Genomic DNA, 144,179 nt, shown 5'->3' with positions numbered 1-144,179 from the left:
TCCGCCCCCGGTGTAAAACCTGTCCCATGCACCCTCCCACCGCCACCTACTCCAGTCCTGTCACCCCGGAAAGTGTACATGATCAAAGGCAGAGCCACATGTGAAATCACCCACTTGATTTACCACCTGACCTGCTGATACTGTGAAGCTTTCTATGTGGGAATGACCAGCAACAAACTGTCCATTCTCATGAATGGATACAGGCAGACAGTTTTTGTTGCTAATGAGGATCACCCTGTGACTAAACATGCCATGGTGCATGGTCAGCACATCTTGGCACAGTGTTACACAGTCCAGGTTATCTGGATACTTCCCACTAACACCAACCTATCAGAACTCCAGAGATGGGAACTTGCTCTTCAATATATGCTCTCTTCCTGTTACCCACCAGGCCTCAACCTCTGCTAATTCCAACTTGCCACCACTCATACCTCACCTGTCATGCAACAACATCTTTGCCTCTGTACTTCTGCCTCAACTGACACCTCTGCCCAAACTCTTTGCCTTTACATATGTCTGCTTGTTTCTGTATATGTGCAGATAGGTGTGTGTGTGTGTGTGTGTGTGTGTGTGTGTGTGTGTGTGTGTGTGTGTGTGTGTGTGTGTGTGTGTGTGTGTGTGTGTGTGTGCGTGCGTGTGTGCGAGTGTATACCTGTCCTTTTTTCCCCAAAGGTAAGTCTTTCCACTCCCGGGATTGGAATGACTCCTTACCCTCTCCCTTAAAACCCACATCCTTTCGTCTTTTTCTCTCCTTCCCTCTTTCCCGATGAAGCAATCGTGGGTTGTGAAAGCTTGAATTTTGTGTGTGTGTTTGTGTCTCTATCAACATACCAACGCATTTGTTTGGTAAGTTACATCATCTTTGTTTTTAGATATATTTATTGTACTTTACTTTATTTCTATCCAAGATATTATTAGCAAATTTATGGACTGATTTCATTTTGTTAGTTCCTTGTCTGATATCTGATATTTTCTAACTTTCCTATAAACATTTAAGCAGCTTCTTACATATGGTTCCATAACTGTAGTTTGATTTTGCTGCTGTTGTAAGTTTCCTACAAATTTACAGTTTTTTTTTCTTGCATTCTGCCCTTCCATGTTAACTTTCATTTTCTTCACTGGGAATGGAACATCAAAGCAACATTTATGGCTACAGTTGAGTTATGTGCTTTGTTGAAATTATCACGGGACTTATTTTCTCAAATTACTTGATGTAGAATGCAATTAAAAAATCAGTTATTGTCTTCATTAATAACTCTTGTTGTCATATAGCTGTGATTTATTCTAATGTTGTTTTTAAGTGTAAATTTAGGTGCCTTGTGATCTGAAAAATCAGTATTTTCCACCTCATTGTCATTATCATATGTCCTTTTGCTGGTAAATATCTGGGCATTGCAGCTTCACTTCGTGTAATGAACCACATTGTTATCAGCAGAGTAAATAACAATGAAGATGGATCCTTCCCAACTGTAGTTTTTTTCTCCCCCCCCCCCCCCCCCCCCCATATCCTCCCTGCATCCCGCCCCCCTATCCACTATACCAAAAATTATTATTATTATTATTACTTTCTTTTCTCAGACGTTATGTCTGGTCAAAAATGGAAAGTGATACAGACTTTGATCAAGCGTGACCTCCTTTTAACTGTACAGTATATGTTATATTGCATTTAGGAACTTTCGGGTAATTGAACATGTATCAATAATTACGGATTTCTGTAGTTGTATATATAAGTTTGGATGTAGCTGTATTGCATTGATGTACTGGTGGATACTGTGTGGTATGACTCCTGTAGTTGATAGTATAATTGGTATAATGTCAACTTTATCCTGATGCCACATGTCCCTGACTTCTTCAGCCAGTTGGATGTTTTTTTCAATTTTTTCTCCTGTTTTCTTTTGTGTATTTGTTGTATTGGGTACGGATATTTCGATTAGTTGTATCAATTTATTCTTTTTATTGGTGAGTATGATGTCAGGTTTGTTATGCGGTGTTGTTTTATCTGTTATAATGGTTCTGTTCCAGTATAATTTGTGTTCATCATTCTCCAGTGCATTTTGTGTTGCTTACTTGTATGTGGTAACGTGTTGTTTTATAAGTTTATGTTGTAAGGCAAGCTGTTGATGTATTATTTTTGCTACATTGTCATGTCTTCTGGGGTATTCTGTATTTGCTAGTATTGTACATCTGCTTGTGATGTGATCTACTGTTTCTATTTGTTGTTTGCAAAGTCTGCATTTATCTGTTGTGGTATTGGGGTCTTTAATAATATGCTTGCTGTAATGTCTGGTTTTTATTGTTTGATCCTGAATTGCAATCATGAGTCCTTCCGTCTCACTGTATATATTGCCTTTTCTTAACCATATGTTGGATGCATCTTGATTGCTGTGTGGCTGTGTTAGATGATATGGGTGCTTGCCATGCAGTGTTTTCTTTTTCAAATTTACTTTCTTCGTATCTGTTGATGTTATGTGATCTAAAGGGTTGTAGAAATGGTTATGAAATTGTAGTGGTGTAGCCGATGTATTTATATGAGTGATTGCTTTGTGTATTTTGCTAGTTTCTGCTCGTTCTAGAAAGAATTTTCTTAAATTGTCTACCTGTCCATAATGTAGGTTTTTTATGTCGATAAATCGCCTTCCTCCTTCCTTTCTTCTTAATGTGAATCTTTCTGTTGCTGAATATATGTGATGTATTCTATATTTGTGGCATTGTGATAATGTAAGTGTATTGAGTGCTTCTAGGTCATTGTTACTCCATTTCACTACTCCAAATGAGTAGGTCAATATTGGTGTAGCATAAGTATTTATAGCTTTTGTCTTGTTTCTTGCTGTCAATTCTGTTTTCAATATTTTTGTTAGTCTTTGTCTATATTTTTCTTTTAGTTCTTCTTTAATATTTGTATTATTATTACTATTTTTGTCTGTATCCTAGATATTTATAGGCATCTGTTTTTTCCATTGATTCTATGCAGTCGCTGTGGTTATCCAATTTGTAATCTTCTTGTTTAGTGTGTTTTCCCTTGACTATGCTATTTTTCTTACATTTGTCTGTTCCAAAAGCCATATTTATATCACTGCTGAATACTTCTGTTATCTTTAGCAATTGGTTGAGTTATTGATTTGTTGCTGCCAGTAGTTTTAGATCATCTACATACAGCAAATGTGTGATTTTGTGTGGGTATGTTCGAGTAATATTGTATCCATAATTTGTGTTATTTAGCATGTTGGATAGTGGGTTCAGAGCAAGGCAGAACCAGAAAGGACTTAATGAGTCTTCTTGGTCTATTCCACGCTTAATCTGTATTGGCTGTGATGTGATATTATTTGAATTTGTTTGGATATTAAGTGTGGTTTTCAAATTTTTCATTACTATGTTTAGGAACTGTATCAATTTAGGATCTACTTTGTATATTCCCAATATCTGTAGTAACCATGAGTGGGGTACACTATCAAAAGCTTTTTGGTAATCAATGTATGCATAGTGTAGTGACCTTTGTTTAGTTTTAGCTTGATATGTCACCTCTGCATCTATTATCAGTTGCTCTTTACATACCCGTGCTCCTTTGCAACAGCCTTTTTGTTCCTCATTTATAATTTTGTTCTGTGTTGTATGTGTCATTAATTTCTGTGTAATGACTGAAGTTAATATTTTGTATATTGTTGGTAGGCATGTTAGGGGGCGATATTTAGATGGGTTTGCTGTGTCTGCTTGATATTTAGGTTTCAGACAAGTTATTCCATATTATTTGACCATACGTTGCTCCAGAAGTGTTCCATGTCTGTTACGTTTGGTGGATTGTCTATTTTAATGTGTGTGGTATCTATTGTCTGGTAAAATTTCTTTTGATTTGTGTTGAATGTTTGTTTTTGTTTCCTTCTATTATCACTTTTTTTGTATCTTCTAAGTCATTTGGCCAATGCTTGTGATTTCTGCTTATTTTCATCTATTTGCTCTATCACTTCTTGTTGTGAGATTTTACCTACCCTTTGTTGTTGTTTTTTCTGACATTTCATTTCTTATAAATTGTGTTAGCTGTCCGATGTCTTTTCTCAGTTTTTCTATTCTGATCTGTAGCCTGTTTGCCATGCTGGTTTTGTAGGTTTCTTCTGTGTGTTTTCTGATCTCTGTCTAGTGTGTATATTTAGTGTAGTGAGTGCTCCTATATAAACCTCTTCCATAGTTGTGTTTTCATTTATTTTGTTGTGTATGATTGTGTTGATAGTTTTTATCATTGTTTCGACTTGTGGGTTATTTGGCGGTTTATGCAAGAACGGTCTAATGTCTGTATTTGTGTCTTTGTATTCTATGTATGTCAGCTGAAATTTTTCTTTTATATCTAACACGTGTGTCACGTCGTGTTCTATTTGTGCTTGTTCTGGTGGCTGTCTTAAGATTTCGTTTTCCTCTGATTGTTTAATTGATGCGTGTTGTTCTTTGTTTGTTTGCTCTGGGATGTTTGAGTCAATTACTGTATTTTCTTCTTCTTCTGATTGCACATTATTTTGTTCCAGTATTTGTTGCACTTGTTGTTTGATGTTTCCTAATTCTGACTTGGGTATCCTGTTATTTTTGATTATTACACGGATCTGACCAGCTAGTTGTTGTTCTGTTAAAAATTTTAATTCTGGGTATCTGGTAATAAATGTTGTGTATACTTGTGATCTGTATCCAGTTGTGTTGGTTCCTAGGTTTGTTGCTTGGTAATAACAGAACATGAGGTGTCGATTAACTTCATCTGACCATCTCATCCTCTGTCTTTGTTTTCCTTCTAGGGTGGTTGCAGGAAGCATATCCTGCAAAACAACACCTCTATTTGGATTTAAATCATTTTCCAGTTGGCTAGCTGTGTCGTTACCATTGTGGGCAGGCATAGGGTTCAAGCATCGTCCCCGACCATGATAGAGCTTGTCCGAGGCTTCTTTAGTTCTGTCCTGAACCAACTAATCACACTAAAAGGGGGATTAGCCCTATTAGTGGTTTGTTGTTTTCGTCACCTTTTACGACTGGCAGAACATACCGGAGGCCTATTCTTTTATTATTATTATTATTATTATTACTATTATTTTAATTATGTGATAACTTCAGCAGGGCTTGTCCATCTTAATGTTATCTATCACATTCCTTTGTTTATCAGGAGTTAATGAGCTAGCTTGTTTGCCTGTAAACTGTTAATTACAAAATAATAATTTCAGGTTTTGTTGTCATTGTTAATATGTAAAAATATGCCCAATTAGCAAACTTCTTATTGAAGTATATGAGAAGCTGTCTCAATAGCTAATGTACCCCGACAACCAATGATTAGCTACTCTTGTAGTCATTCAATCCTGGAGTAATTAGCAACATTACTTAAAACATCAATACTGAAATAGAACCCCTAATTAGGCAAACTGACTAGCTTAATTTGTCCAACAGGAATTATTACTGTACCTGAAAGCCTCATTAAAACTAACCTCTCTCCACTATTCAGTTACTCAGAAATGACTATCTTTAATTGTTATTTGTGAAAATTTAGTAAACAACAGCTAACTTCAGTTTTAATTATTGTAAACTTATAACAGAAGCATGTTGCAAGCCATTTAAAGTCAGTCTGTTGGGGTTTATGAAATGTGGAAGATCTATTTCTGCAAAAGTGGGGAAATGTACCACAGACAATTGGGAATTCAGTCTAAGACTCAGTGATTGGTTTTAATGAATGACTGTGAACTCGTAATTAATTTCATGATGTGTGTTGATTTCTAATGATGTCACTGTTAACTGTGATGATAGGATTAGACTATGAACAATGTTACCTTGCTATGCACATCATTTTCATATTGACATGGTTGTTAGATTTCAAGGACAGTGATTATAGAACTTTATTCAGTGACAGTATTAATTATATTATATTTGTTGATGATCTTTAAAATGTACTGTTGAAATCTTCTTGCCCCTTAAGCAAGAAACTTGTAAGCATAATGGACACATTTTTCTCTCAAAAGTTATAATTTTGGGCAAATAATCAAAGCAACATAATAAGAAAGACAGCATCATTTTCAAAACTCAACCCCAGTGATTCTGGTATTTTTTTCCAGGATTTCCTGAACTTTCATTCCTTTTCTCTAGGTGTTCTTAAGGTTCCTTATTATTCAGTCCAAATGAACAGAAGTAACTAAGATGTTTCTGAGTTTGTTAACAGTGGTTACAAAGAGTGTCAAAGTATGCTGCAGAAAATGGAAAATGTCTTCAGGAAGTGGATGGTCAGTTCCCTCAGCACCATACTCCCTATTTCATGTCACAAACTACAAATCAATCTTGAATGATTTTACTTATTGTTTGAAATAAAATATGACTTGACAATAGGCCACAGTGCACCATTCTGTCAATTTGAGAAAGTAGCGTGAGTCATCTTGTATGGACAAGTCTCAATATATTTCCTTAAACTATCTCCACAGACTGCAATAATTCTCTCAGTGACTGAAAATTTGATGCAAAGAAACCAAAATTACTGTATATTTCAAGAGTTAGTGCCCTTACATCACAAGGAAATGTCTTAAGACCATGTTTTACAGTATTATTTAAGATATGGCAGTTGCCATTAGCTCTTAAAATTGATGAATTGTCATTTTTAGGTATGATAAAATCCATCCGTTTTTGCCATAGTTTGCTGGAAAACTGTCAGCACTGTATGCACTTACTTGATTCAGATGAAAACCATTAGATTCTATGATGTTCTTTAGTGTATGGAAAATGTCCTTGTGGATTTATTTGGATTCTTCACAAAAATCTAACAGTCTCTTATATGTGTCCCATAATCAAAATCAAAGTACTGAACTGCATACAGAAAAGTTTTTAATTTCTGTTGTTAGAAACAGAAAAATGGAAGGCTTTACAGAGATTTCCTATGATTTCATCCTGACTGTATGGGCCAAACATTTTCCAAGGCAGCCACTGTCTGAACTCTGCTACATGAATTTTTAGACACAGTGGTAGTATCTGGAAACAAGGAATGATGCAATTTCATTTGTCAATGTTGCTAGGGCCACACTTTACTCCATATAAACAGATGCAACTTCAGCATGTATCATGGCATCTTCTTCAAGTGTATTTTTTTAAAGAATACTGCTGTTGTGGCAGAATGGGATTTTGCAACTTCTGATGATCCACTACAGATTTTCTCCCTTCAAATTTTATTGAAAACATGGCAGGGCAACCACACAATTTGCTGTGAAGTCATTTACTCTTGTCAATCACATGGAAAAATTCTTTGTCCTCCAACCAGTCTTTCATTATTTTATTTTGGAAATATCATAACATTACAATGAGCACATTAGCTGATAAGAAAAAATATCAACGCCTTGTTTTCTCTAGGACCCACAGAAACAGTCTTGTACTTAAATATTTAGTGTTTCCAAATACAGTACACTTCAATAGCATGTAAATGTGTTCTTGGCTTGACTGAACAGTTATGGTTTATTATATCATCAGTGATTAAAGTAGAAAAGAAGGATAGTACATGGTTACATAGTTTCTACTATATAAAAAACTGAAAGTTGATCATTCTTTTATTTTGATTGTTTTAAATATGTCATCAGGATCTCATGCCTAGTAAGATACTTAATACTAAGACTGTGTAGTTTCCTTTAGCAACATGTATATGTTTATGTGAGATCAAACTCTGCAGTCTTTGATTGGCTAAAAATATTCATATAAATGCTTAAATGCTATAGGAATAAAACCTCTGTACATTAATTTTGTTCTGTCTCACTTGGACTTAAATTTGGAAGCTGAGTGTAAGAAATCACATGCTCGTGATATTCATAATTATTGCTTCCTAAACATGATGTAACGCATGATGGTGTGGGTCATCACACCACACTATATCTGATGGCCTTTTGTACTGTTGGTGACAGGCTGTAAGAGACTATAAGAGCATAAGCTTTATCAGCCAGTCTGTTTCAGCAAAATCATTCTGGATGTGTGATCACATCATATGCAATAAACCTACAATGTTTCAGCTGCTATTACAAGCAGCCTTCATGAAGGTGACTACTTTTGGCTTCTGGTTGCTGCTTTTCACTTGGCATTTGAATTTTCCATATCAAGTTTTGATTTGATGGATGGATCAATAGAGAGGGATATCATATTACTTTTGAGAAATTCTGATGTGAATTTTTTATTGATTGTCTTCAGAAAATCCAGTAGAAGCTACCAGTGTGATACAGTGTTGCTTATGTAATGGCTAGTGGCATCTGAGACCTGTCAGTGCTTCCTGTTGCATGGGCCGCTCCACTAACATAGTCTGCCTGCTGGTTTACTGTAATTGGCAGACGAGATGGTGAGTTAGTAGCCCCTTTGAATACTACTCTCCTTATCTTCATAAAGAAAATTGTGAGTCTTTCCATTAACAAGGAGAACACACTGAATCAGCAATAATGACAGCCTGGAAGGTAAACTTCAGTAGTTATGAACCACTTTAAGGGCAAACAGTTATAGTGAGAGTACCATAAACAAAGCTATGGGAACAAAAGACAAGATCAACAGCATCCCAGAAGACTACCATGGAAATTTCCTGCCTATCATAAATACAAGCTTCTTGTGATAGGGTGAGGAAGATTCTACCCTAGGGCTGAATTAAATCTTCTACTAAATCAACAACAAAGCAGGAGACTTCCTGAGTTTCACTAAGCTTCACATACCAGGAGTATTGAGTGTAGTGATAATTGTAGACTGTGAAATATTGCAAGCTGAAAATTACTCCAGTGGTTGTATTTTATATTCACTTGAATAACTGATTATGTTTTGCTTTTTCATTTTATATGTAATGTAGCTGCACACGTAATACATATTGTGTACAGGAATATGTCAAAATGTTAGCTATATGGGGAATTTCATTTAAACTTATAGATCAGCTGTTTATGTTTATCCTCCCACTTAAAATTATGAAACTAGTTTTACTATAAGTCTGATTATTTAAAATTTATGACAATTAACGTTGTGAAAATTTCATCTAATGGGAAAACTGTGCTAATGGGTGGCATTGGAGGTATTGTTACTATTCATTAAAAATCATACATCATCTTTCTGAGGACATATCTTAAATTAACAAACTTATGAAGTAACTGAGATTAAAAGTTTGGATATTGTCTTGCTTTAATGCTTACAAGATTCTGAACTTTGATCATATATTTTTGTTGCTATATTTTCCTGAACCAGATGATACCCATCACTGGGTAATAAAGTCACTAATTAGGATTTTGAATAATTTAGAATCATAAAAGATTCGTTTTGAGATGAATTCCACACTCATAAACAGGGAATTGCAGATTACAGAGGCTTAAAAAAATTTATGGACTTTTACGATTTACTAACCTGAAACACTTTCCATAAACTAGACAACAGTAAAGTGTTAAAGTCCATGCATAAATTAGAAAAATCTAAAGTAGCCAGTTTCAAAACATTAAGTGGTTCCACAAATCACACCACATTCTTATGTCAGTCTTTAAATAGCCACCCATTCCCAAAATTTCCAGTCCTGGTCAAGCAAGTAAACATGTACCTACTACATAAGAGTGTGACCAGTGAGCAAACTGGCAACATCTTATGTCTTACATTGCATCATGTTTTTAATCTGTGGTCAGTAATCACATGAATAAGATACATGCACAATAATACATGCACAATATCATGATGCCCATATCTCCAGATCTGTTAATGTGAAAGTCTGCCACCCATATGCAGGCACACTATAATTACATCAGTGAAAGTGAGAACCTGTGCTTCGACATCATAACATTGCAACAAATACATAATGCCAACCTTGAGAAGAGACTGTGTCAGCAATCACTCTACAGTGTGGAGGGGGGATGATTTTACTCTACTCCTCTGACCACAAAACTCCCAAATCTGAATCTAACCAAGAAACTGCAGGAAAATTGTGGGACTTCCTCAGTCAGGCTGTTTGCACCATGGATCTTGAACTGAGAAAAGAAGCATAGCTGGCCACAGCACTAGAGTTTGCACGGCTCCATATCTCATAATGGTCTGCATTGCACAAGGCAATGATTCAGGTTTTTGATAGGTGGTCACATTAATGTCACTTGGCAGTGTATATATAATTGATGATATATTAATTTTTGTTTCCATATTACAATTAATCCAAATTATTGTTTTCAATAAGAAAACCTCTTCAGCCACTAAATCTCTCACACTGCCAACTGACAGGAAAATCTGTAGTTCACAATCCCCTGCCACATCCATATTTCCTGTTAACTGCTGCCTCCTAGATTCATTCTTTTCCACCTCATAGAAAGTGAGGTAATTTTTTTGACATTGCCCTTCCATAGGGCAGAAGCTCATGTAAGTTGCTAATGACAGATTTTTCTAGAGTGAGATAACGAATCCTGTGATCTTCATTTTTGTTGTTGTGGTTGTTCTTGTTGTTGTTGTTACTGCCTTTGCTAGGATATTGAGAAGTGAGAGACTTAATTTTTTTCACCTATGTTACTGCTGCTAGTGTGAAGAAAATCAGCACTTTTTTGTGGAAATCATATTCCTATTTAATATTTTTGTAAAGATGATTTTGAATATTACAGAGGCACTCCTCTACCTCATGGTGTGTGACTAGTTCATAAATTTTGTTTCTTGTCCACTCCATTTCAGAATGGAACACATCTAAAGACAACACACAACACTGCTGTACAGACAGAGCAAACAGAAATTTTAGCAATGTGCAGTGGCATTAGTGGCAGGAGGCCATTTCCTTTGATCTGTACTGGCACAGCCATGGAACACTGGTTCATGTAGCGAAAATGATGACAACATGTGAGTATTGGTAGTCCAATAGTAGCCATCAACAGTGCTATGCACAGTGTTGCAGACTGTGTCAAACTCAGTGCAAATGCATCTTTAGTAAGCTGTGGTGAGAAAATAATTTGTAGACAAGTTTACTCCATGCTCAATGCAATCTATTAAACATTTTAGCAGCTTATTATAGTGAAATGTAAACAGTACCTTTTTAGAATTTTTAACATATATTTTTTGTAAGGCACACATGCTGTGTTGGGGGGGCAATTGATATGATTGACAATGAACACACTTCATATGCCATAACCACAGTGCAGGCACATTTAACACTTAAAGATGACCAATGCTGCCATCATCTGACCTTTTGGAACTTGCTATAAAACTGGATTTAAAATTTGTACTTTTTTTTGCTTATGTATATGTGGGGAGTGATTTTTTATGCTTTGACTTCATGTAGTAGAACAAGGCAGTTACATGGCAAGCTCCAGAAGATCAGGTCTACATCTACATCTACATCCATACTCCGCAAGCCATCTGACGGTTTGTGGCGGAGGGTACCCTAAGTACCTCTATCAGTTCTCCCTTCTATTCCAGTCTCGAATTGTTCGTGGAAAGAAGGATTGTTGGTATGCTTCTGTGTGGGCTCTAATCTCTCTGATTTTATCCTCATGGTCTCTTCGCGAGATATACGTAGGAAGGAGCAATATACTGCTTGACTCTTCGGTGAAGGTATGTTCTTGAAACTTTAACAAAAGCCCATACCAAGCTACTGAGCGTCTCTTCTGCAGAGTCTTCCATTGAAGTTTACCTATAATCTCCGTAATGCTTTTGCGATTACCAAATGATCCTGTAATGAAGCGCGCCACTCTCTGTTGGATCTTCTCTATCTCCTCCATCAACTCTATCTGGTATGGATCCCACACCACTGAGCAGTATTCAAGCAGTGGGCAAACAAGCGTACTGTAACCTACTTCCTTTGTTTTCGGATTGAATTTCCTTAGGACTCTTCCAACGAATCTCAGTCTGGCGTCTGCTTTACCGACGATCAACTTTATATGATAATTCCATTTTAAATCACTCCTAATGCGTACTTCCAGATAATTTATGGTATTAACTGCTTCCAGTTGCTGACCTGCTATTTTGTAGCTAAATGATAAGGGATCTATCTTTCTATGTATTCGCAGCACATTACACTTGTCTACATTGAGATTCAATTGCCATTCCCTGCACCATGCGTCAATTCGCTGCAGATCCTCCTGCATTTCAGTACAATTTTCCATTGTTACAACCTCCCGATACACCACAGCATCATCTGCAAAAAGCCTCAGTGAACTTCCGATGTCATCCACCAGGTCCTTTATGTATATTGTGAATAGCAACGGTCCTATGACACTCCCCTGCGGCACACCTGAAATCACTCTTACTTCGGAAGACTTCTCTCCATTGAGAATGACATGCTGCACTCTGTTATCTAGAAACTCCTCAATCCAATCACACAATTGGTCTGATAGTCCATATGCTCTTACTTTGTTAATTAAATGACTGTGGGGAACTGTATCGAATGCCTTGTGGAAGTCAAGAAACACGGCATCTACCTGTGAACCCTTGTCTATGGCCCTCTGAGACTTGTGGACGAATAGCACAAGCTGGGTTTCACACGACCGTCTTTTTCGAAACCCATGCTGATTCCTACAGAGTAGATTTCTAGTCTCCAGAAAAGTCATTATACTCGAACATAATACGTGTTCCAAAATTCTACAACTGATCGACGTTAGAGATATAGGTCTATAGTTCTGCACATCTGTTCGACGTCCCTTCTTGAAAACAGGGATGACCTGTACCCTTTTCCAATCCTTTGGAACACTACGCTCTTCTAGAGATCTATGGTACACCGCTGCAAGAAGGGGGGCAAGTTCGTTCGCGTACTCTGTGTAAAATCGAACTGGTATCCCATCAGGTCCAGCGGCCTTTCCTCTTTTGAGCGATTTTAATTGTTTCTCTATCCCTCTGTCGTCTATTTCGATATCTACCATTTTGTCATCTGTGCAACAATCTAGAGAAGGAACTACAGTGCAGTCTTCCTCTGTGAAACAGCTTTGGAAAAGACATTTAGTGTTTCGCCCTTTAGTCTGTCATCCCCATTTTGTTTTGATCCACCTACTGCTTTAACATGAGACCAAAATTTCTTAGGATTTTCTGCCAAGGCAGTACATAGAACTTTACTTTCCAATTCATTGAATGCCTCTCGCATAGCTCTCCTCACACTACATTTCGCTTCGTGTAATTTTTTTTGTCGGCAAGGTTTTGGCTATGTTTATGTTTGCTGTGAAGTTCCCTTTGCTTCAGCAGCAGTTTTCTATCTTGGTTGTTGTACCACTGTGACTCTTTTCCATCTCTTATGATCTTGCTTGGCACATACTCATCTAACGCATATTGTACAATGGTTCTGTACTTTGTCCACTGATCCTTGACACTATCTGTACTTGAGACAAAACTTTTGTGTTGAGCCGTCAGGTATTCTGTAATATGCTTTTTGTCACTTTTGCTAAACAGGAAAATCTTCATACCTTTCTTAATATTTCTATTTACAGCTGAAATCATCAATGCCGTAACCGCTTTATGATCGCTGATTCCCTGTTCTGCGTTAACTGTTGCAAATAGTTCGGGTCTGTTTGTCACCAGAAGGTCTAATATGTTATCGCCAGGAGTTGGTTCGGTGTTTAACTGCTCAAGGTAGTTTTCAGATAAAGAACTTTAAAAAATTTCACTGGATTCTTTGTCCCTGCCACCCGTTATGAACGTTTGTGTCTACCAGTCTATATCCGGCAAATTAAAATCTCCACCCAGACCTATAACATAGTGGGGAAATCTACTCGAAATATTTTCCAAATTATCCTTCAGGTGCTCAGCCACAACAGCTACTGAGCCTGGGGGCCTATAGAGGCATCCAATTACCATGTCCGAGCCGAGCCCAAATCATTTCACATTTTGGATTTCTGTCAATTTCCTTCGATACTATTGCACTTCTTATCACTATAAACATGCCTCCCCCTTCACTGTCCAGCCTGTCTCTGTAGTATACATTCCAATCTGAGTTTAGGATTTCATTACTGTTTACGTATGGTTTCAGCCAACTTTCTGTCCCTAGTACTATATGGGCATTGTGACCGTTTATTAATGAGAGCAGTTCTGCGACCTTTCTATAGACGCTCCTGCAGTTTACTATTAGCACATTAATATTGTTATGCCCTGTTGCATTTTGCCTACTCCTACCTTGCCGCGTCTCAGGAGGCATCTTGTCGGGCCTAGGGAGGGAATTCTCTAACCTAAAAAACCCCCATGTGCACTCCACACATACTCCGTTACGCTTGTAGCCACTTCCGGCATGTAGTGCATGCCTGACCTATTCAGGGGGACCTTACATTTCTCCACCCGATAGCGGAGGTCGAGAAATTTGCACCCCAGATCTCCACAGGTGATGGCAACATAAGACTGCTGAAACCATTCATCTTGGAGCAATAAATGTGCGTGCACTGAGATCACGGTGTGTGAAGTGTCTTCACTGTAAATCATATTGTTTTCCCCATGGCACAGCATGTATACCTTATGTATATACTAAAAAAGTACTGTTTATATTTCCCTATCGTATGCTTCCAACATGTTTTCAGTACGTAATTATAGAACATCATGATACGAGACTACGAGACACATGTAACAGGGTGCATCAAGAGGTATGGGATTTGTAATGCCTAGGCTATTTTTGTGATACAGAAGATTCCATCAGCAAATGTACTGGAAAAAAAAGAGCTATAGATATGGCTTGGTCAGCAGACTAAATGTATTTAAGAACAAACAGATAAATGTGGTAGGTGTAAACAGTTTGGACTTTGGCATTTTGTAGCTAGACAGCCTCTTACCACTAAGTGAAAACTCTTAGAGGCTATTGAGATAGCAAAATGGCCTTTCAATATGAATTACAAGGAGTTACAGACTTTCAAGAGGAGTCTCACAAGGTACATTTTTTGGTCCACTCCTGTTCCTTACATATGTAAACAACTTTCCACTTGGTGTTCACCAATGTATATGGTACATTGGAGATAACAGGATGCACTGACCACAAGATAAGCACCATAGTGTCAGATACATGAATTGCTGATGAGATCCAATAAATATTGCATCTGACATCTGTCCTCGATCCTGCCGACCAATCATAGTAGGGCAAAATGCTTAGCAATTTGTAAATAACGGATATAAAACACTAACCATAAGCCATATGTAGTCACCATGATGAAGGTTTCTGCACAAGGAGTCAAACTACTGGTAGTTTTATCGCACGTCATGGTCACATACCCAGAAGAATTTTATTGAAATGAAAAATGTTTACAGATTAAGAAATTTTACGGCTGATTTCTTATAACACTTGCAGTTCTGAAATTTACATTCAGGTCACCTAGCTTAATTCTGCTTTCTGACTGAATTTGAAGTTCATCTAAATGAAGATTAATGAGGAAGATAACCTCTACAGTCACCCAGTTAACTTGAGGTTGTGGATTGATGTCAGTGTGTTGTACGGTGGTGGCTCAAGAAAACATCATTAACTGTCAGAGATTTTATTAGGAAAAAAAAAATACTATAGCTCTCACAGCATCAAAGCATCATTCCATAGTACCATGGCCAGTGTGTACTGATATCTGGTTGAAGATTCTGATGTAACAGGTGGTCAGTGGCCGCTGGAAACTGGGTCAGAACACTGAGACATGAAATCGGTTGTAGCATGTGCACCAACCCATTGTAACCTACAGTTCAGGTCAGGGCGCAACTGCAGAAATTGAATTACACATGATTCTTGTAGAAGGAGACAGCCCCCAGCAATTATGTCTGCCCCTGTGAATGGAGGCATACAGCATCAGTCTGCCTGTGTAAGAACAGGCAGCTGGACAGCTGCACCACCCAGGCCACAAATGGCTGCCCTCCAAGGAAGACGTCTAGCTGCAGCTAAAGTTAGTTTGAATGTAACCCACCAGCTGGAAGATGGGAGTGGACTTAGAAGCCATGGTAGGCTCATTGACGGTTGAGCCCAGGCCTCATGAAGGCAATGTGCAAAATCATATCGCCTCAACACCTGACATGGATCTTCCACAGTAGTAGGTGTTGAAAGATCTCAATACCTGACATAGGTCTTCCACAGTAGTAGGTGTTGAAAGACTGTCATGCCTTTGATTAAAAATGATGAGTATTTATATAGGTTTGGTGCTCATTTGTTTTGTCAAGGCACTGCTTCTAATCAAGTACACCAAAGAAAGATGGTGGCCAGAAAGTGTGGCAACTGGCCTGCCATCGTTGTGTTAGGCCCATCTTTATGGGGCCTCATCAGCACTGAAAGCAGTGGAAACAGGCTGATGGATTGCTGAATCTGACATAATGTTGTTTTGGTCAGCTCTGCATTCGCTGGCTTCCATGACTCCCTTACAGCAGCCAGGCACTGCTGCTATTTTCATCTGTAGTGCTGAATAACAGCAATAGTGCTGTATTAACTCTTTCCTCTAACAGAATCTGGATCTTAGCTCCTTGTAATTCTGCAAAGAAGCAACATGCATGTCTGTCCACATTAATAATGGTATTGTACACACTAAAAATGACATACAATACAGTTCCTCCATCAATATGAACCCCAATGTTTGTTGACTGCTTATTAAGCATACAGCATTAGCAAACTGGGGAAAAAAGTGACTCCCATTAGTGTACTTTAATATAAGATAAGCATTTGCAACATCATTTGTTGAATAACCTTCTTCATAGAATCATACATCCATATTACTAGACACAATCAATATAGAATAAACTAAAAGGACAGTGGTAGACTATTTCACTCATACCAATTCTCATAATATACCATGTCTCATGTAATCATATCATGCACTTGACATGTTCTCCAGTTCACTTGTAACTTTTCCTCTGTCATCAAATTATTCTTAACAAATAATGGTAATTTGTTAACAGTAAAGGTTATAACAGACCAAAATCTGGTGAAACTGATCAAATGAATCATTCAATTCCAGTTTTGTATACATTTCAAGTGCAGAACACACTACAGGAAGCTAATTTTCAATTTATTTTAATTTCGTGTTTGTTTATAAAGGTTGACAGCCAAATATAAAGTCATGGCATAATAGCCATCCTATTAATTATACATTCAAGCAGTTCAAAATATAACTTTTAAGAACATTATCATGCCAAAAATATGTAATTTATTTTCAATTTAATAATATTTAGTTTCAAAGGGACCATGTGTACTTACAAATTTTGAAATCTGTTCCATAATGTATACAGCAATATATTATTATTCACTAGTTAACTTTTGATTACCTGATTATGAATACATATATAACTTCACTCAAAATTTTGCCTCATGCATGGAAAATGCAATTTAGGAAAGTATAAAACTTGTTTGAGTCAAATATTTTGGACATTTACAACAAACTAAAAGCCAAGAATATTCTGAGTATAAACATAGATTCACTGAAAATAAAGCTGCACGATACTCTACTTCAGCGATGCTGTTACTCACTTTAAGAATTTATGAATGATTAATTGAATATTTGAACAGGATGTAGTCTATCAATTGTCTCATTTTGTAAATATGTGAATGTATCTTTTCACAAAAAAAGTTGCATTAATGTTTAAATCACTTTATTAACCATAGTTTTATATAAATTTAATTGTAAAAACAAAATTTTGATGTGTCTCCTGTATTCTAATCAGATGATTAGCTTATGTATGTTATGAGACGAATAAATCACAGTTCACAATTCATACTGGTATTATTTAAACTTTTTGCCATCACAAGTATGATTTACAGGCTTTTTAAAAATGGAAAGTGTACTTTATTTATACTTCCTTACTGTTTGTAATTTCCACACACTAAATATGTAAATTAGTTTCATAACATTGTTCTAGTATGTTCTAGAACAATGCAATTTACTATAACAGTGCTTGGTGCCAAAACTGGCTCAGTAGTACTTTACATGTACCAGAGTGGTAACCTATGTTACGATGTATATGTGTTGTATGTTCTTTCACACAGGTCTGTAAGAACAGACACCATATTGATCCTGGAGCCGCTGTGAATTAAGACACAAGGGAATTAAAGTCAAGCTGCCAGTGGGCATTATTTGTATCAATGGAGCACGGTGAAAATTTGTGTTCAAACCCTGGTTCCCTGCTTACTAGGTAGATGTGCTGACCACTACACCATCCAGACACAGTGGTCACAACTGCTGGACTACCCTAGCGTGCTTCCCATGAGACCCAAATTCGCAACCATTACTGATGTTGTGCCCCTGCTCATTAGCCTCGTTACTCGCAGCATCTCGCTGATACACATAAGAGTTTGAGCTTCACATGCATCTGCACTGAAGGGATCATTGGCCTCATTGCCATAATTATGTATGAGGTGTCAGTTTGTATGAAAGAACAGAGACCACATATATAATTATAGCAATGACGACCAACGATCCCTTCAGTGCATATGCACATCATGTTCGAATCCTTATGGGGATTGACAAAATACCTCTCGGTGTTTTGGGTATAAGTACAATAGCAGTTCCCTCTTCATTAGTTCACATGTGTGCATGCGCACGCGCTCGCGCGCGCACACACACACACGCACACACACACACATACACACACACACACACACACACACACACACACACACACACTCTGGGTCTTTTTTGATCCATGTAACATGTTTCAGTTTCATGTTTCTTGATTTAGAACCTTTTTGAGCGAATACACATACACTGCCATACCCAAATGTTTGTTCAGAGAGCGAGCTTATCATTTCCAAATCTGTAATTATAGCAGTGCATGTTTTTGTTTCCTTCAACTAATGGTCACTGATGCAAATTATTGAGACTCTCTTAAGATTATTAGTTAGAAGCATTTATTATTGTACTTCAGCCTTTTATCTTTTGGTACAGCAATGTTAAAGGAAGCACATATTTTGCCCTTTGCCTATTGCTTACCTTAGTAATTTATTGGTTTTTCTTAACAGTAGACCCTCCTCCAGATATGGTGGTAGCATTACTATTCTCCTGTATGCTTGTTGTGTGCTTGCTGTCACTTCTAATAGTTGTTGTCTTTATGCCATTTCTTTTGGTACTGACATTGTTTACGCTGCAGCTGCTAAGCCCTGTTTTTAGCCTAAAAAAGCGTCCACCGTTTACAGCTTGGCATTAATACACTTCACATACCACACATAATTGATTACATTGTCAGAACAACTCAGCGAAGTTCATTCCTGTCATAAGTTAAAGAAACTCTCATATCGAAGTCAAACGTATGTAGTACGCACTGTTAGTGCGCACACTGTTGGCCACTTCTCATCTCACTCAATATTACTACTTGGTCCTTGAGAGTTCCTTACATATATACTCTATATTTTCTGCCCCCCCCCCCCCCCCCCGCCATGAACCATGGACCTTGCCATTGGTGGGGAGGCTTGCGTGCCTCAGCGATATAGATAGCCGTACCGTAGGTGCAACCACAACAGAGGGGTATCTGTTGAGAGGCCAGACAAACGTGTGGTTCCTGAAGAGGGGCAGCAGCCTTTTCAGTAGTTGCAGGGGCAACAGTCTGGATGATTGACTGATCTGGCCTTGTAACAATAACCAAAACAGCCTTGCTGTGCTGGTACTGCGAACGGCTGAAAGCAAGGGGAAACTACAGCCGTAATTTTTCCCGAGGGCATGCAGCTTTACTGTATGATTAAATGATGATGGCATCCTCTTGGGTAAAATATTCCGGAGGTAAAATAGTCCCCCATTTGGATCTCCGGGCGGGGACTACTCAAGAGGATGTCGTCATCAGGAGAAAGAAAACTGGCGTTCTACGGGTCGGAGCGTGGAATGTCAGATCCCTTAATGGGGCAGGTAGGTTAGAAAATTTAAAAAGGGAAATGGATAGGTTAAAGTTAGATATAGTGGGAATTAGTGAAGTTCGGTGGCAGGAGGAACAAGACTTCTGGTCAGGTGACTACAGGGTTATAAACACAAAATCAAATAGTGGTAATGCAGAAGTAGGTTTAATAATGAATAGGAAAATAGGAATGTGGGTAAGCAACTACAAACAACATAGTGAACACATTATTGTGGCCAAGATAGATACACAGCCCACACCTACTACAGTAATACAAGTTTATATGCCAACTAGCTCTGCAGATGACGAAGAAATTGAAGAAATGTATGATCAAATAAAAGAAATTATTCAGATAGTGAAGGGTGACGAAAATTCAATACTCATGGGTGACTGGAATTCGGTAGTAGGAAAAGGGAGAGAAGGAAACGTAGTAAGTGAATATGGACTGGGGCAAAGAAATGAAAGAGGAAGCCGCCTGGTAGAATTTTGCACAGAGCACAACTTAATCATAGGTAACACTTGGTTCAAGAATCATAAAAGAAGGCTGTATACATGGAAGAAGCCTAGAGATACTGACAGGTTTCAGATAGATTATATAATGGTACAACAGAGATTTAGGAACCAGGTTTTAAATTGTAAGACATTTCCAGGGGCAGATGTGGACTCTGACCACAATCTGTTGGTTATGACCTGTAGATTAAAACTGAAGAAACTGCAAAAAGGTGGGAATTTAAGGAGATGGGACCTGGATAACTAGAGGTTGTACGGAGTTTCAAGGAGAGCATAAGGGACCAATTGACAGGAATGGGGGAAAGAAATACAATAGAAGAAGAATGGGTAGCTTTGAGGGATGAAGTAGTGAAGGCATCAGAGGATCAAGTAGGTAAAAAGATGAGGGCTAGTAGAAATCTTTGGGTAACAGAAGAAATATTGAATTTAATTGATGAAAGGAGAAAATATAAAAATGCAGTTAATGAATACAAACGTCTCAAAAATGACATCGACAGGAAGTGCAAAATGGCTAAGCAGGGATGGCTAGAGGACAAATGTAAGGATGTAGAGGCTTATCTCACTAGGGGTAAGATAGATACTGCCTACAGGAAAATTAAAGAGACCTTTGGAGATAAGAGAACCACTTGTATGAACATCAAGAGCTCAGATGGAAACCCAGTTCTAAACAAAGAAGGGAAAGCAGAAAGGTGGAAGAAGTTTATAGAGGGTCTATACAAGGGCGATGTACTTAAGGACAATATTATGGAAATTGAAGAGGATGTAGATGAAGATGAAATGGGAGTTACGATACTGCATGAAGAGTTTGACAGAGCACTGAAAGACCTGAGTCGAAACAAGGCCCCTGGAGTAGACAACATTCCATTGGAACTACTGATGGCCTTGGGAGAGCCAGTCCTGACAAAACTCTACCATCTGGTGAGCAAGATGTATGAGACAGGCGAAATACCCTCAGACTTCAAGAAGAATATAATAATTCCAATCCCAAAGAAAGCAGGTGTTGACAGATGAGAAAATTACCGAACTATCAGTTTAATAAGTCACAGCTGCAAAATACTAACGCGAGTTCTTTACAGATGAATGGAAAAACTAGTAGAAGCCGACCTCGGGGAAGATCAGTTTGAATTCCGTAGAAATGTTGCAACACGTGAGGCAATACTGACCCTACAACTTATCTTAGAAGCTAGATTAAGGAAGGGCAAACCTACGTTTCTAGCATTTGTAGACTTAGAGAAAGCTTTTGACAATGTTGACTGGAATACTCTATTTCAAATTCTAAAGGTGGCAGGGGTAAAATACAGGGAGCAAAAGGCTATTTACAATTTGTACAGAAACCAGATGGCAGTTAAAAGAGTTGAGGGGCTTGGAAGGGAAGCAGTGGTTGGGAAGGGAGTGAGACAGGGTTGTAGCCTCTCCCCAATGTTATTCAATCTGTATATTGAGCAAGCAGTAAAGGAAACAAAAGAAAAATTCGAAGTAGGTATTAAAGTTCATGGAGAAGAAATAAAAACTTTGAGGTTCGCCGATGACATCGTAATTCTGTCAGAGACAGCAAAGGACTTGGAAGAGCAGTTGAATGGAATGGACAGTGTCTTGAGAGGAGTATGTAAGATGAACATCAACAAAAGCAAAACGAGGATAATGGAATGTAGTTGAATTAAGTCGGGTGATGCTGAGGGAATTACATTAGGAAGTGAGATACTTTAAGTAGTAAAGGAGTTTTGCTATTTGGGGAGCAAAATAACTGATGATGGTCAAAGTAGAGAGGATATAAAATGTAGACTGGCAATGGGCAGGAAAGCGTTTCTAAAGGAGAGAAGTTTGTTAACATCGAGTATAGATTTAAGTGTCAGGAAGTCATTTCTGAAAGTATTTGTATGTAGTGTAGCCATGTATGGAAGTGAATCATGGACGATAAATAGTTTGGACAAGAAGAGAATAGAAGCTTTCGAAATGTGGTGCTACAGAAGAATGCTGAAGATTAGATGGGTAGATCACGTAACTAATGAGGAAGTATTGAATCGGATTGGGGAGAAGAGAAGTTTGTGGCACAACTTGACCAGAAGAAGGGATCGGTTGGCAGGACACGTTCTGAGGCATCAAGGGACCACCAATTTAGTATTGGAGGGCAGTGTGGAGGGTAAAAATCGTAGAGGGAGACCAAGAGATGACTACACTAAGCAGATTCAGAAGGATGTAGGTTGCAGTAGGTACTGGGAGATGAAGAAGCTTGCACAGGATAGAGTAGCATGGAGAGCTGCATCAAATCAGTTTCAGGACTGAAGACCACAACAACAACAACATTTGCTGCCCATTTCTACCTGCTACACCAATGGTGACTTTTGAACTCTGTACCAACCATTTCTTGTAAGTAAGGACATACACCCCACACATGGCTACCTATAGACAATTGAGCACATGCTGGATGAGGTAGCATGTATGAAGTTCCTAGTCATCCAGTTGGATAATTAAATGAGATGGTGCCAGCATTTGGATAAGTTAACTAATAAAGTTCAGTTCCTCCTGATTTGCACTTATAAATCTATCTAATTGCATTGACCTAGAGGTGTGTGTTAAGAATGATCATACAGCTGATAACTTTCCCTTCTAGGACATAGGAATTTTTTTAATTTACTTGCCAATATATTTATTTTCTAACTGTATTTGTGTTTAATAACAAGAGACAAATTAAAATGAACTATAAATCTAATTTCCAGACAATCTATACATTCATTAGTGTATATCAGAATGGCATTTTATATTCTGTTGTGAATATCATTAACTGATTGCTAGAACAAACAATGAAAAATACTGGTTGGAAATGCATATGAAAAGGATAGACTGCTAATCATCATGTAGGGGAGGCAGTGAGTGGCTTCATCAGAGACACACACACACACACACACACACACACACACACACACACACACACACAAACACACACACACACACACACATATACAAGGCCACTGATGCCTGTGTGTACTAATGTCAGACATGTGTGAATGTGTATGTGTGTTATATGTGATTGCAGGCTTTCTTGGCTTATTTCAGCTATGAAATCTCCACGGGTTATCAGCCAAGTGGCGTCGTCTTCTAGTAGCAATGTTTCAATGGATTGTGCATCCATCATCTTCAGGCAAATATGATGGATACGCAATCCATCATCTTTGCCTGAAGATGATGGATATGCAATCCATTGAAAAGTTGTGACTAGATGACGACGCCACTCGGCTGATAACCCGTGAAGATTTCATAGCTGTGTATGTGTGTGTTTTGTCTATGTCTGATGAGACAAAGTGCAATATTGTAGTCTTTGCTGTGAAAAACATACCATTTTTGGATACAACTTTTGGTCAAAATTTTAGAAGCTACTTAGAAAATGTTAGTTAATTCCCCCCCCCCCCCCCCCCCCCCCCCCCCCCCATGAACCATGGACCTTGCCATTGGTGGGGAGGCTTGCGTGCCTCAGCGATACAGATGGCCGTACTGTAGGTGCAATCACAATGGAGGGGTATCCGTTGAGAGGCCAGACAAACATGTGGTTCCTGAAGAGGGGCAGCAGCCTTTTCAGTAGTTGCAGGGGCAACAGTCTGGATGATTGACTGATCTGGCCTTGCAACATTAACCAAAACGGCCTTGCTGTGCTGGTACTGCGAACGGCTGAAAGCAAGGGGAAACTACAGCTGTAATTTTTCCCGAGGACATGCAGCTTTACTGTATGAATAAATGATGATGGCGTTCTCTTGGGTACAATATTCTGGAGTTAAAATAGTCCCCCATTCGGATCTCCGGGTGGGGACTACTCAGGAGGACGTCGTTATCAGGAGAAAGAAACTGGCGTTCTACGGATCGGAGCGTGGAATGTCAGATCCCTTAATGGGGTAGGTAGGTTAGCAAAATTTAAAAAGAGAAATGGATAGGTTAAATTTAGATATAGTGGGAATTAGTGAAATTCGGTGGCAGGAGGAACAAGACTTTTGGTCAGGTGAATACAGGGTTATAAATACAAAATCAAATAGGGGTAATGCAGGAGTAGGTTTAATAATGAATAAAACAAAAGTAGTGCTGGTAAGCTACTACAAACAGCATAGTGAACGCATTATTTTGGCCAAGATAGACACAAAGCCCATGCTTACTACAGTAGTACAAGTTTATATGCCAACTAGCTCTGCAGATGATGAAGAAATTGATGAAATGTATGATGAGATAAAAAAAATTATTCAAGTAGTGAAGGGAGACGAAAATTTAATAGTGGAATTCGTCAGTAGGAAAAGGGAGAGAAGGAAACATAGTAGGTGATTATGGATTAGGGCTAAGAAATGAAAGAGGAAGCCGTCTGGTAGAATTTTGCACAGAGCATAACTTAATCATAGCTAACACTTGGTTCACGAATCATAAAACAAGGTTGTATACATGGAAGAATCCTGGAGATACTAAAAGGTATCAGATAGATTATATAATGGTAAGAAAGAGATTTAGGAATCAGGTTTTAAATTGAAGGACATTTATAGGGGCAGATGTGGACTCTGACTACAATCTATTGGTTATGACTTGTAGATTAAAACTGAAGAAACTGCAAAAAGGTGGGAATTTAAGGACATGGGATCTGGATAAGTTGAAAGAACCAGAGGTTGCACAGAGTTTCAAGGAGAGCATAAGGGAACAATTGACAGGAATGGGGGAAAGAAACACAGTAGAAGAAGAATGGGTAGCTCTGAGGGATGAAGTAGTGAAGACAGCAGAGGATCAAGTAGGTAAAAAGACGAGGGCTAGTAGAAATCCTTGGGTAACAGAAGAAATATTGAATTTAATTGATGAAAGGAGAAAATATAAAAATGCAGTAAATTAAGCAGGCAAAAAGGAATACAAACGTCTCAAAAATGAGATCGACAGGAAGTGCGTAATGGCTAAGCACGGATGGCTAGAGGACAAATGTAAGGATGTAGAAGCTTATCTCACTAGGGGTAAGATAGATACTGCCTACAGGAAAATTAAAGAGACCTTTGGAGAGAAGAGAACCACGTGTATGAATATCAAGAGCTCAGATGGCAATCCAGTTCTAAGCAAAGAAGGGAAGGCAGAAAGGTGGACGGAGTATGTAGAAGGTTTATACAAGGGCGATGTACTTGAGGACAATATTATGGAAATGGAAGAGGATGTAGATGAAGACGAAATGGGAGATACAATACTGTGTGAAGAGTTTGACAGAGCACTGAAAGACCTGAGTCGAAACAAGGCCCTGGGAGTAGACAACATTCCATTAGAACTACTGACGGCCTTGGGAGAGCCTGTCATGACAAAACTCTACCAGCTGGTGAGCAAGATGTATGAGACAGGCGAAATACCCTCAGACTTCAAGAAGAATATAATAATTCCAATCCCAAAGAAAGCAGGTGCTGACATATGTGAAAATTACCGAACTAACAGTTTAATAAGTCACAGCTGCAAAATACTAACGCAAATTCTTTATAGATGAATGGAAAAACTGGTAGATGCAGACCTCGGGGAGGATCAGTTTGGATTCCGTAGAAATGTTGGAACACATGAGACAATACTGACCTTATGACTTATCTTAGAAGAAAGATTAAGAAAAGGAAAACCTACATTTCTAGCATTTGTAGACTTAGAGAAAGCTTTTGACAATGTTGACTGGAATACTCTCTTTCAAATTCTAAAGGTGGCAGGGGTAAAATACAGGGAGCGAATGGCTATTTACAATTTGTGCAGAAACCAGATGACCGTCATAAGAGTCGCGGGGCATGAAAGGGAAGCAGTGGTTGTAGCCTTTCCCCGATGTTATTAAATCTGTATATTGAACAAGCAGTAAAGGAAACTAAAGAAAAATTTGCAGTAGGTACTAAAATTCATGGAGAAGAAGTAAAAACTTTGAGGTTCGTCGATGACATTGTAATTCTGTCTGAGACGGCAAAGGACTTCGAAGAGCAGTTGAACGGAATGGACAGTGTCTTGAAAGGAGGATATAAGATGAACATCATCAAAAGCAAAACGAGGATAATGGAATGTAGTCAAATTAAATAGGGGGATGCTGAGGAAATTAGATTAGGAAATGAGACACTTAAAGTAGTAAAGGAGTTTTGCTATTTAGGAAGTAAAATAACTGATGATGGTCAAAGTAGAGAGGATATAAAATGTAGACTGGCAATGGCAAGGCAAGCATTTCTGAAAAAGAGAAATTTGTTAACATCGAATACAGATTTATGTATCAGGAGGTCGTTTCTGAAAGTATTTGGTTGGAGTGTAGCCATGTATGGAAGTGAAACATGGACGATAACTAGTTTAGACAAGAAGCGAATAGAAGCTTTCGAAATGTGGTGCTACAGAAGAATGATGAAGATAAGGTGGATAGATCACGTAACTAATGAGGAGGTATTGAATAGGATTGGGGTGAAGGGAAGTTTGTGGCACAACTTGACTAGAGGAAGGGATCGGTTGGTAGGACATGTTTTGAGGCATCAAGGAATCACAAATTTAGCATTGGAGGGCAGCGTGGAGGGTAAAAATCGTAGAGGGAGACCAAGAGATGAATACACTAAGCAGATTCAGAAGGATGTAGGTTGCAGTAGTTGCTGGGAGATGAAGAAGCTTGCACAGGATAGAGTAGCATGGAGAGCTGCATCAAACCAGTCTCAGGACTGAAGACAACAACAACAAGAAGTTAATTTCTAAACTTAGATGGCTTTCATTAATGCTTTATTATGGTAATAAAAGCACTAGGGACTTTGGTAAGTTACTCAACTGAGTTTAATCTATTTACATGGGAATGCAACAGTTGGAAGTGGTTTTTCAACAAACAAAAATTTAACTGCCTAAAACAAACAGGATTAAGGTAAGAGTCCATCAAAGCATTCAGAGTATATTGTAAAACGGGGTTGCCTGAAACACCTTTTGAACTTTCTTAGCATATAGTTTTTACAGTTTTACAAGAATATTGATTTAATGAATTCCAAATTACAGGTATCATTGCAGTAAAGATCCAGCTGTAAAAAAATTCTTTGTAACTATTTATTACAGAAATGTTGGTGTTTCATGTTCCTCCATAGGAAGTTGTTACTTGAAACACCTATGCTTTTATAATGAGAACTTGCAGTTATGCAAGTTTGAATTGTTGTCAGATAATTGCAACAGTGAACTAAATACAAGAGAAAGAGATGTCATAAATACATTTTCATCTATTAAAAATGCAAAACTGAGAACAAATTGTAAACATTAATGAACACTTGTAAATTTCAAAAGCAGTACATGGGGGTGAATTGCAGTACAAAGTGCAAAATGATGACAGTAGTTCTTCCAAAATTCAAGTACAAATTTATATTTCCAATGTCCTCTTCTTTCAAATTAAGGGATAACAACACTGACAAATTGTTTTATGGTAGTGGAGCCTATATCTTGTTCTTGAGGTAATATATACATGTTTGATGCTTTTGTTCATTTTCTCATGAATTTTACCATATTTGATACCATTAATGCTCTGTATTTGAGCCACAATGTGTTTCAAAGTCTGGTTTTTTGTTGCTTCAGCATATTTACAATACACAAAGATGAAATCACTTGGCTTTTGCTGACTGTGGTCAACATTTCCAGTGCCTGCTCTTGCATGTGTTGTATACTGATGAAACTGATTTTCATTCTTGTCCTGATGGTAGTATATTTCATTTTCATGTTTAGGGGAACTACCAGTAAGGCCTATGTCACTGCTAGATTCATGTGCAGAATAATCATCGGCATCACTGCCAATACAAATCACCTGTGAGTTACTCTATTACCTCACTGTATTAGTGCTCTTCACTCGATGATGAAGAGATGGCATTTGTTGCTCTCCAGGAGGGTCATTTACTCTCCTCTTCTCCTGTGTACCAATACTGGAACCAAAAGGCTGTAAATTTTTCACATGAGTGTGTTGTACTTCCTGAACTTCCAACACCATAAATACTTCTCCCTGGTATAATAGCAAAGCACTTCTTACTCCTGGGGTGTGGTTCAGAGAACAGACTCAATGAATGTTTTGCACTGCCTTGTGAGGTCTCAGATCTCTTAAAATCTTTCAAAATTTCTTTTAAGCTGCCAGACCGAGGTTTCTCATTTCCATTTGGCACGTTTTTTAGAAGCTTACTTTACTCAAAGGCATGATTCCAACAGCCTCAAACCCTGCTTAAATGAAGTATCTATACCTAATTTGGTCAAACATTTCTTCAGCAAACAAAGGAAACAACCTTTTGAGATGGGTCCTCTGTGCTTCATCTTATATTCATCAAGGATCTTCTGCCAAGACCTCTTAACAGGCCTAAAATATGCTGCATCAAGAGGCTGACACAAATGGATGCTGTTTGATGGAAGCAGAACAAATTGAATGTTGCTCTCTTTGCACTCATTGATAACTGTCAAAGATACGTGGCTGCTGGGATTATCACCAATGAGTACTTTAGGAGACTCTCTATCAAACTTCTTGAAGTATGGTAAGGCAACACTGTGAAACCAGTCATCAAAAACAGTCCAACTGAACCACCAATTCTTAGATCTGTTGTATCAATCGCCAATTAGGGGCCCCTTCAGTCCATGAGTCATGCAGGTGTTCAACACTGTAACAAACATAGACTGGTAGAAGAACTCCAGAGGCTGAAACACTAAATATTACTGATACACTAGACTTCGAGTGATCAATTATTTGGTCTGGATGGTATGTCTTCTGTGAATAATAACATTTTTCCTTTGTGGGTCATCAAGCAGGTTGGTTTCGTGGCAATTTACAAGAATACCTTGAGCCACGCAATCCATTATTTTTCAAAATATTCTACAATCACTTCTGCATTGAAATACATGTTGAGCCATGCAATCCAGTGATTTTCGAAATATTCTACAATCACTTCTGCATTGAGAGCTGCATATTCTGTCAAATACTCTGGCAGAACTGATTGGTGTCTATCAAGGCATCCTCTGACCTAGTCAATGTCAGGCACATTGTCTGTAAAACACATCTCTATAATGGATCTTCAATCTAAAAACCCTTTCACTATGAGAAAAAACATATTCTTATTTTTCCTCATTATACCGCCCAGAGGAAGCAAGGGCCTACCTAGAGTGTCCTCTCAACTAGTATTCAGTGAACGTTGCTACTTATGGGCCTCTGCAGCAGGCGCATGGTTTAGGCACCCATGCTGACTGCGTTCATCGTCGACGAAGCCTGGAATTATCTTGTCGGTACAGGTACCGCAACTGAACATCCACTGCGTGACGATAGGTGGCCTTCTCAAATGAATCACGTTTTCTGCTTTATCAGACACATGGTGTGTACGGCGTGAAAAGTCTGAAAGCAAACACCTTGCGACAATCTTCCGAAAGTCCACGCTAAAGGAGGGAGCGTTAATAGTTTTTGTGGAATTTCCTGAGTGATCTCTTCACTCTGGAAGACACATTGGATCAACAGAAGTATGCATATATCCTTGGGGGCGATGTCTACTCCTACATGAAGTTGGTTTTACCTCGCCATGATGGCATCTACCAGCAGGACAACACAACGTTCCACACAGCTTGCAGAGTACGTGGGTGATTCGAAGAGCACCAGGAGGAATTTATCGTCCCCTGTCCACGAAACTCCCCGTATTGAAAACCAATCGAAAATCTAGGTGACCACCTAGATCGGTCTTGTATGCGCCATGGATCTTCAACCGACTAACCTATCGCAGCTGGTCACGGCACGGTAGTCTGCCACATCGCTGTCGGTGCCATCCAGAACCTCAACCACTTTCTTCCTGCACGTCCTGGAGCGGTCCACGCTGCAAACGATGGTTATTCAGGTTTTTGAGAGGTGGTGATATTATTGTGACTGGACAGTGTATATCCATCGTACGGGATCCCTTTTCATTTTTACAAAAATCAAACAATTTTTTCGGAATGACGTCGCTCTTGTATTCTGCAATTCTACAGGAAATACCTGCGCTAATAACTCTCTTTGCCTTCCTGGCGATGCTTACACGGTTTAACGTCGAAATGACTCTTCGAGGCACATTGGCAGACTGAATAGCGTATAGAACGTCCATTTTCCCTGTTCATGATAGGAGAAAAAGTGAACTTTACTGTTAAAGAAGAACTGGTGGCAGTTACGGATGGATTTTCTATTAGGTTTTACGATGAATGTGCAGCAGTCACTGAAAAGCTCACGCACAGAGGAGACTCCAAAAGAGCACAGGTCATTTCTTTTTTGCTATCCACCTGGCGGAGCGTACTAAATCGCCAAATCGCCGTAATACCGTGGTGGTCGCTTCCATCTTTGGCCGTTATGATTCCAACGGCGAATGAAATTTTTATTACTAGCATTTGCCCTGCGAGGAAAGAAGCTATGTATGTTTTTCGGTCACTGTCATGTGTGCCATCTCCTGGTTTCACCTCTAAACATCCCCATTTCTGGTCTCAGTTATAAGACAGCACACGATGTACCCAGTGGCAAGTACAAATTGCTATATATGTCAAGACAGTTTCAGTTCTCTGTTATTTGTTACTCCTCACACAAGGATGTTTCCCCTCTTCAGTCACAAAACATTACTCCTAGTCTAGAAAGTTTTTGTCTGGCTACATTTACCTGAAGCTATATACTGGAAATGTGTTAATATATAAACATGAAAATATAATTTGATAAATAAAAAAATATATAAAATAATATAAAAACATGAAAAAAACCTGCCTTTTGCAGGTGTGTCCCACTTCAAACTTTCTATCAGATCTGTAACGCTCTCGCAATGGCTAAATGTAACATCACGAATCTTACGAGACTACGGCATCATCGGCAAACAGTCTAATGCCGCTGCCAACACCATCAACCAGATCATTTATGTAAATCGTAAAAAGAAGCGGACCTATTAGGCTGCCCTGGGGCACACCTGATGTTACGCTTCTTTCTGTTGAAGTCTGTCCATTCAGAACGACATATTGCTCTCTGTCTGTTAGAAAACTTTCTATTCAACCGCATATGTCATCGGATAGACAGTAAGCGCGCTCTTTTAGGGGCAAGGGACAGTGCGGAACTGAGTCGAATGGCTTTCGAAAGTCGAGGAATATGGCATCAACCTGGGAGCCGGCATCTAGAGCCTGTTGCATATCACGCACAAAGAGGGCCAGCTGTGTCTCGCATGACCGCTGTTTCCTAAAACCCTGCTAGTTTCTGCAGATGAGCTTCTCAGAGTCCAGAAAGGTCATTATGTCTGAACACAAAATATGTTCCATGATTCTATAACAAAACGAAGTCAGTGAAATTGGCCGGTAATTATGTGCATCCGATTTTCTACCCTTTTATAGATTGCTATGACCTGAGCCTTCTTCGAGTCCCGTGGAACGTTTCGCTGTTCTAGTGATCTGTGATGGATGACGGATGATCTCTGAGTATGACAGTAAGTTTGGTAAGGCAACAGTAATTAATACATACAAAATAAACATATATGGAAGCTATGCAAAATGAGAAAACGCCCCTGTTCCCTAAACGCACTAGACAATGTCTGTGGGCATAATAACGACATGGTTTAGCTGTGCAATAAACGAATGCAATGCAATGCAACAAAAGTCATTTGCAACGCAATGAGCTGTAAGAAATCAGGCTGCTTTAGATATTACTTAAATAAATCTCGCTAAGTGCACAGCGAGCAAGTCAGGCACCGGCAAATTACATATCAGTAGCCAAATCATGCGAGCTGTAACACATGTACGGATAATAGTATTTCAGAAACTTTTTGAAAAGGCAGTTGGTATGTGAAGGCTCAGTGAAGAATAATTTGAAAACTATTGTGAATTAGTTAGTGACCAGAGTTAGAGAATATGAACACGTATACATTGCTGATAACTGTTGTAAATAATTATTGTAATTTCGCTGGTTCAAATGGCTCTGAGCACTATGGGACTCAACTGCGGTGGTCATTAGTCCCCTAGAACTTAGAACTGCTTAAACCTAACTAACCTAAGGACATCACACACATCCATGCCCGAGGCAGGATTCGAACCTGCGACCATAGCAGGACTGCGCGCCTAGAACCGCGAGACCACCGCGGCCGGCTTGTAATTTCGCATGTAGAACATAAAATTCATGAAATCAACTCTTTAGATATAACTTCCTGCTACGTTAAGTACTTTAAAAAGGAAACGGGTAAAGAGTGATGTGATCCTTTGCTCAGTTCATGCTTATTATGAAGTGCTTAAACCTGCAATGTTCTGATAACCGAAGCACAAATTACAATATTGGAACAAATGGAACTGAAAATGCTGCCTAAACGCGACATTCCGTTTCCTGCAACACCAGCGTAAGCAAATGCAGAGCCAGATATTACCTTATTCGATATATTCCAGTCTTCAGCAGTTGCATTCCAAAATCAAGGCTCCACATCCATGCAATTCCGTTCATTTATTTCTAACAATGTTCGATTAACAAGAGCTCGCCAACGTGTACCACGTACTGCCTACTCGACAACAATATAAAACTTGGAATCCAAAGAGTCTATACATGGACTCCAGAACGCTTTCTGTACAGACACAACATATAAAATTGTCATCTCTCATAAATATAAAAAACCTTACGAGCTACAGTTGAATAATGAAAGTAATATTACTGGTAGGAAGGTAGGAGCACTAGTGCACCGCGTGATAAGCTAAGTTGCTTGTGCAGGTTGGCGACTGACAAGGGAATGGTCCAGTAAGACATGTCGAAACCTACCCTAATTTTTTTCCCAAGAGGAAGACAAGGAAAGAAATGCCGAAATTTTAGCTGCTAAGAGGCACTGTAAGTATTTTGTAGGAAATGTTGATGTTTGTACAGCCCTGCCCACCTCACGCGAACCACTCACGCAGCGGCGCCTAGCGGTATTATCCGGAGTTCACAGACATCAGTTTTAAGCACTTAAAGCCAGGTTTACAATGGTGTGAATGGAAGCGGATACGTGCAAATGAGCATCTGCAGAAAATTCACTACCATTCACTTCTATATGGGTAGATTCGTGTATGTTAGGGGGAACGGAAGAGAACACGAGGTAGGGAACATTTCCTGCGAACATTGTGTTATTAGTTTTTAATTTTTGGAGCTAATATTCGCCATACAGGATACAACTGTATCTTGTTAGAGCCACAATGCGAAACTTTGCTATACAGTGAGAATTATTTTGTTTGGCGAGAGCACTGTTCTTGACGGAGTATGCAAAATGGCTCAGGGAATGAAGAATTTAAGTGTCTCAATTTGTGTGGAAGCGTGACATGCGCGGAGATAGTGCACTTTACACGTAATTGCATCTGCATGTCTCTTTAGCAAGGGTCCAAAATTCCCTTGTATGTGGGCTGTCAGTTTGCCCTGGCTTCTCGTTACTACTGAGGGGAAATTTATATAGATCCCGTTCAGACCACAACTAATTTCACAGATGTTGGAGTGGTGACGAAAGACATGTGGTTTGGATTCCACGTTAAACTGCAGGTCTCCATTTTCCGATTAGGTAACTGGGGAAGGCTAGGGGCACGTAAGTAGCTGCGGCGGCGTCCAGTTGAAAGACCTGCAAGAGGCGTACAGGGTACACCAGACAGAAGTGTCTTTCGCTCGTGCTTGTTAGCTTGTTTGCTCCGGCGAAAACCTGGCTAAAATTATACAAACTCTTTTGAAGAACTTCATATCGACAGTTCAGTTCTTGCTCGCGTAATTCTGATAAAAGTAGCCATCAGAGAAAATAAAATCATGGCGGTGTTTGATGTCACTGATGACTTCCACAATGAGGACTTGTAATTTGTTGAAATGAAATGTATCTTGCAGTACTATATTTTGTAACAATTCCTGTAGGCCATTCCTTATAATCATCTTTGAATGATGTACATTTGACTACCAGTGAAACAGTTCTTTGTTTATTCCCTGTAGTCGTCACAAAAATGCGAAGTGTCTGTTGAATGACAAAAACAAAGATTTTTCTTGCACCAGGCACAGCGGTCAAAGTAAAAATTGATGCAGTCAGGCACTTCGCAGTAACCACTTTTTTTTAATTTTTTTTTTTTTTTACGGAACTGGGGTGGAGTCATAAATGGTCCCAGCCGTTGTTCCGCATATTGCGCTGCATACCAGGGTACACTTCATGAAAGTCGTAAAGCGTGGCGAAGCAAACTGGTGATGCACAGATGACCGGAGCTGAAGAATACTGTTCTGCTGATAAACGTGAAATGAGAGAGATGTATCGGAAATTATATTGTCTGATTATTTCCTGAAAATGCATTCCACTGTCGAAAGGATTCCTTATCGAGAGGTTGAATCGCATTAGTAATTCCAGGCGGAATCCACATTACATCTACAGCTTTTTCATCGTCCTCCACAAAAACAGAGGCGTCGGTATGTCCATACCATGAATCCAAAAAAATCAATGAATTAGTTTCTGCAGCTGGTTGGAATACGTTTCGAACGAAATGTTGACAATTATTCTTTCCCATTTTTCCAGATTTTGATACGTCAATTAAAATATTTTTGCGGCTAAACAGTCATTTTTTTATTTTTGGTCCTAATTTGCCTTGCGTTTCTTGACAGATATACAGCTGCGGAAACAGTAAACCACTCATATTTATCACTGGGATTATCGTATACCTGACTGATCAGCGTTAAAACAGCAAGTTTCGTCTTTACGTCAGCTTTGGATTTCTCTATAGCATTGTCTATCGCTGGCAGGTGCTCTACAAGTTTACGCGACTTTCTATTAACTTGCGTAACCAGGTCGATGAAGCCTGGAAATTAGCAGTGTTTTTGTCAGATGCAATTCAGAGGGCCCAGTCTCGTAGATGTCCATCGGTAACGGTGCATAGCCTGTCATAAGCAGTTCTAAATCTTTCGAGCAGTTTTTCATTCAGATGGTTTCGGGTATCCGTTTGGTGCCCCTATATCTTACTTAATGTAATTCATTCTTCCATTTTTACAGTTCACGATCCGATTTTACGAAACGAAAATGCATTTTCTCCCTGCGTAACTTCAAGCGTTTTTCCCTCCTTCGTTTAACCAATATTTCACTGCCTTTTCTTTGTCGCTGAAAGCTGTTGCAGTACGCGTTTCTTGTGGGCTTGGAAGGTGTCGTCGTCTGAACTACTATTGATGGAAGCGTCACAGTTATTTCCTATTTCTTCTAACGTATCCACAATTTCACACGAAATGTTGTCATCATTCGAATGATTGACAAGGAAGTCAACTAAAAAATGACACATATGTACGTCCTGAGGAAAAGCAGGTGATTTCGGCTGGAAATCATGTTGTGTATGAGACGGAACTATGTTTATGCGACTATGTTTATGAAAAAGGGTGACCTGGCTGAGTCACGCAATTTGACTCTAGTCTGATCACAAGGGCCATTATTGCACGCGTTGATCACGTAGGCTGACGTGAGGATCAATGAACTATAGCTGACGGGATGTATCTGGCACATCTTAGGTGATTAGAAGTTAGTAGACAGGAATACAATTAAATACTTAGCTTTAATTCAGTGTCAGCGGTGAATGTCGATCTTCACTTTGTACAATAATATTTACAAGTGCAGTTATAGACTGAACTGCGAATACTGCTTTACAATTCTGATCGCTCCGCACATATATATCAATTGGCAATGCATAAACAGTATGTGGCGCCTGGCTAGGTAATAGCTACTGACTTAGCTGAAGGCTGTGATAACTAGCGTCTCTGCAAATGAGGTCTCTGAAGCTATAACGAGTGAACCATTCCTATTAAAGTCGGCTGTAGAACTGGCGCCGGCCGCGGTGGTCTAGCGGTTCTAGGCGCTCAGTCCGGAACCGCGGGACCGCTGCGGTCGCAGGTTCGAATGCTGCCTCGAGCATGGATGTGTATGATGTCCTTAGGTTAGTTAGGTTTAAGTAGTTCTAAGTTCTAGGGGACTTATGACTTCAGCTTCAACTGTCTTGTCAATATTTACCAGTACTGCAAAAATCAACTGATAATTTGTGATACATGTTACTTGAGTGGCTGCCCGCATCTCGTGGTCGTGCGGTAGCGTTCTTGCTTGCCACGCCCGGGTTCCCGGGTTCGATTCCCGGCGGGGTCAGGGATTTTCTCTGCCTCGTGATGGCTGGGTGTTGTGTGATGTCCTTAGGTTAGTTAGGTTTAAGTAGTTCTAAGTTCTAGGGGACTGATGACTGTAGATGTTAAGTCCCATAGTGCTCAGAGCCATTTGAACCATTTGAACCATTTGAGTGGCTAATTCGAGAGAATAGTAGCTGTGTATGTAGTGTCAGAGAAACTAGAACGAACGGTAGCCTGAAACGTCCTTTACAAATTACGACTGGGTTGTGTCATGTTTCCTGTTTACAGAGGTACCGCTGACCTCGGCTCTGTGTGTGTGTGTGTGTGTGTGTGTGTGTGTGTGTGTGTGTGTATGTGCCTCGTTGTGCATGAGCAGTTGCTACAGCACTAGTAGGGGTGTAAATTTTTACCGGCGCCCGGCGCGCTACAAATTTGGCAATTTTCAGCCATTTGTTTAATATTTACAGCGCCTCTTAGCAGCTAAAACTTGGACAGCGCATTTCCTTCCCTGTCTTCTTCCTCCTGTTTAAAAAATTTCGGGGCGGATTTCAACATGTCTTATTAGACCATTCCCTTGTGAGTAGAAGATACGAAGAACCCATTCCTCGGCCCTCATGGACTTATAAATGCAGCAGTAACAGAAACATGTTTACTTAACAGAATCCATACAACTAAAGTAGTCAGTGTTGCACCACAGCCTGATGACCGTGGTCGGCAGGGTAAGCTTAGCTCAGCACACGACCACTGGTGGACGGCCACAAGCGCGGACAGGTAGCTGCAGTGAAGGAGCGAAGTCAGCACTTTGGCGGCCACGGAGCTGCATCAGGCATGCGGACATCAGGCTCACAGGGGCAGCCAGCACTAGTGCAGGGGATGCTAATGCAGCACCCAGACAGTAGCTAGCAGAAGAGATGGTGCAAGAGGCGTTCAGGCGTGAATGTCTAATGACACACTATCAAGACAGTGATACCCACTTGCGAAACATTTATGAGATTATGCATTTCCATTCATAACACGAACGAAAATATTTCAAAGCATGCACCACTGTTCTATAACTCTAACGAGTAACTCCATTTGTTAGTAGCGTAAGGAACTGTTTACATAAATATTGTCATTTACGTTTGAGCAATATTGTATTTGTGGATAATATTATTTCTGTAACCAATTATTTCAAAAGCTAGACTGTAATGAACAGTAGAATGTGTATTAAAAGGAAACTGCAGTATGGGTCGCTGTTCGGTCGGCCACTCTTTCAAATACTCGCGCCGCCTGTTGTGTCACCGCGTTTCCCATAGCCGCCACCGTGGCACCAGGGCGCTGCCACGAACGATTAAGTCACAGCCAGAGACATCGAGGCCTACGAGAAAGACAGGCCGCGGCGCGTCCGTCACGAAGGTGGTCCTGCACTCGCTCGCTCGTTCAAAGCAGCAGACAGACTAAGTTTCTACACCTGTTATGTCGTAGCTACGCGTATCCGTACAAACGAAAACTGAATCTTCTACTGGAATCCGTTGTCATGGAATCTTACTGTTATTAGTCGGCGGCCGCTAAGAGACTGGTGACCTCAGACGTTAAGTCCCATAGTGCTTAGAGCTATTTGAACCATTTGTTGTTAGTCCTACAATGATGGGAAGTCCATGGGTCTACTTATAATTTGTTACGGCTGTACTGGCGTACTATAAAATAAAATCATACTAAAATTATTATCAGTTGCATAAGGCACCACTTACAGCATGTAATGAGTACTGTTAAGCAGAAGAGAGTAAATGCTATAAACAAGCCATTATACCATTTATATCGAGTGTTGATCTTAAATTAAATTTTCTGTAGTACTGTTTATCAGTAAGACTTCATAATAACAGATTCCAGTGGAAGATGCAATTCTCGTTAGTACTTACACGCCCAGCTCCGAGTTAACAGGTTTAGAAACGCATTTTGTCTGCTGAGCTGAGCGAGCGAGCGAGTTCAGGACTTGATATACATTAATGACTTACCATTCCATATTTATGAAGATGCAAAGTTAGCTCTTTTTGCTGATGATACAAGTATAGTAATAACATCCAAAAACCAAGAACTAAGTGATGTAATTGTAAATGATGTTTTTCACAAAATTATTAAGTGGTTCTCAGCAAACGGACTCTCTTTAAATTTTGATAAAACACAGTGTATACAATTCCGTACAGTAAATGGCACAACTCCAGTAATAAATATAGACTTTGAACAGAAGTCTGTAGCTAAGGTAGAATTTTCAAAAATTTTAGGTGTGTCTATTGATGAGTGGTTAAACTGGAAGCAACACATTGATGGTCTGCTGAAACGTCTGAGTTCAGCTACGTATGCTATTAGGGTTATTGCAAATTTTGGTGATAAGAATCTCAGTAAATTAGCTTACTATGCCTATTTTCATTCACTGCTTTCGTATGGCATCATATTATGGAGTAATTCATCGTTGAGTAGAAAAGTATTCATTGCTCAAAAACGTGTAATCAGAATAATTGCTGGAGCCCACCCACGGTCATCCTGCAGACATCTATTTAAGGATCTAGGGATCCTCACAGTAACCTCACAGTATATATATTCACTTATGAAATTTGTTGTTAATAATCCAATCCAGTTCAAAAGTAACAGCAGTGTGCTTAGCTATAACACCAGGAGAAAGGATGATCTTCACTATGCAGGGTTAAATCTGACTTTGACACAGAAAGGGGTAAATTATGCTGCCACAAAAGTCTTTGGTCACCTACCAAACAGCATCAAGAGCCTGACAGATAGTCAACCAACATTTAAAAATAAATTAAAAGAATTTCTAGATGACAACTCCTTCTACTCACTGGCTGAATTTTTAGATATAAATTAAGGGAGGGAGAAAAACTAACTTAAACATTACTGTCATGCAATATTTTGTGTAATGTAATATCGTGTACAGACATCTTTCATTAACCTGACACGTTCCACATCATTACGAAGTGTCGTATTAATGATCCATGGAACAAGTATTAATCTAATCTAATCTTAACGTTCGTGACGTACGCGCCATGGCTTGTCTTTCTCGTGGGCCTCGCAGTGACATACAAGCATTCCCTCTCCGCAGGTCCAATGGCGGGTGTACTTAATGTTCGAACATTCATGCACTGACCACCTTTTTGTGTGCTTAAAACTGAGTAACATTTACAGACTTCCGTAATGTCTAGGGCTCGACATCTTTCGAATTTACATTTTGCTGAACAGTGATTGGTTTATAAATAGTATGTACCTGCACGTGCCACCAGCCTTGCCGCAGTGGTAACACCGGTTCCCGTCAGATCACCGATGTTAAGCGCTGTCGGGCTGGGCTAACCCTTGGATGGATGACAATACGGTCTGGCGAGCGCTGATAGCAAGTGGGGTGCACTCGGCCTTTGTGAGGCAAACTGAGGAGCTACTTGACTGAGAAGTAGCGGCTCCGGTCTCGTAAACTGACAGACGGCCGGGAGATCGGGTGCTGACCACATGCCCCTCCATACCTGCATCCAGTGACGCCTGTGGGCTGAGGATGACACCGCGGCCGGTCGGTCCCGTTGTGGTTTTCCAAGGCCTGTTCGGACGAAGTTTAGTTTTTATGTATCTGTATGTATTTATACATTCAAATCTGCTGTTTGCAACTGACTCCACAACTTCAGCAACAAATTTATGTATTATTTTTACTATTTGGTATTAGATGTAGACTAAATTAATATCTCAATTCTCTGTTCATGACCAGCATCTGTTCCTCGTTCCTGTATCCACTAAAGAACTATACAACGTGCAAAGAATTCACAAATGAAATAAGGCTTATTAAAGATTTATTGTACTCGTATGAGAGTTGCACCAGATTGGTAAAGTCTTTCTTTATCGTAAGAACTTTGAGAGTAGTAGTCTGTGGCAGTAGATTCGTCGTAGCAATGGCCTGTGCTCTGTGTGCAGCTGTTAGCACTCTGATGAGCGATGAAATATGTGTGGAGGAATGTTTAAAAGGTGGTCTTATAAGGGGATATTACAAGAAGAGATATGCCACCATGTAATAATTAACGTAAAATTGCTGTAAAATGAACGAGGGAGTATATGGAAATTATTTATTTGCCACTGAAGAGCGATGTCCAGCAACAATCCAGATAAGCGATAATTACTTTTAAAGTGCAGTTTCTCACTAGCCGTTTCCGTTCACACTACGAGGCTATGGAATTAAAACCGGTGTAAACGAACAATGAGTGAACACTCTCAAAATGTTGCAATTATGTGTTTCATTAATTCCAATGCAATAGAAACTGTTCACTCATTTGAATCTGTTGCTGTATCTGCCATAATGGAATGGACTGGAATATATCGTGTAAATAACTGATTTCTTTTATCACCTATTTTCACAACCTTTCATTACAAATTATTACGGCACTCAAGCATAAAGTTTTATTACCAGCCTGCTGTTTCGGTTGTTGAGTGATTCACAGAGTTTAGTGACTGCACTATTTCATGTGTTGAACAGTTGTTTCGATTTTTAAAAAATGGCTCTGAGTACTATGGGACTCAACTGCTGTGGTCATTAGTCCCCTAGAACTTAGAACTACTTAAACATAACTAACCTAAGGACATCACATACATCCATGCCCGAGGCAGGATTCGAACCTGTGACCGTAGCAGTAGCACGGTTCCGGACTGCGCGCCTAGAACCGCGAGACCACCGCTGCCGGCAGTTGTTTTGATTAATCCTTGATTAATATTGTAATGTGCCTTCATTATCCATTGGACGATTATTGTATTTATTACGTTATTAGACAATTATGTGAGCCAGTGGTGCAGTGTTGCACATGGTTAACTACTCCATGTCAACCTTCAGTTTATCATAGAAGATTTATTTCACTATAATTTCCAGTTGTCATTACGTGATTATAAAAGTGGAATAATTTTCCCGCGTTTACTGAAATGTGGTTATAGCTCGTCGTCGGGTAGTCCGATGTCTTCACGGTCATATTTTCAGTAAATGAACTTCTACAATAGTACATCCCGACGACCGCGTTGTAAACTGCCTACCGAAGACCCATTTGGAGGTGCCCAGAGTCTGTTCATGTCAGCCTGGAGCAGGCCCCAGCTGGAAGTCGCCAGCTGTGGCCCACCGGCCAACAGCTAACGGTGGCAGTGGTTAGTTGTGTTTGAGGCTGAAAGACCCAGATTGGGTCGACGTTTTGTATGGAGGCGTCCTCTGTATAGGCAGCAGAACGTCCAGGGAGTTGCTATGAAAAGGTGCCGCTTCTCGCCATGTATAGCCCCAGGCAGCAACCGTCGGCGAGCGGCATGTGGTAACCATACCTACCTCACAGCATTCGCCATGCCGATTCATCGCTTTTCTGCCGGAAACATTGGAATCAAGCAAGCAGCAAACTAGCCCGTCTGCCTTGGGTTGTGAAGTCCGCTGAGAAGCTGTTGGCGTTATAGAAACCACAATGAAAGATTGTATTAATGAATATTTAATTACGAAACCTCAAGAATCCGTCCCACGTTTTACCATTAAAAGAATGCATATCCTTCTCACGCACGTTATTGTTACCTGCGTTAGTGCTGTAAAGAAGACCTCCTCTACAGCTTTAACGTTCAGCGCGCCAACTTGCGAGACACGGAGGTCTGCCCAGACCGGGGAGGGATCAACAAGGCACATTAACGCAGTCGGTCTTGTACACTGCCTAGCCTGAAAGTGGTTTTCAGACTGTTTTCCACGTTCGTTTAAATAATTGCTTGGATGGTTTCGAATCTCCCCCTCAGAAGATGCGATACACTTTATTCCATTAGTTTAACTCTCTTCAGTGGCGAGAGGAAGGGCACCGGCCGCGCGAAATCATGAGAAACGGAGAACACCGTACAACATGATAAACATTGAGAAAGAGAGAGACAGATTTCTATCATAAAGGAGCAATCTAATCTTTTGATTTTGCTCTCTTTCTCTTGCACCGGCGTTGTGGAATTTATTCGACTCCGACACATGAAAGTTTTGCAGTGGAACACGTCAAATAGTGAATCATCTGCGGATGAGTTTGTATTCCACATTACAGTCAACGTAGTAACATCTCATCTTAAAGTGTTACTTTCTGATGGAAAAATATTTTTCCTGAATGATTATGTAGAGGCCGTCTTCCCGCACTTATGTGTTTTCTTTAATAGTCTCTGTGTATTATAATAACTGTATTCTGCGACAACACAGTGGAAATCTGTCGATGATCAGCGTTATTCAAGTGGCCTGTTGCTGAAACAGAACAGAGTAGGGAAACAAATTTCTCTTGTTTTTGTGTAAGAATGCGAGCTCATTCGCTTGTACTTTGTCTTTCTCTGGTAGTCTGTCGCACCGAGCATTCATACTGTGTAAGTTATTTTTAAATTATAGTTCAAAATGGTTCAAATGGCTCTGAGCACTATGGGACTTAACATGTGAGGTCATCAGTCCCCTAGAACTTAGAACTACTTAAACCTAAATAACCTAAGGACATCACACACATCCAGGCCCGAGGCAGGATTCGAACCTGCGACCATAGCAGTCGCACGGTTCCGGACTGAAGTGCCTAGAACCGCTCGGCCACCGCGGCCGTCTTAAATTATAGTATTTGTTGGCTTAAGGTAATTAAATGTGGTACCTGTTTAGAAATGTACCTATTCCCAGTCTCAATAATTACATTTATTTTGTTGTGTGTAATTTGTTACTGACAGGATCTGGCGAACTCAGCAGATAATTGTGAAGAGACGTAATGACCGACACGTATTGCGTTCAGCCATTAATTTGTTTTTCTTCACAGCAATCAGCGAGCCTGAGATAAAATGCCGATCATTTCAATGTATCTTGCATTCATTTCATGCAAGAAATGTACGAATTATTCGGTCATTCGTCTCCGAAAAATGTTGTTGTCGGTCTTTGCCCATGTCAGACACTGGTCACTGTTTAATAATTAGCTGGCCCAGCATCTTACAATGATGTGTTGCTCTCCTGTGAAAATGTAAAAGAGAAATGCAACGCGTCGCTCTTTATTCCGTTTCTGCAAATAGGCCACCAACTTCTTCTCCCGACTGCATCCGCGGGGCCAGTCAGAGTCCATGGAACTGCAGCTTAAAGATTTTATGTGGTAGGTCCTGCGTGTAGTAGATATAGTACATTGCTCTCGGGAGGTCTCGGTTAGAGTTCTCGTCGAGTTTCGTCTTTTTTCATTTCTGTGTTAGATCAAAAACAATAATACTGGGAACAGACACTACAAAAAAAAAAAAAAATCACTGAACACGTCTCCCAATGGCAAACTTACATCGTCTTCACACTACCATCTCTCTCTCTCTGCCTTTCCTTCTTCCTCACCATTTCACCTCTTCCTTCCCACCCTCCTACATCTCAATATCAAACCACTCTCCTTTCGACTGCTTTTGCATTGACTGTTTGCTACCCTGTACTCGTCTTTTACGCTTCCCCCACATCCTCTCCAAGTGGACCATCAACTACCACAATACTTCTTTATCCTACTCACATTTAAATAATTACATATGGACGTAAATGAAACGAAGCGGTACACATATGTCAAAGCACACATCAAAAGAACATGTAGTTAAAATGAAAATCAGAACTGGCAGGTAAGTTGGCAAAATTATACACAGAGAAGTAAACAAGTATACATTTAGCCAGCAGAATGCAATTAAACATTGATGGTAAAATATTTTGTGGTTTTTCACATCAAGAAATGTATTTTGCTATTACACAAAGCGATAGGAGGGCAAAAACATCAGTGCCAAACTCAGAAATACCTGGAAACTATGCATGAAGACGACACCTGCAGCTGTCTGCAGTAATCAGACACTTAAATAGTTTTTGAAAGGAACTGTTCTTATATGTGTAAGCAAAGTAAAATTGTAAATATTTTTTGTTCTAGTCCACTGATGATATTTTCAGAAGATTTTAGTAGTTGCGAAATCGGATGAGAAGTAACAAATGCAAAAACTTCATTCACTCTGTATGATGTTGTAGCCAGCTCCTATGTTTCTACCGCAGACGCTAAGATTTATTTTGCATCCAAATGTGTTTATATTTCCCTCCAGTGAACTGTATTCGTGAATTAGTTTGTGTCGTGCCACAGATTTTCATGTCTCAGTTTTCCACATACAATTTTGCCTTAATACACACTCATAGACAGCTGTCTGCAATTCTTCATTGCTGCCGAACCTCTTTCCTCACAGCGCGTCCACTATGTTATCGAATGACACATAACTAGGTAGAGCGAGATTCGGTGAATATCTTCGGCGTGGCACAGCAATAAACCCTTGTGATGTCAGCTTTGCATTTTTAGCGTTGATGTTGTCGGATCGCGCATTATCGTTCTGGACCAGCACTCCTTTCGACCATTTTCCCTATTGCCTTTACGAATCCTGCTCCTAAGTTATGCAAGAGGGCTGCAGTACGTGTTGCTCTTGACGATTGTTCCTTGTGGATGCCAGTCAATTAGCAGTACGCCACAGATGTCCCAAAATACGGAGATCACCTGCTTACCTTCAGGTGGAATAGGACGAAATTTCTTGGGCTGGAGACTTCTGGTATGTTTCTGTTCCATAGACTGGACTTCCTTTCCAGCTGATAGTAGTGGCACCATGATTCGTCTCGTTATTGAGAAATGACATCTGAAGCTGACCACAGAGAGATTCTACAGCCCACAACATACATTTCGCTTAAGACTGTGCTATTAAAAACTACTTTAAACTCATCCTGCATAAAAAGAGGTCTTGAGTCTACAGGTACACACACGAGCCACTGATAGTGTTATGCTTTCTGGTAGAATCAAGTCTACCCATTCAACCAGTTACTTGCGCTGGATCCTGTAGAGCCATATTTTTATCAGTACAATCACTGGTGAATTATATTCATGGCACTCTCATATATCTAAATAAGTCACCTTTTTCAAACCTATCTGCTAAGGATCCCATACGGCAAAAATTTAAGCGCTGTTTTTTAAACAGTCCCTCTGCATCTTGTAATTGCACTTAAGTCTATGCTCCCACCATCTATTCAGCTTAATCTATGTGATCGCCCCAATTTAAGTCTTACCTGTACGGAAGTCGGAGAGCTCTGTATCTACGATCTTCTGCATCCTGTAGGGAAACAGAACGAGCTGAATTAATGCGACAGGAGCGCGTGTTGACCACTCGGCAGAAATGGGAACGTGTCATATCTCCGCCAACCGTGTACAGTGTGTAAGACCAGCTCCAAACGAAGCTTTCCCCTGCAACACGAGGTAGTAGGAGAAATAGTACGAGCAGTCACGGTGGTTTTTCTTGTTTGTAAAATTAGGAGGACTACACAACATACATGGCAAAGAGGAAGGACGAAGATTTTGCAGCACATGTGCAAACTACATGTAGGTAATCTGAAGGAGATCAGTGTCTCTCAGGATGCATTCATGTCTATTACCCAAACATCTGTGGCGATCCTATTAAATTGGAGCAGGTGGTTCGAGATCAAAGTCACGTCCACAGACCAGTGTAAAGTTTCATCACCTGTACTGTAGGATGACTAGATCAAACAGACTATCAGTCACGTGAGAGGGTCCCTGTATTGCTCCTTCATAAGCAGTTAAATACATTGTCTTTTTGCTTGTAACACATTCAATCAGTGTACACCGCCATATACTTTGTTTTTTCTACCATGACTTAGAGACCTGTGTCAGCAGGTGCTAAACCGAGATTAACACGCTTTGATCCTCTGGCTCTCATAGAAAACTAAACATTGCATGGCATAAACTGTACAGCTACCACACCATAGGCTGGTAGAAATAAAACACAGACGTGATGTTTCTCATTGACAAAAATGTGAGGGCGCCGCAACATATGGAAACTGGAAGACAATGTGGTATTGTCGAGCGCTTGCAACAACTAATCTCATTTTCCCATCGAAAGAGTAGCGGATGTCTCGGTGCTCCGTTTCGAAAAGCATTGTTCATTCATTTTACAGTCATGCACATGATTACTGTTCCGGTGTTGACCATCGCTAGAAGTCGCTGTTCACAACACGTGTGAGGTAGCACAAATAAAAGGAGGTACTGATATCTCATTGGCGAAAAAACTAAAAATAAAAACATGTATAGGGCATCGCTGCATATGCAAATAGGACGAGTCTGTAGCAATGAGGAACGCTTCCAAACTGTATTAAGGTGATGACCTCTTCATTTAATTCCACATTTCACAGTGACAAGTAGCAAATATCCAGTGTTCCGTCAAGATTCTCTCCATCTCAACAGAGTTGTGTCAGTCAATCATTATGCGGTAATCAACAGCATACCCGGTGGACGGTCGAGATAGGAAAGATGCAATTGATATGGAACGATGTACTGCAATACACACAACAGTTGATAACAAGATAAATTTTAGCAATTTTATCCAGAAGTCGGAGAGAGCAATACTCACCACATTCTGCACCATGTTTAGAAACAGAGTGAGCTGGGTTAACGCTGTAGGAGCGTGTTTTGACTACTCGGTGGAAGTGGGAACATGTTCTCGTAGCTCCATCACCCGTGTGTGATGTGTAAGCTCAGCGTCAAATGAAGCCTGCTCCTGCAACATGATGACAGTACAAACCGTTACTGTGGAGTTTCTTGCTGGAAAAATTAGAAAGACTCAACATCGAAGCAGATCCGCATCCCTTAGGATCCATAACGTCTATCACCCAAACCCTCTATCATCGTTTTACTGTACCATCCAGCAGAGAAAAATTACGAACTATCTGCATGCCGGCATCGAGCACATGTAACTATCCTATTAAATACACAGGTATTGATCCATTGCACAGACCAGTGTAAAGTTGCATCGCCTGTACTGTAGGAGGATGACCGTATCCCACAAACTATACAATGAGTCGCAAGAGACGCTCCCTGTGATCCTGTGTCGTTATTTGAAACATTGCTTTTTCTGCTGTAACACGCTTTGTACACCGCCATACATTTAGTTTTTTCCCACCACGACTTCGAGATCCGTGTCAGGTTTTAAACTGACATTAACACGTTCTGATCCGTTGCTTCTTGCAGAAAACTATACGTCGCACAGTCTACATCATTTTGCTACTGCTGCTACCATAACACACCACACACACTGGATGATTTTAAATGAAGGACAGTTATAACATAAGGAAACCTGGAACCTGAAGAGTTTGGCGGCGTTTTTGAGAGTTTCCAAACTGCTTTCTGAACGTGATTGACGACCTTTACATATAAACTCATGTTCCACAGTGACGGAATAGCTGATGGCTCTGCGTTCCGTTTCGACTAATTCCTCATATTACAATCATGTACGCGGTCACTGATTTGGTGCTAGCCATCCTCAGAAGGTGTTGCCTCTCCACCAAAACCCTTTCTCCATCTCAAACAAGTTATGTCAATCAATCATTATGTGGTAACCAACAGCATGCCAGTGGACGGCTGGGGTGGAAAAGACACCGTCGATGTAATGCAATAATAAGCATCACAGTTAATAGTGCGAACAATTTTAGCAATTTTACAGTAATTTCAACACCAACCAGTGATGTGACAACATGTTTCCCAATTTCTGTATAATCGCTAAACCGTCCCTTCTCTACTTTGCGAGTATCATTGCGAGCGCTCTACATTTTTCTAGCACCTCAAGCATAGCGCATTATTTACGGTCTATCTCTATGCGGATGGGAGTCACAGAGCATTCCTGCAGTCTTAGAATAAAATTAGAGACTGAAATACCCCCACGCACTGTCTTTGACCAACCCACCCTGCAGTAACGTTACAGATTTAATCTGCAGCTGACCAGAAGTAGACCGTTACATTTTGCGTCTTGTGAATGAACGGAGCTTGCCGAGTCCTCGCCCATCCAAGTGTACAAGATTTCTCCAGACGCACGTCTTTCGAGGAGGTAGGCACCCTTTATCGGTGTATAGTAGTAGATTTGAAGGTGCTGTGATGTGCATCTACATCTACATCTGCATTTATACTCCGCAAGCCATCCAACGGAGTGTGGCGGAGGGCACTTTACGTGCCACTGTCATTACCTCCTCATTTATGTAATAGCAGACGGTTAAGGAAAACCAGAAACGGGTGGATCTGATGCATGATGGAACTCCAGACGGTCCGAGTTCGAAGCAATTTATGTAAATCAACTATGCTATCAATTGTAAAGTATTGTTCTCGTGTCTGGGATCAGTACCAGGTGGATATTGCTAAGAGGGGACAAAAACACACGCACTCCTAAGGCTAAACGGTTCTGCACTTAAAGCAGGCTATAATATTAGATCGCTTCAGTTTCCGACCTATTAGTCATGTGGAATGCACCGCCGTTATCATTCCAATGTAAGAAACATATTTCCAGCGCATGACTTACATCCTTCCTGCAGATTTCTCTACGATACACTATGGTTACAAACTGTAAAATAAAAGACCACTTCCTTAAAATATCGATTGTGTGTGATACGTGCACAATGTAGCTTTCCAGAGATATATAGGGTCCACTGCTCACATCCGATCACGGCCCATAAATTATGCTACGCTCGCATCAGTCCTATATAAAATGATGGTTATTCACGGAGAATACCTCTTACACGGAAACAGATAAACGCATAGCAGCGGCGTCTAACATGTGAAATTACACGTCATGCCGTCAACTTTGTAAACAGAACGTCTGTGAAGCATGGGGATTGCAGTGTCTCACAAACACTTATCGTTAACTTAGAATCATCTTAGTTATGAAACTGAAGAATCGATTTTATACCCAAGATGCGACAGGGGAATTTTCCCTCAATTTATACGTATTTTTCATCATTTTTCGTACTTCTGTCAACTTGTTATATCACTTCTACCCATGCGATCATGACATAACCTCTCGTTCCGTGTTCTAAAACTGCATATAAATGCAGTACATCTGCCAACACCTAGCGCAAATTCACTGTTTTTCTGAGCGGGAGGCGTAGTATAATACTGTACTCGATTGCATCCGATAGCCTCCACCGGATATTCCACATTTGCAGTGCGTTTCCTCTGTTTTCTGTATGTCTGTGTATGTGCATGTGTTGCGGACTGCTCCCAGGACCCGCAGTAGACCCGATTTTGAGTTCGAGTGGTATTGCTAAATTTTTTCCCAGCAGGATAAAAATGGCTCTGAGCCCTATGGGACTTATCTTCTGAGGTGATCAGTCCCCTAGAACTTAGAACTACTTAAACCTAACTAACCTAAGTACATCACACACATCCATGCCCGAGGCAGGGTTCGAACCTGCGGCCCTAGCGGCCATGCTGTTCAACACTGTAGCGCTTGGAACCGCTCGGCCACTCCGGCCGGCCCCAGTAGGATAACACCAGTTGTATGGTTTCTTTAGTTTTTGAGTTGTATTGCGATTTTATGCCGTCCTTGTGCAGCGCTACGCATATAGTTGTGTAATTAGGACCGATCTTTGTGGTTAATTACGTAATTAGGATCGACCTTTGCTTCACTTTCCCGACTAAAATAAATAATGTACACTAACCTAACCTTCCTCTCCCGCATCTTGGCTTTCCACAGAGGAGCACCAGGTTCGAGTACCAGAAAGGGCACCGCCATTTCTAATTTTCCTTCAATTCCAAGCTCCTCTGGTGGTATAATTGTGTTATGGGGGTGCATTTGGCCTTTGCCCCTGCGAGGACCAGGGTTCGAGCTCCGAAAAGGGTACTGCAAATTTTTAATTTCCCGTCAATTCCCGGTTGGGGGGTGGTGGGGGGTGGGGAGAGTTGTCAGCACAGCCCTGTGACAAAGAAATTTCCGCCAAAATTCGAAATTACGGCCAAAATTCAAAGTATCTGCCGATAGGAGAGGTTGGGTGGAGGGGCAGGGGCGGAGGAGGGTGGGAGAGGAGGGGGGAATGAGGAATCTGGGACACAGATGCAGCTGAGAAAAACACGTGACGTTATCTGGAGCAGGGGTGGGCGTGGTCGGGGACGGTGGTGGGCGGGGGTGGGGGTGATTAATTTAATTAATTTGCATATTAATTTAATATCAAAATTGCAACGAGAACCCCACTACCCCACTGTTATTATTTTTATTATTAGTAGAACAATATATTAACTTGTCCAGTTTAGCATGATAAAGCCGAACGAATGGAAACTGCGGCTCGTACACAAAACTAAGATAAATATTCGAATTACTGATTCAGTAGCTGCACAGATTTTCCGAGTGTACATTGAAGAGCATCATCCCGCCACTGCTAAGTTAATAACGACTTGCCGACATCGCGCACGGGTGTCGTAAAGCGGACCGCAGGGAGCGCTATATACGGAGAACGGAACAGCGAGCCGGTGCAGGTCTTTGGTTATGGCGCAGATAAGGAGCTACAGGGACACCATCGAACGGTCTTTACCAGAAGTAACGTCCCAGAGAACCCGACGCCGCTCCTCCTACTCTACCTTATCCCGTTACCTTTCTTTATGTCGCTCCCGTTGCAGGACGGCACAAAAAGGCAAAAAGTATTGTCTAGTCTAATGCGACACTGCACACAGCTGTTTCTCACCTGTTAGCCTATGGGATACTCGCGGATAATCTTGTAACAATAAAATACATCGTGTAGTGCAGAAATAGTGATTTAATAACAATAATTTAATATTTGTTTTAGTTAACTGGGTGCCTGACAAATGTAATACACACGCGCTAATCACGATACAAAAAGGAAAATAGTTTGATATGGAATAAATCAATGTCTATGCCCTGAACTATAAATCTGGCAGAAAACTGAAACTTTTTCTCTTCCCTATCTCTATCTTCTTTTAGATGTTTTTCCCTCTGCTTTATCTTCATCACCACCACCATCATCATCATCTCCTTCTTTTTCCTCTTTTTCTTTTTCTCGTTGAAGTTCTTTGCAGTCTCTCCTCATTCCCATCTCATTTGTAAAACTTATGTGACCCACCGAACTGATTCAGTACTTATATTTCAATATTTTACTTGACACACACTTGATATGCATCTACTACTACATTTTTCAAAATGTATATTTTCCATTGATCTTAATAATTTGAGACTCATAAGAGGCTATTTAGTTCCATATCCTAACCGATAATTTACACTTTTTTTGAACGAAGAAAGTGTGTCTATATCATTATCCTCTTCGTAGGAAACTATCCACGTTTCGCTATCATTTACGAAATACGTACAGCTGTAACATACCAGAATTTTATAGAAAAGTTACCGCTTTCGTTTCTCCTTTTTTGTTGTATCTAGTTGTTTAATACGCAGATTTGATTTCCATCATTCTTATTTGTATGTCCTTGTCGTAGCTATTACATTCTATCATCAACATCAGGTGTCGGGCATCTGCTTCATAATAATAGAGGCCTACTCGGAACCTGCCTGTGCATACGATCCTACAATAGCCTAACAGGTAAAATTTGAATTTTTTCCATTTTATCGCGTGTCTAAGGGGGCATATTCTTTTAAATAGGGTTATACTAATCCCATATACAAAAAATGTGGTTTATTGCGTGACCGGTAGATTTCAGATTATTTTTTTCGTATACTTGTACTGACATGATGTCACCACAAAGAAAATTTTTGAGGTTTTAGTAAGGTAATATTTCTTTCAGTCGACACTACTGTTGTTATATCTACCTATCGACAGTAACATTCAGTATGAATGGCTACTGCTTTATGTACGTCCACTACTGATCTACTGTTGTTACAAAGTAGGCCAATACGAAAGAGTAATTCTAGAAGCCTAACTTCAATAAACGAGTCATCGTTCACAACGATACTGCTCAATGAAAAGTTAAAGTCGACTGTGTGAACATTATTCTGTGATAGTTCAACCACGACTGAATGTGGTGTTGTCCACAGCGCCTATTTACGGACTGACTTAAGAAAGTTTTTCAAAATGTTAAAATGTAATGACATTAAATGTTCAGCTACGACATAAAAATCAGGAATTATCGTTGATACCTATGTATAAGTTAAAGTGTTTACCATCTACCTCCAAAATGGTGTTAGTATCAGGTCCTGTTTCCTGGAGCATATTTTTGAGGGTGCACTTTTCGCAAAGGCCACTACGAAATTTCTAGAAAATCAAAATTTACTTTTCGCTCATTTAATTAACTAACACGTTACTCTAGTAAAAGTATACATTTTTGAATGCACAAAAATTAAGCTATAATGCTATAACACTCTAAGAAAAGACTACATTTTCAGTTTCGAATGTTCTGGAATTATTATGGCAACAACAATTCTGGTAATCTAAGTTTCTGTATTCTTATAGTTTTCAGAGTAGGCAGGATGTTCTTTGTAAAGGGTGGTGGAGGCTTTCAAATAAGGTTATCAATACTAAAACAAAATTTAGCATCAAATTTTCGTGGGCACGTGATTCATGTGAGTCATAAATGTTGAATATTTGGTTAAATAAAATATTTCTGCATAAACTATTTTTACTGTTATCAGCAGCATGTACACTATACAACGAATAATACGCTTAAAAATACAGCTTGACAAGTAATTTGGATATTTTATGTATATATGGTATATGTATAAAGTACCAAAAAGGGAGCAGAAAAGAAAAGAAATAGTATTTACCTAAGGAATGGTATCATGGCGAGTGTAACTACTCAGTCTTACTACGTTTGAACGTGTCCTGCAGAAGTAAATATTCCAAATGATAACTTCCAGCTGTTCAAAATTGGGGGGGTTGAAAAGCGTTCTCGTTGGAGTCTTATTAGATACAGATGTTTCTCGCAGTGGCCTTTCATTGTAATGTGTTGCTAATATGTATGTATTAGAGTAAATCTGTTATTTTCCTGTTTGATTATTTATTTAGGTTTTTCTATTTGCCATCTATGAATTACGAGTATGTAAAAATGTATTTGACAGTGTAGCTTTGGGCACGTGGTTCCATGGAACATAAGCAAAAATAAATGAACGAAAAACATCTGCATTCTGTTACAACCGTCAGCGACTCCTATTCTCACCTCTGTGAAGATAAAATGCATTTGAAAATGAATTTCATTAATTTGAGAGCATGAATATGTGGTGACTTAAACTTGTAGCAGCTCAGCTAATGGAGACAACCCCAGCAGGAAGCCTGTCGAGGCATTGAGATGGTAGCCCCAAATCATTTTAAGTGTTTCCATCACTATTCAGTATTGCTTCAACATAATTGCCATGAAAATTTTTGAGAGGCTGATCACCTATTTATTTTGTGCTTATGTTCCATGGAACCACATGCCTAAAGCTACACTGTCGAAGAAGACATCACTACATACTCGTGATTCATAGAGGGCAAATACAAAAACCTATTCTAAATTTTATAAGATAGACTCATTCTATTTTGCTTTCTTTTGGAGCCTACGTACATACAGAACAGAGTTTTCTTCATCTGATTTTTAATTTTTTAGTGAGCGCTCTCTATGGTATCCACTCTTTGCATACTAACTGTTCTTCTATGTGCAATTCATTAATGTAGAGAATTGCACTCCACTATCTACACTATACATTTGTTTATGATATTGTTCCTTGAAGCTTGTTTTAGTTTCGGCTGTAAACCCTAACATGAGAATTTCATTTTTTGAAATTTATGTAAGTGATTTTTCCACCACCCATTTACGCCAGCAATGTGTTATTGGCCACTTCTGGGGGACTAAAACACTGACTCACAAGACTATATGAATAGACACATAGCATAGATGGTCAGCTCAAAATGATGCAGATACCAAAGAATAAACAGCCAAACGTTTATCAGTATCAATTTTTTTTACAAATCCAAATATAAAATATATGAGTCTTTTCTAGGGAAAGGTAAAAGCTTAGATAAAATATAGAAATTATATGTATAGCATTAGCATTTATAGCTAGAAACAAAAAAAAAATGTTTGAAGAAACTAAATGTTAAACAATTAGAAATAAATGTATCAAACAACTGCATAGTAGTATCCAGTAGAATCTGACAGGAGAATATGCAAAAGCAATAGTGTAATGTAACACAAATGGAAAAATTCTATGAATGAATATCGGAGATAGTTATCACTATATAATTAAAAACCCAGGGAAACTATCTGCTGTATATATGTATATGTTCCTGAAGAAGAGGAAAAAGTAGAAACTTTGATCGTCTGCATGGAGTGATTGATGAATTGGATGAGCAAAAATGAGAGACTGTACAGGAATGTCAATGTCAATAAGATGAACACTGAATAAGAAATAACTGAAACATTACCGAACAGAAGCGACAAGTCGTAAGAGAACTTTAAGCCTACAAAAATGAAATTAAAGTGCTGCTTTTCTTGTGACATAAAAATATAAGTAAATTCAGATGCGCTAGAATGTTAAACGATTTCCTAAGCAGTTTTAAACTGATTTAAGATGGAACGGCATATAGTGATGAGCATCATGTAGTTATACTAAAAGTGCTACTGTAGCGATAACACTGCTGTTAATTAAACATTTCCAACGCATATAAGAATTGTTGAGGAATTCATTTGAGACAAGAAGAATTAATAAGAAATATATTCCAAGAATTTCTGGTTGTTGCATCATAATTATGTTCGTCCAAGTACAACTATAGAGAAGTTATGTAAAAGTATTAAACTGCAGAAGAGTAAGGAAAAAGAAAGTGAAAATATTCAATAAAGTTCCACCACTGCGAGGATTTCATTTATTTAATTTGCGAGGTCCTCCAACTTCGTACATTATAACGCAGACAATTACAGCCACATGACCATGGACAATCTACAAGCCATCAGTTTTATTGGGTTTATGACACCAGGAAGCTCAGAATTAGACTATAGAGTATAAAGTATCTCACTTCACTGATAACAAATATGCACAGTAATACAGAAGAATTCAATGTGAGGAAGTACACAATAAAAATCATGCAAAAATGATATTAATGAATGTCAGTATCCACTTTTGTGTATTAAAGTGAGATGTGTATGAAAGCAATATCTAGCAAATGACGTATACAAGAAATCTGAAATACGGAATAAAATATTGTCAGACTTCTACATATCTAGTGATTACACGACGGTCACTCCAAAAGAAATGCACACTATTTTTGTAAAAATGCAGTTCTCATTCTGCATGTGTGAAAGTTTTACTGTGTGTAGATATATCCTTCCCGCTTGTTTTCACACTCAGTTCAACCTGTTCCCGTGAGTGGCGCCGTCACAGCATGTCTTCATGATGGCTGATACACTTGACATTCGTCAGAAGCAACGTGCTGACATAGAATTCCTGTGCTGTGGAAACGAGACAATGGGAAACATCCACAAGAGGTTGAATGAAAAAGGTGTATAGAGATGCTGTTGTCGATCGCAGTACAGTTAGTCGGTGGGCAAGCAGGTTACATGACGAAAGCGGGCACGGCAACATTGAGGATTGTCCTTGCAGCGGCAGGCGTCGTACTGCACACACTTCAGACAATGTGTAGAGAGTTAACGAATTGGTGACTCCTGACAGACACATCACAGTGAACGAATTGTCACGCTACGTTGGGATAGGGGAAGGAAGTGTTTGCAGAATACTGATAGTGTTGGTGTTAAAAAAGGTTTGTAGCAGGTGGGTTCCCAGGATGTTGACAGTGGCTCACAAAGAAACAAGAAAAACGGTATGCAGCGAACTTTTGGAACAGTACGAGGATGGTGGAGATGAATTTCTTGGAAGAGTTGCGGAAGGTGATGAAACATGGCTCCATCATTTTTCACCAGAGACGAAGAGGCAATCAATGGAGTGGCATCATGCAAATTCACCCAAGGAAAAAAAAAAATTCAAAACCACACCTTCTGCTGTAAAAGTTATGGCTACAGTGTCTTTCGATTCCGAAGGACTCTTGCTTGTGGACATCAAGCCAAGTGGAACCACCATAAATTCTGATGCATATGTGACAATGAAGAAACTTCTAGCTCGACTGGGTCGTGTTCGACCACATCGGCAAAAGCAGGATGTTTTGCTGTTGCACGACAATGCACGGCCACAGGTCAGTCAAAAAACCATGCAGGCTATCACAAGACTCGGATGGGCAACACTGAAACACCTGCCTTAGAGCCCTGACCTGGCTCCATGTGACTATCATCTCTTTGGGAAACTGAACGACTCTCTTCGTGGAACAAGGTTTGAAGATGATGACTCCCTTGTGCACGCTGCCAAACACTGGCTCCAACAGGTTGGTCCAGAATTTTACTGTGCGGGTATACAGGCACTGGTTCCAAGATGGCGTAAGGCAGCTGAGAGGGATGGAAATTATGTGGAGAAATGAAAATATTGTTCCTAAAGGATGTATCTACATACTGTAAAACTGTCATCCATGAAATTTTGACTACACACTGCTCGGCCGTGCTCAAGAGTTAACTGGCTGCTGTGCAGCAGCGGCAGTCAAGAGATCTGTACTGGGATACTTTTTTACAGAGTGTGGTGAAAATAAAACTTTTCAATTGCTCCTCCATTCTTCAAGTCGTCCTTTCTCTTGCTCACACAAGGATGTCATTTTGGTTCTCTTTGTTTCGTTTTGTTTTGACCCAGGGCTCGGATGTGTCTGTTCTGGGAGTCTTCTGTCTTCTCGAAGCAGACTCGCGACATTCTGCGGAAGTGTTACCGTAGATACGATGTGCCTGCCATCTGGTGAACCAGCTCTGTTGTGTAATCTGGCGGTAGCTTCAGCACAAGGTTAAGAGCCCTATTTTGCTGAAGCTGGAGCCGATCATCGTGCTGTGCCGCGGCTTTGCTACACACAACAGCTCTGTAACCAATGAGGGGCCTCAGGAACAGTTTACAAAGGGTGAGACCAACTACTGGTGCCAGTGTTGATCGTGGACTGAGAATTGGGTAAAGTTGACCCATTCGTTCCATAGTCCTGGAGTGAATGCCTGAATGCCCTCGACATAATTGCACCATGTGAGAAGAATGTTTAACGTGATAATCAAGTAATTGACTGTCCTCATCCTTAGTAATGGTATACTGTAGATCTCGGCTGGTGGTTGCCCGAATAGGACAAGCACTGGGTGAGGACGGCTGCTTGGGTCTTGTCTGCATCGTACACCAGAAGATTTGTGATTACCGAGGTTGTGAATTCATTCGGTCCTTGTCGCAGTTGACGTTAGAGCTTGCAGGCGATTATCCTCTTACGCTGGAAAGCCTTAACATTGGCGTGCAGCCTAACTGGGTGTTTCTGGCCTGGGGCATGTTATTTCATTCCAGTACTCAACCATATGGGACCCTGATGCGAATAATCCACCTTGTAGGCTATCCAAATCCAGTGTGAATGTGGAAGAACCATCCCTGCAGGTAGGATTGGAGCACCTGTAAGTGTGACACATGGAATGTGAGGAACAGAATTTTGCAGAGCAGGCCTTCGTGCCACATGAAATCAGAGCCTCGGGAGAAATAAAGGACATTAGTATGGCCCTTACTACTCTCGACTCTCCATAGCTTCCATGGCGTTCTCTGGAAGTATTATAAGTTGGTGCATCGTAGGATGGCTACGCCAGAATCCAAACTGCTCTTCAGTCAAGAGCTACTCATTCTGGATGAGTCACTGCAGCCTCTTTACGTACAGCTACTCGAAAACATTGGAAACTGCTGGAAGCTGGCTGATGAGGCGACAGCATTTGAGGGACCGTGGGTTCTTGCCAGGTGTGGGAATTTTTAGGACCTTTACTTGCTTCCATGGTCCTTGGTATATTACAGACCACAAGACTACGTTAAATGCAGCTGAAATCTTCTCTGCAGAGTTGTGCGAAAGTTGTCTGAGCATGTGATTTATCACCAAGCTGACCACTCTGGACATGATGTGCGTTGAGCCTCTGCATGTGCAGTTGGATCTCTTCCGTTGTGTTGGGGTCGGCATAGCCATCCTCTTCCCGTGTCGCCAGGTACAGTGGAAGCCACTAATTGGCCAGCACAAGGTTGCAGGGTCAAAGAATTGTTCTAGTGGGATGAAATACTCAGTGAATACTCCTACCTGCTCATCTGCCTTTGTGTTCCGTTGGCTGATGGTGACGTTCACGTGGCGTGGACGTATTCTACTGGTCTTGTGGAGGAAACACCACATCTTTTGGCAACTAGTCCCATTTTCAATGTGTAATGAAGACACTCAGACAGCCGACGATTGGTTTCTATGACCTTCAGCTGCCACCTTTATCTCGTGCAGGAGGCGAATTAATAGTGCTCTGGTCGCAGGATTGTGTGTCAATGGCCATTTACAAAAGATCCAGTTCTTCTCTTTGACTGATTGCAGTAAGTGCTGCAGCCGTGTCCGTGGTCTTTTCTGGGGCTCTTCTTTCACACCTTGGATCGTAGTGAAGTGCTGAATCTGCCCAAGCACTTTCTGAGTACAGCATTTGTTGCAGGAGTCAGTCAGTTCGTGACGGTATGCATCACAGTCGATGCCACGACTAGTAACGCCATATCAGTGATAGTGGCCTTGACATCAAGTTCAAACACAAAAGAAAACTTGCCACATGACAACACATCTCTGGTATTCGATGGGACCACATGTTGTAGCTCCTTGTGTCTGGCGAAACGGAGGATGTTCGTTAGAAGGCTCAAGGAAACTGATCGGCCCATTTGGCCCAGCGGTGACTGACTGATGTAGCTCGAACACTCATTGCAGCCATCTTCCATTAGTGTTACGAACCCTGTATTGCCAAACCGTATGCTTTGCGCTGAAATCTCCCCTAGGGAAATCCTGAGAGACGGCCAAATGGCGAAATCCACTGGTCCTTCTAGGTGGTGGTAGACAGCAGTATAGTTGATCCAACCATGGGCCATGTTAACTGCGACCACCATAGCTTCCACTGACTGGAGAGGCGGCAACTGCAGTTGGTGGTGGTGCAGCAATGGGCAAACACAAATAGATGTACCACAACATGCTGTCAGTATGTTGTAACTATACAAGATAATAACCGAGTGAGTCGCAGCCAGCGAATGCAGCATTTCCCCAGCCCAGCAGTGTCCCCAGTAGCGACTCCATTCTCCAGACAGTAACCAACCTTCAGGAAGTTTCGATCGCCCAGAAGTATGAGGCAGTTCTTGTCTTCTGCAGTGGCCATATCTATTTATCCTTGTGCTAATTGAGGAGGTCACCGGCACAACTGAGTAATGCACTGAAGCACGCCATGTTTAGATCTTCACTGTGACTCACTAACGCTCTTCTGACACAACTATTATCATTGTAACTGGGTTGAGAACTAAAGGCCACTGCCTAATGGCCCAACCATCAGGTCACCCTTACTGTGGTCCCGTCTCCATGAGACCACCTGGCAGGCACCTCGCCACTTTCTTATGGCCCAAGACATAATTTGAGAATCTGTCTGTTGCACTGGGATCCGATGACGCCAACTGCTGTCCTCCACCTCCGGTGCGAGGTTCATCGCCATGGGCAACACAATCATCTACTGTGTCACTGGTGCACTGGACCATCACTTCAGAAGTCGTCGCTTGGCCACCGCTGGTCACTAGCTGAGCCACAGGATTATGACGGCCGCTTCCTGTGCAGGGATGTCCACCGCGCCTGCTGTACTGAAGCTTCTACACCGTGGGTCGATGCCAGGCTGCCCACCTGGACGGCGGTGCACACCTTTAGCCGTTTAAGTTTATTGAAATAATAAGGAATTCTCATATGTAGCGACTGTTTTTCTGTAGCCACCTACAACGGACTCCTCTCTCCCTCACAGACATACGAACCTGGTATGCCTAAGGAGCATAGCGAAACACCTCGCAGCTAACAAGAGGAATAGATATTCCACCCGATCATAGAGGTTATGCACACCAGGCAGCTACTTTCTGTTGACAGAAGTGAAATGGTGCAATTGGAGACACTGCTGATGGAAACAGCAATGACGAAAAGACAGCAGAGAATGTAAGTAGCAGAAAGTGCATGTGTTATATATACCACTCGTTGGCTCCTTTGGTTTGTCATCTTCCCACTGTCCTCATTATGCCAGGGATAGAGTCAGTCATTGTACCTTAAAGAGAGCCGAGGCATGAGCCAATGGCATCCATTATGTGTACCCAAAGCATGAGACGATGTAAGTAAAGACGTAGGAATTTAGTAGTCTGTATTCAGCACAGGGAAATTAGGATTAAACAGGAGAAATAACACATAAAGTTTTGAAACTCTGACAAAACACTGATTGGTGACGTGGTAGTAACGCCCTCTCCCGTGAGGGCTGAGCATCCTCTTCCCCTACCCCCTAATCAAATTTTAACTTTTTGTTTTTACGAAAAACTGTTCATTTTTCGAAGATATCTATTATGACATAAATTTTTCTACACGAATTGTGCTCAAAGGAGGTCATGCGCAAGTTTTAAGACGGATGACCAGTTTTACAGGTAGTCTATCGAGTAGATTAAAGTACATTGGCTGACGAGTTTGGCATTATTTTCAACCTCGATATTATTTTCGTTAAGTGTTTTTTCTGTTTCTCCGCAACTACTTTCCTTTTATGCATATAGAAACATATATACATTATGTAGCACATAAATGTTAGTACATAAATCTGAAGGTAAAGGGGAGAGAGAGAGAGAGAGAGAGAGAGAGAGAGAGAGAGAGAGAGAGAGAGAGAGACAGAGAGAGAGCTTCTAAAACTAACATTCATTGATCCTGAAAAGTTCTGCTGTATAGTGTTTTGTTCAGTTTTATGCAGCTTAATATTTATGTTGAGACTTGAGAATTATTGTACAATTATTCAAATGTAGAGCACCCACAAAACTAAAATATCACAATATCTGCTGAACAAAAAAGCTGTTGCGTGTAATTATTTACAAAGACCCATCCTCAAGATCTGTGAAATCACAGCGAATCACGCTAGTGCATTTGTGTTTGTCCTCGACAACCACTGTATCTTTAGAACTGTAACACTTTGTTGTGACGCTGCATATACCCTTCTTCGTCGTGATGTCTTTGTCGTTTGGAGCAAGAGTTGTAAATAGGATCAGATCAACATCTTGATCCATGAATAGCGACTTGCCGGTGCTCTTTTTGCTTTTCCAACACTGTCAAAATCTGCATCATCGTCCACAATGCCGGTTTCAGTAGTCAAAACTATCCAGTTTTCGTACAAGCTGTATACCAACATTTATTTTATTGCAGAGATTTAGTAACAGAGACTGAGAGCCAACAAATTACATCTCGCCGTTAAAGGAATTTCCTCTTGATTTCCACTTTATCGCACGACTTTGAAGTTCAGTAGTTTTTGTGATAAGAAAAGTTTCTGAATATCCGTCGTATACAATGACAACATTGTGTTTATAGTGTTTCTGAATCTAAGATATTAAGGTTTCATAAATGTCACCAAAAAGTCCATGTTTTAGTCACACGACATGGTGCATAAAATACCCTCCATCTATATCAAAAAACTTCTTTCTTGTCAGTATTTAGTTCAGGTGCTTGATTGAAAAGACTGCATTATCCTTCTCCCAGTGCACAGAAAAAAGTAAGAAGAAGAGTAAAAAGATAGTAAGAAGAAATACAGCATAACACAACAATCTGATTTACGATATTGCAGTGCCTCTATTATTACCAGTTACGATGCCAGTGTACCTTTGGACAGACGTGCGTTCCCGAGGGAAGATTGCATCGTAACTCGGATTAACACAGGCACTGCAATATAATATTTAACCACTGACACCGGGCAAGCGACTTTCATGTAAAATGTCTCCCCTGTACGGGAATATACATAAGGGGATGTACGAGTTCAGTTTGTGGACACAAGGTTGACGGCGTATGGAAGTTTGGGCGTGGCCGTGAGACGTGCACGGATAGTGAAATATTAACGTGACCGCTCGCGATAAGCGGGAAACCCGTGTTCGAGTCCCGGTCCGCCACAAATTCTCGTGTACTTCCGTTCTACAGCTGACGGTTATCCGCATTCACAATTGCAGTGACATTTAAAGTATAAACTGAATTGTCCCTCACGGCTTTAATAAGTTCACGACTTAAATTCAAATAAACTGGACACGTGTAGACAGGAACGACAATCATAGTGAGTGAATGAAAAGGGAACCTTACCATTTCACTGTTGGGTTCAAAATCTTGATTTCAATAAAAACTGATACACAAGAAATTTCATCAAGCTGAAAATATACGGAATATTTCCATATCCTTAATTACTCTTTTCATTTCGTAACTGATGACACAACAAAATATGAAAAAATTATGCATTAATAGAAACCTATTACAACTCTTATATCTCTAAAACTATTTGTCTGACTAAAATATGTACAAGACTTTTTTGTGTAGAATTTTAAGAGTATTTTTTTTCCTTTGGATTTACGGTTTCCTTTTAAAAATGAACCATATATGCACAAGAATTTTTTGTGTGGAAAATTAAGAGTAATTGTTTTTGTAATTGCAGTTTCCTTCTAAAAACGAACCACATTGTGCAAAAATTTAAAAATGCCGCAAACTGACTTTTTGTGGGTGGAAAAGGGTGGACGCGCCCTCCCTGCGAGGAGGGAGGAGGACTTTTCTGTTCCTTACTGCTACAACTCGTATGAACGTTTTCCCGAAGTTTCAAAACCTTATAAATTATTTTCCCAATTTGCTGTTTTCTTTTTACTAATTTATCTGGGGTAGTTAGTCTTCACGAATTAGAATAAGTATTGAAAGTAGTTAAAGTACGTACTAGAAAACTGGGTAACTATTAGATGATCAACAACGTATAGTCAGGTTATATGACGACCAACAGGACAATAGTTCACGTATACCACTTAGTTCCCAGATCTAAGGCAGATGTAAGGTAGATGCAGAGAAAGGTACAGCGCTGATCAAGGAGAACATGGACCAAGTGACGCAAGATTTGTGAATGATTGTGGTTTCTTGTACTTTCATCATGCAACGCTTATTCGAAGCAGCGAGGCGCTGAAATACCACATGGATGCGAGATGATCGTTAGAAATGACTTCATGATTAAACCGCTCTAGGTCCCTCGAGATACAGGGAACATGATGTCAGAAAATCCGTCTTCAATACCTGTACAAGAGAGAGAAAGATACGACATTACGGGAGAACGTATCGAATATTATGGAAATAATACAGTCCTGGAAATTGAAATAAGAACACCGTGAATTCATTGTCCCAGGAAGGGGAAACTTTATTGACACATTCCTGGGGTCAGATACATCACATGATCACACTGACAGAACCACAGGCACATAGACACAGGCAAAAGAGTATGTACAATGTCGGCACTAGTACAGTGTATATCCACCTTTCGCAGCAATGCAGGCTGCTATTCTCCCATGGAGACGATCGTAGAGATGCTGGATGTAGTCCCGAGGAACGGCTTGCCATGCCATTTCCACCTGGCGCCTCAGATGGACCAGCGTTCGTGCAGGACGTGCACACCGCGAGAGACGACGCTTCATCCAGTCCCAAACATGCTCAATGGGGGACAGATCCGGAGATCTTGCTGGCCAGGGTAGTTGACTTACACCTTCTAGAGCACGTTGAGTGGCACGGGATACATGCGGACGTGCATTGTCCTGTTGGAACAGCAAGTTCCCTTGCCGGTCTAGGAATGGTAGAACGATGGGTTCGATGACGGTTTGGATGTACCGTGCACTATTCAGTGTCCCCTCGACGATCACCAGAGGTGTACGGCCAGTGTAGGACATCACTCCCCACACCATGATGCCAGGTGTTGGCCCTGTGTGCCTCGGTCGTATGCAGTCCTGATTGTGGCGCTCACCTGCACGGCGCCAAACACGCATACGACCATCATTGGCACCAAGGCAGAAGTGACTCTCATCGCTGAAGACGACACGTCTCCATTCGTCCCTCCATTCACGCCTGTCGCGACACCACTGGAGGCGGGCTGCACGATGTTGGGGCGTGAGCGGAAGACGGCCTAATGGTGTGCAGGACCGTAGCCCAGCTTCATGGAGACGGTTGCGAATGGTCCTCGCCGATACCCCAGGAGCAACAGTGTCCCTAATTTGCTGGGAAGTGGCGGTGCGGTCCCCTACGGCACTGCGTAGGATCCTACGGTCTTAGCGTGCATCCGTGCGTCGCTGCGGTCCGGTCCCAGGTCGACGGGCACGTGCACCTTCCGCCGACCACTGGCGACAACATCGATGTACTGTGGAGACCTCAGGCCCCACGTGTTGAGCAATTCGGCGGTACGTCCACCCGGCCTCCCGCATGCCCACTATACGCCCTCGCTCAAAGTCCGTCAACTGCACATACGGTTCACGTCCACGCTGTCGCGGCATGCTACCAGTGTTAAAGATTGCGATGGAGCTCCGTATGCCACGGCAAACTGGCTGACACTGACGGCGGCGGTGCACAAATGCTGCGCAGCTAGCGCCATTCGACGGCCAACACCGCGGTTCCTGGTGTGTCCGCTGTGCCGTGCGTGTGATCATTGCTTGTACAGCCCTCTCGCAGTGTCCGGAGCAAGTATGGTGGGTCTGACACACCGGTGTCAATGTGTTCTTTTTTCCATTTCCAGGAGTGTATGAAGTGTCATAGCCGTATCAAGTAAGGGCGGTGGAGGGGGTAGTCGAAAAGTGAGTGAAGTCAACAATATCAAGGAGCTGATATATAAATGTCTTCCAGCGACAGACTTCTGTGAACTGAAGTATTGATTACTTAATATTAGGAAATACTATTAAGATGATGTCTTGTTTTATGGTCACTATTATGCAGGATTGTAAGGTATTATGGGAATTATTGAAGTACAATGAGGAATATGGTGATGGAATTAGTGTTAGGGATTATGTGTCGTGAAAATCCGGTGGCTTGTGCTCATTGAGTCACAGGGGAATGAAGTTTTGATAGTTCACCGGTAAATATAATGACGAAAGAAAGTCGCAGAACCAAAAAGTAATTAATGTAGAGTAATGAAATTTTGGGAATACATTTGTCTAGGTATCATATGTAATCGATTAACATTGCAAGATCACAGGTTAACGTAAGCGCTAGATAAGCCACTGCAAATGCGAATTGCTGGTACATTAACAACAACTGTAACAGCCAGAATATAGAACGAAAGCGTGCATACGTGCATGCATTGTGTTGTACAGGTGTCAGAAATCAATTTGTGGGAACATGGTCAGTCAATACAGGCACGGTTAATGCTGTTTGAGGATGACACTGGAGTTGTCGTCCGATGATGTCGCATATGTGCTCCATTAGAGACAGATCTGGTGATCAAGCAGACCACTCTATAGAACATGCTGGGTTACAACAGCGGTAGGTGAGCGAGCTTTATTCAGTTGGAACACACTCCCTTGAATGCCGTTCATGAATGGCAGCACAACAGGTCGAATCACCAGACTGACGTACAAATTTGCAGTCAGGGTGCGTGGGATAACCACGAAAGTGCTCCTACTGTCATACGAAATCGCACCCCAGACCGTAACTCCATGTGTAGGTCCAGCGTGTCTAGCGCACAAACAATCTGCTTGCAGGTCTTCAGCTCGCCTCCTTCTAACCAACACAAGGCCCTCTGTGGCACCAGGGCAGAACCAGCTTTCATCTGGAAACGGATTTTCACCCTGTTCTCCATTGAGCTCTCGCTTGGCATTACTGATGTCGCAAATGGCGATGGTTTGGCGTCTGGTTCGGAGCTGTCCTTGAAGTAAACAACTTGTAACAGTTCGTTGTGTCACTGTGTGCTCAGATTGCTGCTGCAGATGCTGTGCGATGCGCCAGAGCCACACGTTGAACACGACGGTCTTCCCCCTCGGTAGTGCCACGTGGCCGCCTGAAGCCCGGTCTTCTTGTGAGCGTACGTTCTTGTGAGCACCGCTGCTAGCAGTCATGTACAGTGGGCACATTACTGTCTAATCTCTGTGCAGTATCGCAGAAGGAACATCCAGCTTCTTGTAGCCTTATTACACGACCTCGTTAAAACTCAGTGGGGTGCTGATAATGGCATATTTGTAGCCTTGGAGACAGTCTTGACTAACATCAACTCACCAAGCGCAGTATTAAAGATTGCTAACGCTCACGATCTTTAGAGCGTGTATTTTAAGCAAACACGATTTCTATCCTCATATTGGCGCCCCTAGCGCCACTCTTATGCAACTGCCACGAAATCCAAATACATCTACATCTACATCTATATCTACATACTCCGCAGTCCACCATACGGTCCGTGGCGGAGGGTACCTCGTACCACAACTAAGCATCTTCTCTCACTGTTCCACTCCCAAACAGAACGAGGGAAAAATGACTGCCTATATGCCTCTGTACGAGCTCTAATCTCTCTTATCTTATCTTTGTGGTCTTTCCGCGAAATATAAGTTGGCGGCAGTAAAATTTTACTGCAGTCAGTCCCAAATGCTGGTTCTCTAAATTTCCTCAGTAGCGATTCACGAAAAGAACGCCTCCTTTCCTCCAGAGGCTCCCACCCGAGTTCCTGAAGCATTTCCGTACGTAACACTCGGGTGATGATAAAACCTACCAGTAACAAATCTGGCAGCCCACCTCTGAATTGCTTCTATGTCCTCCCTCAATCCGACATGATAGGGATCCCAAACGCTCGAGCAGTACTCAAGAATAGGTCGTATTAGTGTTTTATAAGCGGTCTCCTTTACAGATGAACCACATCTTCCCAAAATTCTACCAATGAACCGAAGACGACCATCCGCCATCCCCACAACTGCCATTACATGCTTGTCCCACTTCATATCGCTCTGCATTGTTACGCCCAAATATTTAATAGACCTGACTGTGTCAAGCGCTACACTACTAATGGAGTATTCACACATTACGGGATTCTTTTTCCTATTCATCTGGTTTTTTACATTTATCTGTATTTAGAGTTAGCTGCCATTCTTTACACAAATCACAAATCCTGTCAAATACACATCATCTTTCGGACGTAGAAACACGCCTATAAAGTCTCATTTATGTCGCACAATGCCTTCTTGTACTGCGATCTTTTTTTTCGTCAGTGTATGTTCGAGAATACGACAACAGAAATATTACCACTAACTCTTCTCTTACGTAGATGATTATTTTTATTTGTTAGACTCACTGAAAAGGCAGTAGAATAGTGCGCACACATACAGGTTTGTGCAGTTCAAAAAGCACCTGCTGTTGATAGCTAGGAAAGAAACTATGACTGTTTACCTAGGATAACACCTGTGTGACGTACATGCCACTCATGTTTTCTTACTGGCCATTCGGAGATACTGAGGTCGAGGAACTAGTTGCAAATGTTGATAAGATTAGCGGGGTTACCGTGATAGGTTGCCTCCTGTTTCCCACCCCCTTTCTAAGACACAGTTGATTATCAGACTAAAACTATGTATCTGTGAGACAGTGAACAAAGTGAATATATGGAAAAGAAAAAAAAAGACACCATGAGGTGAAGGATATTCAGATGTGTTTACGCCAGACCAGAGTTGTAAAATGTGAAGTGTAAGAAAACTGTTAGTATGTGCTTCTGTTTCAACCACTTTCTGAAGTGCGAACCTGGTGGACTGAAGTCTTCCTAAGAGGGAGGAAATGAAACAACAAAAGGCAAGTACAGTCAGCAAGGTGTGAGCAGCAGAGTTCAGTGCAGTATCCAAGGAGGGAGTCGCAGCCAGCCAATTCAGCATTTCGCCGTACCGGCATGGTCCTCAATAGCAATACATTCCTCCGCGCAGTGACCAACCAACAGGAAGCGGCAACGTCCCTGAAGTATACAGCAGTACTTGTCTTTCACGTTAGCAAGCCCACAAGGGCTGTACATGCCGGGGACTGACAAAAATGTGCAAACACTATAATCACAACATATTATGAATACCATGCCTAATACGGTGGACGAAAGTCTTTGGCATTTAAAACAGCTTCCAACCGTCTCGTAATCAATTAATACTGGTCCTATATGGTTTTCAAGGGCACCTTACACTATTCTGCCTGAAAAATACTGGCAAGTTGAGGTAACGATGATGGAGGAGGAAAGCGATCACCCGTCCTTTTCTCTAAAGTAGACCATTAATGCTCAATAATACTGAGATATCGTGACTTTTGTGGCCCGGGACCACAAAAAACTAGTCCAAGACTACACGAGCTGTGTGGACAGGGGACCTGTCATCTTGGGACACAGCGTCACTACTTAGGAACAAGAATTGTACCATAAGATGGACATGATCAGGCAAAATTGCCACAGAATCCTTGGTAATAATTGGACGTTGCAGAATAACCATGGAGCCCATGGAATACCACGATATGGTTGTCCAAACCGTGTCATAAACTTGGCTAGAAGTTGGAAATAGTGTGGAAGAAGACTCATACGATCAAATGACTCTTCCATCACCTCATAGTCGAGTTTTTACGGCTCGGCATCAAATTTTCCTGTTACTAGCATTTGCATCGTTGGCAAGTGGTTTTGGAGCTTATGGAGCTTCCTTGGTGCGGTTGTGGTGCTGAGAGGGTTCGCGAGTGCAACTTTCGGTTATGCAATGACTCTACATATATACTCCGCTAGCCACCAAGCGAATTCGAGCCAAAGTCATATTCCTCCTCCCCCCCCCCCCCCCCTCCCTCTGTTCCACTCGCGGATCGCGCGAGGGAAAAACGACTTTCTGAACGCCTCAGTACGAGCTCTTAGTTTCCTTATCTTTGAATGATGATCATTACGCGATTTGAAAGTTGGTGATAATAATATATGCTCTACATCCTCGGTGAAGACTGGATTTCGGAATTTAGTGAGCATCCCCTTCTGTTTATCGCGTCGTCTATCTGCAAGTGTGCCCCAATTCAAACTTTCTATGAGATTTGAACGCTCTCGCGATGGCTAAATGTACCAGTCACGAATCTTGCCGCTCTTCTTTGGACCTTCTAAATCTCTTGAATCAGACCCACCTGGTAAGGGTACCATACAGACGAACAATACTCTAAGACTGGACGAACTAACGCATTGTAAGCAATTTCCTTTGTTGTAGGATTCTACCAATAAACCGCAATCTAGAGTTCGCCTTACCCGTTACTTGTGTAATCTGATCATTCCATTTGAGATCATTTCGAATAGTCACACCCAGATGCTTGACTGATGTTACCGCTTACAAGGATTGATCATTTATTTTGTACTCATACATTAATGGGGATTTTCGCCTTGTTATACGCAGTAGGTTATACTTACTAATATTGGGAGATAACTGCCAGTCATTACACCACGCATTTATTTTCAGCAAATCCTCATTGATTTTCTCACAACTTTCGTGCGATACTACTTTCCTGTAGACTACAGCATCATAGGGGCAAACAGTCTTATATTTCGTCACAGTACTTTTTAATGATCGCCCGTTACGATCACTCAACGCACACTTTCGTCTGGGTTTTGACTTAGTCGATTATGTTTTTCCCAATTTTCCTGTATGTGGTATAAATTTTCGATATGGTGCCTCTTGAGTCACCGAACACTTGGTCTACATTGGTAAAGGATGGACCCCATGAGAGCAACAACAAATTGCCTGAATTCGAATTCACTTATCTCCAATACATTGCATTCACATCTACGCAGAACATTATTCTGATCACGACTGACACTCTCGACGTATTGAGGACATTCCACATGTGCTGTTCATGGTCACATACCACAGCGTAAATTTCAGGCTTGGCTAGCATCGGCACTTTTGTTCAAGCATACATTTCTCTCAGTGTTTCCATACTTTTGTCCAGCCCCTGTGCAGCCACGTCCTAGGCGAGCAGGTCATCGGCACAGCTGAGATATGCATCGAGGTCTGCTATTTGTCGCTCTACATCGTGATGTGGCTATCATTGTCGCAGACTGGATGCAAAGCAACGGTCTCTGCCAGACGGCCCATACATCAGATGACCTCTAATCTGTCGCCATCTCGCCGAGACCACCAGCCAGGCATCCCACAACCACCTAATGATCAGAGGCGAAACTGAAGTTATTCCAGCTCCATGCCATTATCGTACACTGATATGAGCTGCTGCTCTCCATCATCGGTCCATGGTTCGTTTCCCTGGGCAGCACAGCCATCTTCCGCTGGTTTAAAGCCGGTCTGCCTCGCACTATGTCAATGAGCTCTGGTATCCCATTTCGTTCACCGTTTTCAGCATGCAAGTGAACTTGCTGGGTGAGGGTGTGCATGCCTGTGGAGAGCTGCTGCTGGATGGAGCGTTATCAATGTAATGACTGGTGATGACGGTGTTTACCTCTTGTGCTACATTGTTTCTACATCGGTGACTTCAACCTGGCACTGGGTGCTGGTAACATGAAGCTGTGGCAGAGTGCCACTTGGCTTCGCGTCAGCAGCCGATCCCGTACAACTCACCATCGCAGTTAACGCATGTTGGGGCGTTAGTGGCCTTCTTGAGAGTGCAATCTCTGGGATGTGAGACAGCGTATTTCACAAAGCGGTCTAGCATGCCATAGTTTCGGGTGACATCACCGGTCCTCGGTCACTTGAAACACTGGGATGGCGCCAGACTACATATGATGTTCAAATATTCCATTGGCAGGTGGCGATGGAGGTAATAGTTACCAGCTTCTTTCTGCAGTCAGCACTCTGGGCCACCACAATGAACAGTATATGTAAATGGAAGGGGGATCACTGCAATCAGCTGCAGTGGTTATTGAGCAGAATCAGCGGCGACGAGCGAAAATGTATACCGGACAATGGATCTCGTGCTTACTTGGCAGGTGCGGTAACAACTGCGCCATCCGAGGTGATTACTCCACCTGCCTAGTAAGCACGGGATCCAGGGTTCGAATCATGGGCCGGTATACGTTTTCGATCGTCGCCACTAATTCCTCTTCATGTTCCGTGCAGCTGACAGCAGTGATACATTTAGATATAGTGTTTCACACCTGCGGGATCTGCATGGTGACATTTCTTCGAAGAATTCATATCACAAGGAACAGTGGTCTTTCAGAATTAGTCTTTGGCGATTTAATCCCGGTGACCATCTTGTATATAAATCCTAACTCAAACGAGTTTGCTCTGGATCTCCTGTGGTGAGAATCTGATTGGGAACCCGCACATGACGACATTTAGTGGCTTCTCAAAATCTGTAGCATATGTGTAAGATGGCAGGTTGTTCCAGGAACGTAATTCTTCCATCGAACAATGATATTCGGGTGTTGGCAAGCCGGCCGCTGTGGCCGAGCGGTTCTAGGCGCTTCAGTCTGGAACCGCGCGACTGCTATGGTCGCAGGTTCGAATCCTGCCTCGGGTATGGATGTGTGTGATGTCCTTAGATTAGTTAGGTTTAAGTAGTTCTACGTTCTAGGGGACTGATGACCTCAGAAGTTAAGTCCCATAGTGCTCAGCGCCATGTGAACCATTGTATTACATTTGGGGCATACCTCCACAATTGCAACAGTGACTGGTCTCTCAAACCACGAGCTTTACACGACTCGATTTTCTGGTGCATATTTGTATTATTTAACCAGTCGAAACTCATTCCAGATAGTTGGTTACATCATTTGTTTCCCCTCATGAACCGTGGTTCTTGTAGATGAGGGGTGACTTCCGTGCGTCAACGATGAAAAGTTCCGGCTGTGTAGGCTGACTCAACAACAGTGGAAAATAGATTTTTATGTGACACTTCCGTATTTGCTTCTATTTCAATACGCGTCGCATCTTCACTGAAGAGCCAGAGAAAGTGGTACACCTGTCTAATATCGTGTAGGGCCCACACGAGCAAGAAAAAGTGTTGCAACAAAACGTGGAATAGACTCGACTAACGTCTGAAGTAATGCTGGAGGGAACTGACACCATGAATCCCGCACGGTTGTCCATAAATCCGTAAGAGTACGAGGGGGTGGAGATCTCTTCTATAGAGCCCGCTGCAAGGCATCCCAGATATGCTCAATAATGTTCATGTCTGTGGAGTTTGGTGGCCAGAGGAAGTGTTTAAACTCGGAAGAGTGTTCCTGAAGCCACTCTGTAGCATTTCTGGACGTGTGCGGTGTCGTATTGTCGAAATGCACACGCTCCACAGCATTACAGCGCTTCCACCAGCTTGAACAGTTCCCTGCTGATATGCAGGGTCCATGGATTCATGAGGTTGTCTCCGTACCCGTACACGTCCATCCTCTCGGTACAATTTGAAACAGGCAACATGTTTCCAATTATCAACAGTCCAATGTCGGTGTTGACAGGCCCAGGTGAGGCGTAAAGCTTTGCGTCGTGCAGTCATCGAGGGTGCACGGTTTGACCTTTGGTACCGAAAGCCCATATCTATGATGTTTCCTTCAATGATTCGCACGCTGGCATCTGTTGATGGCCCAGTATAGAAACCTGCAGCAATTTGCGGAAGCGTGGCACTTCTGTCACGTTGAACGATTATCTTCAGTCGTAGTTGGTCGCGTTATTGAAGGACCAGCGATGTCGGAGATTTGATGCTTTACCAGATTCTTGATATTCACGGTACACTCATAAAATGGTCGTACGGGAAGATCCTCACTTCATCGCTACCTCGGAGATGCTGTGTCCCATTGATGGTGATCCGACTATAACACCATATTCAAACTCACTTAAATCTTGATAACCTGCCATTGTAGCAGCAGTGACCAATCTAACAACCGCGCCGGATACTTGTCTTATATAGGCGTTGCCGACCGCAGCGCCATATTCTGCTTGTTTACATACCTCTGTATTTGAATACGCAAGCCTATACCAGTTTCTTTGTCGCTTCAGTGTATATTTGGCATGCACAAGACGAGAGAGAGAGAGGGAGCTTTCCATGTATCGTAAACATTCCCTACACGTACTCTGACTTCCGTGTTGTCAAAGATGCTGATAGCTGTGCTGATTAAGACAAATGACTGACGATATGAGCACAATCTATGAACTCTGGTCAATGAGATATCATAGGCTGAGTTGAAGAGATAAACAGAGAGCTGCAGACAACGTCTCGTGGAGAAGCTTGTGTTGAAGATACTGCATGTTTTGGTCCTGCCGCCGCCTTTGTTCGAGTATCTTGACTAGAGTTGCACTCTACTAAAATTACGGTTTCGCAGTTTTGGTACACTACATAAATGACGAGTAAATGGCAGGATTTCCGGTGGTATTGGTAATATTTGGAGGGAAACAAACATAGATTATTGTGTAAGATAGACCCTGGAAACCGACGACTTTTCTTCGTTTTTGTTTGTTTTGCATATGATTAGAGCTGGGCATCATTCAGTGTTAGTCCAGTGTATATTTCGCAAGTGATAATAATTAGTTGATATCGTAACTTCCGCACTTTTATGTAATGAAAACGATTACTTTTGATGCAAGTATAGTTTAAATGCCAAACATAAAATATGCATTTAATTATTGTTGTTATTTCAAGAAGGATGTAGGCTGCAGTAGGTACTGGGAGGTGAAGAAGCTTGCACAGGGTATACACTCCTGGAAATTGAAATAAGAACACCGTGAATTCATTGTCTCAGGAAGGGGAAACTTTATTGACACATTCCTGGGGTCAGATACATCACATGATCACACTGACAGAACCACAGGCACATAGACACAGGCAACAGAGCATGCACAATGTCGGCACTAGTACAGTGTATATCCACTTTTCGCAGCAATGCAGGCTGCTATTCTCCCATGGAGACGATCGTAGAGATGCTGGATGTAGTCCCGAGGAACGGCTTGCCATGCCATTTCCACCTGGCGCCTCAGTTGGACCAGCGTTCGTGCAGGACGTGCAGACCGCGTGAGACGACGCTTCATCCAGTCCCATACATGCTCAATGGGGGACAGATCCGGAGATCTTGCTGGCCAGGGTAGTTGACTTACACCTTCTAGAGCACGTTGTGTGGCACGGGATACATGCGGACGTGCATTGTCCTGTTGGAACAGCAAGTTCCCTTGCCGGTCTAGGAATGGTAGAACGATGGGTTCGATGACGGTTTGGATGTACCGTGCACTATTCAGTGTCCCCTCGACGATCACCAGAGGTGTACGGCCAGTGTAGGACATCACTCCCCACACCATGATGCCAGGTGTTGGCCCTGTGTGCCTCGGTCGTATGCAGTCCTGATTGTGGCGCTCACCTGCACGGCGCCAAACACGCATACGACCATCATTGGCACCAAGGCAGAAGCTACTCTCATCGCTGAAGACGACACGTCTCCATTCGTCCCTCCATTCACGCCTGTCGCGACACCACTGGAGGCGGGCTGCACGATGTTGGGGCGTGAACGGAAGACGGTCTAACGGTGTGCGGGACCGTAGCCCAGCTTCATGGAGACGGTTGCGAATGGTCCTCGCCGATACCCCAGGAGCAACAGTGTCCCTAATTTGCTGGGAAGTGGCGGTGCGGTCCCCTACGGCACTGCGTAGGATCCTACAGTCTTGGCGTGCATCCGTGTGTCGCTGCGGTCCGGTCCCAGGTCGACGGGCACGTGCACCTTCCGCCGACCACTGGCGACAACATCGATGTACTGTGGAGACCTCACGCCCCACGTGTTGAGCAATTCGGCGGTACGTCCACCCGGCCTCCCGCATGCCCACTATACGCCCTCGCTCAAAGTCCGTCAGCTGCACATACGGTTCACGTCCACGCTGTCGCGGCATGCTACCAGTGTTAAAGATTGCGATGGAGCTCCGTATGCCACGGCAAACTGGCTCACACTGACGGCGGCGGTGCACAAATGCTGCGCAGCTAGCGCCATTCGACGGCCAACACCGCGGTTCCTGGTGTGTCCGCTGTGCCGTGCGTGTGATCATTGCTTGTACAGCCCTCTCGCAGTGTCCGGAGCAAGTATGGTGGGTCTGACACACCGGTGTCAATGTGTTCTTTTTTCCATTTCCAGGAGTGTAGTAGCATGGAGAGCTGCATCAAACCAGTCTCAGGACTGAAGACCACAACAATAACAACAAAATTTTTTATTCAGTAGAACGTTCTTTATCATGCTCAAAGGGGCAAGAGTTTCCTGTTCTTACTGGTAAATGCGTAATTTGTGTATGAATAACAGATAAACGTTTTATATAAATTCGACGGTGTATTGAAGCGATGTGTGATATATTGTTGTTTTTTGTTATTTTTGTTTTAACTTTTTTCTAGCGCTGTGTGACAAATCTGCATTATATCCTTTATTTTTACTACAACACTCTGTTACACGTTGCAAATCAACAATTTCCGAATAAAACGTTGAAGGTTTCAATTTTGATCTAAATAAAAAAATATTTCCAAGTAACAGACACAATGATAACTATGTAGAACAAAAATGTTCCATAGGTAATACGGTCCGTTATATTCCCTGACTCAATATCTAAAAATTTATCGCTTCCGGATTTGCGAACAGTCAAATGGTTCAAATGGCTCTGAGCACTATGGGACTAAACTTCTGAGGTCATCAGTCCCCTAGAACTTAGAACTACTTAAACCTAACTAATCTAAGGACATAATACACATCCATGCCCGAGGCAGGATTCGAATCTGCAACCGTAGCAGTCGCGCGGTTCCAGACTGTAGCGCCTAGAACCGTTCGGCCACACCGGCCGGCTGCGAGCAGTCAAGCAAGATACTGATCACATACGTAAGGAAAGCGATCGTTACTAGTTAAAGCCCAATAGGTACGCAACAAACTTAACGTACAGGTAACGTGGTATGACATTAACTGACTATAGCTGGTATAAAAACTGCCTTAGTGTACGTTTACTTATGGGTGTCTACAGTAGCCTACGATGGTTTGACAGCTCTAATCTTCACTATATATTGTTTGCACGAAAGAGTGAGATTAAAGGTTACTTTCACTTTTGTTATTATATATCTCAGGTCAATAGAATTACTGCAGTCAGTTCTAAAAATTTAAAAATGAAATGGATAATTAAAATCTTGTGAGTAAGATTTTTTTTCGAAGCCCACTATGTTTCGTAAATTAGTGTGCCATGTTGTTGGTTGGTGCTTCTTGCCATGTTACTTTGTGGAAGTTCACCTACTGTTATTGTGATCGCTTGTTGCGTCTAAATGTGTGGTATATTTCTTGGACAGGAAACTCTTGGTAAATTCAGGATTTTGCTTGCCATAGGGCAGCTAGTGAGCTAAAGTCCCTTGTGTTATCAGATAGTGGCTAATGATGCCACAGTCCATGAGGCTTCTATGAGATAAGAATGCTCTCTCGTATGATATCGAAAGTTATGGCCACTTGAGTCGTCTTTGGCGTCCTTTTACTGTGCTAACTGAGGGAAAGCGAGGCTTCTGTGGTGAGTACGTGGAGAGTGCGACGGTGTCTGAGGAGTCGCCTTGTGGTTTAACCTGATTATTGTATATCGTGTAATTCTTATTGTTAATTCAATTTTTTCGCTGCACTATCTTGCAGAATGTTTACGCGAATTATTTATAAGAAGAACGGAAAAATAGTAGAAGCCGACCTCGGAGGAGATCAGTTCGGGATCCGGAGAAAGGTGGAAACACGTGTTGCGATACGGACCTTAGAAGACAGGTTAAAGAAAGGAAAGTCTACGGTTATAGCATTCGTAAATTTAGACACAGTTTCTGACAATGTTGACGGATGTACAGTCTTTGAAATGTTGACGGTAGCATTTATAAAAACAGAGAGCGAAGGGACATTTACAAGTTGTTCAGAAACCAGACTGTAATTACAAAAATCAAAGGACGCGAAAAGGAAGCAGTGTTTCAGAAGGGAGTGAGACAAGACTGTAGTCTATCCTGTTGTTGCTCAATCTGTACATTGAGTATGCACTTAGAGAATTAATGTTCAAGGGAAAAAAAGGAAAACGTTGCGGTAAGCCGTCGACATTGCAGTTCTATCAGAGACAGCAAAGAACATGGAAGAGCAGCTGAACGGAATGGACAATTTCTTGATAAGAGGTTATAGAATTACAATCAGCAAAATTGAAACAAGGATAATGGGATGCAGTCGAATTAAAAACTGGCGATTCCGAGGGAACTAGATTAGAAAATGAGACACTAAAACTGATAGATGAATTTTGCTATTTGGGTAGTACAATAGTGTTGATGACCAAAGTAGAGAGGATATAAAATGCAGACTTGTTATACGAGGGGCATGCAGTGAGTAATGCAAAACATTGATTTCTGAAAGCAGATTGGTTTTATTCAGGACTCCAATACACCATATTGTTCCATACCCTTTGGCTATAAAACACAGTTCTTCAACGTAACATCCGTGGAATGCGATGGCCTTAAGTCATCTTACTGGGTAGGCCTGTATGCCCTCTAGGTACCACTCTACTGGTCGACATCGGCGCAAACATAGTGCTGCGACAGTAACTTCCCCATCATCCACGCCCTGCTTCCCCCAGAGTGCATCAAACAGATGGAAGTCGGGAGATGTAAGATCCAGGCTGTAGGGTGGATAAGGAAGAATAGTCCAATGAAGTTTTGTAAGCTCCTCTCGAATGGGCAGAACTGTATGAGGCCTTACGTTGTCCTGGAGAAGAAGTGCGTTTGCATTTTGGTCACCAAGACTTTAGGAGCTGAGCCGGCCGGAATGGCCGAGCGGTTCTAGGCCCTTCAGTCTGGAACCGCGCTCTCGCTACGGTCGGAGGTTCGAATCTTGCCTTGGCATGGATGTGTGTGATATCCTTAGTTAGGTTTAAGTAGTTCTACGTTCTAAGGGGCTGATGACCTCATAAGTTAAGTCTCGTAGAGCTCAGAGCCATTTTTTATCAGCTGAGGGTCCGGCTTTGACTTTTTCTTCGGAAGAGAGGTGGTATGGCGTCCCTCCAAGACTTGCCGTTTTGTTTCCGGTTCTAAGTGATGAACCAATGTTAGAGTGCCTGTGACGATGTTCGACAAAAAATTATCAATATCAGCGTCGCAGAGCACAAGAAATTCAGTACAGATGTTCCTTCGTTGTTCTTTATGGTCTTCTGTTAGACAGCGAGGAACCATGCTGGCACCACACACGTTTGAGTATCCCAGCTGGTGGACGAATATGTGAGCACTACCAGCAAAGGCCTCCAATTGTGCAGCGAGGTGTCTGATGTGATCCGTCAATCACTTCGAAAGAGTGTACCACATTCCAACATTGCAGGAGACTTAGTCGTGTGCGGCCAACCGGCACGTGTGAGACGGGACACGTTTGCGCAAACTTTGCACTGATATTCTCCAGTGCCTTAAATCTGGAACTCTGCTTTCTTATCACTCCGGCAATTATTTCTAACAGGAACATTTCTGTGAATAGTCGGATACTTCATCCTAACAGAGTTCATCGGCCAGTTTTTTCTTTCCTCTAATCTATTTTGTGAGAATTCCATTGATATCTCATTATTTTCCGCTTATCTTCGGCATCAGAGATAGCTTCTGAGGCACAGGAGTCTCTAGAAGCTTTAAGAAAGCTCGTAATGCCTTGAATATTTCGAGTAGCTTGATCAGTCATCAGACGTTCCCTTTGCAGAAACTTATTAAAAAAATCACGTACGAGAAACAAGGCAAACCATAAATCTAAGTTTTGTCTTATTTTTTAAAATAGATTTTGCATCATTATTTTATTCTAGTGTAGACAAGTTGTAAGTTTCAACTTCTTCCACAGTCTTTATAGCTTTCTCAAAATGCTAGTAAAGATCTTCGACCGCCTCTGCTCTTTCAGACCACCTAGTCTTTCTCTGGGATTTTACTGTTCTGCCTACACGTTTCTGTAAGATTCCCCATCCCGAAGTTGAAGCAGCAAAGACAGATGTAAGCAATCGATAGTTCCAAATAAGTTTGAGTTTCGACAGTAATGTCGGCTGCATGTACCCCTACTAAAGTCAAAGAGCAACCAACACTTGGTACAAAATAGGCCAATTCATTCTTCTCAAGTATTCTTTACTGGCTACCTTTGTACTACGCACACATTTATGCCTCATTGTCATAGAATCACCTTCTGTAGTAATTTATGTTCAACTCATCTTGTTCTATTTTTTGTAGTGTCTCTTGACTAAGACCTCCTTCTGTTTTACCTCTAACTAGAAAAGACCACAAAGTCTGAGTCACTTAACTTGACATAACGAACTACTAGTATCGTCTGCTTATTGTGGTTGATATCTGGAGTGCAGTCAACGGTCAGTGGAAAATATTTAGCATCTAAAATATCTATATTATATCTTGTCTTATTTTGATGGCAATTACATCAACGAATTCATCTTGAATATTTTTGGGAAAACAGCTAATCTGCTCTTTCTCGTGGCATTTAGTTTGCTGACAAAGGGAGCTCTACAGTGTGAATGAGATCTATGGTATTTAGAAACTTTCCAATCTCTGGGTCATCAAAAGCACAAGCTTCTTTTGTTATTCTAAACAGACTCCTTTGCTTAGCCGTAAAAAGAACGGCATGAATAATAGCATGCAGCAATACCCTCCAGTGAGATTTCACTCTTTCCTATCTGGTCTTGTAGCTTTCTATCAATGCCCCGTTTCTGAGAGGAGACTCTAGAGCCTTCCACTAGCAAAAACAATGATTATGGTTTGGTGAATTATCATGGCCAGGCAACTGTTCACTACGCGTTTTGCAATTAACCATCCCTTTCTCTTCTGAACCTAAGAGAGAAATGAATCTGCAGAGTATACAACACAAAGCATTTTTGTTGTCACTATAACCTAGCAATGATCTTTTAATTTTTTTCCCATTTTTATGCCTTTAATATCTTTCTGTGTCAGAATACCTCTCCAGCCATGTGACAAGATTGTTAAAATAAAATTCAAACTCACAAGTTTCACCCTGTTTGATGAGGACAGCTTTCGTTCCAATAACTTGTGTTTCATATTGTACTACGTCATCTGTTTCCTTCTTATTCGTGTCATCTTAGTTGTTAAGTTCAATTTCACCTACAACAAAATGATATGAAATCCATATAAGTGAGATTTGTTGTCCTGGAGTAATTTGTTAATGTCCTTTTCTGTTGTGGCAGTATTACATAACGATAAGGGATTACTCTCTGTTAAAATGACTCATAAAAATCGATATAAAAAGAAAACTATCCATAACAGTCGGTTATTGTTTCGTAATTTACGTACACAAACTTATCGGCAATGTGAAATATACTGTATACGATCGCATGAAACAATTCAACAAAAGTCTACCATCATTTGCTTCAAATTTAAATACTGATTTCCACCTGTAATTTTCTATTCACATTAATATTCTGTTTCATCTTCTATTTCTTGTCTATACGTCAATTTTTTTGGAGTTCACCATTCAAATCCATTCTTATATGCTCCATACTGACTGAAACAACAAAAAATATAAATACAACAAAAATACAAGGCCCATTGTTTTGTTTACACATAATATTTCTCTTTCTTGCCGGTAGGATCCATTGCGATCACTGTAACTCGTTAACAAGAAAAAAATCAAACGATAAATTCAGAATAAAAAAAAATTATAAACATTTTGAAACATATATAACGCGATTATATTAACCAAGTTTCAACGTATTCTTTTCTAATTATATTCATATTATATGATCTTACATGATATTTTGCTTACATTACTTGCAGTAGGTTTTGTGAAAAACGATTCGTGTTTGGACAGCACCTTATTCCTTCCTCTTTTCTTCCGCTGTTTTTCTATTCGTCACTCCACTACTTCCCTTTCAACTATCAATTATTATAAAAGTTATTAAACAAATTTAAATGCACTAGTGTTAAAACGACTGTAAAATTACGTATCTGAAGTAATAATTGTTAACGTAATTCCAGCATATTAATCTGAGCTCTTTTTGACAAGAAATAGCTCTCAAACAAAGATTGACTGTCAGTAGTAATGTGAGCACAGTGCACGTGTATGGTGTTTGCGTGGTGAAAATCTAGCAGCGGTAGAATTAGTCTCGGATGACTGCCGAGTAGTGCTACTGTTTTATAAGAAGTGCAGGTACACTTTGTTTTACGGAAAAAAAGGTTTGCTCTGGCTTATTGTGGAGTGAAATGGGTTGGTTGGATTAAAAGATGGGGGAAGGGACCAAACTACGAGGTCATCAGTCCCTTGTTCAAAATGTCTCTAAGCACTATTGGACTTAACATCCGAGGTCATCAGTCCCCTAGACATAGGAATACTTAAACCTAACTAACCTAAGGACATCACACACACCCATTGCCGACGCAGGATTCGAACCTGGACCGTAGCAGCAGCGCGGTTCCGAACTTCAGCGCCTAGAACCGCTCGATCACAGCTGCCGTCTATCCCCTTGTTCCGAATAAAACAATGCCACAAGTGTGAGAATAAAACAAATGAGACTGACGACACAAAACGGAACGAAAGGAAAAATCACAAGAACTATGAAGGGCAACAAACGAGTAAAAGGACAGAAGGCAGACAAGGAAACCACAGAAACGCAAGAAACGGGATGAAGAGAGAAAAACAACAAAGCAGATGACCATGGCTGGCTGATCATAAGAATAAAAAGGAGAAGCCAGCCACTCTGCAGCACATAAATACCTCCACCCTAAAAGCACTAGGGTGGAGCACACAGAGGGATAAAGGGAGTGCGCTAAAACTTAGATCAAATGATAAAACCTACTCTCACGAATAAAATGTAAAACTAAATCAGCCAATGAGGCGTTGACAGTGGCAACGAGTCCGGTAAACCCAAGATTCCGTCGCTAGACAGTCAAGGTGGGACAGTGCACCAGAAGATGGGCCACTGTCAATCGGGCGCCTCACCGACATCGAGGTGGGTCTTCGCGGCGCAGGAGGTAGCCGTGGGTCGCCCTAGCGTGGCCAGTGCGGAGCCGGCAGAAGACAACTGATTCTCTGGGAGAGGCCCGCATGGAAGACTTCCACACATTCGTAGTCTCTTTAATGAGACGCAGTTTGTTGTGCGTACTGCTATGCCATTCCGTCACCCAAAGCCGGACAACTTTGCGGCGTAAGTCACAACGCCGGTCAGGTTCAGAGAAGCCCATCTCCAGAAGCGGTTTCCGCTTAGCCTGTTTGGCCAGCTTGTCGGCAAGTTCGTTGCCTGGGATTCCGACGTGACCTGGGGTCTAGACAAACACCACTGAACGAACGGACCGTTCCAGGGCATAGATGGACTCCTGGATGGTCGCTACCAAAGGACGATGAGGGTAGCACTGGTCGATAGCTTGTAGGCTGCTCAAGGAGTCAGTACACAGTGCTCGCCTGGGCATGAGCAGATGTGCTCAAGAGCACGAAATATGGCCTCCAGCACTGAAGTAAAATATTGCAACTATCGGGCAAGGAGTGCTGTTCTATATGTCCTCCATGAACATAGGCAAAGCCAACGTGACCATCGGTCATCGAGCCATAAGTGTAAACCACTTCATGGCCCCGGTACATGTCGAAAATCGGCAGGAAGTGACAGCAGAGAGTCGCAGGGTTAACTGAATCCTTAGAACCATGTGAAAGGTCCAGGCGAAGCCGCGTCCTAGATGTACACCATGGAGGTGTAAGTGAATGCACCTCAAGTATAGCTGGTAAAGGGAAGGACTCCGGTTCAGACAGAAGGGATCGAACGCGAACCGCAGTCGTTAGCCCTGACCTGGCCCGTAGATGTGGGAGACGGGCTGCCGCGAATGGGAAAAGGAAACGGTAATTGGGATGCGCAGGAGAACTACGATCGTGTGGAACGTAATTGACGAGCAGTTGTCCCCGCCTAATCTTCAATGGAGGGACTCTGGCCTCCACCAGGACACTGGTCACCGGACTCGGTCTAAAAGAACCTGTCGCTAGGCGAACGCCAGTGGTGCACTAGGTCGAGTAAACGCAACTGAGGGCACCGCCGAACCATAAACCACATTCCCATAGTCAAGGCGGGATTCAGCAAGGGCTCTGTAGAGCTGCAGCAGCGTATAACGATCTGCACCCCAGTTGGTGTTGCTCAGGCAGCGGAGGGCATTGAGCTGCTGAGAGCATTTCCGCTTAAACTGTCTAAGGTGAGGTATCTAAGTCAATCGGGCATCGAAAACCAGCCCTAAGAATCGATATGCCTCCAATACAGTGAGTGGATCGCCAGTAAGATGTAGTTCTGGTTCCGATTGAACGGTACGACGCCGACAGAAGTGCATGACACACGACTTAATGGAAGCCGTGGAGTAGAGCCCATGACTCCGCCCTGTAGGCGCCGCTCAGCGACTCCAGTACTGGAGGAGCAGTAAGAAATGCAGAAGTCACCCGCATACAGAGAAGGCGAGACGGATGGCCCTACAGCTGACCTCTAATGGCCACTGAAAATAGAGAGACACTCAATACAGAGCCCTGCGGGACTCCATTCTCCTGGATATGGTTGGAACTATGTGAGGCACCAACTTGGACACGGGAAGTACGAAGCGAAAGGAGGTTTTGGATAAAAATCGGGAGCGGGCCTCGGAGACCACACTCGCATATTTGGCAAGGATATGATGTCACCGAGTCGTGTCATAAGCTTTTCGTAAATCAAAAAGACGGCAACCAGGTGTTGGCGTCTGGAAAAGTCTGTGTGCATGGCAGACTCGAGGAACACAAGATTATCAGTGGTATAGCGACCATGGCGGAAGCCGTCCTGACATGGAGCCAGTAGGCCACGTGACCCCAGGATTCAACCAACTGACGACGCAACATGCGTTCCAGCAGCTTACGAGGAACGTTGGTGAGGCTGATGGACCGATAGGTATACACATCAAGCTGGTTTTTACCGGGTTTGAGCACTGGAATGATGATGTTCTCTCGCCATTGCTATTGAAAGACGCCATTGCACCAAATCCAGTTGAGATGATGAGGAGATGTCCCTTGTAATCAGATGAGAGACGTTTAATCATCAGACTATGGATTCGATCTGGTCCAGGAGCTGTGTCGGGGCTAAGTGCCAGAGCACTGAGAAGCTCCCAGTCTGTAAATGGGACGTTACTGGATTCACTGTGGCATGTAGTGAAGGATATCACTTTCCCTTCCAGCGGCTGTTTGAGGGTGTGAAAGGCTGAAGGGTAGTTCTCCGACGCAGTGGCTCGAGCACAGTGCTCAGCAAAGTGCTCGGCAGTCGCGTTGTCGTAGGTAGATAACACGCCATTTATGTTAACACCGGAAACACTTGTTAGAGTCTGGTACCTGAAAACATGTTTGATATTTGATGAAGTATGGCACCCAATGGTAGAGACATATCTCTCCCAAAACTCATTCTTCCGTCGTTTGAACAGATGGCGAACGCGGGCACGGAGCCGTTTAAAGGCTATGAGGTGCTCCAAGGAAAGGATACCGCTTATGCTGCTGTAAAGCTCGCCGACACTCCTTAACTGCTTCAGCGACTTCCGGCGACCACCAAGGAACTGCCTTTCCCTGCAGGCACCCTAAAGAGCGAGGGATCGCGTTTTCTTCCGCAGAAACGATAGTTGTAGTCATGTGCTCAATCATCACATCGATGTTACCGTGTGGGGGAGATTCAACGGTGACAGCATAGGTGAAAGTTTCCCAGTCTGCCTTGTTTAAAGCCCATATGGGCAGGCGTCCGTGGGCCTGACGCCAGGGCAGTGACAGGAAGATGGGGAAGTGGCTACTACCACACAGGCCGTTATTTGCTCTTCAGTGGATAGATGGGAGCAGGCCAGGACTGCAAACCGAGAGATCAATTGCCGAATATATGCCAAGTGACACACTGAAATGTGAGTCAAAGGTCGAGTTGTGACAGTAAATTTTCGACATCTCTGCCTCGGCCAGTAAGCACAGTGCCACCCCACAAGGGGTTATGAGCGTTAAAACCTTCCAAAAGTAGAAAAGGTTTAGGGAGTTGATGAATCAGTGCAGCCAATGCGTTCAGGGTTACTGCACCATCTGGAGGAAGATATACATTGCAGACAGTTATTTCCTGCGTCGTCCTTATCCTGACAGCCACATCTTTAAGAGGGGTTTGAAGGGGCACAGGTTGACCGCATTCCGAGTTCAGGACATTGACGTAAACTCCATCTGACACTCGATTGTATTCGCTACAGTTCCTGTAATATCCCTTATTGCCTTGGAGGGCTGGATTCGGCATTGCTGGGAACCAGGTTTTCTGGAGGGCAATGCTGAAAGCAGGTGTAAAGCTCAACAGTTGCCGTAGCTAGCCAGGTGGTGGAAGAAACAGCCGTAATTCCACTGGAGGATGACGTGATCGTGAGGCTGGGATGGCATGGAACATTCAATGAAGCAGTTTACACCTCAGGGTCACCTGCTGCCACCGATTTATTTCCTGAACAGTCTATATCTATGGTGTCTGAGGGTCCAGCGAGATATAGGTCCTCAGCGGAAGCCAGAATCTCCAACTCATTCTCAGAAGCAGAGCTTGTAGGTAGCAGTAGTGTGAGTGCCACCGCAAGTCCCTTGGTCTCGGGGGTCTTCTTTTTGGATTTCCCTCGCTGCTCCTTGGGTTTCTCTGGTTGGGAGGGCTTGACTGATTCAGTCTCCAAGACTGAGGATGATCATGAAACCCTACAGCCAGCCACTTTCTGGCACTTCAGGCAGTGGCAGGAGTCGTCTTTCCCACTAGCAGAACCCTGGGAAGGGAGTGACCCAAGGGACCCCTTCCTAGTGAAAGGTGCTGAAGAACACTTACGTATCTCCAGCTGAGAAGTGGGGACTGGTGTCCCCTGACGGTGGGGGTGGTGGAGGGGGGCAGGTGTAGTCTTCCGACTCAGAGAGCCGACTGGAATTCGCAGAACAGATGGAACTACAACAGTTCTCGCAGTGGCGGCGTAAGAAGAGGTCATAGCCACAGGATGTAGATGCTCAAATTTCCTCTTAGTCTCAGTGTAGGTCAGTCGATCCAGGGTCTTGTATTCCATGATTTTCCTTTCGTGCTGTATAATCCTGCAGACTTGCGGAATGATGTTCTCTGCAGTTGACACAGATGGGAGGCGGGCACATTTTGTATTGGGATGTGATGGACGTCAACAATCTCGACATGTGACATTGGAAGTACAGCGGGAAGAAGTATGGCCGAACTTCCGGCTCTTAAAGCACTGCATAGTGGGAGAGATATATGGCTTTATACCATCACCTTGAACTTCTCGGGCAATGTGTCACCATCGAAGGTCAAGACGAAGGCACTGGTGGCAATTTGGTTATCCCTTGGACCCCAGTGGACGCGCCAGACAAAATGAACGCCTCGTCGCTCTACGTTGGCTCGCAGCTCGTCGTGAGACTGCAGAAGGACGTCCCTATGGAATATAATACCCTGGGCCATATTTAAGCTCTTATGGGGCGTGATGGTTATCCCCCAGTTTGTCTCAAGCGAGTAATGCCCGTGACTGGGCAGAGGACGCTATTTTTATCAAGACTGACCCTGACCGCATTTTGGACAAGCTCTCCACCTTCCCAAACGTCTCGTCTAAATGGTCTACAAAAAGCTGTGGCTTCATCAAGACAAAGGAGTCCCAATCAGTTCTAGTACATACGAGGTACTGGGGTGAATGAGGTTCGCTGCCATCCTTAGCCTGGCGTTCCTCCCATGGTGTGGCCAGGGAGGGTACTGATTTAGGGTTGTACTTCCTTACATTTTACTGAGACTTAGACCGCTTAGAGACTGCTGGTGTTTGATCACTAGCAAGTGATGACGTGATACGCTTCAACATGCGTCATCCGGCCTTATGCCACCCACTTTGACCAAGGCCCCTCCTCATCGGCGCCACCCAGCCGCAGCAAAGGCCACCTGGCAGGATGGCCATTGCTGGGAGTCCCGATGCCCCAGGGTGACAGGCATCTACTCCTTGCCATATGTGGGGAGTTAACGGCACAGGCATCAGCAGAGCAATACCAGTGTTGTCAGGGGGCTACCGCCAACAGGCTACATGGCGGCCCCACCACAACGGACTGGCTATCGTGCAGGATATCAGATGCAATCACGTCCATGGTCATCGTCGGCGCAGAAAACGACACTTCATAGTGCATGGCGGAAAACGCACCCAGGAAGGTGTCCTCGCTCAAGAGATGGAGAATGAGCGGGACTGCAATGTGACGAGGAGAAAGCAGGCTACAGATCTCAAGGCTCGATGGACATGATGCACCATGTAAGGCGCCCTTCCCCAATTGACTCGATCTTCGGAAAAAGTTTGAAGAATGCAGGTCAAGGCCTACCGGAGAGCTTCACATAAAGGCCGAAACGTGTGAGACTCTTTTTATTAGTCGCCGCTTGTGACAGGCAGGAATACCTCGGGCCTATTCTTACCCCAGGATTTGCCCGACAGGGGGGGGCGGTGAAATAGCAGTTGTATTGTAGTGGATCATGGGGCGCTGCAAGCCGCAAGAGACATATTACTGGCTATACATACAACGAAGATACTGTAGCATTGAGACACACAGCCAGTAAGCTGTCATTTCACATTTCAGTAGCATCTGTTAAAGTGGCTTGGACATGGCTCTTCATCACGTGAAATGTGACAGTTTTATTTGGTCTGTGCATGTAACAGCCTTATTTTGTATTTGCTACAACGTAAAGTGGACTTCGGGTAGGGAAGACATATTAGAAAACAGAGTAAAAGACATGTCATAATTGGAGCTGCAAGTTGAGTAATAATATACTGGTTATTTATAAGGCAAATGCTTATGTCATATTTTGAATTATGTATTAAAAAATAAACATCCTAATAGTTTCAGTGTTTCAAACCAAAGGCTTTTACAGAGACAAAAGCTGTCATTTATTTGAATACAAAATCGTCCGCCGACGTACACTGAGATTTCATACATAAATTGTAAACCGGCTAAACTTCGCAACGGATGCTGTGTGTCAGTGTTACTGTTGAGAAGAAAATGCCACAAGCTAAAGTGAAACTTCTACTTCTTTTCTTCAGAAAACTGTGGTGCCTTGTGTACTTTGCAAATCGAAACCAGTGACGTGTGACGAAATCTGAGTTTGTGTTAATTAAAGTCAGGTATAATTAGTAATTGAGACCCATTACGTAATTTATGATTATGTATTGCTAAGTCACTTAGACGTTTTCGTACCTTATCTGAAATATTTTTATAATATTAACGTTAAGTATTTTACCACCACTGCAGATAAGTATCTTCTATGCTAATCAGGTTATTCATTAGAAGTTTATTATGTTAATTTTGATGAAAAGTGATGGGCTATCTGAAGTAATTACATATGTTCGAGTACAGACACCTTAATATTAGGCATTACTGCGAATTCAAATGCTCCATGTTAAACCAACATCCTGCACGATCGTCACCTCATAGGCAGTTAACAATACAGTTACTAGGTCTCGTCTACGATAATTTGCTGTTAACATCTGTTTACTATCATTTAAACTAATTTATGTGGTAGATTGCAAACTGTTACAGGCAAAACAGAGTGCTCAACCATCACATAGTTGAGCATTTACTGCACGCGACTGTCTCCCGTAATTTACGAGTCCGATTGCCACACACAGTTAATAAGGCACACCATAATTAGGATAAAATAAACTGAACCGAACGGGGACATCGCAAGCATCTTGTGTCGAATCGCGACCAGCACTGAACCTGGTGCACTATTCCACAACGGTGGTTTTAGACATGCGCGCTGAAGCATACAGATTGTTTATTCTCCGATGGATGACGACCAGAGTTTGTCCTTTGACTGGCAAGAAAAGGATAATAGCAAGTTCACCCTGTTTGGATACATTTAGAAATAAGGTTAACGTGGTTCAGTTCCGCATTTACGGCACGCACGTCGGAAAGACACGAATGCCAGACTCATCCCTTACCAACATGTGAGCGTTTATATACTCGCATTGGATTCTATATACATTGCATATGTGCTGCCCCAAACAACTCTAACTAAACCTTTTTGATCGCCCTTTTAGTTATATGATAATTATTTTTATTAAAATTTTGCATAAACAAATATTTTATACATAACCTAAAAATAAAATTCCGCCCATAACTTTCGGTCCCCTAATTTCTGTCGCCTGGGTCAACTACACCCTTTTCACCCCACTATATGTAGTTAGGTCTCCAACGCCTCTCACTGGAAGATTAAATGTGGCGCTGTTTCATCCCACCCCCACGAAATCATTCTTTGGTGCTTCTTTCTCTTTACTCATCATGTGTAGATGTCTTTAAGTTCCCATGGCCAGCCATTAGTCTTACTGTCCATCATTCAAGCTAAGGATTACAGAACTTGTCTTGAGACATGACTTCGTTGTCATTAGCTTGCCACGTTTTTGTTTTGAGACTTAGTCCAGTATTCTGCTTGCTGCCTCCTGATCCAGCTAAGCAATTTAGATTCAACAAATGGAGTTGCCTCACCTGTTCTGGCCTGCTTTTCAGCTTGTTCATTGCCACCTATTCCGGAGTGACCAGGGACCCAAATCAGATGTACCATGTTGCTTACCCCTAACCTCAGAAGTGCTTAAAAGCGTTCTGCAATGGGATGATTGAGATTTCAGAGTTGCTTGGCTGTCTGAATGTATGCAGAAGCCATGACCCTTGCAGCCCCAACGCAGAGTCTCCTCTGCACACACTCTGATAACAGATATTTTCCGCCCGGAATCCCGAGATCAGCTTCCCTAGAGATATTGCTCTCTTTTGTCTAGGCCGTACCCTGTGTATCCCGGCCCCAACGCTTTCGTCTCCTTGTAACCCGTCTGTAAACCAGACTGCGTCACCTGAACAGTACCGTGGTTCACTCTTCCACTGTACCCTACTTGTAGTTGCTACCTTGTAGGTGGAAGTTACTGTACGTCAGATGATGACAGTCAGTTACCACTTGACAATGGCCGAGGAGAACATATAAGTGTTTCATGCAGATAAAAGTCTGAGAAGATTTTATTCAGTAATATCTCACTCATGTGCATATGCAGTTAAAGTGACTCGATACTGAATACACATGATATGATAATTATGACTAAAAGACAGATTTTATAACATCTGTAATAACTGGAGAAACATATAATATTGGATATAAGTGCAAGGAGCTTGTAGTCAGAATGTAGCAAGAATACTGGAGTGCACCTATCCGGACACCTATTAGTGGCCATAAATATGGGATGTATGGGATGTGTCCATCGTTCGCCGTTTTGACGGATTGAACTCTGCTGGTGACATATTCGGTGAAGTGTCCGAATGTCTGTGGAGGAATGGCAGCACATTCTCCCTCAAAAGTGGAAACCGGAGAACGTAGTGACGTTGGTTGCTGGGGGCATGGAGCGATGTCGACATTCTTACTCATCCCAAAGGTGTTCCATTGAGTTCAGGACATCTCCCTAGGCACGCCAGTCTAGTTAGGAATGTTACTGCCCAGAAACCATTGTTTTACACAGACTGCTTTATGACAGGGTGCTGATGCATGAACTGTTCCTGCTGTAAATTTTGTTAATATCTTTCTACCTTCAGTGTTTCCGTAAGCGCGATAAGTGGCCCACGTCCTAACCACGAAAAACACACGAATACCGCAACGTCCTCTCCTGCGTACTTCACTAATGTCACTAAACATGATGGCAAGTAACGTTCTCTAGGCATTCGCCAAAACCAAAACTCTTGCATCAGACTGACACAAAGTATAGCGTGCTTCATCACTCCAAACCACTCGGTCGTCGACAATCCAGTGGCATTGTTCTACACACCACCGCAAGAGCTGCTTAGCGTTGACTACAGAAATCTGTGGCTGATGAGGAGCTTCTCGGTCACTGAAGCCCTACTCTTTTTAACATCCTACTGACATTGCACTAGCTGGATGACTGGTAGCACTTTGGAACTCACAAGTGATTCTTTCTGTCGATTTCACACGGTTTTTTTCAACCACCCTCCGTAATGCTCGATGATCCCTGCCCGTTAGATGCCTCTGGTCTTGCTGTAGCTTTGGTTGTCCCTTCTCGTTTACACTTCGCAATCGCATCACCAACAGTCGACTTGGTCAGTTTTAGAAGGGATAAAATGTCCCTGGTGGACCTGTTAGGTGACAACCAACGACCAGCCCACGTCCGAAGCCACTGAGCTCTGCTGTCCGACGCATTCCTCTCCTACTGATTCTCTGCAGAATACACAATAATCTCCGTTTTCTTTTCTACTGCCGTGTCCGCCTCTCGTGACATAGTATTCAATTCCACGTTAAATAAATTTGTCCGCATACTCTTGATCAAATAGCGTAAATAAAGGGAGAAAGAATATAAGACTGATAAAAACGAAATAAAATTATTTTGAAGTACTTTAGATGCAGGCAAAATCTTAAAAATTTCCTAAAATTTAATTTGTTCTGAGGTAATATAAAGGATTGAATCGTTAAGAACACTCTAGAAGAATAGAGATAAAATATAGATCGAAAATTTTCTGATCGCATATGTTTATAAATGTTGATGGGTCTCTGGCAGTCTTAGATATCTATAACGAATAATTATAGCTCCCTTTAAAAACAATGACACGTCCATTACTAATGTTGGCTACCTTGCATGTTTTTGACTCCCTTTGCTTGTGCAAGAGAAAGTTTCCTTTTACCAATCCTTCATTTTAGAAGCAGTTTCTGCCTTACAAGTTGACTATCTTCGGGTATTTTCCTCAACAATGAAAAGAAACTGGAATACCTGCCTAATATCGTGTAGGGCCCCCGTGAGCGCGCAGAAGTGCCGCAACAAGACGTAGCATGGACTCGACTAATGCCTGAAGTACTGCTGGAGCGAACTGACAACACGAATCCTGCAGAGATGTCCATAATTCCGCACGAGTGAGTGGCTATCTCTTCTGAACAGCACGCTGCAAGGCATCCCAGATAGGCTCAATAATGTTCATGTCTGGCAAGTGTTTAAACTCAGAAGAATGTTTCTGGAGCCACTCTGTAGAAATTCTGGACGTGTGGGGTGTCGCAGTTTCCTGCTGTGATTTCCCAAGTACGTCGGAATGTATAATGGACGTGAGTGCGTGCAGGTGATCACACAGGAGAGTTGCGTACGTGTCACCTGTCAGAGTCGAATCTAGACCTATCAGGGGTCCCATGTCACTCCAGCTGTGCATGCTCCACACCAATACAGAGCCTCCTCCAGCTTTAACGGTCCCCTATTGATATGCAGGGTATCTCATGAGGTTGTCTCCATACCTGTATACGTCCATCCTCTCGATCCAATTTGAAACTACACTCGTCCAACCAGGCAATATGTTTCAATGTATTTCCAGTCATCAACAGTCCAATGTCGGTGTTGACGGGCCGGGGCGAGGCGTAAAGCTTTATGTCGCGCAGTCATCATGGACACACAAGTGGGCCTTCAGTTCCGAAAGCCCATATCGATGATGCTTCATTGAATACTTTTCGATTGCCCATCAGTGAAACCTGCAGCAGTTTGAGAAAGGGTTGCACTTTTGTCACGTTGATCGATTTTTTTCAGTCGTCGTTCGTTCCGTTGTTACAGGATCTTTTTTCGGCCGCATCGGTGTTGGAGATTTGATTTTTAGCGAGTTCCTGATATTCACGGTGCACTCGTGAAATGGTCGTACGGGAAAATCCCCCACTTCATCGCTACCTCGGAGATGCTGTGTCCCATCGCTCGCTCGCCGACTGTAACATCACGTTCAAACTCACTTAAATCTTGATAAACTGCCATTGTAGCAGCAGTGGCCGATATAATAAATGCGCCAGACACTAGTTGTCTTATACAGGCATTGCCGACTGCTGCTTCGTATTCTGCCTATTTACATATCTCCGTATTTGAATGCGCATCCTTATACCAGTTTCTTTGGCGCTTCAGTGTAGAAAATATATAAATAAGTATGAAGCAATAATACAATATGCAGTACGAACTTACAAAGAGATTAACATTAGCTGTACGCCATGGTTAGTACACGATTTCAGAAACACTTGGGAACATCGGTAATGGGACAGGATAAAATCTAATGAAAAACATTCATTGTATAGTACACTGGAATAAATGTTTATAGAGATACATTACATCAAGGATCGCCAAAAGTTAGTTAGATACATAATTGGAACTACACTACCAAAAAACTGTAACACCGTCAAGGACATGATAATTTTATTGACAATTAGTGCGATCGGCCGTTCATCATTGTAGGTGTATACGATAAATTCAACCCAAATGAAACACACACATCATTGTAAAGGATGTCGGAACAGTCGCATCAACACAAAGTATATGTACACCCCTCTTGCAGCAACGGAGGCATCTACACTCCTGGAAATTGAAATAAGAACACCGTGAATTCATTGTCCCAGGAAGGGGAAACTTTATTGACACATTCCTGGGGTCAGATACATCACATGATAACACTGACAGAACCACAGGCACATAGACACAGGCAACAGAGCATGCACAATGTCGGCACTAGTACAGTGTATATCCACATTTCGCAACAATGCAGGCTGCTATTCTCCCATGGAGACGATCGTAGAGATGCTGGATGTAGTCCTGAGGAACGGCTTGCCATGCCATTTCCACCTGGCGCCTCAGTTGGACCAGCGTTCGTGCAGGACGTGCAGACCGCGTGAGACGACGCTTCATCCAGTCCCAAACATGCTCAATTGGGGACAGATCCGGAGATCTTGCTGGCCAGGGTAGTTGACTTACACCTTCTAGAGGACGTTGGGTGGCACGGGATACATGCGGACGTGCATTGTCCTGTTGGAACAGCAAGTTCCCTTGCCGGTCTAGGAATGGTAGAACGATGGGTTCCATGACGGTTTGGATGTACCGTGCACTATTCAGTGTCCCCTCGACGATCACAAGAGGTGTACGGCCAGTGTAGGAGATCGCTCCCCACACCATGATGCCGGGTGTTGGCCCTGTGTGCCTCGGTCGTATGCAGTCCTGATTGTGGCGCTCACCTGCACGGTGCCAAACACGCATACGACCATCATTGGCACCAAGGCAGAAGCGACTCTCATCGCTGAAGACGAGACGTCTCCATTCGTCCCTCCATTCACGCCTGTCGCGACACCACTGTAGGCGGGCTGCACGATGTTGGGGCGTGAGCGGAAGACGGCCTAAGGGTGTGCGGGACCGTAGCCCAGCTTCATGGAGACGGTTGCGAATGGTCCTCGCCGATACCCCAGGAGCAACAGTGTCCCTAATTTGCTGGGAAGTGGCGGTGCGGTCCCCTACGGCACTGTGTAGGATCCTAGGGTCTTGGCGTGCATCCGTGTGTCGCTGCGATCCGGTCCCAGGTCGACGGGCACGTGCACCTTCCGCCGACCACTGGCGACAACATCGATGTACTGTGGAGACCTCACGCCCCACGTGTTGAGCAATTCGGCGGTACGTCCACCCGGCCTCCCGCATGCCCACTATACGCCCTCGCTCAAAGTCCGTCAACTGCACATACGGTTCACGTCCACGCTGTCGCGGCATGCTACCAGTGTTAAAGACTGCGATGGAGCTCCGTATGCCACGGCAAACTGGCTGACACTGACGGCGGCGGTGCACAAATGCTGCGCAGCTAGCGCCATTCGACGGCCAACACCGCGGTTCCTGGTGTGTCCGCTGTGCCGTGCGTGTGATCATTGCTTGTACAGCCCTCTCGCAGTGTCCGGAGCAAGTATGGTGGGTCTGACACACCGGTGTCAATGTGTTCTTTTTTCCATTTCCAGGAGTGTATTATCACATGACAATGATCGTAAAGGTGTCGAATAGCATCCTACAAGAGGCTGTCCGTATCATCTTCCGCATGTTGTTGCAATTCGGCAATGGTTTTTGGAAGCTTTAGAGAACTAGTGATTTCTCGCTTCAACATGTCTAATATCAGTTCAACTGGCAAGAGATTTGGTGATCTTGCTGATCAGACAGCTGTGGAACAACACGAAGAGCAAGTTGTGTCGCAGAAGCCATATGTGGACGTGCAGTGTTCTGCTGGAAAGCGCTTCACCTTCCTGTCGAAGAAACGGTGGTAGCACGGTGATAACAGCCTGTGTAATGCAGTGCGTTCCTATTTCTTTACCCTGCAAAAGCACCAAATGTGACCGCCGGTTGTAACTACGAATTCCTCATACCCTAAGGTGTAGGATGGGCTTGTATGTCTTGGGAGAATATACAGCTCACCAGGTTTATGCCATAAACGTGTACGGCTATCACTCGCGTACACACAGAAAATACTGTCGTCACTGACATCTGAGCTCCATTCTATTCTCCATTCGACTCTTTCACAACACTAAAGCTGCCATGATGTCAGTGGTAGCCTGGCCAGAGGCACTCATGATAGAAGTCCTGATGCAAGTAGAGAATGTTCCACAGACCACTGCAGAAAGCAGTGACACTGTGCCCATCATGTGCAGCACTCCGTCAATTCGCCCACTGAGCTTCCTGCATGTCCACGGAGAGACCCCGTTCAAATGGCTGAAACTGTTGAACAGGAGTAAGTGCTTGTCCAAAAAATGGCTCTGAGCACTATGGGATTTAACATCTATGGTCATCAGTCCCCTAGAACTTAGAACTACTTAAACCTAACTAACCTAAGGACATCACACAACACCGATTCATCACGAGGCAGAGAAAATCCCTGACCCCGCCGGGACTCGAACCCGGGAACCCGGGAGCGGGAAGCAAGAAGGCTACCGCACGACCACGAGCTGCGGACAAGTGCTTGTCGGTGGGACATGGTTGTACCCTAGAATGAATGTTGCAATCACTGTTAACCTCTAAACTCAGCACAGATTCTGGCTGCAGAGTGAAAACTGAGGGTGCACAGACGGCATTCTGACCGCCATCTTATCGCCTATTACTCTTAGGAATGAATCACTAACACTTCAACTCCTCAGTATGCACATATTATACGGCGGTACCACTTGAGAGTGTTTTATTTTTTTTCCCGACAGAATATTTGGATTATAAATGTTTTACAGCTGTAGCTCAAGAAAGACAATCTACAATATAGTAAAAAAGGTTTGGTAAAAAAGGTAAAGCTTGAAGCTCTGAATCCGAGACCGGGATTTGTTCTGAGTGCAGGCAGTGTACAGTCTGTCGCTTGCCACGACTCTAGGACGGATGGTTGGCTAGCCCATCGACCCGGTCAACTTTACTCCAAACACTCAAAACGATAGCAGGCTTATCGGGCCTGGAGCCGCTCTGGAGGGACTGGAACAAGGAACGTTAGTTACCCTCTTCTCCATGAGACTGAACCCGGGGCCTAAAGGTAAGGAGTCTAGCGCTCTAGACCAGCACGGCCAAAATATAATAATTTTAAAACGAATTGTATGCTAGTCGCCACCGTTGCTAAATGTTTGACTTCTTGATTTTTACTACTAAATTACTTATATCTTTCGAGGTGTTAATAATGAGGGGACTGGTGACTTCAGATGTTAAGTCCCATAGTGCTCAGAACCATTTGAACCATTTGTTAGTAACGTAATTTTAGATTTTGAAGTCAGTTATTGTGCTGAGTCTAGAGGCTAACTGTGGTTGCAACATTGATTCCAGGGTGCAACTATACCACACCGACGAGTACGTATTCATGTTGAACAATTTCAGTCATTTGAGTGGGGTCACATTGTGGGTTTGCAGGAAGGAATAATGGAAACATATTACAGAATTTGGATTCATCTGTGTATGTAGTAGTCTCTGAGCACTATGGGACTTAAGAGCTGTGGTCATCAGTCCCCTAGAACTTAGAACTACTTAAATCTAACTAACCTAAGGACATCACACACATCCATGCCCGAGGCAGGATTCGAACCAGCGATCATAGCGGTCGTGCGGTTCCAGACTGTAGCGCCTGGAACCGCTCGGCCACTCCGGCCGGCTATGTGGTAGGTATCAGATGATATCGTGAATAAATTAGCTACAGCCCGCCCTTTGGCTGAAAAGAAACGATATTTCTCTTTTTCAATACGAATTGCTGAGAATTACTGAACAAGTAATTTTCAAGACACTGTTTCCATCCTTTGTACTTGCATTTCAGAACACATTTCGAATTTCAGTCATGTTACATATTCTAGTAGAATGTAAAACATTGACGCGCTGTTTGGAAGCGTCAGCGGAAAATAATCAGATGCAAAAATATGTGAATACCGCACTGTTAGTCCATGGTAAAAAAATCTCCTCTAATTACGCGAATTTATTCGATGAGCAAACAGTAAAAAGAGGAAACAAACGTTTTGAATTAATAACACGGAGCTGACAAGCAATAATAATTGCATCATGCAAGGTATTAACTTTTTTAAAATTGCCCATTAACATCACGCTATTGACAAAGGGGATTGCTTTATTTCCGGTCACCGCTCCGAATTAAACTATTTTCAAAATAATAAACAGGTGTGTAGGGTTAATGTGGCACGTTTGATCCGTTCACTGTGAATTAACTCATCGGACATTCAAAAACAAAGATAAAAGGACGCGAAAGCGCAATTTCGCAGATTTTTTAATAGTGTGGGGTGTCGGTACTCAGTACCGTATCTGAGTAGCGAATCACGAGATATTTAAGTTGTGTGTCAGCTGATCGATCTCAGATATGATCAGAAACAAGCGGGTTCTGTTACTGTCGCTGAGTCGCGAGGTGTTGGCTAATATAACGCAAGTCATCGGGACGTAGATGAACCCACGGCTTCTTGAAGGTTTCAGTTCCGTTTCAATCGCGCTAGCGAGTGGACGCTGTTAACTGCAGCGCAGCACTTTCGTATCTACATCGTTGTGTTTCGCCAAGTGCTGTCCGTCCGTTAATCTCCGTATTCGTTCGTATTCCTTGTGATCTGATCGCTCCTTCTGGTCGTGCTGCTGCTAATTGGAATTTCGGTTGCTTAACCGACATTTCGTCGCTGGATTAACCATGGCTACAAACCTCAGGAAGAATACCCCGGTATTTGCTTTTCACAAGGAATCCCGTCCTGTTCAGCCGACATCCCTGGAAATAGATGACTGGATTACACAGATAATTGGTCTCCATTCTGAAACCATCCATACCTAAAAACTGGATCAGGAAAAATACTGTGTTTTTGTCAAGTTATTCAGTGCTGCGACTGCTGATAAAGTGTTACGAAAGTGAGGCTATGAAGTAGATTTTGTGCATAGATATAGTTATACAAGTAAGGTTTCCATCTATAGAGCTGACATTCATTATAAAACCATTTGTGTCTTGAATCTTCCCATTGAAATTGAAAGTTATAAGATTAAGGAAACTCTATCAAACTACGGGGACGTTAAATCAATTGAAAATTAAAGATGGTCGCCTCGCTTTAAACTGCAGTGTTTCAACGGGGTCCGCTGTGTAGTGATGGACGTTAAGACGAATATTCCGTCTCACATAACTGTTTTGGGTATAAGGCACAAATTGTTTATACAGGTCAGGAAGCTACATGTCATACATGTAACGAAACCGGCCAGTTCAGACAGGAATGTCCGCGGTTGTTCTTAAAAGTAATTTGATACAGCGTCCGAAGCTTGTCTTAAATGATCTGTTACCAAAGAATAGCCCGGATCAGCTGGTTGAGGATGTTAACACAGCGGACCAAACTGATGTCTCCCTTCACGATACCAGTCAGTTTCCCCCGTTAACAACAAAGGGAAGCCGTGCACTCGTGAAACTGAAATGCAACCGAAAAAATGACCTCTGGACGTCTGGAGACAACTGATGGTTGTGCAGAGGAAGAGCTGTCCTGTCCAGCTCACTCAGTTCACAAGCAAAAACAGTGCGATGAGGAGGCAGAGGAACCGGAAAGCAAAATGCGAATGGGAACCGATGAATAGAAAGATAATACACACACGGTACCAGAAAATGAAGGAGTCAGTATTAATTTGCAAGAAACAACAGGTGCAGTACCTGATTGCGAAGATCATCAGCTATCTGTTAGTAAACAAATTCAGGGAGAGGTTGCACAATTGTCGTCTCCGTTTGTTTCCCTCGATCAGGAAGGAAGTGGTGGCCAAAATGAAATCATGGTCAACACATCAGGGCAGGCGCCGGCAACAGAAATTGCTAAAGCATCTGCTGCTGCTCCAGATGAGCCATGAAGTAAAATACAGACGCAACCAAATGTGAATGTAGCTCGTCACCAAGGGAAAGGAAAATCCAGAAAGGGCGACCCAAGTCCAAAGAATATTCGGCACGAAACGGTCCTACAGGAATCACTGGAGGAAAAATCAGAAAGTTTACAGTGAAATCAGTGTGTTTACAGTACAAGAAAAAACATCAGAAGTAGAAAAAAAACATGTGAGGCGTGGATGGCTCATGTAGTGCTCTGGATTAAACCTTGGTTACTGTTCTGTGTTTAGTCTCCTGCAGTTATCGCGATTATGCTGTTATCCTCTCTCTCTGCGAGTGGCAGCAGCGGTGTGTATCGATATTCGCACCTTGTACTATCTTTGGCCTGGCGCTTATACACTCCTGGAAATGGAAAAAAGAACACATTGACACCGGTGTGTCAGATCCACCATACTTGCTCCGGACACTGCGGGAGGGCTGTACAAGCAATGATCACACGCACGGCACAGCGGACACACCAGGAACCGCGGTGTTGGCCGTCGAATGGCGCTAGCTGCGCAGCATTTGTGCACCGCCGCCGTCAGTGTCAGCCAGTTTGCCGTGGCATACGGAGCTCCATCGCAGTCTTTAACACTGGTAGCATGCCGCGACAGCGTGGACGTGAACCGTATGTGCAGTTGACGGACTTTGAGCGAGGGCGTATAGTGGGCATGCGGGAGGCCGGGTGGACGTACCACCGAATTGCTCAACACGTGGGGCGTGAGGGCTCCACAGTACATCGATGTTGTCACCAGTGGTCGGCGGAAGGTGCACGTGCCCGTCGACATGGGACCGGATCGCAGCGACGCACGGATGCACGCCAAGACCGTAGGATCCTACGCAGTGCCGTAGGGGACTGCACCGCCACTTCCCAGCAAATTAGGGACACTGTTGCTCCTGGGGTATCAGCGAGGACCATTCGCAACCGTCTCCATGAAGCTGGGCTACGGTCCCGCACACAGTTAGGCCGTCTTCCGCTCACGCCCCAACATCGTGCAGCCCGCCTCCAGTGGTGTCGCGACAGGCGTGAATGGAGGGACGAATGGAGACGTGTCGTCTTCAGCGATGAGAGTCGCTTCTGCCTTGGTGCCAATGATGGTCGTATGTGTGTTTGGCGCCGTGCAGGTGAGCGCCACAATCAGGGCTGCATACGACCGAGGCACACAGGGCCAACAGCCGGCATCATGGTGTGGGGAGCGATCTCCTACACTGGCCGTACACCTCTGGTGATCGTCGAGGGGACACTGAATAGTGCACGGTACATCCAAACCGTCATCGAACCCATCGTTCTACCATTCCTAGACCGGCAAGGGAACTTGCTGTTCCAACAGGACAATGCACATCCGCATGTATCCCGTGCCACACAACGTGCTCTAGAAGGTGTAAGTCAACTACCCTGGCCAGCAGGATCTTCGGATCTGTCCCCCATTGAGCATGTTTGGGACTGGATGAAGCGTCGTCTCACGCGGTCTGCACGTCCAGCACGAACGCTGGTCCAACTGAGGCGCCAGGTGGAAATGGCATGGCAAGCCGTTCCACAGGACTACTTTCAGCATCTCTATGATCGTCTCCATGGGAGAATAGCAGCCTGCATTGCTGCGAAATGTGGATATACACTGTGCTAGTGCCGACATTGTGCATGCTCTGTTGTCTGTGTCTATGTGCCTATGGTTCCGTCAGTGTGATCATGTGATGTATCTGACCCCAGGAATGTGTCAATAAAGTTTCCCCTTCCTGGGACAATGAATTCACGGTGTTCTTATTTTAATTTCCAGGAGTGTAGTACCCAGCTGTGCTGTGTGCGACCAGTTGGTCGGTTGGCGTGGAGCAGAGAGGAAATCTCCGAGGTGCTTAATTTGGCTGGGGCCGCTGTCGGCATCTACATGCGGTCGGAATGTGTGCTGCTGTTCCCATTGCTACGAGAACCGTGGCTCACCGATCCTGAACACGAAAGTTGAGTTTTGACTTAACCTACCAGCAAGTAACGACTGTTCACATTGTATCGTTTGGATTTCGTTGTTGGCTGTTGGGACATTCCCACGAGCAATAACGTGTGTTAGCCACCCTACAGTGGAGTTTAACTGTACTTGGTTATTTTGAATTGAAGTACACTAGCGGAATCTTCTGCCTTGTGGCCATTAACGTTCCGATTACCTGCCCTGGCCGTTGACATAAATTGAGGCAATTTATTTTCCTCATTGTGTAGTTTGACAGCTCAATTTATAATTGATTGTGGGTGCCAATACTTCCTACGTTGTTTCTTTGAACTCCCTGTTGTGTGGTGGTCGGGTGGAGTGGAAGTTATCTTGTCGGTGGGTCCGGTGACTGTCTGTCAGGTCGGTTATCGTCGGATCAAGAATGGTTAGGCCGACTGCCTGTCTCACCTAAGCGAAAGTTAGTGTTTGAATTCCAGGCCAACCCTCGGAATCTTCTGAGCACTGTTGGGTGAACTGCCCTTTCTTATTTGTTCTTGTTGTTTGTATTTGTATGGCTTCTAGCCGATTTTAAATTAAGGTTGTTTTGACCTTAAGGCATAAGATTGTTTGGGTCTTCAGTCTAATTTAAAGAACTGTTTTAAGATAAGGCCTTTTGCCTTTTTAAAAGATCTGGTTTCGGTTTGAGTTCTTAAGTTAATGGCTTTCAGCCGATTTTAAATTAAAGTGGTCTTGTCCTGAAGGCATGAGATTGTATGGCGTATTCAGCCGGTTATTAATTCCCAAAAATTAATGCTCTGTTTTTTTTTAATTCTCTTGGCTCTTGTAATGTTTGGTGAAATAAATAAAGTTGTATGTTCGAGCGTAACTGATTGCCGCTTATTTTGTCCCCTTTCCACAATGTAAACTACCTGTCCTGTCCTGGGCCGGTAAGTGTGGCCGAGCGGTTGTAGGCGCTTTAGTATGTAACCGCGTGACCGCTACAGTCGCAGGTTCGTATCCTGCCTTGGGCATGGATGTGTGTCATGTACTTAGGTTAGGTAGCTTTAAGTAGTTCTAAGTTCTAGGGGACTGATGACCTCAGATGCTAAGTCCCATAGTGCTCAGAGCCATTTGAACCATTTTTTGCTTTAGTAGCCCATTTAGATCCTAAAAGTGGTGGACTAGGATTAACTGATATAACGGATAAAGCCTCTGCACTTTTTATCAAAAGGCAAGTTAATTTAATAAGAGACTCGCGAGAAAGCATAACCAACCAACTTTTCGAGATCACTAAACCTCGAATCGGCTGGGAAGCCGTCAGTCGCGATGTCCGCGAGGTCCCGTCATGGATGGACCACGCGCCGTGAGGCTGGATTGCCGTGAAGTCCGGGCGTCAGTCCCCAGCAGCGCCTGTGACCGAAACCATGCTATGGCCCCTCCTGCTGGAAGTTCTCACTGTAGTTAGTCAGCCATGGTGCCGACCAAACTCGGGCCGACCTCCAGAGCTGAAGCTGACATCTGGCGGCGAACGGATGACCCATGCGAGCTGGAACAGACTTCTGGAATCGTCACCTACGAAGATTGAACATTCGGACACGGACCATGTCCGTCCTCAGATCCGAACTGCTTCCTAATGGCTTCTGTCTGTTGCTGCCAGTGCTCCACTATTTATGTCCGGCAGGAGGACGTTTTTTACCCTCGTTGGTAGCTTTTTGTTATTACTCCTGCAGTATATTGCAGCGTAACGTAACGTGCTGGCCTCACTTTCCCTTACTCAGCACCCTCCAGGCTTCGCTCGGCGCTCGGTCTGTGTGCGTCCTTGCGTCAGCCTGTTGGTAGACTTGCTGTCAGCGGGGCTATCTGTGCGTGCTTACTTCGCAACGCCTAGGTCGCCGGCGTGCTTCTGTTTTGCCATTCTCACTGCGTGAAGCAATGCTTACTACATGTGGCCACAACAGTATTAATTGTCAGCGGATCTGGCGTCGCCGGATTTCTTTCTGTACGGATATTTAAAAGATATGGTATACCAGCATGTGCTAACGTACTGCGGAGACATGGTCGACATTAACAGTAACGCCTGTGCTAACATTCCCGTAGATGTACCTCTATCCTGTGTACGGTCCTTTGAAAAGCGAATCACTAAGTGTGGTGAAGTTGGTAATACTACGTTTGAACCCTTAGATTAATTGGAAAAGAGCACAGTAGCGTTCACCTCGAGCCACGGCCACAGTGGCGCATCGAATAGTCCCCTATTCGATATGTCGGAGGGATACAGCGTTGCGAGTGGGGTTTCCAATTAGAAGTTATGAAATACTGGCCTGTCATACCCTCGCAGCATGGAGGTGGGGCTCATGTGCTTTTGGATATTCAAGGGCCATTGAGCAGCATGTCGTAAATTACGATTGTGTACCCAATCTCTCATTGCTGTGCTTCACTATACATAACGCAATACAGAAACCCTTTTGAGAGAGATTGCAATTAATTACGTCGAATGCGCCGTGTTTCTTCCATATTTCCAACCGTAGCGGAATAAATATCTTCTTCGCTGCTCAACATTTACGGCTTACAAAAGCTCCAGTGCGTCAATATCTTCCTGTGATGGAGAAGACGTATTCTGATTCGTTCATAGTACGACCGTCCCGAGGCTCTCTGACAGCGCCACTTCCTTGTGAATTGCTCAAGTCCCGTCCGCGCCCCGTACCTGACTCGCCGCCGCCAGGCGTCCGCGCCACACTGTTCATGTGTAAACTGGACCACACAGAGTCACTGATAAACAACTCTCAGTGTTGTTTCTGCTGGCTAAGTATTGGTTTAAGTGGACACCTTCAGACGTGCTGCGCCACTGCGCCTTTGTGGCTCTCAATGGCGGACTATCACCACCGGTGGCGGAACATTCCTTCCAACAGCAAGCTTCACACGACAGTAATCGGTGGCGCTGCTGAGCGTCCAGGCAGCTACCAGCGCCGCATGTTGAGCCGGCTGCTGACACAATGGGATTACTGATCCCTGTTATTTGATAGTACGGTCGTGTAGATAGTACTATTGGCTAGAGGTGGAAGTCAATACGGAAGATTTCATATGTGAATTTGAAAAACATCCACCGACATGCGACACGGAATGCGAGGGATGTTCAAATAAACTACAGAAAACTGACGTTGGAGGCAGTCACATTTTTCTCGCTTGTGATGGATCTGTTGACATGTCATGCAATATAAAAATGCTCGAAGTGTCTTCAAATATGTATTTATATTCATCACGAACAAAATTTTGCAACACACAACAAGCTTTTATACACTGGAAAGCCAAAGATACTGGTACACCTGCCTAGTATCGCGTAGCGCCCTGGCGAGCAGGCAGAAGTGGCGCAACACGACATCGCACGGACTCGACTAATGTGGGAAGTAGTGTTGCAGAGAAATGAGACCATGAATCTCGCAGGGCTGTCCATAAATCCATAAGAGTACGAGGGGGTGGAGATCTCTTCCGAACAGCACATTGCAAGGCATCCAAGATACACTCAATAACGTACACGTCTGGGAAATTTGGTCGCCAATGGAAGTATTTTAACCCAGTAGATTTTTTTCTGGAGCCACTCTGTAGCAATTCTGGATGTGTGGAGTGTCGCATTGTCCTGCGGGAACTGCTAAAGTCCGTCGGAATGCACCATGGACATGATTCGATGCAAGTGATCAGAGAGAATGCTTACATACGTCTCACCTGTCAGAGTCGCATATAGATGTATCAGGGGTCTCATATCACTCCAACTGCCCATGCCTCACACTATTACAGAGCCTCCACTAGCTTGAACAGTACCCTGCTGACATGCAGGGTTCATGGATTCATGAGGTTGTCTCGATACCCTTACACGCCCATCCGTTCGATGCAGTTTGAAACGAGACTTGTCCGAACAGGCAATATGTTTCCAATCATCAACAGTCGAATGTTGCTGTTGATAGCCCCAGGCGAGACGTAAAGCTATGTGTCGTGCAGTCATCAAGGGTTCACGAGTTGACCTTTGGCTCCGAAAGCCCATATCGATTATGTTTTGTTGAATGGTTTGCACGCTGACATTTGATGGCCCAGCTTTGAAAACTTTAGCAGTTTGGGGAAGATTTGCATTTTTGTGACGTTCAACGATTCTCTTCAGTCGTAGTTGGTCTCGTTCTTGCAGGATCTTTTTCCGGCCGCAGCGATGTCGGAGATTTGATGTTTTACTAGTTTCCTGATATTCACGGTACACTCGTGAAATGATGGTACGGGAAAAATCCCCATTTCATCGCTACCTCGGAGATGCTGTGTCCCATCGCTCGCGCGCCGACTATAATACCACGTTCAAACTCACTTAAATCTTGATAACCTGCCATTGTAGCAGCAGTAATAGATCTAACTACTGTGACAGACGCTTGTTATCTTATATAGGCGTTGCCCACCGCAGCACCATATTCTACCTGTTTACATATCTCTGTATTTGAATACGCATGTCTATACCAGAATCTTGGGGGCTTCAGTGTAATATCTTTAGCATATTCTGGAGCTACATTCGACGGCCGATCAAATATTCTGTATTCGCTTGCAAGAATACTAAAAATACACTCTTGGAAATTGAAATAAGAACACCGTGAATTCATTGTCCCAGGAAGGGGAAACTTTATTGACACATTCCTGGGGTCAGATACATCACATGATCACACTGACAGAACCACAGGCACACAGACACAGGCAACAGAGTATGCACAATGTCGGCACTAGTACATTGTATATCCACCTTTCGCAGCAATGCAGGCTGCTATTCTCCCATGGAGACGATTGTAGAGATGCTGGATGTAGTCCTGTGGAACGGCTTGCCATGCCATTTCCACCTGGCGCCTCAGTTGGACCAGCGTTCGTGCTGGACGTGCAGACCGCGTGAGACGACGCTTCATCCAGTCCCAAACTTGCTCAATGGGGGACAGATGCGGAGATCTTGCTGGCCAGGGTAGTTGACTTACACCTTCTAGAGCACGTTGGGTGGCACGGGATACATGCGGACGTGCATTGTCCTGTTGGAACAGCAAGTTCCCTTGCCGGTCTAGGAATGGTAGAACGATGGGTTCGATGACGGTTTGGATGTACCATGCACTATTCAGTGTCCCCTCGACGATCACCAGAGGTGTACGGCCAGTGTAGGACATCGCTCCCCACACCATGATGCCGGGTGTTGGCCCTGTGTGCCTCTGTCGTATGCAGTCCTGATTGTGGCGCTCACCTGCACGGCGCCAAACACGCATACGTCCATCATTGGCACCAAGGCAGAAACGACTCTCATCGCTGAAGACGACACGTCTCCATTCGTCCCTCCATTCACGCCTGTCGCGACACCACTGGAGGCGGGCTGCACGATGTTGGGGCGTGAGCGGAAGACGGCCTAACGGTGTGCGGGACCGTAGCCCAGCTTCATGGAGACGGTTGCGAATGGTCCTCGCCGATACCCCAGGAGCAACAGTGTCCCTAATTTGCTCGGAAGTGGCGGTGCGGTCCCCTACGGCACTGCGTAGGATCCTACGGTCTTGGCGTGCATCCGTGCGTCGCTGCGGTCCGGTTCCAGGTCGACGGGCACGTGCACCTTCCGCCGACCACTGGTGACAACATCGATGTACTGTGGAGACCTCACGCCCCACGTGTTGATCAATTCGGCGGTACGTCCACCCGGCCTCCCGCATGCCCACTATACGCCCTCGCTCAGAGTCCGTCAACTGCACATACGGTTCACGTCCACGCTGTCGCGGCATGCTACCAGTGTTAAAGACTGCGATGGACGTCCGTATGCCACGGCAAACTGGCTGACACTGACGGCGGCGGTGCACAAATGCTGCGCAGCTAGCGCCATTCTACGGCCAACACTGCGGTTCCTGGTGTGTCCGCTGTGCCGTGCGTGTGATCATTGCTTGTACAGCCCTCTTGCAGTGTCCGGAGCAAGTATGGTGGGTCTGACACACCGGTGTCAATGTGTTCTTTTTTCCATTTCCAGGGGTGTACATTCAGCATATCCACTAGCCCTAAAGGGATTGTATCTGCAGACTTTTTGAGAAGAAACTGTCTCTATGTTAACGCAGGAAGAAGGATGGCTATCCGACAGAATATGCCCCCAAGATTATGAGAGGATAGTAATCAGAGACTCCATACAATCGCCTGCTTCGAAGAAATATGGTTTCATTGCCAATTAACTCATTATGAAGCAATCAGTTATTGGAACACAGATCAGTCTGGCGATCTTCCATTTGCTCCAATGAAAATGAACATGAGGATGTGGTGGTAATCTCCCGTGGTCAGCAACAATATCATGAAAATTGTTTTGTTGTCGTAATAAAGCGACTCTCAGTCAGTTGCCTTAATGATACGTATATGTTTACCACATGTAGCCGACATACAGTTGGTAAATTAGCTGCCATTTTAATTAACCTTTAGCTACTTTCACCTAGCGAAGAGGCGCAGTGGTAGCACACTGGACTCTCATTCGGGAGGACGACGGTTCAATCCCGCGTCCGGCCATCCTGATTTTGGTTTTCCGTGATTTCTCTAATTCGCTCCAGGCAAATGCTAGGATGGTTCCTTTGAAATGGCACAGCCGACTTCCTTCCCATCCTCCCCTAGTCCGATGAGACCGATGACCTTTCTGTTTGGTCTCTTCCCCCAAACAATCCAATCCTATAGCTACTTTCCCTCCGAGAAATAGTGGCAAGCAATATTTATTTTTAATCGCCACTTTTTGTTTTTCTTATTTAGTAATAGACGTAAAAGAGAGGCGCCCTGCTCACCAGACTCCATGAGGGAGCTAAAACACGGCGGCGACGCATCAGTGGCAGATCAAAGCGACGACAAAGGAGCCGCCTTCCTCTCCAGGAAGCGACGTATGAAGGCTCGGTGAGCTACAGAGAAGCGCTCCTCGGTGGTTCGTTCAGACATGTTCAGGCCGTGTCCGTCACCTGGAGGATGAAATAGGCCATTAAAACTACTGTAGCGGTTGAGACTTGACCTCTGGAAGCTCTCCCTTGCTGGAGCAACATTAGTGAGCAGAGAGTGTGCCGGGTGGAATTAGTTCTGTTTTTTAAACTTAGGTCCGGTCGCAGATGTCCGTGTCGTGTCAGGACAGAGTGTCGAACGAGTGACGCCAGTTCAAAGGCCCGTTGCTCTAGCAACCATTCGTAATCAGATAACCGAGGCTCGTCCGCGTTTCTTTTTTTACTTATAGTCACTCGTAAGTGGTGGTCTGTGTTTCTGTTTGCGAAAGTCGTAATGTGTTGGCTAATTTTCGTAACAGTGACTTAGGGCTTGCTTTAAAAGAAGAAGGAAAAAAAACAGGAAAAAAAACTTAATGTGGATCCACAATGCCTGGAAAACAAGACCGGTACTGGAAGGGTTTTGAAAATTATTTCCTTATCTTATGGATGATAACACAAAGTCTTGTGGAGATTTTAAGATGACGCAGCACACCTTCTATCAACGTTTAAGCAAATTAGAACCAAACTTGAGAAAGAACAACACCTTTCGGAGACTGGTTGTAAAGTGTAGGAAACTTACGAACTTCTTCCACTTTTTTGTACACAAAACAGTCTTGCACAGTTGCACAGCCTGCAAAACTATTCTAGCGTCACTTCGTCCGTCATGTGAAAAATGGAAGACAACAAATCTGTTCGGAACGCTTTCGGCTCACTGAAGTTTCTCAAGCACGGCCCAGTCATGTCTGGACCGCTACATTTGCCTTAATGATGTATTCCGTGCTTTGCTGACGGCCGGTACTCTGACGTGTTTCGGCACGGGCACAACCTGGACATGTGACACGGGCTCTTTTTTCACGTGAAGTACGATAAAGTTGTGTTGTACCCTTAGCAACCGAGCAAGACAGTCTTGCATACAAAAAATGGATGCGGGAAGACTTATGCACAATTTCGTTAAGTTTTCGCAACTTTTTTGTTTACCTTCTGGTTACTCTTTCCAGGACCTACCTTAAAAAGAGTCAGGGGTTCTTGGGATGAAATTGATTGTCTCCAGAAAGTGTCAGTTTTTCTCAGTTTTAGTTCTAGTTTGATTAAAAGTTGACAGAAGGTGTGCCGTGTCATCTTAATGTATTCATAAAACTTTGTCTCATCACATCCATGAAGAACAGAAACTTGGACGAGCCTCTGTTATGTGTGGTTTCTAGAGAAATGGCCCAGAGCACCGACGTCACTCATCTGAGGTTCGGTCTGTGTGTCCCGATCTTATGGCTTCGGAATGCAAGCAGCGTACCAGTATTGGATTAGCCACGTATCAAGAGTTAAGAAATGATATGAGCCCCGCGCATTGTAGGGCTCACTGCTAGATATAAAACTCTATCAAATTAGATATGAATGATATTCTACCTACGGTCTAATAGAAAGACATTGGTGTCCAAATCTACAATGAGTAGCAACAATTTTAGCTCATTTCCAAATAGCGCTAGCCACACCATACAGTACGTGTTGTAAGGTGACAACACAGAAAAATTTACAGAGGAATTCCCTAATGTCGTCCGAGCTAGTCGTAATTACCAGATCACTCAGAATAGGATTCTGTTGATTACCAAAGAGAAAGTAATTAATGGTTTGCTGCTGCTACGGTCGCAGGTTTGAATCCTGCCTCGGACATGGATGTGTATTGGTTAGGTTTAAGTAGTTCTAAGTGTAGGGGACTGACGACCTCATATGTTAGGTATCATAGTGCTTAGAGCCATTTGAACCAATTAATGGTTAGTGTATTTATTTTTGTAAGCTTGTTATTACATAACGTTGCTGGATTAAGACAGAGCGGGGCCGTAGCAAATGCTGAGATGTGGCCCTGGCTATGCTTTATGCCTCAAAACTAAGGATATAAAATAAAACATCACTTTACGAAAAATTTTATCTCTATTTCATTTGAACAAATTTAGAGATAACACTAGTGAACTCAATGTCGCTTGCCGAATGAAGTTCCTTGTTCTTTAACGTGAGGTCCTTAAGGCATTTTTCCCACGGTGTTCCTTAACTCATTTTTAATCCGCTTTAATGTTAAACATGAATGTTCTCCACTGCAGCTGGTGATCATGAAGGACAGATAAATGCGTAAGACTATTTCTACATTTGATAAACATGATTTTATTGAATTTTCCATTAAAAGTTCATGAGAAGTAGTTCTAGGGACTTAGACTTTTCGTTGTCAGCAGCAGCACCCACATGTGTTTCCATTAGAGCAGCAAAATGCATCTTTTCTTCACCTATGATTATTCTAAATCGTCTGTGTGAGAACCGATACTCACTGGAGTTCTTTTCGATGTCTCTTCTGCTCTTAAAGCCTTCAATCGCCGAAGTATTACAAATGTACTAGTGACTTGTTGTGCTGGGCCATGAGTAAGTGAAAGCGTGGGGGGAATTATTGTAAATCTCGAGGAGCCGTGGTTGGAAGATAGTAGCTAAGGGACCGATTGTTACACGGGATGGCAGGCGTGGGCATATTCGGCAAACGATTTTCCGAGGCATGTTAACGATATCGAGCGCAGGCGAGAAGACACGGTCTGGCGGGCACTGTATACAAGTGCGAAGTAATCAGGGCAGCACAGGGCTGGTGAATAATCCATACGATGAAGTTACAACAGCGCCTAGTGACCTGTGTGTGGAGGCCGAAGCGAGCTGAGAAAAGCTGACATGGTAATTACTAAAGAACACTCCACTTGTTCCCTCCAGAGAAACTACATCCGAGGCATAGGGAAAACACGTATAAATAACCGAGCGCGGAGGCTCAAAGGGGGCAGTCGTGTAGCCAATCTGTCCGCGTCTAGAACCGGAGAGAATGACGATTGTTTAAGTTGCATGCCAACCACGACGACCTTCTGTACGGGCGCGCTATAACTGTGGCAGCGCGGGCCTCACCTTGGAGCTACAGCGGCGCCAGGAGCGAGAGGGCGGCTAACCTCCGCTCTCTAGGAGGCATCATCCGGCGGACTGCAAGCTGCCATCTGCAGGGCCCGGACCTGGGCGCGAACTCGCGGCCTCTCGCATGCAGACGTGCCTATGGAGGCTCAATGACACGCTTACAGCGCGTGATGCTATACGATCCGAACAATTCGGTTTCAAGGATAAGTTATCAGCCGAACTTCAGCTTCTACGGATCACCGGACGGATACAAGAAAGATACAACAAGCACAACTTCACGACTGGTGTATTCCTTGACATCGAAAAAGCTTACGATAAGGTGTGGCGGCCCAACCTTGTCGTCAAACTGCATCGCACTACCCCTAAGCGGGTTGTTACACCGGACTCATAGACAGCTTTTTGCAGGACAGGAAGCTTTATGTCCGAGTCGACGATAAAAACTCCGAAAAGAAGCTGATATCCGCAAGAATTCCGCAGGGCTCTGTGATTTCGCCTCTGCTTTTCAACTTATATATAAATTACATCCCAATAGTCCCCCTTGTTAGGACGAGTTTTTATGCGGAGGATACGGCCTTTCTGACAACTGGACCACACTTGGACCAGCTCATCGCTAGGATGTAACGGCAACTTGCTGTAATGGAACGCTGGGCGCTGCAAAATAAGATAACGATCAACCCGACAAAGACGGCAGCTGTTCTGTTCACACGGAGGTAACCAGTTCTGAACGACAGACTCCCAATAGCTCATCAGTTTATCTCATGGTCGCCGGGAGTGAAGTGCCTCGGTGTCTACCTTGACAAAAAATTACTCTTTACGCAGCATGTTGACGACAAGAAGACGGCAGCCCAGAAGATGGCCAGGTCATTGATTCCATTCCTGAAGAGTAAGGATCTCAACCCTAAGACTAAACTCCAATTGTATAAATCAACGGTGGAACCCACAATGTTATATGGCTCCACCTCGTGGGGAACTACGTAGGTCTCCAACTACAACAAACTCCCAGTGCTGCAAAGCATTTGCTATCGATGGATCACAGGAGCTCCATGGTGGACAAGAAACGTCGGCATCCGTACCGCACTCCACGAGACCACTATACAAGAGAAGGTCCATGACAAGCCTCTACGAGTTTTTTACAAAATCGATGCCCTTAGGGACGAAGTTCGACAATTAGAATCGGTAGGAACGATAAACATTGCAAGATGGCACAAGTATCGAGTACCGAAGTCAATAACGTTTAACCCCCCATAGGCAATCTGTCATGACACGAGGAAGCAGTCACGCATAACAGCCTAGGCACATTTCACCCTCCACAGCAGACAGACATCACCAAAGACAGCAGGCTAAAGGACCCATTGAGTGCCAAAGTCTAACTGAATGTGTAATAAATAAAGTGTATCCTTTTATCCTTACATGTCTACTAGAAGAATAAGTCATCAAGGATGATCTCTTCAGCCCACACTACAGAGTAATTAAAAAAAAAATGCCTATGGTCACTGATCGAGTTGCCCTGGTTGGACGGCCGGAGATTCTAAGGCTCCCTACAACGACGGCGATCGGCTGTTTCCCTTCGTTGCTCTGCTAACAGGGGTCCACGAGTTGTACTCGAGGAAGCAGTCAGCCGTGTGCCGGGCTACTGCCACAGCCAACACTTGCGGCAACCACTTAGCCGTGGCACGAGTTGGAGCGCTGCTTCTACAAGTCTGAGCAGCTGGACGACGATGCAGCAGATTCCGACATTGGCGATGGTGCTGACCCATGCTTGTAAGTCACACGGTGCCATAAGCCCGCTTATGGCACCGCGTGCCTTACAAGCATGGGTCAGCACCATCGGCAATGTCGGAATCTGCTGCATCGTCGTATAGCTGCTCAGACTTGTAGACGCGCGGAAGGCCCGCTGTATACCTTCAGTGGAATAAAGGCAGTGACCGACTTGTTGATGTTTCTCTGTCGCTTCGACATGAGTCACCTCTCTCTCTCAAACCGTACCTCTCGGTCGTTCTGACATATTACAGCCCTTGAGTTTAAAGGGTTGTAACAGTTGGTATACTTCCATGCATTTAGGTAATGCAGAGGGAAAAAAATGGTTCAAATGGCTCTGAGCACTATGGGACTTAACATCTGAGGTCATCAGTTCCCTAGAACGTAGAACTACTTAAACCTAACTAACCTGAGGACATCACACACATCCATGCCCGAGGCAGGATTCGAACCTGCTACCTTAGCGGTTGCACGATTCCAGACTGAAGCGCCTAGAACCGCTCGGCCACAGCGGCAGGCGTAATGCAGAGAGCAAATTGTCATGTGTGGCAATAAATACCTGAATTTCAAATCGTCGTTTAGGTGTATGATTTTCTCCAGCTTTGTCGATTTTAGGGAGAGGCACTGAAATGGTCGTATTTTGTATTATGTCTACAACTTTGCTTCCGCCGTTTTGCAGTAAACGGCATTAGTGGAAAGTAGTGGCGCAAGTCGTAGGTCTAGTGTCATACAGTAAGCTTAGACATTTCAGAACATAACCCCATCAAAATATTAATCGATTTTTAATTGCATCTTAATGTTATTCTCGGCTGAATATGTCAACTTAGGGGCCCAATTCATGTTATCTGCGGGTGGTTTTAATTTTCTGCTTTGATATGAATAAACCTGCGACTGAGGCTCATAAAAAGCTGGATAAGACCTATGATGAGACGCCTGTTAGCGACAGAACTTTGCAGAAAATGATTTCAGTGCTTCAAGAACGGCGTTTTTGACTTTGAAGACCGGCATGGTTGCGAAAGAGAGAAAGCTTTCGACACTACTGCAACCGACGGGAACTATCACAGGAGATCGTTATCGAAAGCAATTGATGTGTTTGAGCCGTTCAATGAACGACAAACGGCCACAATACAGCGACAGGTATGAAAAGATGATTTAGCAGCAAGACGGTTGAAAATCCCGTCAAACCGTACTTGTAAATGTTAGAACGGGAAGTTCTACCCCACCTGCTGTATTCTCCGGATATTACTCCCTCTGACTGCCAGCTTTGTCGATGTGTGGCAGACGACCTAGCTGACTAGCACTTGCGTTCATATGAACACGTGCAAAATTGGACCGATTCATGGCACCTCTCAAAAGATGCCCACTTTATACACTGAGGGATTCGTATGCTGCCCTAAAGCTAGGAGAATGCAGTGGTCAGCGTCGGCCAGTACTTTGAACCGTAAATTTTTTGTAAGTTTTTCACAATGAAGTCTCGAACTTCGAGAAAAAACGGCAGAAGCAGATTTGTAGACCTAGTATTTCGCTTGTTTGTCATGAAGTCCGTTGCTTGTATTCTTCATAGCCGATTAACATTTTGTCTTTGTCTTCAACATCTGAAAATGTGTACAACATTTGCTTGGACGTACCCGTGTAATGATTTATCTACGTTTACATCTACGTGGATACTGCGCAAGCCACTGTATGGCGCGTTGTGGAGGGTATCCTGTATCACTACTGATCATTCTGTTTCCTGTTCGACTCGGTAATAGGGCGAGGGAAAAATGTCTCTCTATATGCCTCCGTATGAGTCCTAATTTCTCGTATCTTATCTTCGTGCTCCTTACGCACAAGAATTATGTTGGTGGCAGTAGAATCGTTCGGTAGTCAAATGCCGATTCTCTAAATTTTCTCAATAGTGTTTCTCGAAATGAACGTCGCCTTCCTTCCGGGGATTCCGATTTGACTCCCCAAAGCACCCCTGTAACTCCTACGTTTTGCTCGAAGCTACTGGTAACAAGCCTAGCAGCCCGCCTCTGTACTGCTTCGATGTCTTCCTGTAATCCGACCTGGTACAGGTCCCAAACACCCGAGCACTACTCGCGAAAAGGTCGTACCAGGGTCCTATATGCGATCACCTTTACAGATGAACCACATTTTCCTAAAATTCTCCCAATAAATCGAAGTCAGCAATTCGCCTTCCCCACCACAATCCTCAGATGCTCGTTCCAATTCATATCGCTTTTCAAAGTTACTTCCCGATATGTGTACGACGTGACCGTGTCAAGCAATACACTAATAACACTGTGTCTGAAAATTACGTGTTTGTTTGTTTTTCCTACTCATCCGCATAACTTACATTTTTCTACAATTTAGAGCTAGCTGCCTCTCATCACACCAACTAAAATTTTTGTCTAAGTCATCTTGTATCCTCCTACAGCCACTCAACTTCGACCCATAAACCGTTCACCACAGCATCATCAACAAACAAACGTAGATTGCTGTCTAAACTGCCCGCAAAAGTATTTATGTATGTAGAGAACAATAGCACTCCTGTCACACTTCCCGGGGTACTCCTGACGATAACATTGTCTCTGATGAACACTCGATGTCGTGGACAACATACTGCGTTCTATAACTTAAAAAGTCTTCGAGCCACTCACATATCTGCGGACGTATTCTATATGCTCGTACCTTCATTAACAGCCTTCTGTGGGACACCGTGTCAAATGCTTTCCGGTAATCTAGATATGTAATCTGCCTGCTGCCCTTCATCCATAGTTCACGTATAATATCATCTAAACTAGTAAACATCTACTTTACACACCAAGATATTATGTACATCTGCACAAACCTTCGTTACTATTGCCAATCCTTCTCATGTTTGTCATTATTATTTGATTTTTTTACTGTTATTATTATTGCTTATTATTGCTTTTATCATAATCTGTATGTATAGCACCTGCTGTAAAAATACTGCCAGCATTTAATTTATTAAGTCTTAGTCATGTTTATCATTACATTTTATTATTGCTTTTATCATAATCTGTATGTATAGCACCTGTTGTAAAAATACTGCCGCATTTACTTAATTAGGTCTTAGTCACTACTCTTTATTCATATTGTCACTAGAGTAAGCTAACATTCTCATTTAAACTATTGTCATGATGTAACTCTGATGTGTGAAATGCTGCATGTGTGGAACACTGGTCCGATGGCCCTAATCTGATCAGGTTAAATAAATAAATAAATAAATCATGTGAGGAAAGGGCAAATTGTGTTTCGCAGGAGCGGTGCTGTATAAAACCACCGACTCAAGAAAATTTATAATATTCGAACTGAGAATATGTTCAAGGATTCTGCAGCAAACTGAAGTTAGGAATATTGTTCTGTAATTTTGGGTGTCTGTTCTTGAACCCTACTTATATACAGGAGTCACCTACTGTTTTTTCTAGTCGCTTGGGACTTCGCACTGGCCAGAGACTCGTGATATGTGCAAGCTATTGTTTAGAGTGTGGCCTGTATTAAGGTCATGATGAGACTGTAATAGAATTGTCTTCAGTGATTAGTCCCACTTGGAACTGAGCCCTAATGACCAACGATGACGTGACCGAAGATGCCTTGGACATCTGTGGGATACAGGCCTGACTGTCGCCCGTCATCGGTTCGACAATCGGGAGTGATGGTCTGGGGTACCATTTCTTCTCATAGCTGGACCCCTTTGGTTATCATCTGCAGCATACTTACGCAAAGCGGTACGTCGACAATATTTTACACCCCGTCTTGTTGTCCTTCATAGCAAGTTATTCTGGGCATACATTTTAGCAAGATAATGCCTACCCACACACAGAGAAAGTTTCTACTGCTTGTATTGGTAGTAGCTAAACCTTACCTTGGCCAGCAAGGTCACCGGATATCTCCCCAGTTAAGAACGATTGGAGCGTTACAGCCAGGGACTTCCAACAACCTCGCTATTTTGACTACCTAACGCACCAATTGGGTAGAATTTGGCACCTTGTCCCTCAGAAGGACATCTAACAACTTTGTCAATCATTGCTAAGTCGACTAATTGCTTGCATGAGGGCCAGAGGTGAGCAAACACGTTTTTAACATGCTCAATTTGTCAAGTACTTTCTCTTGAATAAACCATCCAATTTTTCTGAGATTGTAATCATTTATTGTATGTACATATTGCAACGTAACATTCGTTCTGGTGGTGGTAAATTATAACTCAACCTAGTACGAAGATTACCGTCACTTATCATGTCATACAGCTCCTGCAAGCTACCCTCTGCAGTAATGGTTAAAGAAATTCGTGTTATCCACGACAATACTGGCCGTTGTGAGTTACTGCTATGGTATAAATAATTTCTAAAGGGCGGATTTAACCAACCGGTAAAAATTTGAACGCAACGGATAACGCAATATTTTTGGAACCACTACATAAAGCACCTATGCAGGGCTTAATAGGGACCGTAGAGCCATTATTTACTTTCATGACCCAGCACTGATCTGTGGTACTGACTTTCACCTCTTCTTTGTGATGAAGGGAGGACATGATCAGTCAGAGTATAGGTTAATTGATATTTATTCAATACCGATGGCATTTCAGTAACTAGCCGTGTGTCTGTTGGAATATACATAATCACAACTGGTCTCTCTTCACTTTCGCCACGTAATTATGGAAAGGGAGAGGGGAGCTCAGACCTGGCTTCAATGTAATTTTATGCAGGCAAACAATTATATTATAGACCCATGCTTATTAGAACCAATTACTAAAGGTCACGCAGAACAAGTTCCGCAAAGACACTACAAGCGAACTCGGTCAGGGCAGAAGAGTATTTGCCTAACTATTTCAAGTCTAGGTAGCAAGTGGTGCGCTGAACTATGAATAAATCATGCTTTGAGAAACAACACCACGTTACTGAGCTGGGGGGAATAACATTTACTATCATATCGCGGGAAAACTTTGCAAGTCTTTATTCCATCAATAGGCATTAAAATCTGAACTTTTCTGGATACAGGAGTTTGACTCGTATATTTTATGTAACGCGTAACATTGCCAGCAATTCAGATAGTTATGGGGAGCACAAGAAACATTAACTATCGCATTAATAGTATTCCACACACGTGGTCAAGTTGCGCTAGCCAACAGAAATGCAAAAAATACGGACACACAAGATTATTCCTTCCCTATGTTACACTCGCCCACTACCGTGTGATTATTCACTCGTCTACCATACATTTTCAGACCGAAACTGCACTTTACGAATGAGGCGGTTGCTCCAAAAAACCATGTAGCGGAAAAGCAAGTACACAAAGAGAACATATGAAAAATAAATAAAAATCCCTCAAAATATTACTGTAACACCACATTAAAATACATCAAACGAGTGAACTTCCGTTAAACACAGAGCAATAATACGACCGTGAGGTTACGGCCCATAGTGCGTGGCCTGACCAAGGCACAAACGCAAAATTCTTACTGAAATTTGACAAATTATGAAATTAATCTCCCTTTTGGGGGTTTGGTGGTAATCTCACACCTGATTTCAACATCTGGACTTTATTATTAGCAGTTCTGAGACATTCTGATACCTTTGTTAACATTACCAAAATCGAGAGCTGCTATCCAGGAACAAGTGGGCCTGCAAACACCTCGCCTAACCATTGTTCGTTCAAAACGTGGTGGAGGGGATGCTTCGCCAACCTGACAGAGCAAATACTCGTACCTTCGCGACATCTCTGACCTGACTTGCACATTATCTTTGCCAAACTTGCTCGCGTTTAGGGATTGGTACTATCCTACCACAGAACCACTCTACTCGTGCAATGCTACGACTCTGGACACAGCTTTCTGCTACTTCACATAATATCTCATTCATACAGTCCAAGGTCGCATAAGGTGAAGGATGAAAGGAAATGTGGCACACACGAAATAAAAATCAATAAATATCCTGTACCGGAATTTAGTGAGAAAAATATGGAACACGACAACCAGTTCCATTTCAATATTCATGACGTCTGACGATTTCCGTCCCTTTCGGATAATTCCATCGTGGTGCATCGTTTTATTGGTGTGTGTGTGTGTGTGTGTGTGTGTGTGTGTGTGTGTGTACAACATTGCGTGCTCGTGATATATATTTTCAAGCCAAAAACGAAAAGAAAACAAATTGTACTCCAACGATAATAATGAATGACCGATCAACTTTCATAGAGATTATTGGACTGCGAGTGAAAATGCAAAAGTCCAACATGCGAACTGTAATTTTTTTGTCTTCAAAGAAAATTTATGACAAAGAAAATAAACTGTCAACAACAAATTTTTCGCCAGCCGAAGTGGCCATGCGGTTCTAGGCGCTGCTCTCTGGAACCGCGAGACCGCTACGGTCGCAGGTTCGAATCCTGCCTCGGGCTTGGATGTGTGTGATGTCCTTAGGTTAGGTAGCTTTAAGTAGTTCTAAGTTCTAGGGGACTGATGACCTCAGATGCTAAGTCCCATAGTGCTCAGAGCCATTTTGAACAAATTTTCAGATTTTTCATTTGCAGGCATAAACTAACGAATAAAACTCATTTGAGAATTTGGTTGTGTTATTCAGAATCTAAAATGAAACTTTTTGTTTTGTTTGCGAAGTTACTGAATCAGACAGTCCGCCACCGTTTACGAAAGATGGCTTAGTTGAATAGAACAACGTGAAAATTTTGTTGATAAGGACTTCACATAGGTAATCGAGAATTTTGTTGCTAGTTCCCAAAAGAAGGATATGCTTGTCAATTCTCAACTTATGAGTCAAACTGAGGGCGAACAAAATATTAGCGTACACTTAGAATTAATTATGACAGTTATACCTTTTTTTTTTTTTTTTGCAGAATGAGGTCTTGCATTTCGGGGTAGTGATTAAATTCTTCGATCACATCACAATGGAAATTATTAATCTGTAATGGATTTAATAGCCAATGTTTGTCAAAGAGAAAAATGGTTCAAATGGCCCTGAGCACTATGTGACTTAACATCTTAGGTCATCAGTCCCCTATAACTTAGAACTACTTAAACCTAACTAACCTAAGGATATCACACACATCCATTCCCGAGGCAGGATTCGAAACTGCGACCGTAGCAGTCCCGCGGTTCCGGACTGCAGTGCCTAGAACCGCACGGCCACAGAGGCCGGCTGTCAAAGACAACATGTGAGGAATTTATTGAGCTAATTGCATCTGGTATAAGGGAGAATATTATTTTCACAATTAAGAGATGAAAATTATATTCTGTTTCACTGGATTCTACTCCAGATATCATCGCATGTGGAGGAGCTAACTCCGATGGTGCGCTATGACCTGCCGTTTGGACCAGGGGAAATGTTTATAAGATTCTTGGACGTGGAAGGCAACACTGCTGTCCACCTCGCTCAAAGCTTACAAATTTTTTAAAACGGGAATGACACTGACATCAAAAATAATCGTGCGTAAATCTATGTCAATGCCAGAAACATTAGTGGGAAATGAAGCGGTTTCGAAGCATGACTTAAGAAGATAACTAAATATGTAGGATACACTCCCCCCTACCCCTCCCCCCCTTTCACATTCATTAAATGTGATTGCCAAGTACGCTGCAGATTGCTGTATGACATCTTTTTTCTTCGATTTCCTTGAAAGCCTCTATATATTTTTTCCATTTCTACCTATCAACGTGAGTCTTATTCTACCACTAAAAGGAATTACTTCCAAAATTGAGATTTTGGAAAGGCTGTCGGACACTAGGGAGTTGGCCCAAGCACAAGCTACACGTGACACATTGTATGTTATTTCACCACTGTCAAGCAAGTTCTGGATGGCATATCTAATAACATGGATCAAAAGGCAGAATGTTGTTACCAGATTTAGGCACTTGTTTCGAAAGATAAGTTGGAAACAGAAATGCTGACTGTCGCTTGGAACGACAACCGGGAACGCTTGCAAGCAATAGTGCTTCGTTGCAGTTGTCTGATCAAGACCTTAAGGACAGATGTAGGACGAATTGCATTCTTGTACTTAAACGTATATATCTCCAAAAATATTACACAGATAATAGTAAAACTTGAGACTATTATGTACAACATAATTCTTGATATTCTGTGTGATTTTTGATTGAAAAAGCTGATCGACATATATTTTATAAAGATTTGAATTTTTGAGTCCCATTGTTTCTATAACAACCAAGCAGTAAAACTGGAATTTCAGAGTTTGCATCTGCATAAGAGGCTAATAAAACGTGTGGAACAGATTTTTGTTTAAGGCGATAGTTGCTCTGGAATTAATTTTTCAGTTTTGTGTTACCCGTGGATGCTCTATTTTTCTCAGATTTTAAAGGAGAGATTTTCTCAGAGAAAAGATAACCGAAAAGTGCTGCACAGGATTAAGTAATTCTTAAGTGCTATGCGAAATTACAGGATGTTAGCTTTTGTTGTTCCTAAGACAGGGCACATTATAGCACAAAAAAGTAAGTTTATGGCAATTTTCATTTAAAGTTTTTATTTCAGTTTTTGACATTGTTGCTATACCTCTAGTGATTAAGGCCCGCAGTTCATGGTCTTGCGGTCGCGTTCTCGCTTCCCGAGCACGGGGTCCCGGGTTCGATTCCCGGGGGTGTGGGGTCAGGGATTTTCACCTGCCTCAAGATGACTGGGTGTTTGTGTTGTCTTCATCATCATTCATGAAAGTGGCGAGATTGGGCTGACCAAAGCTTGAGAATTTGTACGGGCGCTAATAACCGCTCAGTTGAGCGCCCCACAAACCAAACATCATCATCATCATTATCATCTAGTGATTAGTGCTGTTCATATCCATAATCTTTAATGCTTCTGAGTATCTTCAGTGTGAATACACCTGGATGGAAGTCTAGTCTCTGCAGGCACTCAATCCTGCCTGCATTTCCACTAGTGAACACTAGACAGGCATCACATGTACCTATCTTCACAAAAACTAAATAGTGTTTTTGGACAACGCATCCGTATAAGGTGATTGTAGTTCTCATTAGTATTCTGTGTTTTCTCTCACACACATTTTTTCAGCGGTTCATGATTTGCTAGGAACCTGAAAGTTGGCCGTGCGGGTAGCCGTGCGGTCCGAAGCATCTTGTGACCGTTCGCGCGGCTCTCCCCGTCGAAGGCTCGAGTCCTCCCTCATGCATAGGTGTGTGTGTGTGTGTGTGTGTGTGTGTGTGTGTGATTGAGTGTGTATGTGTTGTCCTTGGCGTAAGTTAGTGTATGTTAGATTAAGTAGAGCGTAAGCCTAGGGACCGATGACCTCAGCAGTTTGGTCACATAGTCAATACCACAAATTTCAAATTTTTTCTGAAAGTTGGTTTCGTAATCTCTAAAACAGCATATGGCAAACCATGTTTGTGGGTGTACGGCTGTACGGCTTTCCACTGGGTTCTGCCTGAAGATCTTTGCACCACGACATGTCACAAAGGAAATGTTGAGGGTTATCATCCGTGGAAAGTTTGTGAAAGAATATTGCCCACACGGCTTCCTGCATTGTTTTTACCCTACGTGAATTATCCCTGATAGCTTTTCCGTAATATAGTTGTTTTTGTTGTTGCTGTGGTCTTCAGTCCAGAGACTGGTTTGATGCAGCTCTCCATGCTACTCTATCCTGTGCAATTTCTTCATCTCCCAGTACCTACTGCAACCTACAACCTTCTAAATGTGTTTAGTGTATCCATCTCTTGGTCTCCCTCTACGATTTTTGCCCTCCACGCTGCCCTCCAATACTAAGTTGGTGATCCCTTGATGCCTCAGAATGTGCCCTACCAACCGATCCCTTCTTTTAGTCAAGCTCTTCCACAAATTTCTCTTCTCTCCAATTCATTATTTATGTGATCTACCCATCTAATCTTGAGCATTCTTCTGTAGCACCACATTTCGAAAGCTTCTATTCTCTTCTTGTCTAGACTGTTTATCGTCCATCTTTCACTTCCATACATGGCTACACTCCATACAAATACTTTCAGAAACGGCTTCCTGACACTGTACTCGATGTTAAAAAATTTCTCTTCTTCCGAAACGCTTTCCTTGCCATCGCCAGTCTACAGTTTATATCTTCTCTACTTCGACCATCATAAGTTATTTTGCTCCCCAAATAGCAAAACTCATTTACTACTTTAAGCGTCTCATTTCCTAGTCTAATACCCTCAGCATCACCCGATTTAATTCGACTACATTCCATTATCCTTGTTTTGCTTTTGTTGAAGTTCATCTTATATCATCCTTTCAAGACACTGTCCATTCCGTTCAGCTGCTCTTTCAGGTCCTTTGCTGTCTGTGACAGAATTACAATGTCATCGACAAACCTCAAAGTTTTAATTTCTTCTCCACGAATTTTAATTCCTACTCCGAATTTTTCTTTTGTTTCCTTTACTGCTTGCTCAATATACATATTGAATAACATCTGGGAGAGGTTACAACCCGGTCTCACTCCCTTCCCAACCACTGATTCCCTTTCATGCCTCTCGACTCTTTTAACCGCCATCTGGTTTCTGTACAATCCAGTCAACATTGTGAAAAGCTTTCTCTAAGTCTACAAATACTAGAAACGTAGGTTTGCCTTTCCACATCTTTCTTCTAAGATAAGTCGCAAGGTCAGTATTGCCTCACGTGTTCCAACATTTCTACGGAATCCAAACTGATTTTCCTTGAGGTTGGCTTTTACTAGTTTTTTCATTCGTCTGTAAAGAATTCGTGTTAGTATTTTGCAGCCGTGGCCCATTAAACTGATAGTTCGGTAATTTTCACATCTGTCAACACCTGATTTCTTGGGGATTGGACTTATTATATCCTTTTCAAGTCTGAGGTTATTTCGCCTGTCTCATACATCTTGCTCGTTAGATGATAGAGTTTTTTTTAGGCCTGGCTCTCTCAAGGCTGTCAGTAGTTCCAATGGAAGGTTGTCTACTCCAGGGGCCTTGTTTCGACTCAGGTCTTTCAGTGCTCTGTCAAACTCTTCACGCAGTATCGTATCTCCCATTTCATCTTCATCTACATCCTCTTCCATTTCCATAATATTGTCCTTAAGTACATCGCCCTTGTATAGACCCTCTATATACTCCTTCCACCTTTCTGCTTTCCCTTCTTTTCTTAGAGCTGGGTTTCCATCTGAGATCTTGATATTCATGCAAGTGGTTCTCTTGTCTCCAAAGGTCTCTTTCATTTTCCTGTAGGTAGTATCTATCTACCCCTAGTGATATACTCCTCTACATCCTTACATTTGTCCTGCTTAGCCATTTGGCGCTTCCTGTAGATCTCATTTTTGAGACGTTTATATTATTCCTTTCTGCCTGCTTCATTTACTGCATTTATATGTTTTCTCCTTTCATCAATTAAATTCAATATACCTTCATTTACCCAAGAATTTCTACTAGCCCACTTCTTTATACCTTCTTGATCCTCTGCTACCTTCACTGTTTCATCTATCAAAGCTCCCCATTCTTCTTCTACTGTATTTCTTTCCCCCATTCTTGTCAATTGTTCCCTTATGCTCTCTCTGAAACTCTCTACAACCTCTGATTCTTTCAGTTTATCAAGGTCTCATCTCCTCAAATTCCCACCTTTTGCAGTTTCTTCAGTTTTAATCTACATTTCATAACCAATAGATTGTGGTCAGACTCCACATCTGCCCCTGTAAATGGCTTACAGTTTAAAACCTGGACCCGGAATCTCTGTCTTACCATTATATAATCTACCTGAGACCTTCCAGTATCTCCAGGCTTCTTCCATGTATGCAACCTTCTTTTATTATTCGTGAACCAAGTCTTAGCTATGATTAAGTTATGTTCTGTGGAAAATTCTACCAGGCAGCTTCCTCTTTCATTCCTTGGTCCCATTCCATATTCACCTACTACTTTTCCTTCTCTTCCTTTTCCTACTATTGAGTTCCAGCCCCTATGACAATAAAATTTTGTCTCCCTTCACCATCTGAATAATTTCTTTTATCTCATCATACATTTCATCAATTTCTTCATCATCTACAGACCTATTTGGCATATAAACTTGTACTACTGTAGTAGGTGTGGGCTTCGTATCTATCTTGGCCACAATATTGCGTTCACTATGCTGTTTGTAGTAGCTTACCCGCATTCCTATTTTCCTATTCATTATTAAACCTACTCCTGCATTACCCCTATTTGATTTTGTGTTTATAACTCTGTAGTCACCTGACTAGAAGTCTTGTTCCTCCTGCCACCGAACTTCACTAATTCCCACTATATCTAACTTTAACTTATCCATTTCCATTTTTAAATTTTCTAACCTACATGCCCGATTAAGGGATCTGAAATTCCACGCTCCGATCCGTAGAACACCAGTTTTCTTTCTCCTGATAACAACGTCCTGCTGGGTAGACCCCGCCCGGAGATCCGAATAGGGGACTATTTTACCTCCGGAATATTTTACCCAAGAGGACGCCATCATCATTTAACAATACAGTAAAGCTGCATGCCCTCGGGAAAAATTACGGCTGTAGTTTCCTCTTGCTTTCAGCCGTTCGCAGTACTAGCACAGCAAGGCCGTTTTGGTTAGTGTTACAAGGCCAGATCAGTCAATCATCCAGACTGTTGCCCCTGCAACTACTGAAAAGGCTGCTGCCCCTCTTCAGGAACCACACATTTGTCTGGCCTCTCAACAGATACCCCTCCGTTGTGGCTGCACCTGCGGTACGACTTTCTATATCGCTGAGGCACGCATGCCTCCCCGTCTATGGCAAGGTCCATGGTTTATGGGGGGGGGGATATAGTTGTAAAGTGTGAATTTCCTTGTCTGTCGGTCTGTTAACACCCACACATCTACACCTACAGCTTTTAGATCATATAAGTGCCTAATTATAGACTGTATTCGCAATTGAAGCTTAAAATCACTTACATTCTTCCTCTCATTATTCACTGTGGAGCAATCTATTTCAGTCCTTTAGCTCGACATATGTTCGTATTATACGTTCAGACTGTATCACAATCTGAGCAGTATACCCACGACATTTACCAGAAAATTTTAACTTCCCTGTGCTTCGCAGAATGATGTCTGTGCTACTTCCATCATGACAGATTAGGGTAATGCCTTCGTCTACTGGGGCAACAAACAGCCATTCATTATTACTTAACGGTGTCCAGAGTCTTTCGTTTAACACTATTAGCTTCAGTACGTAATCCTTCGGAACTGCTCGCACTGGTTGCAGTATCTTAGCCTCACGCTACTCATGATCATACGTGAACAATTGTATAAATACCTGCTTGAATATTCTGAGTCTCTGATATAAGCTCTTACACTGTAACTGCTCTTTATTTAACTTAGCATATTGACATTTCGCGTCATCAGTTAGCAGCAGAGCTTTTTCTGGGGCAATATACGTTAATTAATGTCTCGTTCCTTCTACATCTGACGGTAACGGTAATATTTCGTACAGGTTGTACACGTAGTTCTCTACTAGTGGGACTTGTAACACATGCTTTAAGATGTTTCCAGCAATGAAAACATCCAGATCAACGATTCTGATTAATTGGTACCCTTGGTCTACATTAAGGCCAACAGGAACCGCTTGTCTTTGATGTTAAGTTTTATTAGATCTAAATACTTTAGAACCTGAACTGGGTTGCTAAGCTGCGGCTACAGAATACCTTTCTGAGCGTTGACCATCGCTGGTATTAACATGTATTATCCCCATTCTAGCTCCTTGAAAACGCCCGTCGGTTGCATCAATTGTTCGTTAACGGTGATCATAATTACGGTTCGCTGTAACCGTTTGTTAGTGCAGTTCTTAATTCTAATATGTAGCTTAATTGCTTCATTTCATGCGTGATAATTTCTTCATTTTTTGCCATGGAGCTTACCGTTTGAGTAAAACTAGTCAAGATTGCTTTTACTATTGCCACTTGCTCCTTCTGAAGTCGTAGTAGCTGTTTCTGTTCTTCTAAGGTATCTGTCTTCTTTGAAGTACACAGCGTCATCTTCGTCTAGAGCTCCGAACAGAATCTTACTGACCTTGCCCTCGTTTCTTTATATGGGATTCAGGCAGTGCCAATTGCTCAATCAGACCCAGTGCCTTTTCCTGTTTCCTGCACTGTTACATTCTGTTGCACTCATATTCAATAATGTCAACCTGTCTTTATGATATCCGATTGCTCGCCTCCCGCGAACCTCAGTGCGCTCAAACTTCTCTCTCATTTCCATTGAATTAAAATGACTCACATTTCTCCACATTACACTACAAATTTTTACTCGACCCATATTGTCATAATACAGTCCAGGTAACGACTGGAACTCAGTTTCTTGCTTGTACGGTTCTTGTGTAGTGTGCTCAACCCCAATGAGCAGTAGGTTAACACAGAGAAGCAGTTTGACGGCGACATCTGAAACTATAAGAATTCCTTCAGTGTTTCTGCACGAACTATGAGATACTTATTTCATTCCAGACAGACTACAATATTAGTTCCCCTTGTTCATACCAGCAAGTGCAGACCTGGTCACTGTATATCTAACTCACGTAATCTGCCTCGTTGTTCGCTCTCATCAAACAACAGAAACGTATTCCCACAACGAAATTTCTTCAGATTCTATATCCTATCATAGTATTCTTTATCCTTTTTTTCACTGCGCATTATATTCTCTCGCACATTGGCGCATTTCTTGCATGCGCTCCTTTGGCTCTGCCACATAGTCACCAAAATTATACCTCACTCCAGCCGGATCTTTTTGTGGTATCCCTGCCATGTTAGTGTTCTTCCAAATAACAATTCAGCTGGCGCTTATTCTGTTGTACTATATGGTGCTGTGTTATACGCAAAAACCACGAATGGAACTCAACTGTCCCAGTTTGTGTGTGCACTATTTGCATAGTGTCGCAACATCTTCGATCCGACCTCTTCAACGCTCCATCTGTTTGAAGGTGATAACTTGTTGTCTGTATCTTTTCAATACGCAGTAGTTTAGACATATTTTCATAGCCTCACTTATAAAATTATTTCCCATGTTACTTAACAACGCTGACGGTATTCCAAACCTCAGTGTGATGTTCTCATCTAGCACCCTCGCTAGAGAGTCGGTATATTGCCTTTCAGTGGGTTCAGCTACCATCAACTTCGTTAAGGCATCGTGAAACGTAAGGATACACTTGTTCTCTCTGTCCATCTGGCTTTAAGGACCTTCTCAATCCTGATTTGATAATAGCCCTTCGCTAAGTCGAGGTTGGGAAATACTTCACCTTTCATAGACCTTCAAGAATTTCGTCTACTCTTGGCTATGATCTCATTAACTCAAGTATAGTTCGCGATTATTCTCCACTTTCGCTTTCCACTGGCATCCATCTTTTCGGAATTAAAGTCAAAGGAAAATTCCAACCACTTTTACGTGGTACTATAATGTCATCCTCTGACATATTTTCAGTTTCCTGCTGGAGTACCTCCTTTTGTGCTTGCGTTATTCTGCAGGTCGTGAACATACCCTATCTTCTGCTTCCAGTAGCAGCTTAATTTTATGCCTCTTACTACCCGCTATGATTGCTGCCTTCCCTTCCACATCCAAACGACTCGTGGGAATGTTCTCCTTTAATACACTTATTCTAACAGACTTATTCTTGATTTCAGCTGAGGCTTAGTTTGCTGACAGGGTTCGACTAAACGATTATCGCAACAATGCCCGCACTTGACCTACTTCTGCTACCACCCGTGGGCAGTCTACTGACGCACTCTCATCTGTAGTGTCCGGCGCACTCTTTAAGCACTCTCCTGATACTACATTTACTAATGTCTCAGGTAAATTCGCGCTCTTGGTGATTTCGTATGTCGGAATGATCACCTCCCTCATTCCGGTCGCCTCTGTTTTTATTCGGCACACCGGTTCCTCCCAAGGTCCTATAGTTAATGCTAGAACAAATTGTTTGCGCTCATTTTGCTTCTCTCCGGCTTTACCTGTTGCCTGCTTCTGTTGCTTTCCGGCAGTTAATGAGTTTCTGTCACTATTCGCTCTCGCCTTTCCACACGTTTCTCGCTTTGGGCGTAAGTGTCTCTCACAATAGACTTATATTTTCTTTGACTGTACTAGGAGGTGCTTATCCTGTGGCTCCGTCTTCCTTTCCTTACACGCCTTTCGCTCAGCGTTTGAGGTTTCTCTGAAAGAGCCTTCTCTTTCTTGTACCTGCACAAACGTATCAGCAAGTTTCCGACTTCTAATACCAATCTGCACTGGGCGGAGCTCACAATTTTGCTCTGTTTTCATTCTGTTCCGTCTCCTACGGATCCACATACTTCCCTATGCCGTAAGTCATTACGACTCCATGTTCTTTCAAAAAGTCTCAGTCCGCCAGCCCATCTAATGGAAGACGCTCGTCTTTCGCAATTACGTGGAAACGATGCTTCACTTGCATTCTGTTTCTCTCTGGTATATCGAGGTTGGAGTTCCCTATGTCCTTGCAATCATATTAGCGATTCCCCGATTCCTAATACGTTCGTGTGGATTATACTCTCCACCATTCCTCAAACTACTTGTCCTAACTAGGCTTACCTGCTCACCGCTATCTACGAGAAACCACGGGCAATTACGGGCTGTTCAAAAAGTCACTCCGCAGTGTCGTATGATTGTTAGCCGGTTATTTTCAACAAGATGGTGCAACCGCGCATACAGCTTACGTTTCAATGTCTCTGCCTGCTGATGATTTTGGTGATCGCATAGTTTCACAGGGACTTTAGCCTCCACGATCGTCTGACGTACTACCACCTGACTTTTCTTCTGGGGTGCAGCGAAAGCAGCTGTCTATAAAAACCGTCCAAAATCCATCGATGAATTGAAAACTGCAATATCCACCTTCACTGCTGCTGTTACAGAAGAAATGTTACAGCTTGTGGTTGGAAACATGATAAGAGGAAGTGAATTGTGTATTCAACAACAGGGGGTCACTTTCAACATTTAATGTGAAAATTTTTAAGTTAACATTAATATTCCATAAATTAATAACTTGTATTTCACTGAGTGTTATTTCGGTTTATTCACTGCGTCATGTGGCACGCGCTGCTACCAATCATACGGCACTGCGGACTTTTTGAACACCTCGCAGTCGACTGCTGATGTCTTTTCAGGTCAGGCATAAGGCGACTGCTTTCCTACACCATTACTTAGTTTTCCTGGCTTTTACTTTTCCTATGTGCATTCTGTGCATTGCAAACGCTTTCTGGGTTGTATCTCGCGTAATGCCCTTTCCGTTTGCATTTAAAACTCGTTACGGTCTTCAGATGCACACATGGCCCCAGGTCTTGGCGATTTCATTTGTGAGCACCTCACTACCCGTGATTGGTCCGTTAATCTGCCTTTTCTTGATACAAATAGCCCCATCTTTCTTACTCTTTTATCTGCACAAGACTCACGCACTCTCGCACCATAAGGCCTGGTTTCCCGCACATGGAGCACTTGATATCTTTCTTCTCGGTCCGCGACAGCGCATCACCTCGGGCGATAGTTTTCAATTGGACCGATGATATCACGCTCTCCTTCGTCAGAGCTATCACTATAGGCTCTGCTGACGTTAGCTGCACACCTCGTGAAAGCAGTATTTTTTTTATCCTGTCATTTTAAATCCGTTGGATACATACTGTTCGACTTAATTATCAAATGAGAGCAAGATTGGCTTCTAGCTCCGATTTCTTCTCTGAAATGGTGCTGCATGATATTCAACCTCGAGCCCCACTGAGTTATACTTTCCCCATGTTCTTGCCGACTTGCAAAGACCTGACATTCGTAGAAGACACAGGTCCTTTCGAACCGTGAATTTAATTTCAAAATCTTTCCTAGAGAATTTACTTTATTTACTAGCGATTCATCAAGAACATTAACACATTTAATCACACTATGTGAGCGTGGAAGTAGTTGCCAATTGGCAACTAATGAAACAAATTTAAAAAAATTTTCATTTCAATAAATGAAAAATTTTATTCCTAAAAGCGTTTTTTTAAAACAGATTTAAAATTATAATCATAAAGCACCCTGTAAATATCAAGTTACAATTTATCCAGAGGCAGAAATAATAATTTAAAAAAAAATTTATAGTATGAGCTTTCGGGCTGAGAACCTTGCCACTCCCTTTTAATACGGCCGTAGTCACTACCGCTCACAACAACCTCTGAAAGACTACACTGGTGCAAATCTGCAACACACCAGATTAATTTAAAATTTTAACAACTCACACAAACACATAAACTATGCACCCCGAAGAAGGATGGAAATCACACAACAGTCTCACATTAAAAATTATTTGCCACCGAAAGTGCAACTTGTTTTTAAAAGAACTATTACTGTGGAAGGGTGGCAACTTAAGATACTAAAATTACAATTTAAATAAAAACCCATGAAATGCAGTCTTACATAAAATGTACAAATATGCTCTACATTACACATATACCACCTCTCAAGATGATAGGCAAGATAAAAAGATATTTCAGGAATTCGGCCTTTACACCTTAAGCAATAAATTCGTTAACAACTAATCCGACAAACATGACAGAGGCAGCTATTAACGTACGGCAGGCCGACAGACAGACAGTAACTACCTAACAAATGCGGACGGGAGACAGACGAGCCAGATGGGGAAGAGTCAAATGGCTCAAATGGCTCTGAGCACTATGGGACTCAACTGCTGTGGTAATTAGTCCCCTAGAACATAGAACTACTTAAACCTAACTAACCTAAGGACATCACACACATCCATGCCCGAGGCAGGATTCGAACCTGCGACCGTAGCAGTCGCACGGTTCCGGACTGCGCGCCTAGAACCGCGAGACCACCGCGGCCGGCCATGGGGAGGAGTGACTGACCAAGAACACAAATAGAATTTAACAAGTAAATGAATCAACATATCACGAATCACTTAACCTTTAACAAACTGCGATGTCTGGCCAAGACCTGGCGCAGCACGCCCAAAACGCTCTCCCGAACCGTCCTCTGCCAGCCGCTTCAACGGACGCAGGAAGGCGCGCCGATCTCCCGTCTCACGGCGTCGCAGCTCGCACCGGCCAGACCGACGTCGTGGGTTGATTCCTGTTGCTCTCGTGTCGGCCACGAAGCCATTACCCCTCGCTATACGCCCACTGGACTGACGTGGCGACGTCAATGCGCCGACTCTCGAGACGGATAAGTCACCATGCCCCAGTGCGTGACCGACCAACCGATCGATCCAACCGCCAATGCCCCTTGCCTGAACAAACACGAGCAGACTGCGGCCTAACACATACTAGTAGTCCGGACGACAGACAGACACTGACTGCCCCACACTGACCCGGTTGACCAACTGATCAGACTCGCCCAGACTGACAGACTCAGACTGACTGGCTGCCAAGACTCGCCCTGACTGACAGACTGACCTACCGGCGAGCTCATAGGGCCCCTTAAATGCACGTGAACAGGCAACTTTTCCTCTTTCCCACCAGAGGGAGACACCAAAGCTGCGATTGCCACAGCGGCGCCACCGCCAGAAACGGCGCGCTCTTTAAAAGAGCAACTTTACCACGGCTCACGTTGAACTAGGATAGTTTTCTACTAATGTGGTATGCACATCTCGCCAACTGGCGCTTAGATCTCTGACTAATAACTTGTTACTTGCTGAGCTCACTATTTTAGTTTTAACAAATTTCAAAAGGGCATCATGCTGCTCTGGGTCTATAAGTTCAAATGCAAGATCACAATTGTCAAGGGGCTCATTTAAAGTGTTCTTAGTACCATCAAACGACTGCGGCATTAATTTAGGCACACTGACAGACTAACGAATTCCCTACTTTGTGACTCAAGGGCATCAGCACCTGCGCCAGAAACATTATCTCCTTCTCCTGGCATCCCTGCTAGTCTTTTAACTCACCATTGGTATTCTCAATACTGCTATTTGTTTTGTGGCCCATCTGTTGTGGAGCGTTGCCCTTACACCGCCGTCCGTCGTCGCCGCCACGGCCATTGCTGATGTGTACCTTCCGTTGTCTCACGTCGGCACCTGCGACGCGGTGCGTCTGTCTGCGTTGCGGCCGCAACTGACTGCCCTCGTGTCGTGTGTGACCCGCGCCACTGTCTGTCTGCGATCCCGCGCTGCCCGCCGTGACTGCTGCTGCTGGCTGCCTCTCACGCCGTCGCCCGCGTCCTCACGCTGCCGTCGGCCTCTTTCCGGAATGTCCTCCTCAACTACGGGCGCCGACTGTCTGCTGCTGCTGAGGCTGTACAGCCCCGGGCCACCTTTCGGGATGTCTAACTCGCCCCCGGCGCCGTCTGTTTTTGTGCTAGTCCCGGCCTCTTCTTCTTTCTTCTGGCACCTTCTTTTTCTTCTTCTTGTTGGGAGATCTTTACTCTCCTGGCTCCTGGCTCTGCCGCTGCCTGCGTACGGGTTTTTTAACTAATGCAAAATGGGCCTCTAAGCCGTTCCGTCATTTACACTGACGACGGACTGAGGAGATTCGATACTCCAAAGAGAGGTGACCTATTCCTATAACTCTAAGCATGACAACTGCGTGCTAGTCCACGACCACGATCTCTGCGCCTCATTAGTATTCTAGTCAAGTGACCATGTTCGTAGACATTACTACTTGAGATTAATAATACCCACAAACGGCACTTTCTGTTTGGAGTTGGTTGTTTACCGTGCAGGAAACGACTTTCGTGTGCACCATGAACATGAGCTATGTTGAATCTATGTTGAATGCTAACAGAAAAGTAAAGCTATGAGAACGGGTCGTCGGTCGTGCTTGGGTAGTTCAGTCGGCAGAGCCCTTGCCCGCGAAATGCAAAGATCCCGAGTCTGAGTCTCGGTCCGGAACACTGTTTTAATTTGCAAGGGAGTATCATATTAGCGCACATTCCGCTGCAGAATGAAAATCTCATTCTCGGAACAGAAAAGTAGATTTCCACGGAAATCTAGCCGCAAAGGAACTAGGGCCTCCGAGAACAGATTGAGAGAGTGACGAAACCAAATTAAGTGCGACTACAAGCCATCCTTTAACAAGACCATAGTAGTCTGGTCCCTTTAATCCCACAAACCAACCAACCATCCTTTAACAAGGAAGTGTACTGTTAGCACAAGTTGTGAGGGAGAAGCGTAAGAATGTCTGTTTTTCAGTTCGGAAGTAAATTCGTGAACTAATACATCTGTGAGCGATCTTGTACATTTGCCGAAAAAGAATGGAAAAGCCCGAAACTCCCACTTACAAAAATGCGAAACGGGCGGTTGTGAAAGCTTACAGATTATTTCGTTATTGCCCTCAGTTATACGTCATTACGTACAAAACAGCCAGCCCGGTTGGCCGTGCGGTCTAACGCAAGGCTTTCCAGGCGGGAATGAGCGCCTGGTCCCCGGCACTAATCCGCCCGGCGGATTTGAGTCGAGGTCCGGTGAACCGGCCAGTCTGTCGATGGTTTTTAGGCGGTTTTCCATCTGCCTCGGCGAATGTGGGCTGGTTCCCCTTATTCCGCCTCAATTACACTATGTCGGCGATTGCTGCGCAAACAAGTTCTCCACGTACGCGTACACCACCATTACTCAACCACGCAAACATAGAGGTTACACTCGTCTGGTGTGAGACGTTCCCTTGGGGGTCCACCTGGGGCCGAACCGCACAATAACACTGGGTTCGGTGTGGGGTGGCGGAGGGGTGAAGTGGACTGCGGTAGTCGTCGTGGGATTGTGGACCACTGCAGCTGCGGCGGGGACGGAGCCTCTCGTTTCTAGGTCCCCGGTTAACATACAATACAATGTACAAAATTCCACAAAAACAAATTAAGCTCTTAGCATTTGTTACAGACCTCGCCCTGGCTTAATCCGGCAGTGTAGTTTATGTATGGTACATTTAAAAGGCGACTCTCCTATTTGCCATGACAATTTTCAGGTAGTTCTGGCCATAAATGTGAATGAAATCGTGAATTTGACAAACGTACTCAACCTCCGTATAGTATTCTTTGTAAGTCTGTTCTTGAGACGACAGATGTTGGTCATAGATGTTACTTCATTTTTTAGAGAATAGCAGTGTGAGTGTGTGTTACTGTGGCTGGGTACTTGCTTTGTGGAAGATGGAAGCTGGTCTGCCTTGTAGTGGAGGCACCGTTATTTGAAAAACATTTTGCATTAATTTATTCAGAGGAAAAATTTTGTGGAACTGAGATAATATGAATGCAAAAATGTCAGAAGAAAAGTTTGCTAAGGTATTCTAGCTTTTTGTATATACTCGTAATTGTGTATGTTATTATTGTTAAAAATTGTGTATGGTTAAATATTACTGTAAGATGTCTTATAGTGAAGCACATGGATTTGTTTCACGTTTGCAACGAGTGTCAAGGAAAGTAACCGTACACAGGCAAGTTTTTAACAAATATTTTCCCCATTTGTCTAGTTGCGAGAATTTTATGAAATGGTGTATTGTTGTGGCTTCACGAAGCATAGTTTAACTTGGAGTCTTTGTTCTCATTTATCAGTCGTTAAGTTTACTTCCTCGTTATTCATTCTTTACCTCTATGAATGTGTTTTGTAAACTCGCACTGCACATCGCGAATTGTGTTTTGCAGAAACATCGTTATGCAAAGTGGTAAGATACGGTCTTGGACTGCACATCGCAAGAACGGTAACTTAAACTTGATTCTTGAAAGCTTCATCATTATTTTCATTGCAACAGTTTGCAGAACATACGAGCGTTCCGTTCGCATAGGTAGGCCAACAAATTTAATTATCATCAATACTCATGTCCACTGTAAGATACAGTCATTGCCGGAATGTATTTGTGAAAGTAGCGTATCATTTCAGAGGTTTCAAATCAGCAAAAGATTTCAGAAAAGTGTTTTCTTGTGAATTTTCAAGCAGTTTTATCACATAATTTATCACATTAATTTTTATGTTCATTTGCTCTGTAATTACAATAACAATTATGGCACAGTGGTAGTTTATAAGATTAAGATAAAGATTAGCTATATTCAGGGCCAACATTTTTAATTTGAATCACTTTGGTTTGCAGTCAGGTAGCATATATAAATTGCATTAAAATGGCTTGGTCTTTCGCAGGCGAATTGTTTGATGTACTGGCTAGTCTGGATTTCACAATGCGTGACGTGTGCTTCACGTACTTTCGTTCAAAATTTAAAACAGTTCTGTTGCCTTTCACTGACATGTACACTGTGCAGTATTAAGATAAGACTTACTAATTTCTCAGATCCAACCAGATACATCCAATCACGAGTTTAGAAGCTTTATCGATAAACTTTCACATTATTATTTTGAGTTGTGGGTGTCGTTCTCTCGTAGCACACCGATACGTTTTGTTCTGCTTGACCCAAAAAAGATAACGAATCAAATTAAGGTAAAATACAATTTGGAAGGTCAAAAAGGCTGAATCTATTCTTCCCATTATATTTAACAAGCACTATAAGTGAAATTTCGTTATTTGGTATCCTTCCTTGTGCTGCAATTCTTAAGGTCAGCAGTGTTCTTTAGACTTCATGAGGATCAGGGCCGTACTGAGGGAGTGGCAACTTAGGATCACGATAAGGCTCCAGGCATGGAGGGGGCGCAAAACTGACCGGAAGGCGGATTAAGATTTAACCAGGAGAGGTATGTGAGTGGTCAGATCCCTCATATTGCTATCTTCTGCCCATGAGAAGAATCCTTTCCTTCTGCCTGCGACTGTACACATACGTTTCTGTCAGTGTCATTCTACGTCTAAGTACGTAGCATTATAAGGTAACGATTACTGCCGAACACATACAGTATCTATAACTAACATGGCTGCTGTGGCAACAGAGCGTTTGGTTCACACGCCTGCCGCTTACACAGATCGCTCATGTTCAACAATGAAGGTCGTGGTTAAATTGTTATGTGGTTTTGAAAGGATCTCAGCGAGCGGCTGCGGAAGCACAGGACAGTTTTTGAAAACCTCGCTTTATGCAAAAAAATAAAATTTCGCAGGAGCCACATGTATTTAATTAACAAGCAAGTTCAGTGGGAAAAATTGTCTACAATTGGCTTAGTCTTTGCAAATACACTCCTGGAAATGGAAAAAAGAACACATTGACACCGGTGTGTCAGACCCACCATACTTGCTCCGGACACTGCGAGAGGGCTGTACAAGCAATGATCACACGCACGGCACAGCGGACACACCAGGAACCGCGGTGTTGGCCGTCGAATGGCGCTAGCTGCGCAGCATTTGTGCACCGCCGCCGTCAGTGTCAGCCAGTTTGCCGTGGCACACGGAGCTCCATCGCAGTCTTTAACACTGGTAGCATGCCGCGACAGCGTGGACGTGAACCGTATGTGCAGTTGACGGACTTTGAGCGAGGGCGTATAGTGGGCATGCGGGAGGCCGGGTGGACGTACCGTCGAATTGCTCAACACGTAGGGCGTGAGGTCTCCACAGTACATCGATGTTGTCGCCAGTGGTCGGCGGAAGGTGCACGTGCCCGTCGACCTGGGACCGGACCGCAGCGACGCACGGATGCACGCCAAGACCGTAGGATCCTACGCAGTGCCGTAGGGGACCGCACCGCCACTTCCCAGCAAATTAGGGACACTGTTCCTCCTAGGGTATCGGCGAGGACCATTCGCAACCGTCTCCATGAAGCTGGGCTACGGTCCCGCACACCGTTAGGCCGTCTTCCACTCACGCCCCAACATCGTGCAGCCCGCCTCCAGTGGTGTCGCGACAGGCGTGAATGGAGGGACGAATGGAGACGTGTCGTCTTCAGCGATGAGAGTCGCTTCTGCCTTGGTGCCAATAATGGTCGTATGCGTGTTTGGCGCCGTGCAGGTGAGCGCCACAATTAGGACTGCATACGACCGAGGCACACAGGGCCAACACCCGGCATCATGGTGTGGGGAGCGATCTCCTCTGGTGATCGTCGAGGGGACACTGAATAGTGCACGGTACATCCAAACCGTCATCGAACCCATCGTTCTACCATTCCTAGACCGGCAAGGGAACTTGCTGTTCCAACAGGACAATACACGTCCGCATGTATCCCGTGCCACCCAACGTGCTCTAGAAGGTGTAAGTCAACTACACTGGCCAGCAAGATCTCCGATCTGTCCCCCATTGAGCATGTTTGGGACTGGATGAAGCGTCGTCTCACGCGGTGTGCACGTCCAGCACGAACGCTGGTCCAACTGAGGCGCCAGGTGGAAATGGCATGGCAAGCCGTTCCACAGGACTACATCCAGCATCTCTACGATCGTCTCCATGGGAGAATAGCAGCCTGCATTGCTGCGAAAGGTGGATATACACTGTACTAGTTCCGACATTGTGCATGCTCTGTTGCCTGTGTCTATGTGCCTGTGGTTCTGTCAGTGTGATCATGTGATGTATCTGACCCCAGGAATGTGTCAATAAAGTTTCCCCTTCCTGGGACAATGAATTCACGGTGTTCTTATTTCAATTTCCAGGAGTGTACATAAAATTGTTGATCGTTCATCAGCTGCTGGGAGTATGAAAACAGTTTTCTATTTCAAAACTCGCTTTATGTCCAGACAAGATCAGATGTACTTGAAAATTAAATGCACGTGTTCTACATTAAAGTTTTAAAATAATATTTGTTTTTTCTGTTATCCTCTGGAGACTCTTCGTGCTCACAAATTCTCGTTGAGCTGTCATGATCTTCATATTCCTCACCACTTGCAGAGAGTATGTCGTTGTAGAAACTTGTGCATCCTTAGGAATTAGCTTCAATATGTAATCCTTTTCTAGGCTCATATGGTTTTTATTGGGAAAAACTACAGCTGGTTTCGTGGCTTTGAATGAAGGAATGTTCTTCTTCGTACATCACAACATATTTCTGATACAGAGAAGTATATTGAATCTCAATCTTGGTTTTCATGTAAGTTATTGCTCGTACATCCATAGTTTTCAAAGGTGAGGCAGACTTCAATATTTCTTTAGCAATCCGTTTAAAGATGTTAGAGATGCAGTCTTTTCTACAAACCAGCACCTTAACTTCGATGGAGTATTCCCGTAATCACAAGGAGACACGATCTTTTCAATCTTCCGATATTCTGTCTCAACTCTACCGAATGCACGATACGGTGCCATGAAACTTTGTCTGCAAATAGGAAAATAATGGGTAAGCTCGGACCTACAGTGTCTTCAGAATATTTGTTCATGGTGCTGTGGAACTTCTTTGCAAGGGTTTTATCCAAGCGCAATTTAGTTTCACGCACTTCCGGCAGCTTTCTGTTTCTGTGACCTTTGTTTTCAGTTCAAGCTCCTTGCATGTTCAACTGGCGCCACTGTAAGGGTTACCAAAGCCTAGATCTAAGTTCTTGTAGAACACTGTTCTAAATTGTGACACAGAACAACATTTATTGCCTGCTTGTATTTGTTCTTTCCAAAACATTTTCCTCATTATATTTACATTTAATGTTTGGGGGGGGGGGGGATTTGACCTAGTCAGCTGCAATGACGCTTTCTACTCTTACTCTTCAGAATGTACTCTTTCACTTGTTGAGCCATAACTATGTCAGCTTGAGCTTATCTTGAGCCACCTCGTTGTTCCTGTAGTGCAGTCCCAAGTATTTAGTGTCAGGCATTCTGGGTATGTAATCTCACGAGACTCATATTTTTAAAATGTAGTTGTACAAACTGGTGCTTGGGATCCATCTCAAAGTTTTATCTTATACTTGATACACTGATTTTGAGGCCTCAGCTTTAGTGGGATCTACAACATATGTAGCTCGTGCTGAGATATCCGTGTGTGACAGAAGAAATTGATGTTGCTTGTTCTTATCTCCTGGAGAATATAAAAGAATATTGAAATATGATGTCAGCGTAAGAGTGTTTGCTTGAGTGACAGTCTTTCCCTCCATGGCTGCTTGCCTTACTCCTTTCAGCACTCTGGGGGTCAGCATCATGCGCAAAATTTTGCTTTGAATATCGAGATGATTTTGCTTTGGAGATGCTTTTCTGCTTCGTTTTTCTTCTCTTCTCGCCCACCACGCGTTTCACTCACAGGAGTGTTGTATTCACTATTACCTTCCATCACCACTATTTAACAGAAGTCTAGTGTTTTTGTCTTAACATTAGACGAAACTGGCAACCAACTCACATTAGTAGCTATTGTCAACAAATGGAGTTTAATACTGTTCGCTCAAACTAAATAGACACCATGCGCGGTGGCTAATGGGAACTCCAATCAGCCACCGTGACGAGTGTTAGCGTAATTGGCACGATCAGTAATAAGCCATGTCATCTACCGCCAAGCAAAACAATATTATTGTTCCAAGCGTACCACAACACAATGAGAAAAGTACGTTTTCTGATTGCTATGGCACATTAAAAAATTATGCGAAAACCCAGCAATATTTCTAACGCCCTTCGCAAACTAAGTAGCATAAAGCGAGTTAAGGAAAGATCCCTACATACGCAGGAGGCGAGTTTTGTAAATATTGGCTGTATCATCCATGCTGTAAGTGCGGAATAAAGCAGGTTTGCAAAAGCCGGCTATAGGCTTGTAGAGGAAGCTTAAAAATATGTTTAAGAAAAAAACTTAAAAACGCTTAAAGCGAATTTTGTGAAAATAGTCCACTCATATGAGAAATACAATCGAACACTTCCAGACGCAACGATGTAAAAATAAGCACCCAGCCATTGCTTCTGCGGCTCCAAGTTTCGGTTGGTACGATTTGCTGTGTAAATAAAAAGTAATTGAAGACTAAGCCTTATGTGGATAACTCAGATTGTTACAGATCTCACACATATCTCTCTATACAATTTGATTTTAGTTTACCGTCATGAAAGGCCTTAAATGAAAGCTCTTTATTTTGACTTGAAACATATGTAGCTGATTTTGGTATCAAATATAGAATACACTGATACAGAGGAGCTAACTAGCGAAACAGCTGTTTAAAAGTTCCAGGTCAAAAGGGCGATGAAAAGCAATGACGCACCGTCCAATTTGGAAGAAGCTACTTAAGGTAGAATATGAGTCGACAACAGAATACGACACAGAAGCTAAAATGGACTTCAAAGAAGTAATTAGGAAGTTTCGCTCGCTCAACGCAAGAAAATGCAAATGAAAATTGTAATAAAAACAAAATTCCTTGAAAAAGGTATCCTCTCAATTGTTAATTATAACCATTTTCCTTTCATTTCAATAATAACTGATGAGGAGCAGGTGCAGTCTTTCATTTGTTATACATTATACTAAAACCAAGGTGTAGTTGCTGTCATAAACAATAAGATATAGATTTTGTTTTACATGAAATTCTTCACAAGGTTTATACAATTTGTAATTGATTTGCTACAACGATACATTTAAGTTGTGTGCAATATTCATTCATCAATAGATTTCATTTGAGTAATATTTGTCAGTAACGTTTCCTGTATTTGTAAACCTACTTAAAAATTATACATTTTTTTAAACAATCTGTATAGGAAAAGTTGCGGAAAGGTAATTTTTTTTTTGCAGGATTGTGGGGGTGAGGGTGGGGAGGGGGTAGGGCGGGGGTGGGACGGGTGAAGAATAGGCAGTTTTGTCAGAGGTATGTGAAGTATGTTAGCGGCAAGAAACAATCAATGCCTTCTCTGCGCTATAGCAATGAAGATGCTATCGAAGACAGTGCTGCCAAAGCAGAGTTACTGAACACAGTCTTCCGAAATGCCCTCAGAAAAGAAGACGAAGTAACTATTCCAGAATTAGAATCAAAAACAGCTGCCAACTTGAGTAACGTAGAAGTAATTATCCTCTGAGTCGTGGTGCAACTTAAATCACTTAATAAAAGCAAGTTTCCTGGTCCAGACTGTATACCAATTACGTTACTTTCAGGGTATACTGATGCATTAGCTCCATACTTGACAATCATATACAACCGTTCGCTCGACGAAAGATCGGTACCCAAAGAGTGGAAAGTTGAACAGGTCACACCATTATTCAAGAATGGTAGTAGACGTAATCCACTTAATTACAGGCTCATATAATTAACGTCGATATGCAGCAGGATTCTGGAACATGTACTGTGTTCGAACATTATGAATTACCTCGACGAAAACGGTCTATTGACACACAGTCTACAAGGGTTTAGAAAGCATCGTTCTTGTGAAACACAACTAGCTCTTTATTCGCATGAAGTGTTGAGTGCTGTTGAGAAGTCATTTCAGATAGATACAGTACTTCTGTATTTCCAGAAGGCTTTTGACGCTGTACCACACAAGCGGCTTATAGTGAAATTGTGTGCTTATGGAATATTGTTTCAGTTATGTGACTGGATTTGTGACTTCCTGTCAGAGAGGTCACATTTTGTAGTAATTGACAGAAAATCATCGAGTAAAACAGAAGTGATTTCAGGCGTTCCCCAAGATAGTGTTACAGGCCCTTTGCTGTTCCTTATGTATATAAACGATTTGGGGGACAATCTGGGCAGCTGTCTTAGATTGTTTGCAGATGACGCTGTCGTTTATTGACTAATAAAGTCATCAGAAGATCTTAACAAACTGCAAAACGATTTATAAAAGACATCTGAATGGTGCGAAAATTGGCATTTGACCCTAAATAACGAAAACTGTGAGGTCATCCACATGGGTGCTAAAAGGAATCCGTTAAACTTAGGTTACACGAAAAATCAGTCAAATATAAAGCCCATAAATTCAACAAAATACCTAGGAATTACAATTACGAGCAACTTAAATTAGAAGGAACACACAGAAAATGTTGTGGGGAAGGCTAACCAAAGACAGCGTTTTATTGGCAGGACACTTACAAAATGTAACAGATCTACTAAGGAGGCTGCCTACTCTACGCTTGTCCACCCTCTTTTAGGATACTGCTACTCGGTGTGGGATTCTTAGCAGATAGGACTGAAGGAATACATCGAAAAGTTCAAAGAAGGGCAGCACGTTTTGTATTATCGCGAAATATGAATGAGAGTGTCACTGAAATGATGCAGGATTTGGGCTGGACATCATTAAAAGAAAGGCGTTTTCGTTACGACGGAATCTTATCACGAAATTCCAATCAACAACTTACTCTTCCGAATGCGAAAATATTTTATTGACACCGACCTACAAAGGGAGAAACGATTACAACGATAAAATACGAGAAATCAGGGCTCCAACGGAAAGATACAGGTGTTCGTTCTTGCCCGCGCTCTATACGAGATTGGAATAATAGAGAATTGTGAAGGTGGTTCGATGAACCCTCTGTCAGGCACTTAAATGTGATTCGCAGAGTATCCATATACATGTAGATGTAGACCTGAGATTGTCAAACAAATGCATGCAATTTTATTGTTTGATTCCTGTATATGTTTCCCTAGAGCTTCATTTTCAAGTCGGCTATAAATTCCCAATAATTCTCATAACCATTTGCTGGTAATTGTTATGGGAGGTGCATTCAAATTGCAACACCATCGATTCTTTCTTCTCACAAAACTGTGTAGCTTATGTCACTTCTGAAGTAATCTCCCTGCAGCTGTAGAAATTTTTCACAATGTCTACACCATGATTCTCTGGTCACTGCGAACGCTTCTTTAGGAATGTAGCTTGACCACTGGGAAGTCTCATCCATTTCTCATCTGTTGTCACAGTCGATGAAAATAGTCCCTTTCAAGTCGTCATCGTTCGTCAGCATTGCGTGGGAGTCTCGGCACCCCGCTGGAGGACATTTTTCGCCGTTTTAAGTATCAGGAGCTGGCCGGTGTGGCCAAGCGGTTCTAGGCGCTTCAGTATGGAACCGCGCGACCGCTACGGTCGCAGCTTCGAATCATGCCGCGTGCATGGATGTGTGTGATGTCCTTAGGTTAGTTAGGTTTAAGTAGTTCTAAGTTGTAGGGGACTGATGACCTCAGATGTTGAGTCCCATAGTGCTCCGAGCTATTTGATTTTTGAAGTATCAGAAACCATCCTCACTTTCAGTGCTGCCGCTAGAGTTCTATGTGCTATATAGTGCCGCTATCTCAATCACGCATTCAGGACAAGTGCATGCTAATTTTAAAAGAAAGCGAATGTTTTTACGAAGGTTGTTCGAAAAGTAAGGTTCGGTCGGTCGCGAAGTGGAAGCCACAGTGAAAATGAAAGATGATTTATGTGCAACAGTTTTCTACACCTTCCAGCTACTTCTCTACATAGTCGCCGCTGCGACTTTGACTTTGTAGTAGCGCATCACTGTCGTAGACTGCAGCTTCCTGTGGTTTCCGCCACTTCCATACGTTGGCCGGCAGATCATTGTCTGTGTCAAAATGTGTTTATAGTCAGCAGTTCATGCAAGCAGAGACAAACAGAGGGAGACAAGTCCGGGCTCTATGGTGGGTGATCAAACGCATCCCATCGAAAACGCTGCAGGGGCGTCCTCCTTGCCCCTACAGTGTGCGGCCGAGTATTGTCATCAATATGGAAATGTATGACAGATGTTGATTGGCGACTCCATGGAGTGTTCTGTGCACCACGACCAGATAATGGATATAAATGGAAGGAGAAACAGCATTGGGCGTATTTTTTTTATTATCCGCGGATAATAAAACAAAAAAATACGACCAATGCTGTTTCTCCTTCCATGCATGACAGATACTTTGCATGGAGTTACATAAAATCGCAGCGGGCACCAATACTTGGCGGTAGATATTACTGATCTAGGCATCTTCACGTGCTGACTGCTCAGAATTGAAAAGCGTGACGTGACGCGATTGCTGGCACACCAGACACACGGCCCAAAAACATCTGTGGAAAGCGTCATCGAATTTTCAC

This window comes from Schistocerca gregaria, chromosome 3 (assembly GCF_023897955.1).
Source record: "Schistocerca gregaria isolate iqSchGreg1 chromosome 3, iqSchGreg1.2, whole genome shotgun sequence".
Classification (NCBI taxonomy): Eukaryota; Metazoa; Arthropoda; class Insecta; order Orthoptera; family Acrididae; genus Schistocerca; species Schistocerca gregaria.
The sequence above is the reverse complement of the archived record's forward strand: the minus strand, read 5'-3'. Positions refer to the sequence as shown.